We start from the raw sequence: 122,823 nt of genomic DNA, 5'->3' as shown, positions 1-122,823 counted from the left end.
GCTTCAGACAAGATCACTATGTGCAATGCCAAGCTTCAGCTGGAATGGAAACAATTGAAACGTATTCTCTGGTGTGATGAATCACTGAATTCCCTATCTGGAAGTATGATGGTGAATCTGGGTTTGATGGATCCCAGAGGAACACTACCTTCCAGAACGCATAGTATCGGTAATAAAGTCTGGTAAAGGTTGGATAATGGTCTGGAGTTTTTCAGGGTTTGGGCCGCTTAGATCCACTGAAGGTTAATGCTACAGCATATGACAACATTTCAGACAATTGTGTGCTTTCCACTTTGTGGCAACAGTTTGGGAAAAGGTCCTTTCCTGTTCCTGCTTGACTGTGTCCCTGTGCACAAAGCGAGATCCATAAAAACATGGTTTGACGAGTTTGGTGTAGAGGAACTCCAGTGGCCTGAACAGAGCCTTGACTTCAACCCCATTTAACACCTTTAGAATGAATTGGAATGTTGACTGTGAGCCAGGCATCAGTGCCTGAATGTCTCACAAATGATCTTTTGGCACAAATTCTCACAGACACAATTGAAAATCTTATAGAAAGCCTTTCCAAAAGACTGGAGGTTGTTATAGCCACAAGGAGAGGGAGAAAACTGTGGTGTTAAATTATAACCAAGTGACTGCAATATGGCACGTTGTGTTTATTTTACACACTGTTTTGAAATTAGTGTTTTTTTGTTATGTAATTTGTGACCCAAGTATTATACATAAGGTTCTATCTGGATGAAAAAATGAATGGCAGATAGAACCGTATAAGACTATGGTCACATATTAATTACTTTATTTTAATTATGTATTTTCTTCTAATTGTTCATAAACTTTTGCTTTAACTTATTATTATGACATCTAATTAGTTCCATTTAACACGATGCACAGTTTTGTTTAATGTTGCACAACGAGATAGAAAAAAAAAAAAAAAAAAAAAAAAAAAAAAAAAAAGAGTTTTTATACACAATATTATTTGATCTATAATCCACTTGTTACTCAGGCCTTGCTGGGAAAGCTGAAGTTCATGATGTTTTGGGGCGTGGGCTTATTATATGCATATTCATGAAAGAGCGGCGTGGCCTAATTAAATATTCATGAAGAAGTGGTGACTCAGGCGCCTCGGGCTAATTGAATATTCATGAGGGAATGCTGACACAGGCGCTGTGGAAGAAAGTTGAGTTTACAAAGTTTCTGCCGCCCGGGAGAAACTAGCACTGGATATAGGAAGGTCGGCTGAGGGTAGAAAAAGAAAAAGTTACCTCGAAACTTTTTAACAGCTCGGGAACCAAATGAGATGTTTTTTTTTGTAAACTTTCGTTAACTTTGCTGGGCTAAAATAGAAATAATAAGAACTAGTACCGGAGGCCTGAACGAGCAATTTTATACGAAAAAAAAAACCCGGGCCTCGTTTTAGAAGATTTCATCCGTTTGTTTTTTTGTAACGAGCAAACCGTTATTTCGTTATTAATTTGTTAAGTCACCAAACAAACAACAAAAATGAGCACCAACCCAGTTCAACCTTTACCGGGCCAGCAAGTGATCCATGTCGCCAAGGACCCCGACACGGACCTCGAGGCGCTCTTTAACGCCGTCTTGAACCCGCGGCCGAGCTCCTGGAGGAAAAAACACCTGCCCGAGTCGTTCTTCAAGGAGCCCGACTCCGGTTCGCACTCGCGCCAGTCCAGCACGGACTCAGGCAGCCAGCAGCCACCGAGGCTCCCACCGCAGCACGTGCGCTCTCATTCTTCCCCCGCGTCACTGCAGCTCAGACCCGGAGCGCTCGCGGCCGCCTCCGCCGCCGTCACCGCGAGCCCCGTGCAGCACGCGCACAGCCGCCACCAGTCCTTCGATGTCACCGACGAGCTGCCGCTGCCGCCCGGATGGGAGATGGCGTACACGTCCACCGGCCAGAAGTACTTTCTCAAGTGAGTGTCACTGTTGCTCTGATCCGTGATGCGGCATCGCCGGGTTCGGCCTGTTGCGCGCGGCTTCACTGGGATTTATGAGAAATGATAGACCTCCCGCGAGTGAAGCGCACTGATTTACACTCTCTATATGAAAGGAGCTAGAAAAAGAGCTACAATTAATGATTGCATAAACACTGATGGCTCTTTAAACACTTTCTATGTTCGTGCCACAGAAAAGTGCAGGATCTGTTTCCACCATAAATATTTACATTTATAAGGTGGTCAGAAATGAATTAAATAAAATGTTATTAAATGTAGATGAGTAAATTTACTGTGGCACCAACAAAAACACCAACACCAAGTTCTATCACAATGAAAAAAAACGACTTTTTTCTCCTCCGCACTGTATTTATTTACTTGCTGCCATGAAGGAGTGCAGGATCTTTACATTATGAGGAAGGTGGTAGGGAAATGATTAGTAAATTTTCTGTCACAACAACTAAAAAAGTTATTTAAGTGAACAAAGCAAAAAGCCTGATATGGTATCACTTGAAAGAAACTTTTCTGGAACCTTTCTTTTTATTTTTACTTAAAAAAAAAAAAAACGGTTTTAAATGTTGTGATGATTCTAGCACACAGTTAAGTTTATTTTAGGTTTGATTTTATTTCTATATGTATATACACAACACAAATTGACAGGCTCTCAACCTACACTTAAGCTATATCTCTCGTCCTTAACAGAATGTCTATATGATACTATAAATAATCAGGCAAAACATTATATAGGTCATAGGGTACAACAGCTCGGTTGTGTTTCTTAGGAAACTGTGTTTATATCATTTTCACACACCCATTAACTTTATTGTTGGATCGCTGCTGGGGTACTCTTGGTTAAAGTTAGTCGTTAACAAGAATGGGACACCTTATGCAGGACTGGTTTCGTTTTACGTCCTGTTCCTGACCTGAGGTTTCACTGTTCTGCGTTCAGGTACACTGGATCAAGGTGAGTGTGCAGGAAACATTTTTATCAGAGTGTGGGTCAGAAAAATGAAGAAGTGATTTCCTTCTTTTCAGTTGCGTGTGCTACACTTTTCACAGTGAATCCATTATCAAGACTCACCTTGATCATGTGATAAGGATGACTCTCTTGACTATCTTGAGATGTGCCTAAAGTGAAACACAAGTCTGGCTCTGTGTACATAAGTGTTTTGAACAGGCTGTGTTTAGGAATGAAGGGGGGGGGGGTGTCAGCACATCTTTTCTTCCCAGGCCCTGAGGACGTGGTAGTTATCTCAGTCTGTAGAAAGTCGATAAGTCACTCAGGCTGTGTTCAGCTCAGCAGGGTGTTTGCTGTTGGGATGGGATTTGTAAACTGAGAAGCTCCACCTATAACGCACCCACAGCTTGTATCGGGGTGACAAAAGAATAAGATTAGGGCACTCGAATTTAACTAGTGAGCCTAAATCAGTGACTTGTAAAACGTAGTCTGTGGTCTGATTTTACTTTATTTGTTTCTTCAAAGTAGTTTTGTTACAGTGGTGAAAATCACAATTACCACAATTGTATTTATTATATCAGTAGCAACCAGGATTACTACTTTAATATATCATAAAGCCATATATGTACTACATCAGTTGCTAATCTTTAATCTGTTATTTTTATGCTTCCATAAACTCATCTGACTCCAGTTAGACAGTTTAGTGGTATTAAATATTTTTGGTTATGACCTGTATTTTCACACAAACTCAGACATTATATCATAGATGTTAGTCTATAGCATGTGCATTGCATATCTCTCAAAAGGGCATCTGGTAATTAAGTCTATGGGCAAACCCCCAAAAAAGTGTCCCACTCAGCTGCTCATTACTGCTAACAGGGTAGTCCTGAAATGCAAATTTTCTGTATAATAGACTACATTCTGACACCGGATTATCAGGACGTCACTGTTTCCATATTGAATTTGACCCCCGGAGTTATGGTACGTGGGGGGGGCCCAAAGAAACTATTGAGGTCTGGACTTTGGTATATACGTTGTTAGTTGGTATGGCCAAGGTAGCAATACTGGATGGTAATACCATACTTTGGATTTTTTGGTTTGCTCTGGGACACCTCCCAAAGTCTGCTTTGTCCGGAAGTAAGACTTTGACTCAGATGCGGGAATGGCCTCGATGTGGTCATCTTCCTGCTTCTCTCCTCCTCCTCTTTCCAAACTGACTTGTTGCATTTTAAGACGAACATGTTGGTGCCTGCCACGCATTAAGTTGGCACATCCACCATCAACAAAGCTGCAGACCTGGGCTTCTCTCCGCCCTGCAATTAAGCAGTCAAGAAGACAAAAGTCTGCCTGTCAGGGGTAATTAGTCTCTCAAGTAAATACCCACCCCCCACCCCACTGCACTAACCAACCAATCCCCCCGCCGTTTCTTTGGCCGGTGCCTTTTAAAGAAACTGATAATTACTTAAAATAATGGTGCTTGAATTAGTCCATGCTATTAGGTCATACTTCTTACTTCCAGCTATACAGAAAATTTATTAATTTACAATTGTCCATGATCTTATTTCCTTCAGAAGACAATCGACTATAATTAAAGAAGCAGAAAATGCCGTTGTCCCATTTTTATCCTCCGGAAGTACGTACTGTCAGTAATATGACGCGCACTCTGACAGAACGATACGACTTTGAACACCTATTATACCCTGCACACTTCCAGAAGTATCTTTCTCTTTCTCTACTGCTCTGTCATCTCCTCCGTCATTGACTCGAAAAACTGTCATCGTGCAACATCCCACATTCGCACTTCCTCACACCTCCCCAAACCTGTTTAGGTTCTGAATGTTTGTGTCCTTAAGTAATTACTAAAGTAACAGCATTAAGAAGACCAGGACAAAGGAGATCCACTAGGACAGGTTTAACAAAAGGCAATGATGGTTATGAAATCACTGCAGCTGGGTTTTCTGGTTCAGTGAGTCAGTGACAGTCAGAATTATTAGCTGCCCACAAAAACAAATCAACAAACAAAAAAAAAGACTACAGAATATTTTTTCCTCAAACTTTTTTCGTGTCGACGCAGCCTCTAATTAAGGATATTAGGAAATGCTTGGGTTCTGTAGTCGCTATCCTGTACTTTATTGTAATTTAAGTTTGAATGTAAATTGTTCTTTGCTTTATTACAACAAGTTGAGAAATAATTTTGCTTTCCCATGTTTTCAGCTTTCTCATTTGCTTTTGACCTTGTAGTTTGATAATATGCTTGAACACTTATGTTTGATAAAATACATGGCAGTAATTTATGTGGCATGCCAACATGGTTTCTGGGAGCAGAATTGATTTGTTTTTGTTGATTTCATCTGAGCAGCGTAGGGACGGGCCTCTCCGATGTCATAGCAAATGAATGGATAAGCAGGTTTGGGAACATGTGATGCAAGGTTTTCTTTGATAATGCCTATTGTGTCACCCACTTCAACTAATAACCAACATTTTTACTTAATGTGTCTCGTTATAGGCTTTTGCTATGTTTAAAGTAGTCGGAAATAGTGATTGATTTACCACTGTCTCATTTTCATCAGGACTGTTGCACTATGCACATTGGATAGAGACAATAGAATATCAATAAAGCAGGTGGAAAATGATGGAAGTAGGGCTTCTGAGAGTTTCTAATGGGACCTTGGTTTGGCTTCTATCTATGAAGTAGCCATAACAGATGTGTTTGTGGCGGCAGTCTGGATTTTTCTCATCTGTTCTGGGGGGGTTACAGGATGCTGGCCTTACTTAGCATTATATGACGAACTAAATTATAGCACTATTGCATTAAACCATTTTCAGAAAATCAGAAATTACTTTACAGTTAATGTCCTTCTATTATACAGTCAGTTGTATAAATAATGACTCAGAAACTAGCAAGCAAGAATAAAAATGCCTAAAAATTCCATTAAAGATTTCCTTCTTTTCCACTTCTGGCTTAATCCTAACACCTGAAAGCATAACAATTCAGCTGTTCTACAAACAGCATAGAATAGTTTTCTAATTATTGTCAGCTTAAAAAACACTTCAAACAGGACAGATCCTTTAAGTGTTTTTGCATAATTTTGCATCTTTATTTTTTTAAATCGAGCATTATTAAATTAATATTTTCAATTCAAGTCATAACAAGCAAAATAAATGACCATTGTTGCAACAGAACAAAACTACATCATAATGGCAAAAAATGACAAATTAACACTTTTGGTTTTCACGTCAAAGCAACTCAAGACTTTTCAGTTTGGTGTATCATTAAAACAAATACTCCTGTGGAATTTGCTGTTTTTGAAATCTACAGTTTGTTAATCTGCTTTTTAAAGGACAGTCATACCAGGGTTAAATGGAAAAAAACCAACAACAGTCTTTTTTTTTTTTTTATCAAGCTGTTCCTAATAGCTGTCCTTCTCTTTAATTATGTTTTGAATATGTTAAGCTGTAAGCAGATTTTATGACCTGCTGAAATATGTGGTATTGGGATGTATGATTGTCTTAACATGTTCCAAGGCCTAGAGTCTGTGACATGGATGGCCATGAAACTTGGTTTGTTTGGCACTGGATGGCTCAGATTTGCCCACCTTCTCCTCTGGTGATATTGGCCATTGCAAGACAAGAGGGTCTTTTGTAGCACAATTGTTTTTCTAAGTGCTTCAGTACATCACGATGGGGTGAAGTAAATTGTAATTGCATGAAAACAGTTAAACTCAAATGCCATGTGGGCAGTTATGACACCAAAGAAGGAGAACTTTTTCTAGTTCTTGGTGAAGATCTTTCGTTGTATTGAAAATGTTGATCAGTTTATTTTATTTACATGATTGATTTGTTTTGTGATTAATGATGGTTTGTTTGTGTAGAGTGTTGAGTTTCCAAAGCGTTTACTGAGCTTGACAAAGTCGACAATAACACTGTAGCTGCTGCCCACATTCACAACAGCTGATGGACCGATTTCAGAGGAGCCCCGAGCCAGGGCCTCTAGCACGCTGACGTATAATATATAGAAACAGCCTGTTATTTATGTGCTTTATGCTTTAGACGCAAGGCTTGTTTAATTCCTGACCTTTGCTGCTTCTCTAAAGTGAAAAGACTGCTTTGAGCAACAGCTCACTGTATGTCTCTTATTCAGAACCCATTGTTTTATAGTGCAAAGTTTTAATGGCGATTCGTTCTGGCTCGGGATCTCACTTGTGCCTTGTTGCCATCACTACAAACACTTTAAAAACAAAGAGACCCTTCAGAGTGACGTGTGATCCCTACCATGAAGTGTTAAACCCTGGTAGATAAGATGATCTGTTCATAATGCACTGAGGGCCAGCTTTGATTGAATTAATGTGAGCTGGGTAAGAGGGTAAAGAAGGTTTGTGTGTGTGTGTGTTTGCAGTCTGCAAATGTAGTCAGATCAGTCAATAATCGGATATGCATGAGTTTGCTTAAACGGCTGTGTAGGAGTTGGAGGTGTCGGACAGAGAGAGCTTTGTTTATGTGGCTGCTCCTGCGAATCGCACACAGCCGTGGTTTATAACTTTTAAATAAGGAAGCAGCTCTCTGGCCGCATATCAGCTCTCGGACATGGTGCTGCTGACCTTCAGCAGACGTCCCTTTACGGGAAGACAGCTGGAAGTCTTTAGCTGGAGAGAAGATGGGAGATTACTGCACACACGTACACACGTACGCGCTCGACTGCATTTCATGTGCTTTCACCTCTCTGTCAGTTTACAGACCTCAGCACAGAGCATGGAACAGACAAGTCTAAGCTCTTCCAGGAACTTTTGCTTTTGATCATTATAATGCAGTAGATGTAAACTTGGCTGTACACACCGTCTGAGTTCACCAGTAGTTTAAAAGCAGAGCCTGTTTATCTGTAGTTGCTTTTATTTTATTTAAAAAAATATTTTATTGTATTTATTTGTTTGTTTTCTCGGTTATGTCTATGTCATGTTCACTTTAAGTTGAAATGTTTCTATTTTGTTCATGAAAGTCACACTTTAGTGCGCTCAGCTGTTTTTCTCAGTGGCGCTTTCCCTCCTCCCCTTCCCTATATGCAGTTGAAAGAGACGGCTCGGTCCACAGGATATGGAACCACTCATTTCCTTTTGTTTGCCTGGATAATGGCTGGAGGGACATGGCGGCCTCTCTTTTGGGGTTTGGTGAAGTAGAAAAAAAAAAACAACAACAACAAACACGAGTCACTTCAAAGGCTGCAGTAAAAATGGGAAAAACGGACAATATGACTAACATTACCAATTTTTTTTTTTTTTTTTTTAAACATTAGGCCTTGTTTTTTGGCTTTTGTTTGACATGAAAAACAATAGTGGGCCTACACTTAATAGTGCATCACGTGTAAATAGGCCAGCCATCTGTGAAGAAGGTGGTTTGTTTGAACAGAACAGCTTTTTTGGCCATGATTCCTTTTACTGATAAACACTGATTACATTTAAAACATTGATAAATTATGTTCTGCAAAAAGTGTTGAGTTTTAGGTCTAGTAAAAATTGTGCAACATTGAAACAAGCTCAAAGATAACTTCTTGAACTATGAATGAAGCATCAAAAAGATTCCATGTGCCAGTCTTTGCCAGTCTAAATAATGTCGGGCCTTCTGTAACCTTCACAGCTGTTGAAGTAGTCAAAATCATGTAACTATCTGAAAACACTTTGCATTCTTGGGAAGCCTAAGATGTCTGTCTGGAGAATGGAGCTTGAAAAACTTGGTTTAGTATTTTTTTTTAATGTTGTATATCTTCCTCAATGTCAGTTTTCTGCACTTTTAGGGTAAGAACAGGTGTAGAAGAAGAAGAAGAAGTAGTGAGTCATACATTTTGTTTTATCTCCCATTTCATCAAATATTAGGGAGCGCTATAATTTGTAGCCTACAAGCTGCCGAATACCATCAGAAGCTGCCCTTCTATGGGATTTCCTGTAAGTGGGAGGAGAGTTAGATACAGACTCCACCCTCATCTCTCTGTCTCTGTCTCTCTCTCTCTCTCTCTCTCTCTCTCTCTCTCTCTCTCTCTCTCTCTCTCTCTCTCTCTCTCTCTCTCTGTCTCTTGCGCTGCCTATTCATGAGGTCTGGAATGTGAGCAGCAGCTATGTGGGTGTATTGTTCTCGCAGCACAGAAAAGCTCTCGGCGACCCCTCGCCTGCTTTTCTATACCGCAGGCATTTCATTCAGCACGCCGATGCGTGCGGCTGCATTTGTTTCAGAGCTGATCAGAGAGCGCGGCGCAGACAGGAGTCCATCCTGATTCACACAACTGTCACCCTGTCACGTGTGACGTGTCTCCGGCCACCGAGGACGCGCCGCTGAGGGCCAACTTGAGCATGAGCTAATGCTTATTGTCCGATCAAATAAACGCAATCATGAAGTGTGAATGCGTTCTCGAGGAGGGGCCCTGACATGCTCCTGATCTCTCTGAACCCGAACCGAGGCAGCTGCATTCCAGTCGCCACAGTGTGAGTTATGAATGGGGGTTGGCCATAAAGTCGGTGAAAAGCTGAGGATGACGGAATTCCTCGAGTTTACTGACTTTTCCAGAATCTGATTAGGCACATCATTTAACAAGCACACAACAAACTCTGTTTGATGGCATGATTTGACTGGCAGGGAACACTTAAGAATTTGACATCCCCCTCACACAGGCTGCAAGAAGACGACGCTTGACGCTATCCAAGTTACTCTTCCTCTTTATGATGACAGGACACCCCTCCTAACCGCACGTTTTAAAAATAAAACCTGTATGGCTGCATAGCTGCAATCTCTGAGTTTACGGAGCCTATTGGCCTTCTGATGCCACAGCCAGATTACCCCCCCCCACAAGGCACAGAATAGTGCCAGCTTCATCCCTAACTCAAGCCTGCAGCATTTCTTCCATAACCAGAACACTGCTAGCGTATAGGTCACTGTGCTGCTGTTGTCAGTGTAACATTTGGTGTCAGCTGGCATGGCGTCTCTGAGTGGGACGTGTCACAGCTGGTCTCCGTTATGGATAAGGCTATGTTCAGACAGGCTGCTCACATGCATTTTTTTGTCGTATCCAATTTTGAGCAGGTTTTGCAATCTGACTTTCCCCACTTTTGTATGAGGTTTCAGATACGATTTGCGTATACAACTCGGACTGACATGTTAAATTCATGTGGATTTCATGTTGAGTTTTTTTTCTTTTTCATTAGGTGCTCAGACCTCAGACGTTGTCTAACATTTAATTGTGACAACAAGAAAACCAGCATGAAGGCAGGAAATAATATTTGTATACTCAACCCCAGAAAAAAATCCAAAATCATATTGCCACCAAAAAGTGTGATTATTTATTTATTTATTTATTTATTTATTTATTTATTTATTTATTTTTTGGAGTTGAATCTCAAATAAAGTCTTATGAGCCTCATAGTGGTCACTGGGTCTAAAAGAACATATACCAAATGGCTTCCTATTCACTGTAAATCCTCACACTGGGTATACGTTGGTATTCACAATAAATGCTTGGTGCTATAGGAACACATTTGGGGTGCTGTATGATCCAGGGTTAAGATGTATGATGCTGTATGATCTCACCTTAGAAATGTAAAATGTAGATATTTTGAGCAAGAAGATATTACTATGAATCTCTAAAATAGTAATGTAATGATATATAATGATTGTTCTGCCTTCAGGTTGCTTAAGAAGGTGACAATTTTCACCTCTTGTGCCATCATGTGAATTAATATCTGCTCAGTCTGCATCAGTCTAATCTAAATTTTAATTAAGATTAAAATTGTAAATGGAATAAGGAAATTTGACAGGTCTAATCCATGGCAAAATCTCCCTGTTGGTGATGTCTAACTTTCTCACTTCTGGTGTTCTATAACATTGTTACTATAACAACCAAAAGTGATATGCAAATTCAAGTGTGACTACAGCCTAAGCAAACATCAGTTTTGGGATACTTATAAATTGCAGTGCTAATGCTCAGGGTAATAAAAAAAATGGGATTTGAGAAATAAATCAGATTTAGTGTGCTGTTGTAAAGTTTTTAGTCAGCGATCTGTCAAATTAATCAATATGCAATTTCTCTTTGTTCCATAATGTGGAATAGTGCTCTGCTGTGAAGATCAGGCCACATGAGCGGGGAAACTTTCTTTTTTTTCCTTCTGAGAAATAATTTAGAATGTAGACGGGGATACAATAAAAATATGACGCATGCAGCTGTAGAAAATTGATGTGTCCTGGAGAGGAACGTTAAAGGTAGTTTTAGCTAGAAAGTACAAATGCAAATGGGAGAAAATGCAAGTGAGTTGTTAATAATGGCAGGTTGAGTATATTAGGTGATGAATTAGCAGGGGAGAGAGCGAGGATGTGTGGGTATATGAGCAGGAGAGAGCGAGGTGGGGGACTGGCTCAGAGCCAGGGTTCATTCCCATGTCTGCTGTGGGATTATTAACAATGAGTGCTTTGTGCATGGGGGCATTAGGCTAATATCAATCCACTCTTTTTATTTGTACTTTCTCTGGATGAGAGAAAGGGGCTAGTGTGCCATCCAAAGTTAATGGGGGTTTCGTGTGAAATGCTCTTTTGTTTTACAGCCCTCACTGGATGTATTGTAGCACAATCCATAGAGCAGTGGCTTTCGGCTGGTTCTGTTTCCCTGTTGGCTAACATATGTATCTATGTATGTATGTATGTATGTATGTATGTATGTGAAAAGCCAGTGTACTTCAGGCCTAGAAACTGGCTGGTAAAAAGGCCACAAATCAGGTGTTGAATCGTGGAAAAATTTCATGAATTCTTTTTGGAGAATTTCCTAACCAGAACTAGGCTGCAGGGTACAAGGAAGGCAAGTCAAAAGCTTCACTAAAATGCACAACTCAAACGCTCAACTCACACTCTCAGCGCAAACAATGAATAACTAAAACGTTGCACTTAAATATTCAGCTCAATCACTCAGCTCAATAAAACCCTTGCTCAACTCAAATGCATAACTCCAACGCTCAACTCCAATGCATAGATCAAATGCTCAGCTGAAACAATGAATAACTGAAACATTGAGCTTAAATATTCAGATCAAACGCTCAGATCAATAAAACCCGTACTCAACTCAAATGCATAACTCAAACGCTCAGCTAAAACAATGAATAACTGAAATGCTCAGATCAAATGCTCAGATCAAATGCTCAGCTTAATGCACAACTCGCACACTCGGCTTAAACACGTCTTCGGAATTCAACTCCGGAGTCGTGTTTAATTTTTGCAGTGCTGGCTCTGGTGTTTTTTTGGAGCCTGGTGCCCAAGCGTCTTCCAGCTCCGAGGTCACTTCACAGGCAGCAGACGGTTTGCTCTTTATCTTGGAGGGAATATGTCCACATGGCCCGCAAAGCTGCTCACTCACACTGTGTTCCATGGCAGATGGAACATCTTTTTTCCCGGCCCGTCCACTAAAAGCGGCTGTCTTGGCAGCCTGGCTCAGGCCAAAGATCCCCCTGGCAGCCATTCTCTGTGGAGATTGTTGATGGATTCAGCACGCTCCTGGCACACTGGCTGAATTAAAGGTCTCAAATGCTTGCTTTTCCAGGTTTAACAGATCCAACTGCATGATCAAGTTCAGAGCCGCTGTTCCCCAGACTTGTTACTTCCAATTATGCAATATTTTAACCTTACTTTGGGACTCATTCTTTTGCTGATTTGGGCCGAATTAAATTTTGCAGTTCAAAAAGTAGCAGTTAACAATTAACTCAGCAGTGCAGAAGGCTTTTCTGTTCTCGAGGATTTAAGAGCTGTTTTTTATTTTAATGTCTGATCCAAGAATGGGCGGCTGGTAGCGCCTTGTTGTCAGGGTGATGTTGAAAATGCGGCTCAGTCTTGGCCTCTTGCAGCATGCCACAGCACCACAACATTCCTCCTTTACCCATTTAGATCCAGCTTTTCCTCAAGGTCACTCAGCCACCACACACACACGCACACACACACATAGACATACCTGGTTTGTTTTTTTGCTGCTATGCCTAATCATTGCATTGATCTGTAATCAAGCTTTTGAGAACTTTCACCTTTTTAGGTGGAAATTTGTATTTTTCGATTACACAGGCATCAGTTGCACTCTGAAAGATTAAACTGATACTACAGTAATTATTAAACCCTTTAGAATAAAAAAAAGAAGCTTTTGTATACAGTGTGTTCATTAAGAGCAAGACGGTTGTGCAAGGTTGTTGCATCACAGCTCCAAGGTGTCTGGAACTCTGGAACTTTTGAGTTTTGTGTCTTCTCCCTATGCCCACATGGGTGTCCTCCAGGTTCCCCAGTTTCCTCCCATCTCCCAAAAACATGCCAGTAGGTGAATGTGCTATGCTAAATTGCCCATTGGTGTGAATGAGAGTGTACGATGTCTGCGATGGTTCTGTCTAGAGTGTATTCCTGCCTCGTGCTCTGGATCCACAGTGACCCTGACTAAGATGCCATTATCTATGGTTTACGGATTTCTATGAGTAGATGAATTTTGGTGTCTATTAAAACCTTGTTTCTGAAATGAAATGCATGTCAGTCTGACTTCCCATGAAATTCTGACCCTCATATAGGGCATTAGAATGAATAAACAAAAAAGGTACTCATTGCTCTGTTTCTCCCACACAGAATGACGTAAAGAATAGCCTTGGTTGTATCTTTCAAGTGCCCTGTAGATGGACCTTATGGGAGTTCTCCGTGTGTGTGAAAAGAGTGCTTGGTTGAGATCAAAATCGCTGCTCTTTTTATGCCATGACACAATCTGCTTGTTGTTGGACTATAGTCATGGGTCATACTGTCTCAGAAACTGGGAAGAAGTCCAGCCTTGGAACATTATGGGTCCTAATAGGATATTTCTAAAGAAAGCTTTTGTATCAATTGTCATTGCAATGCAAGCAAGACAGGAATTGGAGACAGACTGATGTTTAGATAGTTTTAAAAATCTGATGCACTAATGTCCTAGTTTCAAGGAACAGCCATCATTAAAACTCGCCTTACTGTAATAACATAATGGCCCAAGTGTCTAATCATTTTTCATATTCTGCCGCCATGTACTTTTATTTGGTCATCAGAATTACTCTAAATTGTCTCTGACTTAAAGTTAAGCCTTTGTCAGTTTGGGATAATAAAATAGCTATTTTATTTTGTTTCTCTGAAACTCTGGAGAGCAGATTGCCTTTTGCTAGTTCATAACGTGAGGAGACTTGATACCTGTAGTGTTCAAGGAGGCTAATGAGCAGACAAAGCGCTAATGTGTGTGGGGTTTCATAACCTGAGCTTGTTTTTCTTGTTTCAGTGGGTTGGCAAGGTGAATGACAACATGGCCATTGACGCTGGGTAAAGGAGGTGTTTTTCTTTCTTGGTTTCTTTCTCTCATAAGCAACTCTTGCAAATCTGTGCCAGTTCTATAGTTAGCTTACCCATCGACAGCTGCTGCCTGGGTCTGACTGCTCTCGCCCAGCCAGTTGTCCTAACTAGTAACAAGAGGAGTCACCCACAGACCCTCTAAAACAGCTGAGGAAGATCTGACAGGGAACTGATTCAACTTTCCACTGAACCATAGAAGTATTTAGAGGTTTGGGCACACACGCACAAGAAGGTTGAATAGCTAATGTGTACTCTTCTACTACATACTTTTTCCACCTCTGAGTAGGTTTTTAGTTATTTACACTCCTTAGGGTCACACCTTAAGTCATCACCTTCCACAACAAGGCCTTTTTAAACATGTTATTCATTTAAAGCTTGAATAAACCAGCAGTTTCTTCCACAATATACAGTTGCCTGTTTTTGATGGCTAACGTTAATGATCAGGCTCGACAGCACTAGCCATAACTTGCCCTAGGCCTGGGGAAGGTTCCAAACTCATGCTCCATCTTCAGCACTGGCAGCATGGCAGCAGTAGAGATGACTATAATTAGTAGCGCATTCCACTTCCTGCCCTTTCCCTCCCTCACATTTTCAAATTCAATTAAATATTTCTAATTCCAGAATTTCCAGCTGGTGCCCCTTGCTGTGTTGCAACAATTCAGAGCATCTGAATTCGACCCCTCATGATCAGTCTTTTTAGACAGGTTCACGACGCCCTTTGCCTCAGCGTCCCTGTGCTTTGAGTTGAGTGGCTATTGTGTTAGCAACAGTGGGGGGAAAACCCCCGGTAACCTGAGAATGGCTTAATTGGGAAAGTGGATCCTCTGCTTTTTGTTCTCATTTTCAGTGGCTGTGAGAACCCTCATACCAGTGCTGTGGTGTCATTCTGGTCACTTTAGGAGAGGTGGAGAATGCCACTGGTTTAGCTAAGCCACATTACATTCGACACACTCCCTCTTTTACAATGACCGCTCATGTGAAGCACAACGGGAACCACGAAAGGGGTTTTATGACCGCCAATCTAAAAGTGAGGTGAAGGCAATGAGGGCCAAAGCACCGGAAGTTAGGATTTAAAAAATGAGTAGCCCTAACGTGCATCAATGCGTGGCACTAGATGCATTCTCTTTTTATTATGGCCACCATTCTGTGCTTTGTTCAGTTTCTTGTAATATCTTTTTGACTTGAATTGAATTGAGTTCAGCCTTGTCTAGAAGCTGTAGCCGTTCCCAGAGCTTAGTCTGGACTCTGTCTGGTCCCTGAGTGAGGATGAAAGTAAGACATGCCTTTATGTCTGCTGTGGTTCTGTAGCATATAATTAGAAATCAGAAGGGTTGTCAGATGTGGGAAAGGGCTGGGATTTAGCTTTCTTTTGGTAGTTTTACCCCAGAGAAACGGAACACAGAAAAAAAGTGTCTGCTTTTTGACTGTCTGGTGGAGGTCAGTTAAATCGATGCATAACTGCGTGAAATTTTCACCTGGCCTGAAGTGTGTGGGCACGTTTCTGTAAACTTTGAGTGGTTTATTATGCCTCCAGCTCCTTCTTTTGGGTGTGTATTAGATTTTTAAAAAAAATCTTTCTCCTGAGATATGACTCGGGCCAAGACGCTGGAGCTTCAGTCTAGGAATGCTGTGCAGTTAACTATTTAGTTACCAGTGCACAGTAGTGTTTGGGGTTAAAGGGTAATCATGTTGTATGTATTCCTATATTTGATTGATCAGAAGGTGTTGATTATTTTTCTATAACTGCAGCGCTGGCAGTAGCTCCGGCAATGCTTATATTAAAGCACTTGTTCAAATAAGAAATCATTTCTATAGAAACATTTTGCACTGGGACTTGTATGGCAGACCCTACACATAAACAGATTAAAAATCATGTGTAATGGTTGATTATGGTGATGTTTTCTTTGAGGACACTTTTAGCATTTATGGAAGGAGTCTTCAGGAAAGAGTATGTTGTAGTTTGTGAGTTTTTTGGGTAACATGATAAGCAGTGGTGTTTTTTCTATTATTATTATTATTATTATTATTATTATTATTATTATTACTTATTATTAACTGACAGAAAGAAAGAGCCAGGTGAAGTAACGACTGTTTATAGCTGTAATACCATAAGGAATAGCAGAAACTGATTTGTTTTATGGACATTCAACAACATCAAACATAACTACAAATGGATAAAAATGTACATTGTGTCATTCTCCAATTAATTTTAAAAAATCGAATTGTTGGAAAACTGTGTCGGATAAAAGGAATAAAACACTTCCAGATGTGCAGTTATGGGAAAGTAATCAACTTCAGGGTGGTAGTCACCCCACCCCATTATTTTCCTATAACAGCACACCATGTGTCAAACATCAGTGCAAACAATATGACCGTAGGTTCAATTGGAGCCTCATATCTTGTGTTTGGGCATGAATGATCTATATCTAAGCTTAAGTTTTAAGGACATGTGTGTACATTGAGCAAAGCTCAGCATAGGGCCTGTTGAAATTGTGACAGCTGCTGGATTATTCCCAGGATCTCCAATTTGCTGCTTATTTTTAGCCTTCAACTGCACCACTGCACCTGCAAGCCTGCCACAAGACAACAGGCTGCATCAGTGCTTGACTGGCAATCCAAAAACAGCAAAACTGTTGCTTTGAATATGCATTATTGATTATCAGGCTGTTTGGGGTTTAATACTAATTCAGTTCTAATTTTTTGGGCACAAGATATATAATTTATATTTATATATATATATATATATATTATTTATATATATATATTATTTATATATATAAAAAATTAGATAGCATGTGCTTGAAATTAACTTAATATAAAATAAAGCAATGTTAACAAAAATACAAAGAGGAAATATTGCATAATGTAGAAGTTCTGTACTCTAGCATTTTCTAGCAATTGCATCTGAAGCGTATATGTAGTTTACTATTGACAAGAATTTTGATACTTTTGTTTGTAGCAAGAAAATCCATTGACCTCAAAACATAATGGAAGCCTAATTGTAGTTGTTGAATTCTGTCAAGGGGGGCATGGTGGCTTAGTATTTAGCATGTTTGCCTCACATCTCTGGGGTTCGATACGTGCCTCTGCTTTGTGTGCACGGAGTTTTCATGTTCTCCCAGTGCTTCAGGGGTTTCCTCCAGGTACTCTTGTTTCCTCCCCTAGTCCAAAGTCATGTGATTAGCTTGTTTGGTTGGCATCTCATCCGGGGTGTCCCTTGCCTTGTGCCCAGAATCCCCTGGGATAGGCTCCAGGCTGGCTCCCCTGACCCTCTATATGATAAGCGGTACAGACGATGATTGGATGGATGAATTCGGTCAATAAATTATCAAAATATGCAACTATATACCTGACTACCCATTGATAGTGGTGCCTTCAGGAATTATGCCCTCACAGTCATCTCTACCTAAAGAGAGTGATGCAGCGGGTTTTAGTGTTTTAGTCTATCCAACTTTCTCACCTCCTTATCTTTACACTGCATAAGCACCGATGGTTCAAAAGCTTCAACTTTCATGCTAATACTGCCGTGAACACCATTGTGCTTGTCGTTACGTAGATCACTTACTAGCCAAGCAGAGTATTTGCCATAAATCTGCACAAAACTGTTGTGCGTCTCCATTGCATTCGGGAACCTTGGGTCCAGCTGCTGACTCCACAACTTCTACACTTCTCATTTATATGACATTGAACATTATGAGCAATAATAAGAAGCTCTTGGATGTTTCCTTTTTATTTAAAACTATTTTTGACTCAAGAATTCATTCTACTTCCCATAGACACCCATTGTAAGTCAATTTTGAGCAAATGAGTTTTTTAAAGTTTTTTTTTTTTTTTTTTTTTTAAGTGTAATTTATTGATCATTTAATCAGTTGAGCGAATAGAATGATTATTCATAGTAATCACACACACTTTAAATGTGGTAGGTAGAGATTAGATGTGTTGTAATTCTATCATGTATGACTGTTTTACCTGCAGAACTGCACTCTTCTCATCCCACAGCATAGACTGAACATTCTCTGTCTTTTATCATACAACCTAGTGCACCCATTAGGACTGCATGTCTTTGGTTAAAAGATCTCACGATACCGATACTGATCTTGCTGAACACTGCAGTATGCATATTAGCCCTAATACTACTCAGCTATATGTTAAAAGTTCATCATGATCAATCATAAACTCATTTTGATTAACAGTGATCAGCTTTTTTTTTTCCTTTTCAGTCTGATGAGTAGCTCTTGCTCATTTTGTTTTTAGGCGCTAATGGCAAAACCTAACTGTGATCCATTCTGTTCAATTTTTTTTTCTAATAATAACACCATTGTGGTAGTAATAATAAAAAAAAGTAATAAAAAATATTGCACGTCTTAACTCGGGTCATAAACTTCTTTCTAATGAAGTATGATCATTTAGTCCATTTCATTGATTCTTAGCGTATAAAGGAGTTTATTTATTCAGTTAGTAACACCGTTACCATTTGTGTTAAAATATTTGGCCTTCCATACATTTGGACGAATGAAGCAAACCTTGTGTGAACTGGATATTCAGATCATTTCAATGTCGTCTACAGTTTCCCCCACTGAGATGTCATCACGGTAGATCTGCTAACTTCTCACGTGAATAACAAAAATCCAGCATCAACCAACAAATTAGCACCAGAATCAATAAATGCCACAAATATTTCAATATAAACACTGAATAAGTTTCAGGGTTCCTTTAATGTACAAATACCTTCAACTGAAGGATTCATGAAGTTTTCTGTGGTTGATTTTTGAAATTCTTTTATTTTTTAAAATAAAACTTTGGGCACATTATTGTAAGTCATTATTTTTTACTGATAATGCCTTGGTTGAATTTTTTTTTTTTACTTTTAATACTTTTATCAGTATTATCACAATACATTTTCGCATTGTGCTCATTTCCCCTGTAATTTTCCTTTTCTTTTTCTTTGGGAACTTCCATAACCCTAAATTCCTACATCTTTTATATTTTTATTTATTTATTTATTTATTTATTATCATCTCTGTCAGTTAATTTTGTACTAGATATGTTCTTGCAGCTATAAACCAAACCATGTAATGGCATAAAATATTCTGAGGAAAAAAAATACCATAATTTTCATGAATAGCCAAGACATCCAGGACCCAGTAGGTTGCTCTGTAGCTTCTTGTTGATTAGGTGTGGAGTCTGTTTATCTCAGCCTGTAGAACTGAAGCAGAGAGCGAGATAAAGTAACTTATTCTGGAGTTGAGTGACAAGGTGCGAGTGAAGCACTGCAGTCAGGACCATGAACTGCACCTACTCTCGTGTCTTTAAACACCTCTCGCTGAGGCATGACTTGAATGTTTACGTCTAGGTGTGTGGTGCAAATGATTACTTTTGCTGGTGGGGAATCTCATTTGTCACTATATTCACACACATGCTGTGGGTTTAAGTGCGTGTGTGTAAGTTTAGATCTCTTAGTACTATGTTTTATTTTCCAGTGCTGGCACACTAATAATAAGCCCGGCTCTGAGGTGGTGGGTCCATCTGGCTGTTGTTTTTTTTCAGCCCCGATGTTGCCTCAGATCCAGCACCCAGTCATTGTGTGTGTGTGTGTGTGTGTGTGTGTGTGTGTGTGTGTGTGTGTGTGTGTGTGTGTGTGTGTGAGAAAGAGAATTTCTTCTGTAAACAGAACACCACTCTCAAATAAATTCAGCCAGGCCTTGTCCCGGGTGTCTTCTTATCTCTGTGTTAGCTACTTAATGGAAACATTTTGCCTGCTACATTTCTGCTTTACTGCTCTTGCATCTTCCAAAATCCATGCAGAGAGACATCTTTGTTTTTGTTTTCACCTGAATGGATATGGTATTATTGTATCCAATAAAAAAAATCTTGCACTTATTTAGGTAAAAAAAAAAAGCAGGTTTGGGCAGAGTGGCATACATTACGATCCATTACCAAGACTGTTTGTACCAGTAATAGTAGTAGTAATAATAATAATAATAATAATAATAATAATAATAATTGCATGTCTCTCAGGTCATAAATGTCTAAGGATCTAAGATCATTTAGTTCATTTCAGTCTTGCTTAAGGTATAAATAAGTGTATCTACAAGTAGCTCTTGCTCTAGATTCACTCTAGAACCCTTGATGTTTCCTTGGTTTGTCTCTGTTAGATCACAGCAGGTTGCGTTATAGGAAGCTAAAACAACTTTTGCCTTTGGAAACCCTTTTTTCCCCTAAGTACCAGGACTGTATATTTATCCAATTGTTCAAACTCCTCAAAGTGAGAAAGAAACACTGATTCAGAACTACTTCTGGGTGTTGTGATGAGCCCACTAGCCATTTCCTCATATGTTTTTAGACCTGACCCAAGACAGAGTTGACCTGCACAGTGTGAATCTCTATGCCTGGGGTCATAATTCCACAGCTGCTGGATGGACAGCTGCTCCACCCAGGGCCTTAGGCCTCTCAGCCTGCTTCACCATCCCCCACCTTTTCCCGTTCTTCATAAATCTCCCCCTGGTGGATAAAGACACCCTTCACCCTTCAAACTCCATGCATACAGTCACCTGAGCTCAGGCACGTTGCACTACTGTGCCATCCTTGTTAATTGATAAGGTTGCTTATTTTGTTGAAAAAATGCACACACTTCCAATCCAGCAGTGGATAAAAATCACTATCCCTGCCACCTGTGGACAAGCAGATTAAGTTGACGGGATATTTGTTTTTTTTTTTTTTCATCGTCAATTAGGTTCACTAGCATTAAGTTTAAGCTTAATGTGTATACAGTGTCGAATCTGTAACTATAGCATGCAATACTTGTACCAAATTCCACTAAATAAATTGTCCAAGGTGAATCTGGTGACTGTAGAATGATCTTTCTTTTCAGATGAATTAGCATGCATGGATGACACGACTGCTTTTTCTGAACCAGGAACACGTGAGTTTTTGGATGCTGATGAAACCAAACAAAGTAAAGTTCAAAGCAAAGTGCTATATCCCTCCTGCTTACTACATGGCTTGCGGTTGTACCTGTCCATAGGAAGTAAAGATGCTAAGCCAGACACGAATAATATTTTTATATGAGCAAAGCGAGGACAGAACACAGCTACTCACAGCTAACACTTTGGCCAGCAACTTTCTGACTTTTTGTTGAGGGCACAAAGACTACAAACATTCCACATTACAAACATGGGGCCTTATTGATCAATCTGGATACGAATGGATTTATGCGTATGTTGTTTGTATGAGCATTTACACACAGATTTAATTCGGGATAAATTTCGTATTCCTACTCCTGCCCCTGAGTGTGTGCAGATTTACATGTACGATAGATGATTTACGTATGTAAACCTCAATCGATCCGCTTTGAATCGTATTTGTGATTAGTTACTGCATTTTTATCTAAGGATTACACCACCAAGTTCCAATCACTTATTTATTTCAAAATACATGCACAAATATTTTTTTTATACAACCCATCAAGCCAAACTATTTTAAGACAAATATGGCTAGTTGTTTAATTAAGATGAAATGCCAGCATATAACTGGAGGATGTGCTGGTCTGTGCAGACGGTAGTCTTAAGCCGAGGTGGTACAAATGGCAGAATTGTTATTACTGGGAGAGTTAGCAGATGATTCCTTTAGGAGGCAAAGTATATTTAGGTATGATTTTCTTTTCAGAGGTTGGAAGCTGGCTTATAAGTCGGTTTCCATTTGTCTTACACAAACATTTACACACAACTTTACTCAAAGATTGATGAATGAGGCCAATTGTTAGAAGAAGACAATGATTATATACTTTGTCACACTTAGTCTGCATTAATGCACGTAACTAGTTAAATAGCTCGCCATATGTTATGATGTCAACTATCATTTTTTACCTAGTCAATTAGGCAACCAATACATGGGACTGGCTAACACACTGCTTGGTGGGCTAGCTACAGAATTTATTATTTTCTCAACCCACGTACTCTAAGACAGTTATGCCGTTAATCTTCTTAGCTGAGTAAAGCGTGATTGACCGTTTGATGTACAAGTAATTGAACTGACCACACAGCCTCATTTACTTAAGTGTTTTCACTCCTTAACATAGTTTTTTGACTGATTTTGTTGTTAAATTTGACTTAAAGAAATTTTTAAAAAGCACATCACTTTTAACAGCTAACTGGTCGGCAATATAAATGTAAAAATCTATGAATTCTTCAATTCAGTTCCCATAAAGAACTCAAAAACTGAAATGAATGATGCTTCTAAATCAGTTGTGTGTTCTGAAAAACCAAAATTTATAATGCGACAGGGTGTGTTGGTGTGCATGGGAACTGATCGAGAGGAGATCAATTTAACAGTTTAGCAGTTGCTAACATGTTCTGTGACAGCTTGAACTACATTTCACCAAAACACAGGATTTTCAAATGAATGCTGACAACACGTTTAAAGACGTGACTGGATACTTGGATATAGTTTCCCTGTGGAGGAAAATAAATCAAGTTTTCAGCTGCACTGTTCTGTGATGATAATTAAATGAAATGGCATCCACCCAAATTCATGAGTGCTTAACAATTATTTTTTTTTTTTTCAGATCATGTAATGATTTTCTTCAGCATATGTTCTGATCTTCCTGGAAATTAATTATTTGTTTTGGCACTGAATAATCATGTAATTGCTCCCCCTAGGCAGTTCTTTAGTAATGCTGTGCCCCCCCTAAAAAAAAAAACCAAAAAAAAAACGTGACGTCGTGGCAGATTATTTTCCACATGGTACACAGTTACCATCAGTTAATGGTGTATTTATGTATTGTTTTACATCTATTAGTACATAATACCTATAAAGTTGACTGTTATTGTGATGCTCCAGAGAGCAGATTTCCTGCTCTGCCAAGGTCAGAGTGGCAGGAAACTGGCTAAGCTTACCATTGCTGTGTAAATAGGCCCGAGTGAGTCACGCTGGGCTCGAGGCCCTTTGTGCGTGCGGTGACTCAGTCTGCCTCCACTGACATTGCCTCGCCTCGGATTTATGCACTCAACAGGATTTGTGTACAAACAAGTCTGTGCAGCTGAGGCATCTAAATCCTGTGGATACAAACCTTCAGTTGAAACTTAATCTGCTTTTAATACTCTTTCACACCACATGATTAGTGTGTTCGTGAGGTGCTTGTAGTGTTTAGGCACCTGCAGGTGTAGTTTGGTACAGAAGAACTATTGAGTAATTTGGAAATGCTGCAATCTGTGAATGAAGTATTAGAGCAGTTTGCATTGTGAAAGATGTGTGCATTGTGAACCTGGGAGTTCATACAGCAAGATCAATGGGTCATCGGTAAGGACACCATAAATTCCCCAGCTACAAGCCTGTTGAACACACTGTATTGTATACGGTGTGTAGCAATCACCTTCGAGGAAACACATTCCAGCACATAATCTACAGTGTAACCATGACTACAGAGACAATCATGACTGCAAGTGGCCCTTTGTGTTGTTTCTGGGTAAATAACTTCACTAAAGACGTTCGCCAAATATATCTATATATGGAGTTAATGTATCTAAACTGGAGAAAGGCTGAACTAGTAGCATTCCTACAGTGTAATATTTTCACAGTTCACTGATATGCTGTTGACAAGATTTATGTTCTATAATGGTCTGATTGAGTTAAAGTTTAGATTAGAATATAGCTCAGTGTCAAGGATTTTTTTTTATTTCATTTATTTTTGTCTGGAAAAAATAAAGGGATAAATTGTCTGAAATCCAAATGGAAAATTATCCAGTCATATCTTTTATTTTTCAGTAATAACTGTGGAAATGTAGTCTAGTTAGGCTCCGCAATAGGTTATATGCAATAGGTTAAAGCTATAACAATCACTCCCTAACCAGCCACTTTTTCCCCCCCTCTCTTGAACTAAATAAGACAAGCAGATGTCATTAGGGCTGCAACTAATGATTATTTTCATAATAGATTAGTTGGCTGATTTTTGATTAATCAGATGGGGGTGGGGGGGGAAACTTCCAGTACCATTTAAAAAATTTATTTAAAATAAAATCCACAAACTAAGTGTTACAAATATAAACTTAAGACTAAAACTTTACACAAAAAGCACTGAATTCTACAGTTCTAGCAATCCCCAGTTGATTGGTAGAGCCTGTCATTCCCCAGTGCTGGGTCAAATACCCTTGGTACAAATACCAGGTTCAATTACATTTTATTGTTGGTGTGACATTTAATTTGACTCTCTGAATTATCTTTTATTTATTTTATCCATCAATGTGACACTTGAACTTGTCTATCACGCATAGGTTTTTGCAAATGATCATTTCATTTGTAAATAAATTTTAAATAAATCCATCAATGAACGATCAGCTCCGAATAGCTCCGCTAACGTGATATTTGTGAATGCACGTGAATAACCAAATTGATTATTTTAAAACATCTAATTTTAATATATTTTGATACATTTAACAAAAAAAAATATTATTATTTAAACATTTTTAAAACTTTCCTATGGACTCCCTGCAATTACACCACTGACCACTAGGGATCCATGGAAACACTGCACTAGATGGTAGAGTATATAGTGCATAGTGTAAGTGTATAGTACACCATTTGGGACACAACTTTAGTATTTACCCTTTGAAGCATGTTTTCGAACAACTAATCGATAACGAGGTTTGTTGACAACGATTTTCATAATTGATTATTATCGATTTTATCGATTAGTTGTTGCAGCTCTACTTGTCTTGTTACCTAGAAAATGCAGAAAACTTACTGACTGTTGCAAAGCTCCGACACTAGACATGCCTTCCATAAATAAATGTTAAATAAATGTCTCATTACAGAAGTCTTCTTTACTATATCACAACATCGTTTCATGTGTAGCATCTGCCACACATAACCTTTGAATTAGTGTTTACTACAGAAATGAGTTATTAAAACAAACGCAGTGATGTAAGCCTGTGATGTGTCTTGCAGCTGGCACTATCAGAGCCGTTATAAAAACATAATCAACACCTTCTTATCAATTAGATTCGCGAATTAAACAGGCCTTTTGTATAAAACATTCAGTAGATCAAAATGCTTTATGTATTTGGTTGTGATTTTTGGTTTGTGATTGATTCTTTATATATATATATATATATATATATATATATATATATATATATATATATATATATATATATATATATATATATATATATATATATAAAATACAAATTTTGCATATGTAAAATGAGAGAATGAGTTGGGATTTCCTAATGGTAATTTTGTTAAGCTGTTCATGTGCAAAATATAAAATCTTCACAAATCACTGATTATTGACTTTTTCTGCAGCTAATTATGAGATAATATTCCAGAGATTTGGGTAGAGTGGATTTGCAACCATGTGTGGTAATTATTTTGTGTATGTGTGTGTTTTTTTTCTTTGTAGTCACGTTGAGAAGATCACCACATGGCAAGATCCTCGCAAGACTATGGCAGCCAACATGAATCAGATGAGTCTCCACGCTCAGGCCACCAGCAGTAATGGTGGTGTACAGGGGCGCTCCATGGCCTTGTCACAGCCAAACCTCGGTAAGGATCTTCACACTCGTTCCGACTGCTCCCTTTCAGGAATCTCGCTTTCTCTTCCAAGAATCTTTTAATATAAGATTAAATATTACCTCAAAGTTCTCATACTTCAGTGCAATAATTGAATAGAATCTCCTTTAGCTGTAGGTTTGAACAATTAATTTTTTTCTAGGATCAGTATAGACGTGAAATGGAAATGACTTTCTTTAGTTGAATAATGCTGAGTTTGACAGATTTCATATTATTGTAACAGTTGAGCTCAAGGTATCAAGGATATTGTTGATGCTTGAAGGTGCAGTCATTCTTCATCTTTCACAGGTAATTCAGAGTTTTATAAAAAACCTTCTGAAGAGGATTTAGAGGAATGTAAACATCTGTTTACATTCATCTAAACGATACCCCAAAATAGCACATGCCAGGAAGTCTGAGAAACGCAAAAATGTACTTCCACACACACTAACGCACAATCACAACATGACATTTTATCAGTACAGTCGTTTTTGGACTGAGAGTGCATGTGGAATATGTCTGACACAACAGTGATGAGGGAGAAAATCCCACGGTCTACTAACTAACTGTTTTAAAAAACAAAACAAAAAAAACCCCCAAACTATTTAATGGTGTTTCTTTGACCACAGTGGGATAGTGCTGAGACCGGCTGTTTCAGAGTCTTTCTGTAGCGTGAGATGTCTCGTTTGTTCTGGAGACAGACACAGGGAGCCTCTAGCCAGTGGCATAGGCTGGAGCTCTTTCCCTCCTTATGAAGCCAGAACAGCAAATTACTTCCAAATGCGTTTGCCTTGTTTGACTCTTTTCTCCTCACAAATCCTGATTTGTGATGAAATGGAAAAAAGGTGTGTCTAATACTGTTGCCAGCCTTTTAAGGGATTCCAGAAAAAGTGTGAGAGAGATGGAGAGAGTCACATATCTTCCAGTTCATATGTTTATCAGATGATCTTAAGTTGTTTTTTTTTAATTGTTATTATTATTGTTGTTGTTGTTGTTGTTGTTGTTGTATAGTTTTACAGAGTCTAGAAGGATCAATCTCCAAATCTTTTTAACCTGATTAAAATGATGAGAATGATGGGAATATAGCTGTAATGGCTTTAAACTTGATGGGTATAGGTGTAAATATTCAGACTGGATGGACTTGTGCTCATCCTGCTACATGGATCATTACAGGAACCTACATCATGAGTTCCATCATGAGGACGTAGTTGCTGATCGGCCTTATCATATTTTTGTGAACAGAGCCGTTTAGGCTAAAAGAACAATGAGTACACTACTATGCTGGACTTGTTCAGACAATACATTTATGGAGATGTGCCACATCTCCTTACCTTTTAAAATTCAGAGTTGAAACAGAAAGGTGCTCACTTTGGGTGTATAACCGTATAGCGCAGATTTTTAGGACTTTTTAACGTTTGTGTTGGTAACTTCACTGTTTTCACAGTAACGTACTGCTGAAGTATAGATAACCTAACATACACCTACACCCTTTTAAGATCTAAACCGCTGACCCCTGATTATTTACACACGCAAAAAATGTAAATTGTTACTGGGATGGTACCTTTTTAAGAACTTCTTTTTGTGCATGCTTCTTTCACCTGGGAAAGTAAACATAAACATAGCACACCTTTTAAGATTCTCAGCTAATTCTAGGCACATACTGCCCTGAAACAGTTGGTGTTTCCTTGCTGCCAACATATTTGATCCAGTTTGTGAAGAGCTTGATAATTAGCTGATCAGTTGTGTCCCCAGTTGGGGAAAGTAAGTCTTCAGGGTACTGGGTCCCCAGAATTGGCTTGCGAATCCCTGATTTGAGGTACTTGGAGGTTCTTAAAGTCCAGGTATGTACCATACGAGTTTAAGGTAAGGAACATTACATTCACTTGGCCAAGTCAAGGTCTTTTATACCTTGAGTATAAATCATGTCCTTAAACGTACCACCACAGTGACAAAGAAAGTAACAGTTCAGTTGCAGCTTGGTTACCTTGCTAGATGGATTGTTTATATAGGCAAGATAAACCACCAACAAACCATCTTGATACTCCTGAATGCCATGCGTGGTGTTGAATGAGATGACTTCACACACCGTGATGGACATCTTGGTCCTAGAGAATGATGGACAATGGCTTATCCATGTAAAGCCCAAGGCCCAGTGGTCTATATTACTCATTCCCATCTGTCTCTCTAGCTTTCTTGCTCTCTTTCTCTGTCTTTGTTTCTCTCAGTACAGTCCATCCCCCAACTCCCTCCTCCATTTTTCCAGTAGAACAATGCTAGCTTGCTGGCTCACATCCCACACTTGTCAAGAAGGGATTTCTTGCTCCCTTTGTTGTTTTGATGGATTTTTTTCCATTGCTTTATTCTCCTCTCCTCAGTGCAGGGCCTGACACGTTACGTTTCCCCCCCAGACTCCAAACACTGCTAGGCTGTGGATTTACACAATGGCAAAGCGAATAGCTTGACCTTGCTGGATTTAACAGTGTTTACAGGATTGCACCAAGGTGCATCTCATTTCAGATACAGCGCATGTTTTCTGTTGATGATTTTCACTCCTGTTCTTCATTTGGTTATCTTAAGCCCTGAAATGCATAGGCACCAAATCTCAAGCAAAAGATGCTAAAAGCACACCTGGTTGATCTGGAGCTGTTGTTGTACTGTTGCTGCTTAAACAGGACAGCTGCCGGAAGACTGGGAGCAGGCAGTCACCCCTCAGGGAGAAATTTACTTCATTGACCACAAAACCCAGAGCACATCGTGGCTCGACCCTCGGGTGGACTCTCGCCTCAGTAAGTACCATACTCTCCCCACGTTCCCTCCCTTCTAGAGCTTTTTTGGAAGCAGACCAGCCTGCTCATTGATTTTATTGATTTTTTTGCCCATTCCTACAAGCCTTCACACCCCTCCAATCCCACCTCACTTCTCCATCTCCACCCTACCAGAATCCTTCTTTCCTCACCTTTTACACTACCCACTAAGAAAAGATCATACACAGAGGCTTCTGCTAATGAACTTGCTCAAGCATGTTTCGATCCGGGCATGGAGTAGAAATGGGAGATGGGAGATGATTTGCAGCAGTCAGTAGTATCATGAGATCACTATTCATTTTGATCCACTTCATGGCCAAATCACAGCTGTTACTGGGTGTGTTGTAGAGTGAGTCATGTTAAAGATGAAGTATGATTACGCCAACACTGATTACGAAATTGCTTACTTTTGCCTGCTAATTTTTGCATGCTGTTTGTGTGTACGTGCGTGTGTGTGTGCGCCTATGTGACATTTGTGAATTACAGACGAATGCCTCGTTTCATGTGTCTGTTCATGTGGATGGGTGGGTGTGGGAGAGTGGGAGATTGGTTTAGGGGTGGTAGTCTCTTTTGATAAAAAAAAAATTTGGCTTTCCTGCAGTGAACGGCTGGTGAGAGCCTGGGGCAAGCTCTCTGTTAACCAACTTGCACTTTTGTCTTCCCCACTACTTTCTTCTCTTCAGGAGGAAATGGTGAAAAGTTCATGATAACCATACAATCCTGTATAGTTAAAAAAAATTTTTATTTTATTTATTTTTTTTTTTTACTATAATGGTACTTCCCTTTAAGTTAGCATTTTAAACAACATTATTAATTGGTTCACTATTATCTCCACTGAGTTTAAGGAAGACACCGGTGATCATGGGTGATTCTGGGTTGTTTTTGAAGGTATCATAGTAGTAATGTTGGATAACTAGTTATTTATTTTTCCAGATGGTGAGTGCTTTCAAGAAAGTAGCATATCAAAAGTCCAGGGTCACTTACTTAGCAGTTCCTTCATTATACTATTACAGAATAAAAAAAACTAGGGTTAGATTTAGGAACTATAGTTCACCTAGATTAACTTAATGCAAGTTGATCCTACTTTTCATATTCCCATTTAAATGAATTAGCTCTTTGGCTAGTAAAAACTTTAGCCATTTTATCAAAATGTTAGCTTGTAGTATTTTGCCAAATTGGTGTCTAGTCTAATTGTTTATGCTTGTTTCCATGCACCTATGACTTTTTTTATGAGATCATTTTTCTAGCCTTTTATGTTAAGCACCCTAGTTCAAATAGAAATATTTTTTATATTTGCACCCAATTTACTTATTTCCCATTGCTACCTGCTAATTATATCTTTGTCAGTAAGTCACGCACAACTAATCTGAACTGCTGCAATGGTAACGAGTGAGCAAGGGAGTTTGGCTACTGGTTTTAATATTAGCTAGCTTGCTAGCGCACATGGCTATTGTTTTAATCGCTAAATATAATAGTCTAATATTATCTTGCTTGCTAGTGAGGGTAACTAATGGTTCTTTTTACACAATATAATACTTAGCTATCGTGTTACGGCTTTATTTAATCGCACTAGCATCAAATTAACTGGTTTATTAGCATTGAAAGCTCCTGAAGTAATTTTCAATTGGGTCCCAATACACACGGTTTTGTATTTGTTAATGTTACAGATGTTCTTGTCATTTTGAACTTTAAAAACCATTATGTCATTGCAACACTTGTAACTGCCAAATTAGGTGCTGCCACTTTAATACACATCCCCCACCCCGGACAGAGCAAGGTAAAATGGATGACATATCTCTGGACTTTGAATGTGTTGAGCCTCTATTAATTACAAATGTTGTGTGAACATTTTATTACTCTTTGTGTATGAAGTCTTTAGTAGCTGTGCACCCTAACTTGGTATGGTTGGTGTTTCAATAAACAAATAACATGTAGATACCACCAACAAGGTGTGTTGTGCGACTGCTTGCTAACCTAACTCTCGGCGTAATGCTGGGATGGTAATGCAAGTCATACAGTCTTGTCCAACCTAGAAGACTGACCAACAGCAGTATACACTGCATCATATAAATCAAGACCTCTGGGAGAGTGCCAGAAACTTCCCTTATTTACACTAGCTACAGTGGCCCTATGTGTAAAGGACAGTGTAAAGTGACTCAACCATTATTTTGCTTTGCAGTGTTGTGTGTTAACCAGCATCATGTGAGGTTTTACAATGTACGCTTAATGAAAACGTGTGCTAATTTTACCAGGACAATATTCTCAGTAGAGTTAGTGGTTAAACTGAAAGCGAGACCTTTTGTCAAAATTTTATCTGGGAGGGGAAGACAGAGGGAGTGACTGGAAAAAAGGGAAGGAGGAGAGTTGGGAGGGGGTGCAGGGGTGCTGTGCGTGCGAACAGCATTATTGCTGAAGCCTTGTGTCCCCCCCACCCCCCCAACCCTCCAGTGGATCTGCGCACATACCCTCACACTCGCCCATACTCCTTCTCAACTCTCGGCCACTCGCTTCAGGCTACTAAATGTTGAAGGCCCATTATTTCACAACACTCTGTAGATTTCCAGCACTCTGTGTTTTATTAGATATAAGATTTTGTGATTGAAATTCAATGCAAAACCTATAACTGTGTGACTTCAAGTTAATGAATTGGACAAATACAAAGTCATCTGGTTTAGAACCAGTCATGATTGTACACACTCAGGGCTTCACTGTGAGGTTTTAATGTGTTACAGATTTTTGGGACTGGAAGCATTTTTCCATTCACTTGTTTTTTTTGGTGACCCTATTGGACAGCTGACGCGGTTTCTGGGAAATAAATGAAACAAGAAGGCCTTTGTTGGCAGTGCTAAATGACTACTCAGGCCTCACTGTCTCACCCCCAACATTCCCCCACCCTCCTCCTCCTCTTCCTCCTCCTCTGTGCCTCATACACATATGCTCATTCTGTCAGTCGTTCTTTCCTCCACGCTTTTGCTGTTGCTCTTTCGTTGACCCCAGAGTTCTGCCGTCCCCCTCCTCCTATCCTCCTTCTCTTTCTCCTATTTCTCTCCTGTCTCTCTGCTCTTCTTCGCACACTCCACCCTGCTTTCGTGACTAAGCATGAAGAAGACAAGAGCTGGCAGGCTCTTGGGCTTCTCTCACCGACATATGCTTTCCATCACAGGGGTTAGTGGGATGGTTAGTACTAGCTAGTGTTGAAGCACTTCTTGGTGGAGAAGGAAGTTGTGTGTGGTAGTGTTAGTCTGCAGTGGGCTCTTCACACCTGTTGCCTGGGTTCTTCGACCTGTGTGAGCTAGCATTGGCTGGTGGGGAAATGTGCTAGTCTCACAAGTTAGACTTCTAATTTTCACTAGTGAGTCTGATTAATTTTTTTCACTAAATGCAGCCAAGAACCTCCTATTTTCACTGGAAGAAATGGTTTGATTGACATTTAAAAATTTTATTTTATTAACTTTCAAACTAAATGTTTCTTCAATCTAGTCACTATATTTCGTGGCCTGCTGTTGGAAATAATGTTGTGAACATGCAAGGAAATACAGATAGCCAGTCAGAGTGCAACCAAAACAGATTGAAAAGATTTTGTGTTCAAAAGATATCGTATAATCTAACCTGTAGGCGGAGCCACTGAGCCTGAGACAAACTTATTGTGACTGGTTATGACGGGAGAACATGTTCCCTTGAGAACATATTCTTAATAAGTAAGCAATATTCACTGTATTTTACATTACTTTTTCAAACCTCTTAATGTAACTGATTTATTATCTTGTCTTCTGGGAGCTGACTCTGGGGTGAAACTTTAACCACTGTGCAATGGCTGTCCCATATGTGTGTTTGAGCACCTTTTGCTTCTGTGTGAGATGATGGGCTACATAAGCTGTATCATGTTGCCATAAAAGGTCATCTTAAGTTGTAGTCCAAATTTATCTGTTCACAAAATCTTTACACAAAATTTGTATTGATCTGCATAAATGAATAATATGAATTGTAGCTCAGGGCTTCACTGTGAGGCTTTATTTAATATTATTTAAAGGAGTCTCCATTGTTAGTGCTTTCTAACGATCAGCGGTAATGCTGTAAGTTTTCAGACTTTCACGATAAAGTCTTCAGGACAGCTGACTTTGTGTGTTTTTTTTTTTGTTTTTTTTTAGGTCTTGGTCTTAACTTGGAGGGAGCTAAAAAAAAAGATGCTGGTGTGGGTTTGGCTGCTTATAGGTGTATTAATACATCTGATAACAGGAACTAACTTGAATAGATAAGGACTATAAGAATTGTAGCTGTGGTTAGTTTGCAACGTTTTACAAAGACTTACGGATCCTTAAAACAGACTTTACAAAATGCTGAACTGATCCTGACAGCCTCAGATGGTTTTCTAAGTTAAACAGACAAGTCCAAAACACATCTGTGTTTTGTTGGCATTTTGACCTTTCATTGATGATTGTCCAACCAGTTCCATTTAAAGAGATAATTGATTGTCTGTCTGCCTGCCTGAGGAGCAGGACAGTAATAAAAAAGGTATTGAAACTTTTTCTTAGTCTTTGTGAGGGGTGACAGCATTTAGTCTAACAAGAAGATTGGTTAAGTGCCAGTTCATGTATTTTCAAGGAGCTCTTCAGTGCATTATGTAAGCCTCCCTGAAGAAAACCATTTATAGTATAACTACGGTGCACAACTGAGGGAGAACATGGACATGTTGCCCTTTTCACCCTTTTTTCCAGGTTAAGTTGTAGGTTACTATATGCCTAAATCTTACTGACGCACCAGGGTTTGAGTTCTAAACTCTAGTTAGTCCAAAAGATTGAAAGCTTATGCTCAGTGACCAAGCACAAGGTGTTACCAAGATGGAGTTGGAGCAACAGGCCAACAGCTCTTCTACTCACAGACAGGCTCCTTTTTGTACTCACGATCACCCTTTATCCACATCTGGCGTTTTCAGGAATGCCTTCCCCATGTGAGAGCTGTTTACACAACAGATAAACACACCACACACTGAGACGTACGCATAGGCCGAACTTGGGCAGATTGTTTTTTGTATGAACTGTCATGTACTGAATGTTCCTTTCAGTGGAAAGATCCCTTACTTCAGAATAATAATCTCGCCTTATTAGTTGACAATAAAATAAACCTGATGTGAGGTGAAGTAGATGTGGGAGGTCTGGATGGGATGGTATAAATCTAATGACTTGGCAACTGAGTGGAATTCTCCTGTGGGGGGTCTGTGTGCTGTGGGCCGAGTCTGTCCTGTGCTGGAACTTTGTCTCTACCTTGTCCTTGGAGCATGCTGTCTTTCTAACTGCCTGTGCAGGACATATATCAGAAGACATTCGTCCTGAAACAGAACAAACTAGACTGGTTTTACATTATGTCAATGTAGGGAAAAAATCTTATGGTTTTTTTTTTTTGCTTTTTTTTTTTTTTTTTGTAATCCTGCCATTAACAACAGGATTTTAGAATGCTCTCCTCTCTCTCTCTCTCTCTCTCTCTCTCTCTCTCTCTCTCTCTCTCTCTCTCTCTCTCTCTCTCTCAGGCATCCCAAAAGACTCCATACATAGGAGGAATGAACACTACTTTTTTTTTTTTTTTTTTTTTTTTTTTAAAGCAAAAAGTCTTCCAAATTTTTCGTACTTAGTTTATATTATATTAAGATATCCTTTAAGAATCCCTTTTGGCAAAAGAAGAACGTATTGAAATCATTTTCATGGCTGGATCGGTTGCGATGGACTTTAACAGGAAACCTGGCAAGTACATCACACACGACACTGTTGCCAAACTTGTTAACAAATTAAAAAAAGATTGGAAGTGTTGTGGACCAACCAAGAAGTGGACATCCATGAGCATCCACTGATGAAGGCACAACTGAAGTGGTGCTGGCAAACATATTCCCGTATGTATGGAGACACCCTGTAGATAGAAAGTGGACTAGCTAGCTAAGTTGGACAGTATTAGCATGGAACAAAATTTTGCTTATGGTAAATTTTGACATATTTGACTACTGTTAAATACAAAGACACTGTAAATTACATTATACATTGAGTGACAAACACTAGCTAGCTTATTAGCAGTTCACTAGTTGTCCTGCTAACTAATATTTCATTTTAGTAAGGAACAAAATAGTATTAGTTGTTCTAGCATTTTTACAGGTGTCAAATGCAAACTAATGTACTAGCAGTTCACTTCCTGTCTTGCTAACTAGTTTATTAATTGTTAGTGAGGTACAAAATAGCTTTAACTGTTCTAGCACATTTTTACAGGTGACAAATATAGGCTAGTTTATTAGCAGTTGGTACAGTAGGTGAGCATTTAGCTAGCAACACAGCTAACCTATTTAGCTTTCGATGTAAACTAAGATTGGTGGTATGTCTGAATGTGTCAGCTAGGTTGCCAGCTGTCTTAATAAGTTGGCTATTGATGGTCTTATTTGGGGTACACGGGGATGTTTTCAAGTTCATGTATATTCATAGTTCCTTGTGTTTTTATTTACCATACTGCCTCTCTACATCTGCTGTGCTGTTTAGAGTTGGCCCATTGTTTGTACAGTAGTTCGAAGCTGCTCTGATCTGGTCCAATCCTGTTCTCCTTCCTGGATTCATCGTGTGTACTTGTGTGTGTGCATCTGTAAGAGAGACAGAACTGTCAGCAGTAGAGTTTTGCGTCATCCTTAATGGTAAACACTTTGTATGCTGAGCGCCGTGCTGTCGGTGTCTGTGAGATGTCTTAAAGTGTTTGTGTGTGTCTGTGCTATGGCGCCTTGAGTTGTCTCTGGTTTATCCCCCATTGTACATAACCCTTTTTTCCCCAAGTGCACGGTTGTAGCCAACTATGTCGTAACATCATCCATCTGCTGTGGTGGCCACTGTTCACTTAAAACCCCTATGAAGTCTTAAACAGTACAGAGTAAGGACGTTTAAGTCTCTGTGGAGGCATAATACCATTAGAAAGCTCTTCATTTTGTGTCTCCTAACAGTGATGTCCCAGCATCAGCACCATCAGCAGCATCTCCAGCATGCCCAGCACCAGCAGCAGCAGCAGCAGGTACAGGCTCAGTCTCAGGCCCTGGGCTCAAGTGGTTCCATGCCCCAGCAGCAGAGCTCTCAGTCTGGTATGATGGGAATGGGCAACCCTCTGAGTGCTCAGCAACAGCACCAGCAGAAAATGCGACTGCAACGCATCCAGCTTGAGAGGGAGCGCATTCAGAGGAGGCATGAGGAGCTCAGAAGACAGGTATTTTTGACAAAACAATCACACTATTTTGTCTGCAGAAAGAGGTCGTCAAGAATTCTTGCCATGTGCTTGTAAATGCAAAATAAGCCTAAACTAGATTTATGATTCGAGTTCACCTGTTCAACTGACATGCTTCCTCTGCAATGTTGAATTGTCAGAGACGGTTGAGAGACTGATATTTCTAAAAGAAAATTCTATAACTTAACAGTGAACATAATGGTAACTCTTTGCTAACAAGCACATTTTATGAATGATTTAAATTTAGGACTGTGTTCCTTTTTTGTGTTGGATAAATGTAAATCTAATTAATGTCATTAATCTTATTTTATTTGATTTATATTCTATTATAGTTTATATAAGAGGAAAATAATACATATAAAATATCATTTATTTACTCATCATTTTAAAAAATATTATTAACACCAGAATTCGCCTATTTCAGGGCTCAAAATATTATTCTCACTTTAAACTAAGCATCAGGAAATATATAAAATAATATTATGAATACATATTCATATCAAGTGATTTATATAAACTATACAGTCATGTGAAAAATAAGTACACCCCATGGAAATTGTTGAATGTTTTGGACATATTTGGCAAGCAAACATTTGATCATCTTTGAAACAGTGCATAGTAATAAAAAAAAAATAATAATTTGATAAGTTAAAAATTAATTTGATTAAGTTGATATACTTGAATAAAACCAAAAAACACATTTTTCAATCATTTATTCAACAGAACCAGTCTCTGACATCAGCTTGCTGGAATTGTTGACCATGCTTCCATGCAAAATAGTTGCAAGATGTTTGAGGGTTTTCTTGCATGTACTGCCCATTTCAAATCCCCCCCACAATTTCAATGGGATTCAAATCCGGGCTTTGACTAGGCCATTCCATAACCCTCCATTTCCTCTTTTTGAGCCATTCCTTGGTGGATTTGCTAGTGTGCTTAGGATCATTATGCTATTGAAAGATCCACTTTCAGACAGATGGGCTCACATCATCTTCAAGCACTCTCTGATATGATGCAGAATTCATAGTTGAATCAATTAATCGAAGCTGTCTAGTCCCTGAGGCAGCAAAGCAACCCCGAACCATAACATTTCCACCACCGGGCTTCACAGTTGGTATGAGGTGCTTCTCCAAACATGTCTGCTGTTTCTGTGGCCAAACAACTCTCTCTGATTCATCTGTCCAGAGCACATTATTCCAAAAGTCTTGCTTTAATGTTCTTTTTAGATAGAAAAGGCTTGTTCCTGGCATGCCTCCCATGCAGGTCACATTTGTGCAATCTCTTTTTGAAGGTAGAAGCATGCACTTTGACACCAACAGTTGCAAAACTTACTAGCAGATCCTTACTAGCAGAAATGTTGGGATTCTTGGAGACTTCTTTTTGCACCAGTCTGCTCTTAGGGCTGAATTTGCGGGGATGGCCAGTCCTGGACAAATTGGCAGTCGTTTGAAATCTGCACCACATGTAGATGGTTTTCCTTATAGTGAAATGATGTACTTCAAATAATTTGGAGATCTTTTCAAGTGCTTGTCAGACTTCTAGTCATCCACAACCTTTTTTCTGAAGGCCTTACAGAACTCTTTAGATCTTGGCATGATGACACCACACACCTCAGTAACAAAGGGAACATCAGACACTAGATATGAGAGGGATATAAATAAGACAGGTTCCACCTGCACTCCCTAAGCAGGTTCTAATCACCGGCACCCAATCTTCAACACCTGACTCTAATATTATGGATTTGAAGGTGTGGAAATGACTACAAAATGTCAAATTTAATGGAGTGTATCAACTTCATTAATAAGCACTGTTGATCAAATGTTTGCTTGTCCAAATATAACCAAAAAGCCAACGATTTCTATGGGTTGTACTTATTTTTTCACATAACTGTATATTATGATAAAAACAGTTCTCTCTAGAGATTTGTATGTTTATATGTGGGTTCAATAACTTTTGGCTAGAAATATGTATGTCGTCTTTTACTGCTCTTTTGATCTGATTGTTCCATTTGGACAAATGTGAGTATTGTGGTGTAATAAATGGAAGCCATGATGGAAGATTTAATCACTACAGAGAACAGTGCTATAATATGACACAACACACCTGTTATATCTATTTTATATCTACTTGCATTCTGTGAACAAAATTCCTTGATTATTAGAAGATATTTATGTACTCCAAAGTATATTTAAAAAAAAAATCATGTTTTTATAATGCTTTACAATGTAGGCAATTGTTAGTCACTCTGTCAGTTGCTGAATATTAAATAGCATTCTACTAGGAATATATTGCTCTATTTAAGTACAATGACACTGTTGTATTGTTCCCTGTGTAGTGAACATTCTGCCAAAATGCCATAAATGAATAGGAAGCCATTTGGTGTTCAAATGAAATGTTTTTTAGAGGGGCTTAAAAATATTATTCCTGCTTGAGGATAAAATCTAAAATCAAGCTAAATATCAGCAACAAGGATGATTATGATAACATTGTGATATTGGGTATTTATTTATTTATTTATTGTAGCAAAATTGTGTATAAATGTTTTTGTAGACCAAGCTGAACTAAAAAAAAAATCCCACCAGAGTTTCTGTAACGCTGATTTTCTTTATATTCACATGCATATGTTGATGAATTTCAATCACTTTTAAATTACCAAGCACATTTTAGATTTTATATGCTAAATATGTCAGTAAAGCAGCTCAGCCATTAATCAGCTATCATAAGCACATACTACCGTTTCCTTCTCTTATACAGTTTTGCCATTTATTTTGGCCTAATAGAATGGATAGTTGGGTAATTTGTCATAATTTTTTGGATTGCATTCCTTAATAAGGAACAAAGATTATTATTATTATTATTATTATTATTATTATTATTATTATTATTATTATTATTATTTTATTTTTTTAATTTTGTTTTATTTTTTATTATTTTACAAAATGTTCATTAAGATGTGCACAATTGAAAGAAATAAGTGATTTAAACTTGACTTAAAAACTGACATGGTGAGCCTCTTGTACAGATATTTAAAGAAAACCAGGAGCCCTTGGGACTATTTTCTGAACAAACTAGATGTTCATGAATTGTTTGTATCCAGTGTGATAAATGAGGTTCATAGTCTCCTCATAATTTTCTAGGAATTATTTCCTCCTTTAACATTTTCTCTATTTGCTAAAGTCAACAAGTGCTCCAGTCCCTTCTAGCTGGAGCTGACATTTATCATAATTTGCTTTCCTGCTTACACCAGTTGCTGGATGAATAGAGCTGATGTTGACTGTCTGTCTGTCTGTCTGTCTGTCTGTCTGTCTGTCTGTGTGCGTGTGTGTGTTTTACACACTTTGACTTTATCAGACAGCACAGTGTGTCTGGGAAAGGAATGGCTTGGAGTCTGAGGGGGAAAAACACAGAGACTGGTCCAATAAAAACACGTGAGACACATGGCTTTTGTTTGGAGAGTCAGGAGGCATCCTGTTGAAGTTTGTGCTGTTCAGGACAGCAGAGGCCTAATCGTACTCACTTATCCCCCCGCCATCACTCGCTCATCACATTGGCACAGACAATGTGAATGTTGTGATTTGTGTTCCTCTGAAAAGGGACCTTGTTTGTGTCGACTTTTCTGCCTCAGGTCCCTCCCATCAGCTGTGCTGGGAAGTGGGCTGACCGGAAAGAGGGGGTATATACGATCCATCATAGTGTCCTCTAGTGGTGGTTTGTTCTTACTCCTTCAGTTGCATAACAGTGGTGCACGTCAAAGAAAGAGGATATATCGACAAGAAGAGCGTTTAACAGTCAGACTCGGTAATTCATCAGCAGGACTGTTTACAAAGTGCCTGCCAAAATGGCCGTCTGTGAGGTGAAGGAGTGTTAACCTCCCAGCGGAGATGTTTAGCTTACCCAGAAGTTTTTGGGATGTTTTGCGTACTACACCAAACAAGTTCTGTGTGCTTTAAACAGAGTATTTTGCGTAACTGTGGCTGTCTGTACATGAGGACACGAAAGGGAGGGAGAAGAGGAGATCAGTAGTGTAAACAAGTATGTTTCTTTTCCTAGTCTGTCCATTAAAATTGATAACTCTGAGAAGTCAAGTCAGTTTTTGGCACTGGATGATTTCCACTGTTTTTCTCCTCAGGACTGTGGTAGTGCAGCTGTTCAGTTAGCAGCCTACGCCCTAAAGGCAGTGCTGTGAGAAGAGAACTACTCCGCATTACCATTAAAACGCATCCACAAGCAGCGCCATACAGCTCCTGCACATGTACACAATCACTGCTCCTCACGCAGGCTCATAATATTCGACTTTCTATCTGAGACCTTGCAGGCCCAAATCCCGTTTTGCCACAAAGGGATGGTTTGTCCAGAAAACAAATCAAATGTCCTTTTACAGTGAATGGAATTAAACTTCCAAGACGTGTTTGGGTTCTGACCTTTGATTCTGTAGTTTTGCAATGTAGCTATGAGACAAATGTAGCAAACAAGTCTGTCTCACCCAGAATCTTTTGTCTATAACTGTGGTTAGGAAATACTGTAATCTATTGGTCATGTATTTACAGAATTTCCATCACTATTACTTATTAGCTTGTAGCTTACAGAACTTCTGTTACTTGTTCCATTACATTAGCCCCATGCCAACTGTAAATGATCCGTCTCTGTACTGACTGACTGAAAGCGACTTAAAGCGGTAGGTTCAGCTGAACAATCTGTCTATAGATATTTGAGAAAAGTATCATATATATATATATATATATATATATATATATATATATATATATATATATATATATATATATATAAATTATTTACAGTATTAAAACAACTTTTGGGTCCTTAAAATCTCTATTTAAAAATAAAATTTCACCATAAATATCATTGTGGATTGCTTTCAATAATATATGAACATTTAATAACAAACATTACTTTATTCCTGTTGGTGCTATGTTGTAATAAAAGTCTTCCTATTCACGTTTCCCATAAGATAGGTTTAATGAATAGTTTTGGTCAGTATAGTTTGTGGCTTGTTGATAAATGCCATCAGGTTACAAGATTTCTTTTCCCCCAGGAGGTGGCGCTGTGTAGACAGATCCCCATGGATTCAGACAACATGGCGTCCGTAGCTCCTACCATCAATCCAGCTGCCATGAACCAGGGCACTATTCCGACCAGTGGCTCAGACCCCTTTCTGAACAGGTAAGCACTTCTTTCCAAACCTGATTCTCTGATATTTTATACCATTTTGGTTTTTAGTTCTCTTATTTTCCTTTTGCATTCACATTGAGTATTGAATACTCCTAGATGAGAATAGAATTGCTTATTGTGTGTAAAAATGATACAGCTGAGAGTTTATTTAGAGACATTTGATCTAGTGATACTTGATACTTTGCGTTAAATTTCCTGAAACCATGTCTTTCTTTAAGGAACACTCCAGTATTCTGTATAAACAGCACTGTATAAACAGTGTATGTGGGATTACTACACATTTCCCTGTACTGAGAAAAGAATGAAAAACGTGTTTACCTGAAACTCACATGTAATAGGAAACAAAGAGCATCTGTTTGGGGCTGTTTTTGTGTTTCATGTCAGTCAAGGGTATTTTTAAATAAAGCTTTATATCTGTATTTTCAGAGGGAACAGTTTGTTTTTATGCGTTCCCAACATCGATGTGCTTGGATAACCTGAGGGCAAGCATAAATTGCTATTGCTTCAATGTTGGAAAGTTTTATAAAAGTACATAGGAAAAGCTCTAGAAAGACATTCTCCATAACTTCCATTATGTATGAGTTTTCAGTGAGCAGCTTTTGTGTTCTTTACTTAGTAAGGGAAAATGTGTCAAAATGTTTTGTCTATAAAGACTACAGATGCACTAGAAAAAGTTGTTTTAGGTATTCCTCTAAAAGGAGGAATCATATCCCAGCCATGTGTTCATTTTGCAGAATGTCTTCTTGGTACAGGGAAGTGCTTGTTTATTGATGTTTGGCCTACAGAATTTTGGAGTGGGTTATCAGAGCATGTGTGTATGTGTTTCCATAGTGGGCCATACCATTCACGTGAGCAGAGTACGGATAGCGGCCTGGGCCTGGGCTGCTACAGCATCCCCACCACTCCCGAGGACTTTCTTAGCAACATGGAGGAGATGGACACGGGTATGGTGGAGTCTTCTAACTTACACTGGTCAGCAGTAACAGCAAAACATTGCCTTTTTTTATTATTTGATGGTGAAAAGTGTAGAAAATCCACTTCATTGAGAAGTATTTTGTTTCAAAATCATTCTCAGTTAAAAGTGAAAGTAGGAGGTCAATATTTTATTTAAATGAAGGTTAAAGTGTCCACATCTAAATGTACTTTTTTTTTTTTTTTAAAAGGCAAAAAATTGTAACTTAAATGAGAGAGTCTGAATAAGTCTTAGTAAGACAAAAAGTCAGGGTGATGTGTGTTTGTGTGTGTATATATAATAAATAAATAAATAAATAAATAAATAAATAAATAAATAAAATATATAATTAACCCTCTGTAATTCAATCTTGTAAACACGACCGTCTTTTTCTATATTATAGGAAAATTTATGAAGGTTACAGTTGTGGGATAAGTGTTCATACCTTTTCCTTTATTTGTACACAATAGAACAAAATTCAACTACATTATCTGTATTTGAACCCATGCTAATGATCTAATCCATCAGCTTAGATTTTTTGCCCCCATTAATGTAACATTATTACATAAAGAGCAAATGAAACTAGTAGTTTGTTCCCCATTATCATAACCTTATTATATAAACAGCAAATTAAACTTGTAGACAATCTTTGTGCAGCGATAATTAGTTAATGGTATGCATTGAAATTGGAATGGATTTGACTGGATGTTTTAAATATAGTTAATAAAATGCTTAAATTAGCTCATAAAAGTGCACAGAAATGTCATTGAATTTAATACAGAGAAAAGAAAAGAACCAGAGTCTTATTATTTTTAAATTATACTCTGATACAATCCAATTTCCTAAATGATGTATTTTGTAATGAGGTACAATTATTAAAACGCTTTCTACGTCTGATGTTCACTTCAATTCCATTTTATTTGTATAGCTATTTTAACAATAGTCCTTGTCACAATGCAGGTTTAGAAATTCAGATATAGTTTTAGATCCGTAATGAGTAAGCCAGAGGTGACAGTGGCAAGTACAAACTTCCTGAAACAACATGAGGATAAACCTATGCTATGTCTCAATTCACCTGCTATCCGTCCTAAATAATAGCCGGCATTAGAATTAATCTGTCCCAATCGTGCATTTTCGAAATGTGGATCTGTGGACACTTTTTTAGCTAATATTGCACACAACTCCTTACATGAGGGAGGAGTTTTGTGACGGATTGCTTCACCGAATTCAAGGACACATTTTCGAGAGGTGTAAATGAAATGTGGAAAAATGAATCAAGGGAATGGTCAATTCAATTATTTAATATAAATTATATAAGGAATAATGAATGAAGAAAAGCTGAAATGCATCGGGCAGTTTGTTTACGGTGATGGTGTGCATAACTAGGCAACAGCGTTCTCTTGTTACATGACATGCTGGTCTGTCCCAGTACTTACATACTCTTGCTACACACTCAGAAGTATGTACTTTTTCTACACAAAAAGAATACATACTTTTAGTGCATAATATAAGTAGGCGAATTGAGACGCAGTACTTGACACCAGTGCAATTATAAATCATTATAGTATATAGGTTAGAAGAATATAGTCAAACGGTATATTGAAAGGATGTTCAGGATGAGCATGGAATGAGCAAAGGACAGTGTTTATGCATGAGTGACCAATGTTACATATGGAAGTTTTAGAAGGTTAAAGTCTCATCAGCCTGGCTTTTCTCTCTCTGTAGGTGACAACATGGTGCCAGTCAACATGAATGTGCCACAGCAGAGCCGCTTCCCCGACTTCCTAGACTCCATGCCTGGCACTAACGTGGACCTGGGCACCCTGGACGGCACAGATCTCATGCCCATCCTAAGCGACGTGGAGTCTGTTCTGAACAAGAATGAGCCTTTTCTCACCTGGCTCTAAAGAGGCGCAGAGGCTCCAAGGGGAAAAGGGATAAAGACTTTTAGCAGCAGTGCTACCTTTCTGAATTTTAACTCAATCAGTCCCTCCGCTCTCTTATTTGTGATGTGCCTATATTGCTCCTTTTTAAAAAGAATTATCCTGGTTACTGTAAATTTTCTAAGTGAAGAGCCAAAAAACCAAAGTGTTCAGCTTAAGAACAAAGAACAAGCATAAGTCAATCAAATTTGTTCAGGTGTGGTGGAATATTCTTTTGTATATACTGTAGGATAGAGTTGGTTTTTACTGTCACTGAGTGTAGCTTGATCAAAAATGTCATTCCTCTGACCTTGGGCAAGACTCAACAGCTATTTGTTGCTGTCGGTCTCCATAAATACAGGTGCATCTTGAAAAATTAGAATATCGTGGAAAAGTTCATTTTTCTCTGTAATTTAATTCGATATGTACAACTTACATAGATTCTAGTTTCATTACACATAAAGTGAAATATGTAAAGCCTTTTTTTTTTTTTTTTGCTTTAATATTGATTACGGTTTACGGCTCACGGAAATCAAAAATCCTGTGTTTCAGAATATTAGAATGAGGAATTTATAATCCAGAAATTAAAAGTATGTTAATTTATCTACTCAATATTTGGTCAGGGCTTTAATCCTTTTGCACGAATTACTGGATCATGCGGAACAGCAAGGAGACAATGAGCCTGTGGCACTGCTGAGGTGTTATGGAAGCCCAGGTTGCTTTGATAGCAGCCTTCAGCTCGTCTGTATTGTTGGGTCTGGTGTCTCTCAGAGATTCTCTATGGGGTTCAGGTCAGGAGAGTCGGCTGGCCAATCAAGCACAGTAATACATGGTCAGCAAACCAGTTACTAGTAGTTTTCAAGTCCTGCTGGAAAAGGAAATCAGCATCTCCATAAAGCTCGTCAGCAGATAGAATCATGAAGTGCTCTAAAACCTCACTGCATTGACTCTCGACTTGAGAAAACACAGTGGACCAACATCAGCAGATGACATGGCACCTCAAATCATCACTGACTGTGGAAACTTCACACTGGACTTCAAGCAACTTGGATTCTGTGCGTCTCCACTCTTCCTCTAGACTCTGGGACCTTGATTTCCAAATGAAATGTAAAATTTACTTTCATCTTCCCCATGATGTGGTCGTGTACTGAACCAGACTGAGAGCTTAAAGCCTCAGGAAATGCTTTGCAGGGGTTTTGAGTTAATTAGGTGATTAGAGTTCTTCTCATGTCTAAATTTCTGTATTCTAAATTCTTTATTCTAATATTCTGAGATACTGGATTTTTGATTTCCATGAGCCGTAAGCCGTAATCAAGATTAAAACAAAAAAAAGGCTTGAAATATTTAACTTTGTGTGTAATGAATCTAGAATATATGAAAGTTCCACTGTTTTAATTAAATTAACGGGGGAAAAAACCCTAACCTTTCTACAATATTATAATTTTTTGAGATGCACCTCCCAAGTGTTGATGTAGGGACACTTGGTAGGCACCAGCAGAGGGAGCCACTGCCTCCGCTATGAACTGGAGACCATGTTGGCTTCAATTATGTATGCTTATTACGCATGGTAGCCAGTTCAACATTATCTGCACTAGAGGGGAGCCTTACTGATCAATTAAAATTCAAGGCCTTATGAACAAACTTTCTTTTTCTTCATAAATACCAAGTATGTTTCCTACTGTATTCAGCACAAAAGCTTTGTCGTAACTCGATTTGCAGTTTTGTTTTCTAAAGAAACAATATTTCATTCGCATTTAGAGGTTTATACTCAAGCTGATCCCAGTTTAGCTATTATATCAAGTAAGCTCATGCCTCTGAAATACGGCAGTTTGCCTCTGTAGACCTACATTTTATACCATGTACTTTTTGTGTACTGCTTCAGTATTCCTTTAATTTTTTTTTTTTACTGTTAAATACTCTGGATGTGTCCCTTGACATCTGGTGCATTTTATGAGTTTTGATATAGAGTTTGCCTTTTTAGTATTTATCGAGAGCTATGATTTTTTTTTTTTTTTTTTTAAATAGAGTTTTAGTTGTTTTTTTTTGTTGTTGTTTTTTTTTTAATGAAATTGAAATTTCAAAGCACTACAAATCAGCACGGGGTTGAGTTGGATCTTCTAAGTAAATGTTGAAGTTTCATGTGACGGTTCCTGCTCTGTGTTTCTTCACTGTACTGTGAGGTTCTTTAATCCGTTTAATCCGACGCAGACTGCATGTTGGACTCTTCCGCATAGTAGGACTGCCTTTAACTCAGTGGTGAACAGGTTTCTATAATAATCTGCAGGGAATATGCAAAACGAGTATTTTCTAGCAACCAGAAATGATCGTCTCTGAGTTTTGGGGATCGAATAATGAACACTCGGAACTGGATGAGCGTGGGAGATCACATGATCTTGCTTTATTTCTTTAGCTAAGCTGAAATCCAGTGACCTTTTTCTATGTGTCTAATATTTTTGTATTGGATGTTACGTGATTTGTTAGCTATTCTTAGCATTGGTGGTGTATAAAGCTACCTTATATTGACTACGCAGCATATCGTTATTTTGTATACAGGCAACGGTTCATGGGCAAAGGATTGCTGGATAAACTGATGGGCTTTCTCAGTGAGTGGATGGGGGGGCAGTGGTTTTAGTGCATCATTAATTCTGGGTTAAACTCATGACATCCTTTAGTCAGGATTGATTGGTTAAGTACTGAATCTTTCAAGCAAGTACATGCTGGAACCCAGCTGACCACTTTCTAAATGTGTAAGATGGAAAAGAGACACAAAAAAAAAGGTTTTTTTTTTCTTTTTTTTTTTTTCTTTTCCTGTCGATCCACCAAGAGGAAAAGCCCTGGGGTTAAAGTCAGTCATAACAACGAGTGGTTCCTGAGTGGCTTCCTGTTATTTTGTTCTATACATAAAGTGATTTATTCCAGGGTTAGAGCATGGTGCAGATTATTGTTAATAAGCACAGTGTTTGCATCTGATCATCTATGCATGTTAGAGCAATACATTTACACAAAGCAATATGTTGGACAGAAAGAAGGTGTTTTAATAGTTTATTGAGTGGTGTAAAAAGGAAAAGTGATTCTCTGTAGCATTATCTAAAAGCATGGTTGTGTAGCGCACACACTACCTAGCCACAGTAACACAGGGAGGTTGTGTTTGTTAGATTCCAGGGATGTTGCAGAAAGGCTTGGAAAACACACATATACACACTGAAACAAAATGACCGCTTACTGTATTTGGGGGATGTATGGCGGCGATTGTAAGAACTATAACCTCACAAAGAAATCTCTGAAACTGATGTGTAACTTGTTGAGCAACCAAAAAAATTTAATAAAATTGTGTACCACAGATTGTGTGTGTGAGTTGTCTTGTCAGAGTTCAGTGCTCTTCTGAAACACTTGGAAGGTTCAGGTTTACATAAATTGTTAATGGAGTGGAAGTGGTATAAATTTCGGTTTACACACACCTGTGACTGCACATTATCTTAATAAGTTGTCAGGGATTCTCTGTAGTCCTGGGGATGGGTGGTTATATATAATGTATGGCTGCAGTGGCCACAGTTTCAAGAAAACTGTATGGTTGAAGACTGGAAAAACGTAGCCTGGTCTGATGAATCTCGATTTCTGCGGAGGTACACAGATGATTGGGTCAGAATTAGGCCCAACTGAATGAATCCATGGACTTAACCTGCCTTGTGTCAACAGTCCGGGCTGGTGGAGGTGGTGTAATGGTGTGCGGAATGTTTTCTTGGCACCCTTTAGGCCTGTTAATTCCACTGAATCATAGCTTGAATGCCACAGTCTATTTGAGTATTGTTGTTGACCATGTGCATCCTTTCAATTTACACAATTTCTAATGTCTATTTCCAGCATGATAATGCACCATGTCACCAAGCAAAAGTCGCCTCAAACTGGTTTCATGAACATGACAATGAGTTCGGTGTTCTTCAGTGACCTTCTCAGATACCGGATCTGAATCCAGTAGACCACCTTTGAGATGTGGTAGAGCGGGAGATTCACAGCATGAAAATGCACCTGAAAAATCTGCAGGAACTGAGTGATGTAATCATATCAACATGGACCACTGACTACCATTGATGTCTCAGACATCTTGTGGAATCCATGGCATGAAGAATTGAGGCTTTGAAAGCAAAGGGAGGCCCTACCCAGTATATTAGTACAGTGTTCCTGCAGTAATAATGTGCTGTCTCTGTGTATCACTTCTTAATGTATATTTACCACCGCTGGAAATAAGTGAACCTCATTCCCAAGCTTGCGCACCCACAATATAATTTTTAAGGTGTAGTCCAGACTCTCCTTTTGTTCTTCTGCTATCCACTAGAGGTCATATTTATCCTGAGTGATTATAATCTGGCTGTCAAATCCACAGATTGTATTAAACTTTGAGCACCAGGATGTTTTTACAGCCTATAAAATGAGACGTCAAATTTTGCATTACCATGTATTGTCAAGAAGTTTCTTTTTTTTTTTTTTTTAAATGACTCAAATATAATCAACAGGATTTTACAGCACGTAATTCCAACATACATCAGTCTTTCTCAGTTGAGAGCCCAAACTGTGACTGGGAACTAAACTACTTAGAGTTCATAGAATTATACATTTATGGCATTGTCTATATCACCTACTTTATTGCAGATCATTATACAAACATCTTCACAATAGATAAATTATTGTTCCAAATGCCTACATGAAAAGCAAACACCTTTGTTGCTGTTTTCTCACAGTTTGCCTTGGGTGCTGTAATATCTGCACTCTTTCTGTCATAAAGAGGAACATCATTGCACCAATAAATTGACTGATACAATAGCAGTGCAAAGGCTGTACAGTGAGATGCAATAACCTGTAAAGGTTTGCTTAGTGCCTTCCTAAACCAGGATTACAAGGTCCTTAATGATCTAAATAGCCTAATAAAAATAAAATAACAAAATAAAATGTACAGTTACAGTAGCGGTAGTATAGTATTTTAATAGTATTTTGAAGCATTTGTATACTACATACAAGAATGTAAAGGTATATGATATTACTGTAAACAGCGAGGCGCAGTTTTAACATTATACTACTTATAAGGTTTGGGGGTTTTTTCCCTAGGAAAAATGGCTTAAAAACTACATACACCAGCAAGTCAAATATGTGACTTTTAAAATCTTTTTTGGCCTCCTAAAAAAAATAAAATAATACTTGGTAAAAATATTTCCAAAGTCTGGATATCTTATTAAAATTATAAATTTACACACTCATTGAAGTGTTAAAGTTTTATGTTTTAAAAATATTTAAGGATTTTTTTGGTTGTCTGAAGAAATCATTAAAGGTATTAATAACAGTTTTTATCTATCAGAAAAGGTTCCAACTAGAACCTGGTAGAATCTAGAACTCAACCATCCAAAGAACCTGTGCATAAACATTTAAGTTTAAGCTTAAATTCTTCTTTTTTTTTGTCACAATGACTAATGCATTTTTAAAAACTCTATGCAGACATGGAAAGTACAACACTGCATTGATTATCAGTGGCTTATAAGTATTTTGTGTGTCCTCCTAGCCCTGTTGACTTCACACCTTCTTGACATACTGTATAGTCATGGGAAAAAGAAAATAGACCCTCATTTAATTCTATGTTTTTATTTATCAGGACCTAAATAACAATTGTGTCGTCCTCACTATTTGATCAAATAAGTAACCTCAGGTGAACAAAAAAACTTAAACTCAACAGATTTCAATATGTAGTCATTTTCTACCCTAAAAAGTATACCAATATTTAGAAACCACGTGGGGGACAAATAAGTACACCCTGTAATTCAGCAACACATAGAACTACCTTTAGCAACAATAACTTGTAAGTAAGCATTTTCTGTAGAAGTTTATCACATCATTCAGAGTGGTGGTGGCTCAACAGTTAAGGCTCTTGGTTACTAATCAGAAGGTTGGGGGTTCAAGCCCCAGCACAGCCGAGCTGCCACTGTTGGGCCCTTGAGCTAGGCCCTTAGCTCTCCCTGTTCCATGGCTGACCCTGTGCTGTGTCACCTATTTCCTAACAAGGTGGGATATGTGAAGAAAATCATTTTGCTGTAATGTATATGTGACCAATAATGGCTTCTTCTTCATTTAGAAATTTCAGCCCACTGTTTTTTACAACATTGCTTCAGTTCATTGATGTTTGAACGCATGTGTTTATGCACAGCTCTTAGAATTCTCTTAAGATTCCACCACAGCATCTCAGTGGAGTTTAGGTCTGGACATTAACTTGGCCATCCCATTGCCTTGAATTTTTTTTTCTTTAGCCATTCAGATCCTTTTTCTCTTCCATGACCCAATTTCAGCCCAGCTTAAGCTGCAGGACACGTGGCCTCACGTTTGTGTTAAAAACATTCTGGTATAAAGTGGAGTTCCTTATTGTCTCAATGACTGCAATTTACCCAGGTCCTGTGGCTACATAACAAGCCCAACGCATCACCCCTCAACCACCGTGCTTGACAGTCAGTATGAGGGGGTGTTTGTGGTGAAACACTCTGTTTAATTTTTGCCAAACATAGCACTGTGTGTGATGACCAAACATCTCTATCCTTGTGATTTGTTCAGATGCAATTTTGCAAACCTATGTTGTGCTGCCATATTCTGTTTGGCAAGAAGTGTCTTTTTCCTAGAGCCACCCTTCCATGAAAGTCATACATGTTCAGTCTTTTTCAGAGGTCACTTGATGTAGCTCTTGGGGTGTTCTTTATATCTCTGAGTATTAATCCATACTAAAGGCTGCATGATACTCTTAGCAAATCTAGTTAAGTTTAGAACTAAAACTTAGAAAGTTTAGAAGTTTTTGTTCCACTATTACTGCAGACACAATCATGCCAAAGATTTATATGTTAGAGAATCCTTCTTTGGTTGTCCATCTTAGAACACTACAACATTTATATTTATGCCATTCGGCTGACACCCTTATCCAGAGTGAATTATGTTTATCTCATTTATACAACTTAGCAGTTGAGGGTTAAAGACCTTGTTCGAGGGCCCAGCAGTGGCAGCATGGCAGTGTGGGGATTTGAACTCACAACCTTTCGATCAGTAGTCCAACGTCTTGACCACTGAGTTTAACCACTTAATAGAAAGCTAAAATTAACCATCCAAAGAATCTATGACGAATTTTCTAAGCGTGTGTATGATGTGAAGTTGTAAACAGATATTATGACATACCAAAACGCACAAAATCTTGTTTAATACTGTTACACACTATCAGCTGAAAAGTCTCTCTTGTGAAGTTCTAAACTTGGCCAGATGTTGTTTTCAGTTAAATCTTTAGAGGAATCCTCTAAGGAATTTGGGGTTACATCCTGTAGGATCATTCTGCCCCTCTGTCATGCCTGTTTCCTGTTTTTCTTTGCATTGAAAAGAAGACTAGGACATCTGTGCTTAACATTGATAATTTTATTATTTAATAATATATTTGGTATCAAGCTTTCCAACATATACAGTACCGTACAAAAGTTTTAGGCACCCTATGTTTTTTAGTACAAACTTTGTTATAGATTTTTTATTTTATGACTTCTACATTATCAAGTCAGTACAAAAACATTTTAGATTCCCAAACATTAGTTTTCTAGCACAAAATTACAGAAAGTTACAGAGAAATGTTTGTATGACTTTAAAGAAAGCACACTGTAAAACCGGATAAGTTCAATTAACTCAAAACATTTTAGGAAACTAATTACCTCAAAATATTTAAGACGATGAATCAATTTCACTTAAATATAACAAAAATTTAACTCAAACTTGTTATATTTAAGTGTATTTGGCTTAAAGAAATTGATTCATCAACTTAAAATTTTTTGAGGTAATAAGTTTCCTCAAATTTTTTGAGTTAAATGAACTTATCCGGTTTTACAGTGCAGCATATTACGTAAGAGACCACTTTTCAGACAAAAATCACAATGAAGGCTGCTGTGTTTTGCTGCAAAAATAAGTCTAAATCTCCAGAACAACTGTGTCTGGTTCTGCAAGATGCTCAATAAAACTTACAGCTCATTTCCTTATAAAACTGCACTAATTGAACAGGAGACTACTAATTTATTTATTTTTTGTCACACCAAATATTGACTTTGTTTCATTTACTACTGTTTACTACTCTTTACGGTACAGTTTCTTTTATATAGAAACATTTCATTTCATTATTTGAAGGCATCTTTGCTCTACAGCATTTCTTTGCATGTGCCTAAAACTTTTGCACAGTGCTGTATATACTGTATATATATATATATATATATATATATATATATATATATATATATATATATATATATATATATAATTCTCACATTCTGTAGTACAGTCTTGTGTCACTAATTACAGTAAAAGTTCACAAGGTTGTTGATATAAAGGTTAGCTTGTACAATTCATTTTAAAATCCTCGGTGTACGTACACCTGTGACCACACATTATCCCCAGGGATTCTCTGTGTGTAAAACGTGATTCCTATTATAACTATTTGTTGTCCACATTTTGCAAAAATATAAAGCAACCTTTAAAAAAAAAAAAAAAAAAAACCACACACCTTGTGTTAAAATGTGAGTGATAATGATCTTTAAACATTTCATATAAATATTACATTTCTCTTTTGCCTTCATAAGCAGTGCCATCAAGCAAAAGAGGCATAGTGTACAATGTAAACCTTATACAAAAATGTCTCAATGGCATAAATAATTTAAAAAAAAAAAAAAAACAAGGTCTGGAAAATGTAGGCCAAAACACCTTCAACATTATTTATCTTCATGGTATGTTTCATCACTTCTGGAGTCATTCAGTTCAAGAGCCCTGTTGGAGGAAAGAAAGCAGTGGAAAGGAGTTACATTTTGTGTCCAACTTAAGTGCAGAAAACACAGAAATCACTCCAGTGGCCTTGTTTGAGCTTCTGAGTTAATGTAATACTAGTTGAGTTAATACACCACTTGCTGATTTGATTAAAGGTTAATTATAAACTTACACTAATCTAATAATTCCATATCTTTTGCTCTAGCTCCTGTATCAAACTTCACTTTTGTGTAAATAACCTTTTATGTAATGCTATTCATAAGTTTGAGGGTGGGGGTGGAGTGGAAAATTAGCATAGATAGATTAGTTTATAAACGTTTCATCGTACCCCGCAACATCCGCAGCAGTCTCCGCAGATAGTGCCGATCAGGCCGTTGATGACCTGAAATGCACACAGAGCCATTTGAACCATGCCCATAATCAACAGCATGGAGAAGAGTGTTAGGTGCCAGGGCACGATGCCTGGAGGATCAGTGCACGCCCCCCACATTGTATGGTTGGACAGGTAGTCACTTAGGATAGAAAACACAAAACATGTTAAAAATTAAACAATGTCTGATGTCTCAGAAATTACACAGGTTGTATATATAGATATACGTAAATTACCAGTGTACATTATGTACAGTAAAAGTATATGTAATTGCTGTATTTGAAGAATACTTTTTGTACTATGAATACATGGGATTTTCTGTGAATTAAGCCAACCAATCAGCTTCCTTACTATCTACTGAAAGCTACTTATATTGATTGAATAAGTTGACATTTTTTGGATGTATTTTTGCAGTTTTTATGCCCTTCTAAGTTAAGCACAAGTGCATCTCTGATCACTACATCAATATCCACCTGGATCACTTCCCCTCGGTACCTACCCCTCATTGAATGGGTATGTATATGTGTCAGTGCCATTTGTTGAACATTTAGGCCCCCGATTGATGGCAACCGCTGACACGATGAAAGAATAACCAGCTCCCAAAAGGCCGACTCCAGCAAATATAATGGAGAAAAACATCTAGAGAGAGATTAAAACATCAATTAAAATCCAGTGATTGATAGTATGCAAATACAAATATTCAGTCATTTTTGCTTTTGGAGAACATTTTGAAAAAAGGTTTCACAACAAACACCATCAAATGATAAATTACACTTTTTATATGAGAATTGAGAAATGAAAAAGTATGATTGAGATGAGAGGGCGGTTGAGGTGTGTGTGTGTGTGTGTGTGTGTGTGTGTGTGCGTGTTTCTGAAATCAGCACATTGATTCGAGCAACTCCTCACCGCAAATCTTTTCCCACAGTTCTCATTGCCACAGCAGCCACAGCAGTCGTTGGTTTTCATTCCCATGAATACCAGCGCCGGGAAAATCATCTTTAAAAACACGACCACAGACAATTGTAAAATTCATACGTGTTATTTCTTTTGACACAAACCTTCATTTATATCTACATTCTAGTAGCAAGTAATATCCTTGTCTGAAATTGTCACATTATCACTAATAAGACACTTTGTGTTAGATCACTTTGAGGAACTTCCATCCTATACATGGTGTAGATAATTAATACTTGAAATAGAGTGTAATTTCACATTATTAAATGCACTCAGTAAAATAGAGTCACTCACCAATATTCCAGAGCCTATTATTCCTCCGAAGTACCAGGCCTCATCTGTAATGTTTTCATTGTTTTTAGCAGGTATACCTCCAGGGAAGAGCAGCAAGATGTTGCAGAGGAAGCAAAGAATAGCTAGCGGAATGAGGGTGATACCTAAACACTTTGCAAAATTCCCAGAACACATGATTCAGTCTTTTTTTGTGTGTGTCTTTCAAATAGTAAAAAAGTACCAGTCCAAGGGATCCAGAAACTCTGTCTTAACTCTTGTCTATTCCAGGGTTCCTTTCCAACTTCTGGTCCCTGTTGATCTGAGGGGAGACGTACATTTGTGCATATATATATATCCTTGTCATATGATGTCACCATGTCTATGTCAGATTTACAACATTTGTTGCACTGACAACCTCTCTGTTAATGTTCTACCACAGTATGTCCCTGCCCTCAGATTTTGTCGCTCTGCTTTGCTTGAGTTTATCAGTGATCCTCCCAACGCTGAGATTGTTTTACACTCCTCCGGATCCTCTCAAATTTACTTTAAGGGTGAGAGATTTCGATCCAGCAGAGTATGACATAATTCATAGTCATCTTTTATTCAGCAGAGTTTGTTTAAATCGATGTTTTATAATCAGTATATATCAGATGAAAATGTTATAACCAATATGGCACACATTTTTGTGATAGATATCTGTACTGTGTTAGCATTAACATAGCTTTTTATTACTCAGATATTCACCTTAAAGAATATTATTTTAAAATAATATATATTTATTAAAATAAATAATATATATTTTACAAGACTCAAGAATCTACATAAAACATTAAACAGGTTGCATACACAAGGAGGTAATAATGTTCTGAAAGTGTGAACATTTAATTCATAAAAAAGACAGTAAACATAATTCTAACCTCAATATTTGAGGTACAAATTATTCTGTCTTTTTTTTTTTTTAAATCCCAAAACAAATCATGTAAAAATACCATGAAGTGAAGCTTGGCACTTCACTGTAACAGTGCCATTTAGCTATTATGCATTATAGACTTTGTACTTGACAGAACATAAAGTGAGAACAGGTTGCTGAAAAAAATCTTCCACATACTTCCCAATATTGTCATATTGTACTTCATGTCAAATTAATACGTATTGACAAAATCAAGTGCATCGGGTATCACCAATGTTGACAATTGTTTTCAGGGGAAATTAGCTAATGTATGGCTCAGAAATGGATGATTTTCTGAAGACACAGAATAGAATAGAAAAGTTCTGTCATAATAGAAATTATCGTGGCACTGTATTATAGGAAAATAACCCTGTCCAGGGTATACCCCGCCTTGTGCCCGATGCTCCCTGGGATAGGCTCCAGGTTTCCCAATGACCCTGCATGCATGTGAAAAAAGAAGTACACCCCATCATTTTTACCAATAGATGTGATATTCTTCTGTGGAAAATGCAAGTACACCCTTGGGCTCAGAAGCTAGTATTGCTCCCTTTACCAGAAACAACTTCTTGTGAGCGTTTTGCATAATTGTCCACCAGTCTCTGACATCGGCTTGCTGGAATTTTTGACCACTGTTCCATGCTAAATTCTTTCAGTTGCAAGATGTTTGAGGGTTTTCTTGCATGTACTGCCCATTTCAAATCCTCCCACAACATTTCAGTGGGATTCAATTCCTGAGGCCTGAGGTGGTAATGTGGCCACGAGGGAAGCGGAGGCTTGAGCCATTGATATGCAGTTATTGGAGAGAGAGAGAGAGAGAGAGAGAGAGAGAGAGAGAGAGAGAGAGAGAGAGAGAGAGAGAGAGAGAGAGAGAGAGAGAGAAGAAAGAGAGCATGTGTGATTGCAGTAATGAGAGAGATGTCAGTGGAAAAAGTACCAATATTTATATATTTATTCCTTGCATTTTCTGCAGCAATATAAAGCAAAAAACCCTGTGAACTAGTAGGCCTATCGATATTTATTTATTATCATCATGAACCACAGGGGCATTAGCTGGACTGTTAATCATTTGGGGCTGAGCCAAGACTCTTAACAGACTATTATAGACTATTTCTTTTATTGACTGTTGCGTTGCATTTTTTTTTCTTGCATGTGAGGGCTAATTTCTTAAAAATATGATAATTGGACAAAAAGTTGGATTTATCATAAAACTTGCCTTGGGTATCACTTGTTATCACTGTTTGCAGGACTACCAGACTAGGGGAGGCACAACAAAGCTGTTAGTGTATGGGTTTAGCATAACTGTACTACCTCGGGTGTGCATTATTTTCTAATAATTCAACTGCATATTGTCTATTATTCCTTACATAACTCATGTCATATAGAAAGAACTCGTTTTTGGATATGGAGTCACAAATTAATTTTTGTATAATTAGAAAATAAAGTCAAACCTATTTACATCATACAGTGGTACTTATTAGTTGGGAAATACACCCAAAGGAAATGGTTACAGGTGGAATAAGCTTTATTAACTTTTATTATTTGTAAATATAGTCCAGAAGTACGGAAGACCGAAGCGGCCACGCGTTATTATTTATTTTTTGTTGTATTCTCGTCATCTCGACATAACAAAAGTTGTTTTCTCGTGATCTCGACTTAATTTTCTTTTATACTCGATATGCATCATCCCGAAATCAATGGGTTTTTTTAATGTGTTTTTGGTTAAATGCCTGAAATAAGGACTGTGTTTAACACAAGCTCAAGATATATTCATGTTTTTTACTACGCCATAAAATACACCAGTAATACCCCACTCAGGATTTTTTAAAAAGCTTTTACGTGTCTTGAAATACAAGGTTTCTAACACGTGGCTAAATGGTACTACAGGGGTTGTCGCGGACATTAAACATCATCACGCCGAACAGGAAATCTCATCTACTACAGCCTCGTTATGTTTATACTCGCACTCTTGCAACTCAAATTTTCCAACTTGTACATCTATCAATTTATAATATTTTCCAGCTGTATTGTTTTTAAAAAAAATAAAGACTGAAAGAGTTGTCGGAAGCTTAGTGGTGATGACGTTGAAGTCATGCGACCGTGGTGTAGTTCGTTTACAGCCTAACGTTAGCTTTTTACTTCTGCCGATTGTATTTAGGCTTCAGAATCTTATGAATCTTATCTTAATGAACGAAACCTGTAAAAATCATAAACTTTTGTTGGTCACAGAGATTTGTTTGTTTGTTTTTGTCTGCAATAATCCTGCAATAATCCTGTGGAGGGAATCAGGGTGATGCTAACTTCCGGGGTGGCCTACAAAAATATCTCATCCCTGCATGACTGATGACTTCCACATTAGTGTCCCACACTTGAGAACGGGACACACATCCCTCTCTCTTAATATGGAGATAAAGTCAATCTCTACACTGGGGAATTTATGATGGAGAAGATGCCAACGTGCATGTAACACCAGTCCCTTTCACAAAGCGCCAGATTTTCTCTTGATAAAATTGCATCGCTTTGTTATGTCAAGATCATGAGAAAACAACAGAAAAAACGAATAGTGCATGGCCGCTTAGGGCTTCCGTAAAGAAGAGAGTTTAAAATGAAGATCTGGGGGGTGGGACGGGGGGGGGGGGAGCACTGATTGGTCGTTGTGATCACAGGCTCGCGCAAACTCAGTCAGACTTCTCACGCGGAAGAATTGAACCTGTCCTGTCTTCTTAACTCGCAGCCGGGTCGTGATGTGAGCTGCAGAGCTGTACCGAGTGCAGGATATTTGCTAACGTCTGCTTAAAAGGTTACTAGATTTATCGCTCTTAAAGGGGTCTAAAACTTCGCCAAATGTAGCGACAAAGTCACTGGGTTTTACAGTCTTGCTGTTATTTCCTTTACACAGGTGTCTGAATCTCTCTCCGATAAAATGGAGTCCGCGCCCATCCAGTGTTTTGGTAGTAGCGGAAATGATGGCGCAGCCTGGCGTTCAGACCTTTTCAATGGTTGTTCACACTAAAATATGTAGCAAGTACACAAAGAAAACAATAGAATGCGTCTGCGTGTCTGTTTAACAGGAAACAACAGACAAAATGTGAACAGACCTGTATTTACATATTCGAATAAAAACATACTATAACATTTTAGAATATATTCACATTTTAAGACATATACAGCCATATGAACACCTAACCATTTAAACCACCTGCCTAATATTGTGTAGGTCCCCTTGTGCCGTCACAACAGCTCTGATACATTGAGGCATGGACTCCATGAGACCTCTGAACCTAGCTGACAAAAGAAGGTCCCCAGGACGTCCCCATAAATGGCCTCTACGCACGTCCGCAGAACGTCCATGTTTAGAGTCCCCTTGATGTCCTACGGATGTTCAAGGGGACGTTCACAGGAAGTTCAGTGGCCATTCGGGAGGGGACTTTCGCTGAAATGACCACATTCAGTAGTGTTATGATTTGATATCCTCTGACGTCCTTGGAACATCCGCCAGCAAACCTTATAAACCGTACCAAATGCGGACCTAAGTGGATGTCCCCTGTTTGCAGACTTAAGTGGATGCCCCCTGTTTGTTGGGAAGTCAGAGCTTAGCCTTTGTTGACCAAACCTACTGTTTCTTGGTCAGTATTCAGGCACAGACGGGTAGGAAACTATAGGAAAAACCACAGAGGAGATTTTTCTGTCATGGTTTGTGTCCACTTGTCCCCTTAGAGGAAACCATCATTGCAAATGAGTACAAAGTTCTGACTGATCACCTTTATCCTATGATGAACCATTTCTATCCTGATGGGAGTGGTGAGGACTCACTGAATGGTTCGATGAGTATAAAAATTATTATAGTAGATTATATCTTGTCGCCTGCACAGTACATCTCAACCCAGTTAAACACATGAGAGATTCTGGAGTGATGTGTTAGACCACCACCAAGTGCAAGAATATTTGTCTATCACTTCAGTACAGTTCCAGAGACTTGTAGAATCTGTGCCAAGTAACAGTGAAGCTGTTCTGATGGCTTGTGATGAACAAGTGCCTTACTAAGACACTTTATATTTCCTTTAATTTGCCATTGAGTTTTTTTTAAAGCAAAATAAACATATATGCCATAGTGACACAAAACAGGAAACAAGCTTTTTGGAGATATGATATGATGAATTGTGCAGAGATCAGCCTTCTTCAAATCTGAAGAAACTTTCAGATATGACGAGTGGAATTCAAGCAGAAGTAATCAAATTTCTCTAGAGTTTTGGAATTTGTTGTAGTTACATTTTAAGAAAACTCATGCTATGTATGCTGTATATTTATACAAAAAAAAAAAGATTGATCATCATTTTTACCTGTAGTGTTTCACCTTAAATCAGGAGATTGTTTCCCTCTTGAAGAAAGAAGCATGCAAGATGATTTGGTGTTCTCGTCACGCCGCTCACCGGTCATCTGCTTGAATGGCTGTGTAGCCTCCAGTCAGCCTCTAGCATCCAACATTGGACTAGGTGAGATCTTGAATATTGATAAAAGCTTATGCAGAGTTTCTCTAAGCTGCTTTGTTGGAGGATATATTAACAGTACCCATAGGGACATCCAGCTTTTAGGTATGTGTGGAACTATGTTGAGTGCTTAAATGGTTTTCCCATCACAGAAATCCTGAAAAGTGGGGGAAACGCTGCAGACGCTGCTGTAGCTGTGGCCGCGGCCCTGAATGTAACAGAGCCTACAAGCACAGGAATCGGAGGAGACGCCTTTTGTCTCTTTTATGACGCTGCGAGCAGACAAGTTCGAGGACTTAATGGGAGGTGAGGAGAGACATAAAGTAGACAAAACGAGCATATTATTATATATTAGAATTGTAGTGGTCAGACAGCTGCTGGTTACTAACATTACTCTTTGGTTATGTACGTCTTAGTGGAAGGAGTCCTAAAGCTCAGACTCTGGAACTGATGGAGGCGTGTGGATTCAGTCAGAGTAACCCACCACCTTACTGCCATGCCTTCAATGTCACTGTGCCTGGAGCTGCAGCATGTTGGTGTGACACAGTGAACTTGTTTGGGAGCAAAAAGGTCATTTATCCACACCATACCAGAGCTAGAAGAGATCGGGATAAGTATTATATTTATGTAGTGCTGTATGTCCTCTCTAATACACAGAAATGTTTTAGTGCAGAATTTTTCTAGTGATTCAGTAATCTTAAAAAATGTTTTTAAATACCCAGTATATCTTATCATCCTCGGTGGCTTAGTGGTTAGCATGGTTGCCTCGCATCTCCGGGTTTGGGGGTCCGTAGTGTGTGAATGGGTGTGTGAATATATGTGCGATTGTGCCCTGCGATGGGTTTACACCGCATCTAGGGTGTCCCCCGCCTTGTGCCCCGAGTTGCCTGGGATAAGCTCCAGGCTCCCCTGCAACCCTGTGTAGAATAAGCGTTGTGGAAAATGGATGGATGGTTGGATCTTATCATCCTATTAGGTAGGCTATTACATAATAACTGTTACTCCACTTCATGTCAGGCTTCATCACACACCGTCAGTGATTATTTTCTTCCACTGAGAATGAACCTTGTGTTTGTCTATGCTCACTGTTGGCTCGTCTGCATGTATTTATATGAAAACCTGGATGGTTATTGTACTTTTAGTGAAATGTAAAATGGGTCATTAAGAGCTGATCAAACTTCAGGGGATTAAATGATGATATTCAGGAAGGCCATACAGTGGTGTTTTAGATACATGCCATAGTGACTGTTGCTAATGGCCCCACACCCTTCTTTTTCAATTTGAGCCATATATATTGCAGCATATGCTTGGCTGTAATCCAAGGGTTAGTGTGGCGATGCATTCAGCATGCCCATGTGTTTTTCACTTGACTAGTTCCATTCACCTTTTTATGCACTTCCTCCACTTCTGGTCTTCACTTTGGTTTGCTTTCCTATAATTCCCGATTGCCATTTGTATATAATAATAATAATAATAATAATAATATATAATTACTATACACCATTGACATTTTGTGACAGATATTAAAGAACAGTGAACTACAAAGTCACTTAGTATGAGGATAAAGTATACATTTTTATACACAGTGGGGGAAATAAGTATTGGATGTGTCAACATTTTTTTCAGTAAATATATTTGGAGAACTGCTTTTTCTTAGCGTGTTCAATACTTTTTTCCTGTGTCATTCCACTTTATTACACATAACTTTATTTATGGATTTTAATGTTGTGAATTCTTTATATTTCCGGATTTCTTGAGTTGATACTGATGTCTGCTGAAAATTTCATGTGAATAACCTCATCGGAAATATATTTACTGAAAAAAAATTTGACACGTCCAATACTTATTTCCCCCACTGTATATTTATGCATGCATGGCACTTCTATGCTAATTGTACCTGTGCTTTGTGAATTTGGTAGCTCTCTTTAGCGGACGTGCTACAGCCAGCTATAGATCTGGCCCAGAATGGTTTCCCAGTGGCCGAGATTACAGCGTACCAGTGGGCTGAGGGTGCCAAATCCCTGAGGGCTGCTGGGAGAGAACTTGGAGGAGATTTACTTATTAACAATCAACCACCTAAACATGGACAGGTCATGACAAATCCTAACCTTGCACGCACCTTCCAGGTACGTAGAGCTCATTGGGTGTAGTTTATACATGATATGTCATCAAGGTCTTAACAGGGCGCTCCTAGATTGTAATAATGAATCTCACGGAATGCTGTTCAAAGGGTAATTAATCTGCACGTTAGATAAAGGCTAGATAAAAGTGTTTGGAAACTTTTTGTTGCCTGTAATAGTGGGATAAAAAAAAAAAACACCCCCGCATAAAATGGGCCACAGTTAAACTCTAAACTCTAACTCGGATGGACGATATCTAAATTGTAGAAAGTGGGACAGACATCAGTGATAACTACAAATTATTACCCATTTACAACAGAAATTGGATATGGCTGCATCACCAGGAGTGGCTGTTGTAGGTGTTCATGTACAGTACAATGTCCACTGTGGTGACATAAGGAATACACCTATGAGTCCTACCTTAGATTAATATTTGGTACCACACAGACAAATAAAGAATTAGTAATACATGGTGATGCTTGTCAATAATAGCTTTTCAACAATATTCTAATCTTTAGACCAGAATCAATAAATTCCTGAGTTAACTTTTAAAAAGCCTTTTGTACAGAACATCACCTTACAAAGACATTTAAAATTTTTCTATGTTGAAGTACATTAATTATTAAACATTATTACAAGACATGATCAGTATTCATATGCCTTTTGAATCTGTCTTTTTTTTTTTTTTTTTTTACCCTGATATGACTTCCATTGACTGTGTATAGTAGTGCTTAGGTCTGTGCTCTTTATGTTTATCCATCTGGTACATAATACTGTCTTGTCAGGAGCTTGTACTGCATGGGAGAAAGGGATTCTATCAGGGCAGGATCGCCCAGGCTGTGGTTGACGTCGTGCAAGAAAATGGTGGTGTGATGAGCTTGTACGACATGAAGAACCATGTCACCGCTGAGATCACACCAATTTACATCGATTACAAAGTAAGTTTAGAGTGAGAAAGACAGGTCTGTTGTATCAATATTTTCCCTTTCGCAACAGAGTCCTTTTATTAGCCTTTTATTACCTGTGCATATGTCATTCAGTAACCATGGTAAATATGAATGATGGCGTTTAAATATCATTTCCGCAGACGGTACGAGTTTGGGAGGTCCCACCCAACAGTCAAGGGATGGCAGCTCTTATTGCTCTTAATATCCTTCAGAGTTTTCCTATCAAAGGTGCAAAACATGAAAAATATTTCTGGTGTATATTTTTACAGGTCAATGTTCTGTGGTTTGTAGCCCCTGTACTGTCAAAGCTCTTGATTTCAGACAAATTGACGAACCATTTACGTCACACACAGACATGGTCCACAACAGTGCCGACTACCTGCACACACTGGTCGAGTCACTGAAATTGAGCATGACTGATACCATGCACTTCAGCACAGACCCAGATAAAATGAATGTGCCTGTGGAGGGGCTTCTTTCCAAGGATTATGCTCTCCAGCGAGCACAGTTCATCCAAATGGACAAGTAAGACTAGAGCAAACTGGATCTGCTGTCTGTCTCTCTCACGCTCTCTCTGTCTCTCTCTCTCTCTCTCTCTTTCTCTCTCTCTCTCTTCCTCCCTCCCACTCTCTCTCATTCTGTGGTACCAGCTGGTGCCAGGCACTGTGCTTACTTTAGATAGGATTGTTTACACAATGTGACGGGTTTCCCCCTCCTTTCTGCCCCCTCTTTCATGACGCTCTGATTGGATGAGAGAGATAGAGATAGAGAGACATAATCTGCAGACTTTAGACTTTCAGTTGGTTAAAGGAAATCCAAAAAGGTAACACTGAGTGTGTGTGTGTGTGTGTGTGTGTGTGTGTGTGTGTGTGTGGATAACCCCTGTGAGTGAGACATGTATTTACCACCCATGTAGTAAATGAGTAAGAGTAAGTTACTATAACAAATAAGAGAAATAGCATGTGATATAACACATGACATTCCTCAAAAAACTGAATTTTCTATTTCAAATGTGTTTGTTTTTTTCTCTGTTGAATAACTGATTTTGGTGACATTTCAGCAAAGTTTAATTCGAGGAATTAGCCAGACTGTAAGCACAGGTGCTGATAGTAATCCATATGGGAGACTTGCTTGTTTTCCCACTTAAGATCTTGGTCCTTGTAAACATGACTAACACTGAGCAGCCCTGAGATTTGCTCACTCTCACTACAGAGCCAGGAGTGTGTGTGAGCCTGGGATTCCCACAGGAAGTGACACGGTGTATTTCACTGTGGTGGACAAAGAGGGAAACGCCTGCTCCTTTGTGAACAGCAATTACATGGGCTTTGGCACTGGCCTTGTCCCACGAAACTGTGGATTTTCCCTGCAAGTGGGTCTCTTACTTCTAACGCAGATAATGAATGATAATGATAATGATGATAATGATAAGTAGTAATAATGATAATGATAAGTATTTTAATTAAGACTTTGCTGAAAAAGTGATTTTGTAAAGGAACTATGAAGGGGGAGAGACTTCCCTGGGTTTGAAGGGGCTTCATTCTTTCAGCTTTACATATTGTATTTATTGCTTAATATAAAAAAAATAATATGTTGTATTGATAGACATGGTAGCCATAATTATGCAGATTCTGGGTCAGTTTTTATGTAGAAATTCACAAGTTCACTGAAGAGATCATTTATCTCTTGCTGTAAGATTTACAGTCCATTGTAAAGTAAATTCTGTTTTATGTCTAAAAATTTTTTATTATTTCTTTCTTTGCCTGGTAGAATAGAGGTGCTAATTTCTCTCTGGACTCCAATCATGTGAACTGCATAGGCCCAGAGAAGAGGCCATACCACACAATAATCCCTGCCATGCTCACAGATCCCTTGTCAGGGCGCCTCCTCTGCTCCTTTGGGGTGATGGGGGGCTTCATGCAGCCTCAGGGTCATGTGCAGGTGAGCTTCATTAACATTTAACACCTAACATGCAAGAAAGCAGTAGGTCATGAACTTTCATACAGCATGATCAAATACATGAAGTACAATAATATCCAATCTAAATGTATCTTATTTTTAATGCATAATATAGAGTTCAAAAAGAGATAAAGGTTTATGATTGAAATTCTAAGGCAAGTTAACTTGAAAAAAAAAATATTTGTAGCAATTTTTTTTTTTACCAAGTAGTTCTTGCTCAAAGTTAAATAGTTTCATTTAGAACTTTAATTTAGAAGAAACAATGAGGAACTTAGCCTATTTGGGAATTTTAAGGAAAACCTCCTGGCTAGCATAATTACATATGTGTTATTCTCATGGTGTTAATGTCTACATTATTATTATTATTATTATTATTATTATTATTATTATTATTATTAACTGAACTGGATTAGTTAAATTCCGAGTTTGTAAATAATAAATGGTCAATGTGAGGGCCTGCTATCAACAAATATAAAAAAATGAAGGCTTTTCTTATGTAATACAGTAAGAGTAATAGCTGCATGGTATTTCTCACACTCTGACCTATTTGTACTACTATGAGGCTATGTTTTTGATGGAGACTACAAAGTACTTGTAAGTCGCTCTGAAGCACTCTAGCTAAATGCTTTAAATATAGTAAATACAAATAAATACAAGTAAATAGTAAAGTACGGCACTGCAAGTTAATGAAATACCACGTTCAGTTAAACAAACGTGTTGGTTTTGCTATTTGTAATTATAATTATGCTTTAAAAACCATACAAAGTTTTCAGAAAACATGTTTTGGACAAAAGTCCAATCAAAAATAAAAGAACATTGCTTAAACAGCTGATGAAGAAGTTTTTGTCCAAAATGTCCTGTATACTGTATACAGCATGCATTATGCAACATATACACACACAGTCCTTTTGTTCTTTTTTGTCATTCATTCATCCTTAATATCTGACTGGTCAGGGTCACAGTGGTTTCAGTTAGGATATTAGTTAATATTGTTTATATAATTGTTTATATTTTGGGAAATAGAACCAACTAAATTTATTAAATAATTACTGTGTGAGTGGGATTTGAAAGACAATGCACATCCATCCACATCTCCAGTTGAGACCAATTATTAACTTGAGTGATGTAGCTTCCAATTAAAGACACGCCTATTTATGTACTGTCTATATTCTCCCTTATCCATTAATGTCTAAGCCTGCTTTCGAGGCTTTTTTTGAGTTTGAGTCATGTGGATGTGAAATCCAGTCCCTAGATTTCCAAAACAATCTTGACGTCAGTGTTATGAGAGCAGTGTCAGGCGAATGCCCCTTGATGGTACAATGAAAAAAAGAAATTAAGGATTAGTTGTCAGTCCATCATAGTTGGGCAGCTGGACAACCTGATTGCAGGCTGAAATGGTTCAATGACTTATATGACTGTCAATGATTTAAAGATAAGATAATAAAAATTTTCCTTCTGCAGGTATTGCTCAACATGGTAGAATTTGGCATGAATCCTCAGCGTGCACTCGATGCCCCACGTGTGTTCGTGTCGTATGATCAGGCTGGTAAGTTTCTCACTTAAGGTTGAGAAAACTTCTCAGGCTGATGAGACTTTAGCACATTGTTTCGACAGATGCTGCTAATCCGAATCTTATGTGGAAGATTTGAATAAATTGACACACGTCGAATACTAGCTCACTTCATTTTCACATTTATTCGTTTTTTAGGCCTTTATTCTGCTTATATTTGGTGGGTTGGTAGAAAGGAACATCGTACAGTTTTTCATAATTTTTTATAACTTTTACAAATTATAAGTTAAATAGTGGAAGGTAATTTAAAATTATTTTTAAAAGTATTCCACCATAGAAATAAATCATTGTATTTAAAAACTAGAAAGCTCTCAGCTCCTAACATGAATCTAAACGAGTGCTTTATTAAAGATAAGTCCACTTGGAAGTAAAAGCAGTAAAACTGAATGATTTAAAAACAGTGATAATATCAGTTGTAAAATAAATACAGTATGTGGCTTTGCAAGTGCTACAAGTGATTAATCACAGTGATCAATGTAGAGACCTTTTCCAGTTACACATTTTTTTTTTACAAATATTTCTCAGTTCACTTATACTTAGATTTCATAATTTTAGAAAATATTAGTATGTAAATAAAAAAAGCTTGCACTTATAGTTCAACTTAAAAATTTTAAATATAGGATTAGTTAGTATTTTACTTTTGCTTTATTTTATAGAGCTCCTACAACTAATATGTAGTAGTTTTTACAGTTTAAGGAAAATTGTTTTCAATGGGTGGTTTATCTGACATGTTTTAAAGACATTTTAAAGTACCTTTCTGTACATGAAATTATAAGTTTATTCACTCAACCTCATGAGAAATTTGTCTACAAAATTGACTGATGTGAACCTGATGTGGTTGGATTTAATGGATCCTTCAGTAGATTTGTACTAAATGATTCATGATACTGTTATGAACCCTGCTCTTAACCCTAAGCTTAAACATAATATATTTTTACACAAATTTGTATGAGTTAGTAGGTACTATATAAGACTATGTTGGTTATAAGACACACCTATTTGTGGCAGTAGTAGTACAGTAGTACTAAACATACAAGGGTGCATTTTATTATAGTATACTTTATTAAATAAGCATTTGTGTATAGTTCACCTTTTAGAAGTTGAAACTCTTTGTGCAGCACGGCTATGGCAGCTCAATCTGGAGGCGGGCATGGACCGAGGTGTGGCCGATGAGCTCAGACGGCGAGGCCATGCGGTGAACTGGCCAGTAAAAGGACATGAACGGGACCGGTTTGGACGCGGGCAAATGATCAGCATAGGAAAGTGGTGGTGGGACTTAAGTGATGAAAAACCAGAGGGAGAAGAGAGGGTACTGTGGGCTGGATCTGATCCTAGGGCAGATGGATGTGCTGTGGGATATTAGCTAGAAAACTGAAGTGAAATACATGCACTATTAGGGTTAGTGGACAAAAATGAGAGCCCATATTACCTATAATTGGATGAACAGTGAAATGCCTTTAAGACGATGCACAGGTCCATTTGCCTTCATGTATGTATTATTAGACAATGCTGAAATGCTTCACAGATAAGTATTTTAAATTTTTAAAAAAACGTTTTTAAGTGCTTCACACAGACAACCAGAATCAGTTTGCAGTGAAAAGAAAAATGACCGGGAGGACATAGATGTGTGGCAGTCTGGAAAAACCTGTCAAATGTCTCTGGATCTGAATTCTGGCAAACATACTGGCCTGTAACATACTTCGACACTTCAACTTTAGGAATCCATAAATATTTCACCAAATCAATGTGGAAAGGTTTTTTTTTTCTTCTAGACGTCCTGCAAAGATTAAGGAGCCACTTTTAACAAACACAGCTGTAAAAACACACTAAATGTCAGGCTTTGGACATATTGTATAGCTATGTGCCCATAGCAAAATGGACATAAGCCTAATCAATACAGGTTTTTTTTAGTCAAAGAAGGGCTGTCAAAATGTCAGTGATCTTCCTGTGCCACAGTCGGAGCGAATCTTTAAATGTAATTGTCTCTCTATAGTTTTTCACATTTGATTGAGATACATGCAAAAGATAAACATGTTTCATATGAAGCCTGTTGTTCTCAGAGCTTTATACTGTACAATAGAAATAGATTTCATTTTGTGATGGGTTTTCCAAGACTGCCCCACATTTGAATAATTACAAACCTAATATCATTTTATGTAGTGAGAAAAATGCTAAAGCCACCCCTAACTCTAACCTTAATCTTCCTAGAGTTTGATACAACTTCAGTCACATAACAGTCCATCCAGGATTACATGATTTTGCGATCACAGAAATGAACGCAAAATCAAGCAAACTCTGCAATATTCTGTGGATCTTGTGATTTTTCAAAACTACCACAGATTTTCTGCAGATTTGGGCCGAGACGCGTATTGTGACATCATCACAACACGCATTCAGCCAATGCCATCTTGGATTTACGTGCGTCGAACATGAGTACAGCGAAAAGGTCTCATTTACCAACAAACATGATTGTGAAAGACCGTGCAAAACTATTTCGTGCAATTTCAACTTTGCCAATTCAAGTAGTTTTTCCGCAAAGAAAAAAGCACAAAACTTTGCAAATTGCATAGCAAATTTTGAACAAAAGCCAAAGCATTTTTGGTTGCAAATGTGGACTTTTTTGGCTGCATTTTTGGACTGATATGAATTATGTCTCTGCAAGCATAAATTAGTTCAGGTATGTGACATAGAGTGTAGTGGTTTAAGGATTAATAATAATAATAATAATAATAAACTGTATTTTATAGAGTGCCTTTAAAAGCAGCTTCTCAAAGTGCTGTACACAAAATAAGCAGTACGCAGAAAAAAATAAAATTGTAAAATAATAATAATAATAAAAAATAAAATAATTAACCATTTAATTAAGCTGATTTTCAGAACACTTTTTAAATGTTGCATGCTGAAGTTTAAAGAATCTTCTCATTATTTAGTTATCCAGTAACTACAGTGAAATTAAAATACAGTAAAACAGTATGCAGAACATTATACAGTATGAGTTTATGGGGTTAAATATACAGTTCATTCTGAGATAAGAACAGCTTTAAAGTGCAGCTTTACACAAATTTTTTGCCAATATATTACTTTGTTGTTCTAAAGATCAGTTTTGAGATAATCCAAAGTTCAGCCCCAAGATTACCTCAAGACACAATAAGCTTAGCACACACATGACGAAGACGCACACGCTTAGCACACAAATTTTCTCATGCTTTCCAGTAATAAAAGCAGCTATGTATGCCAAATGCAGGCATAATAATGTGTAAATACAGTACTGATGAATAGTCGTATGAGATTAGGTGAGAAATGAGAGTAGTAGAGATAAAACTCCCACTGATTTGCACATGAATTGTGCCAGATATAGATGCGAATTACGGTAACCCTAGTGGTTAAGGAAGTACAGCCTATTTCTTTCAATTGATATCACTGATTGTAAGTTGCCTCATTATTTTATTTGAAGTATTTCTGGAACGCATTAAACATTTTTCCTCAACAGAAAGTTTCCTTTGTTTTATTTTCAGTGCTATTTAAAGATTGGCATTCAGATGTCCTCCTTTTTGTTGTAAACAATATGTTCAGTGATTCATAAAAACAGAAGATGCCTGTTAAAGCAGATGGATGATTCAGATGGATTCATTTAACTAGAGATACAATAATGGGGGTATTATAATATGGGGCTTTCCTTCTGTTTAGTATTTTGTACCCAGGCATCTATAGTGGACCTACTGCAGATGTGTGAACGGTTATGGAAGAATTACAGTAGTACAACTTGTTTATAATTTTAAAAAAAAGAATCAACATGAGCATCATAGCAAGGCTAACTGATATGAATTGCTGTTTTTTTCTACACAGGAACTATCCAGTTCTTTTAATAAGAAATTTTTTCTTGTGTAGTTAGCATATACAGTAGGTATTGTTAAATTACTGCTTGGTATTAATCCATAATTTTGGGTTATCTTGCTACAACACAACTTACAGTAAAAGTAACTGTAAATTGTCCTACAACAACTGTTAAGATTTACATAAGCCAAGACTAAGGTGTTTTTGTCCTCACTAGTTACATTATAGTTGCATTTTTACCACATACTTACTATTTATGTAAGAAATAGTACACTATAACATGTCGTTATAGGATAATAATCGACATCAGAGTGGTGTAATGTGGCCCAACATGAAGTGAATTTACCATTCAAGCCCAAAGTCAATTATTTGCCAATAACAGCACATCTCAAGGAAATCTGTAAATGATTAAAATTTTTATTTATCAATGAACAATGCATCATACTTTTTTAACTGTTTATAGTTACACATCCACAAGACAAGTTGTTAACTTAAGTTTTAGCAGCTATAAACAGTCATTCTTCACCAGCGTCCCTTTTCATTTCTCTCATGAAGTTAACAACAACAACAAAAAAAAGGGTCATGTTGTCTCCAAAGTGCTGACACTGGAGACTCCTTCCATAAATATGTGATATATGTAGAGAAACATCTCCTTACAGAAATCCTCACCATATCAATGATCATATGTTTTTATTTGTTATATAACAGCATGTTTTAAAATCTGTTTATTATTAGGCTATTGGTTTCTGTGTAAATTACTCTAGAGCGAATAACGTATTAGAACTGGCGCATTCATATAAACCTGTGATCTGAATTACAGCCGACATTCATGTCAAATCTGCTGTTATAGGAAATTAATCAACACCTTTTGACCAATCAGATTTGGGAATTCAACCGTGCTGTGGTATAAGACACGGTATAATCTGGATCATCATAGTTTATTGGTACAACTGATGAAAACGAATAAGCCGAATACAACGAGAGAAGTAATTTAATGCTAACACAAGCGTCCTCCGAGACACGTGAAGCCAACTTTTTTTTATTTTTATAACTGCTGATCATGCTGCACCACAGGGCAGTGCAATATATTCTGAGGAAAGCACTACCTGTTTCAGATACATGAGCTCAAAGTGGCTAGTGTCACTGTGATTGACAGGGGAGACAGAGTACATCATCCCTCCCTTCAAGAGAGCGTGGCCAGTTTTGCTGTCTTGGACTCCTGGCATTGAATGAAAGTGTGTCATTGTCAAGGTCTGGACTCTGATTTGAATGTCTAGAGATTTTATTTTCGGCATTTTCATCATCCCTCCACACAGTGGAGTTCTGTGATATTCTTAAGTGTGTGCTTATAGACACCAAGTGTGTGCTCTGCACACCAGAGATTTTGGGATTTAATTGCCTTTTCTATGTTTAAAATGGTGGTCTTGTTGGAGGGTTTGCCTCAGTTAAATTTCCATAATCTCCTGGCAGGAATTAATGGGACTGGGTTTTGACCGCCATCTGATTATCACTTCAAATTCCCTTTCAATTCCAGTGTCACTTTGATTAAATAAATAAATAAATAAATAAAAATTAGGTATTGTTATATTAGTGATTGCTTCCTCTTGGCACAACCAGATCATGTGGGGTTGGACTTCTTTCAATTTCATACAAGTGAAGTAAGAGAAGGTATTAACACTAATCTCTCTCCTAATCCTTACCCTAACCTTTGCATCTTTTCATGTGAATTAAGTTGTGTGTGAGCATGTTACCTGCCACTTTTTATTTTAACATGCACTCAGTTGAATCTAAAGGCTTAAGTCAACTATGAAGCACTGTTTTTATTTCCTCATGTTACAAAATCCGTTTTTAGCTCTTTCAGAAATCTTTATATTAAATTGAAACAGCAAATATATCAAATGGTTACACATACACATTTCCAAATTCACAGTTTTTATAACTTTTGTCTCAGAATTATAATTGGAACTATAATTTAATATATTTTTCCTAATTAAAGTAGTTTTGTAAAGGCTTTTGAGACCTGTTGGGGCTGAGGCCTTGTAACTGTTGAATTGTGACCCTTCGCATTTTTCTCTCTCTCTCCCTTATCACCTAGCTGTGGTGGATGTGCACATGTATGTCCTGTTGCTGACAGGCTTGCACTTGTTTGAGTAGATAGTGTTTAGTGTTTAATGATTTGCTTAAACAAGATTGTAACAATAACCAGTGTGAAGTACATACACTGTCCAAGTCTAACTTCATCTATAGATTAAATATTCTTTTTCTAATAGTTTTCCCCATGGTAACTGATTACAAAAGAATTTTACACTTGTGCTACTTAACCACGCTATAGATTAAAAAATGTACAAGATATTTACAGTGTGATTCCATAATGATACAGATCTTCTTATCAACACTTCACTACAGACACTAAAAATTTGGTCATTTTTCAGTTTTTGGATGAATTACATCAATAACATGGCTTCATTATCGAACCTTAACAGAAAAATAGTTATTTTACTGTTTTTGTACATGTCCACTGCATTATCTTATACATTTTTTGCTGAAGGTTTTAAGCCCTGCCTACTTTGCACATTAATGTAATGTCATATTCCCATAAAACTTGTTTATCTTTTTTTTTAATCAATTTATATTATTATTTCATATGTAATATTGTATTTTCACTAACCAGAAAAGAGTTTCTAGATGATATACATTCATGTAATTTTGCATGTTCATTCATAGAGTTGGGCAATATGACAATATAATATCAGTATCATTATAAATTATGTTACTATACGCTTTTCTCATATATTGTATGCACTTTTTATTACATTTTAAAAGCTAATTACAAACTGACTGAAAGCAGCTTATGTATGCTAAAATTTTGTACTTAATGTTTAAATTTGTAAACTGTTACATTTTTTAATCTGTTTACTTCTTTACTTCTTTTCAGTGTTAATATATTTTTTTAACAAACTAAATGTTATTTTTTAAAATCGAAAAAAGTAAATAATTAATATTTAAAGAATTTGAAGAATATTTGAATAAAGTATCATTGAACAGGTCAAAAGAAACACACACCAGTACTGTATTGCTGTAAGTCGTCACAAACCTATATATTGTGATATTGTACATATTGTTCATTATACAACACTTAATTCTGGTCCACTAATTTGATTGGTCAAGCGGTGTTTCAAGAGTACTTATAAGTATTATAACCACACTCGGACATTTCACTGTTTCACTACACTTATCTGTGATTGCCATGTAAATTTCCACTTCCGAGTTCAAAACAGTTAATATGGTAATGTTATGAAATCATCAGCAGACATAGCAAACAATCATTTTCAGGGATATTTGGAATTTTCAAGAATATTAGGAATAAACTTTTAACTTAAAATATGAAAGCTCGTCAGATGAAGATGTGAAGAAGGAGCGCCATTTTTACCAGAAGGACCTTCATCATAATGTACAAATTCAGCTAGCCAGCTAGCTGACATGCTAGAAAGTGAGTGTGGCTTCTTAGGGATCTATTTCTGCTAGCAGAGCAAAAATAAACAGAACATTTGGCCATATTTTGTCTGAAATTTCACTTACTCAATATTAATTTCTTGTTTATAGAACTATTGTATAATAGCAATAGTGTCTATGGCTGAATCACAGCTGTGCCGATATTCAGTACAACCGTATTATTGCTCTTGCAATATTGCTTAATTATTAAAAATATGTCCTCAAGGGACCATGTTCTCTGGACACAGCAGGTCACAATAAGTTTGTGGTTCACTAGTTTCAGGCTCAGTTTCTCCACCTACAGCTCAGATTGTCTGATATTCTTTGTACACAAAATAATTGCATTTGGTTTTGGTTGCAATCTGATTTACTATATACTGATTTGCTGATGTTCAGTATAGTCACACTCTTGCTTATGTGATATTGCTTAATTGTAGAAATGCCTTCAAGAATCATATGAAGTACATTACAGAATAATTTCCCAAAATGTTAATAATTGTTGGATTTATGTTAGATTTTATATATATATATATATATATATATATATATATATATATATATATATATATATATATATATATATATATATATATATAAATTATACAAATTATAATTGCAGTGTGGTGTGTTGTTTTTCCACAATAAAGAAACGATTTTCCAACAAAAAATCTTTGGAAAAAGTTCCAATAAAAAAAAGTATCAGCAATCAACTAGTGAGGATTCACGATTCACCTGTAGTGTAGAACTTATGGCAAATTGAGTTTAACTTGTTTTTTTCTGTACCAATCATTTTACCATATACAGTATATATTTGAAGGGGAAAAAAAGAGTATTAACTTCTCTGTTCTTTGTAAATGAGTAGGTCGCTGCTCATATTGTACAGTTGATCTTTGAAATATTGGATCTTAAATATATATTTTAAAAAATGTATATATATTTTTGTGTGTACAGACATTTGACAAATTATTGAAAGTGTAATAAATAAAATGTTAAAAGTGTAGTAATAAAAAGTAAAGAATAATTATATGATCTAAACGACCAGCATTTAACATTGTATTATGAAAATGTCTCCTTTCTCTCTTCTCACTTTTACTGGATGTATGACATTTTCTTCCAATGTGTAATGAATCTATTCGATTGTTATTGCCTGCTACTGTGTGCATCAGCACTTTGGAATTTGCTTCCCATTTTCAAGTATGGAAATCATGGGTGGAGGGCTCACTCTGTGTACGTGTTGGTGTGTGTAAAGGGGTGTGGAGGGATGTGGCCTCCAGTATGACTCAGTTATCCTCTGTTCATATTGTGACTCTGGGAAATGCCATTCCTTGAGTTTATTATAACACTGGAAAATGATTTCATGGCCAGGCTTTCTAGGGGAACCCATGGTGCTGCACACGAGTGCTTCTACATTATCCTAATTGGTGTCTTATCATTGAGACATTTCCCAGCAGGAGTTCACAAAAGCAACAGACTGGGGAACTGAAACATTGAAACTGTGTGTTAAATAGCTTTATTTTTAGCTCTAGGGTCACACCCTGTTCACAGCACGAACTGCAAAGCAGATGCAAATTTTTTATAGCTCAGTTTTTCTTCTGTTTGAATACGTGGCCTTAATATCAGTTTGGTTTTTATGCATTTAAATAACTGTTACATTTCATTCTAGATTATTTGATTTCAGCAACATTTGCTTTCAACAGTTTTAATGATCATGTTTATTGATAATTGAGAAAATAGTCATAGAGGACAGAAAGTTTGTACACCCCCATGTGTTATATTTTGTTTTTATTTTTACATCAGAAACATTTCCAAGCCAGAAGCTTGGTAAAGTTCCATAACCCTGTAAATTCCTGCTTATTATTCAGTCCTTTAAATGAAACCATATTATTCAGTAACTGTAGTGAAACTAACTGAATGTATGTGTAGTAACAAAAGTGAATGATCACCAATGGGTCCTGTGAGTTTGAGTAGTTAAGTGTATTTTAGATCCACTAATTAGCAAATACATGAATAATTAGAGGAATAGTGTTTTCCATGTTTTGCAGGTAACATAAACCAGTCAGTAATTTTGATTGTTCTCTCAAGTCATACCACCAATTTTGTTCTTAAGGCCAATTTACACTAGCAGTCATTCATAGATCATACAAATCTTGAAAAAATAAAAAACGGTACATACAGGTATTCCACTAACGCGAGGAAGAATCTGGTGCCATCTACTGTATAGTCACCATTATGAACTGTCTCAGGAAATCAAGGTGCATCAAGCGTATGTTCAATGTCATGATATCACACTGGAAAATTTGTCATTTTGCATGACTCATTTTGTATGAAAACTTACATTGGTTAAGGCTAGGATTAGGGATGGGGTTAGCATCATTCAAGATTTAGGAAAATTGCCATATTGCCATAGTTTGTTTGAATTTGTACAAAATTCCCATGAGATGTGGTTCTTACGCTCTTAGAAGAAAGGGTTCTTCAAGTGTTCCTTGGATGGTTAATGGTTTTAGCTTTGAAAATAATAAGTTGTAGGTTTCTACATAGAATTATTAAGGGTTCCTGTAGAGGCGCACTATAAAGAGTTTTAGATTGAACCTTTTTTAAAGAGTGCACGATCTTAGAAGGTTAAATGGGTGGATAAGAGTTCTAAACAGATTGTTCTGAAAGGGGAAACCCTCTGTTGAATGGTTCTACATAGAAACAGTTTTGGAACATTAAAAAAAAAAAAAATCACAAGAGAGACTTGTCAAAGAGTGCTAGATTGAACTTTTCATTCCTCTTCATGACATATACAGTTTATCTCATTTAATTGAGATACTGTGTATTGTGTGATGGTGTTGTTTATTTCAAACAGTGTGAAATAAACTTTGTGATGATTCTTCCATTCTTATCTGAGAGAGGATGCAGCTGCTTAAAGGGATAAGAGAAGTTCACCCCCCCCCCCCCCCCCCCCACCCATACCATGGTGACTTGGTAATATGATCTGTCTGAGGGTTTCCTTCCATGTTGAGAATGTTAATATGTCCTGTTCGCTGCAACCCCTTTCAGTGCACTCGCTGCCCAAAATGGAAGACATTACATCATATCCTTTATATCAGTCCTCGGCCATCTCATGAATGTGTGGGTGTAGAAATGGGAAAGGAGGGGGGGGGGCTCTTAAAAAGCTCACACTCCTCTTCTGACTCCCTCAGTTTCGTTCCTGGATTATAGTTGAGTTACCGCGTCTTGCTTGTGCTTGGAACTTACTGGTTACTCTTTCCTCTCAGAACGATGTGCTCTTTGAGTTTTGCCAGATCTTTAGGTTTTGCCCTAATTCCACTGGCCATCTGCTGCATTGTGGCCAATGTGCTGCTATTTTTCCCCAATGGAACGGTGTCTTTTGTGCAGAATGACCAATTGAGTGCCTACGTGTGGTCCTTCATGGGAATAGGAGGTGGTGGCATCGCAGTGAGTATTGTTCTTGTGCCTTTTTAGTTTGTGGATGTGTAGAAGATGACTCTGAAGTGATGATGGGTGTATATATAGAAAACGTTTTCTTTTTTTTTTTGAAAAAAAAATTGCTTGGTACCTCTGGCTAAAAGTACAAAATGGAGGATTTCCACTTAGTAGTAGATTCCAAGTAGTAGTAGAGTGTATGTGTACCTTCTTTTTTTTTGGTGTTTTGGTGGGTTTAAGGTTTGAGTTTGAAAAAACGAAATATCTATTTTTAAAAATGATAGCTCCAGAAACTTTTTTTTGTTTTTGTCAAAATACTTTAAGGGATTAGAAAGAGCTAGTCAAATCTGCTTTACATTCAGATGATGAATGGTTTCAGAAAGCTAAAAATAAATGTTGGTCTTGTCTAATGATTAAGCTCGAGCAAAAGTAAGCATCCTTCTATTCAGCATCCTGTCTGACCCGAATTTGTAACAAACACCACAGACATAAAATATTATTTACTGATTTACTTTGTTTGCAGATATTCATAGCTGCGTTCACTTTTTTGTGCATGGGGAAGTGTGCTGACTCCTGTGGAACAGAGAGCTGTGCTGTGAGTACTACACTTTCCACTACCTACTCTTATGCAACTGAATTGATCAGGCTTCAAAGAAATCCTGGTATGTCTGAATTATTTAAAAAAATGACCTTGGAATTATACAGAAACTTACTGGATGCAGAGTTGCCACATTGGTATTGGAATTAATATTCTGTAGCGGCCTGGGAAAACCCTTCACATGGTAAAATCTTGACATTTTCTCCTATATAAAGTTCTTGAAAGTACAGAACTGAAATATGTTTATCTTTCACATAAAGAAAAGGTCTGCCATTTTAAATATAGTTACATCCAAAAGTGAAAAAGGAGAACAACATGTACATATTCTAGCCCATCTTAGGCTCTGTTTCACTACAGCAGATAGCTATCCAAAAACTTGATCAAATTGTGACACTCACTGTGTGAGAAAATCATATTTAGCTAATAAATATTTGCCACAATGTCTGTTAAAATGGCTCCTTCCACAAATTGAGGTGTCAAGTTATGTTATAAGCAGAAAAATGCAATTTTAGCCAAAACCTCGATTGATTGATTGATTAATTGATTGCTGTTTGCAAGAATTCAGCCACAGCGACATGCAGCAGGTTTTCCCAGACCACCACCCACAGCATTTTTACAGCACTCTCACTGTAATGTATGTTTACTGTTATGAAACATTGCTGTGATTACAGTTTCTGTTCACAAAATCATGTAATTATAAGATAAGATCAAATGACACAATAACAAATGTTAAAATGAACAGTGAGAACTGCAGTGACAGAATCAATGGGTTACACGCCTAAAAAGCACAAGGAAATTAAGCTGAAATTGAAATATGCAAGCTGCCAAACTTGGGAGGATTTAAAATATGAGGTGCCTTTGCTGCTTCAGGAAAATGCTTTTGATGCCTAGTTTTACAGTAAAGTTAAAGATACTGTATGTTTGACTCTGCTGTCACAACAGCAGTGTTACAGTAGCTATACAGTAAAGTGTTTTGATAGTGAGTACCATAAATATTTTCCTAGAATACCAGGTAATGGTATCGAACTATAAATCACATTTAATATTATATTGGTTTGAAGAGAGCATTTAATTATGGAAATTGCAAATATTCCTTACAGAATGGGGATGATACTCCAGAAAGTTCTGATCAAAGAGTGACAGTAATAGTGGTGGCTTTATGTGTCCATTTTGTTTCTCTTGTTTGATTGCGCATTTTGTTTGTCCAGATGTGTGGCTCTGTGCTAGCGTCTCTCATTGGACTGGCCGGCTCTGGTTATTGCTTCATCATCTCAGCTATGGCCATGTTAGAGGGGCCATATTGCCTGAACAGTTTAAAATGGGGAACTCCTTTCCAGGATCATGGGTTACAGTATGATACTATAGATCCTTCTTATCCATCTTACATAAATGTAATGTTGGATTCAGTACAGTTGCTAAACACTTTCCTGTATCTTTGTACCTCTAATTCTCAGATACCTGCTTAACCGTGAATCCTGGTCTACGTGTGTACAGCCTGCTCACATTGTTGAGTGGAATGTGACGCTTCTTTCCATCCTATTAGGCCTCAGCCTGATCGAGTTCCTCATTTGCTTTGTGCAGTTTATCAGCGGATTAGTCAGCGCCATCTGCAGGCCTTGCTGCTATAAGCAGCAATATAGCCTGAGTGCTTGAAGACACAATGGACAACTATCCCATATATCCCTAGTGAACAAACATTGTAACGATAGGCTGCTATTTAAAAAAAAAAAAAAAAAAACATTCTGAAAATACCTGACAGACTAAATCAATATATATCTGGGAATTGGGTCAGTGTAGCATGACGAGCCTTTTCTAGCTTGAACAGGAGCAGCTCTTATCTGTCTTATACTATTCTAACACAATCAACCACAATACAGAACCATTGTAGTATACTCAGACCTGATACCTAGAACTATTTCTAGGTTGATACCTAGCACTATTTTTTTTAAAAACAACAACAAAAAAACAAAAACAAACAAACAAACAAACAAACAAACAAACAAAAAAACAGAGGTTTGTAAGTTACATAACTTTCTGTCCATGGAAAAATATAGAGTAACTGATATATATTTTTTTCACTTCTTAGAATTAATTACTGAGACAATATAATCAAGATCATTTTGCTTTTATGAAAAGACAAATTATTTCAAGCGTGCTTTATAAGTTCTGATTATACACTGTATGGCTTCATTGTCCATTTTGTTAAATGTATTTCTTGTGTTTTCTGTATGTTTCATTTTAAGAAAATGATAACTTATTTCCTAATTATTGATAAACTATTATGTTGATGTTAAAAAATCTTGACGTTATGTATCATATAAGCAAATTTTTATTGTTTTTTATAATGTTTCTTATGTTTCCTTAAAAAAGAATAAATGTTCCATTTTGGATGTATACAGTAGTTTTGCTTTTAATGTGCAGTGTAAACAAGGTGAAGCATAATACTGGGATTGTGTGGCTTTGCTGCAGGAATCTCATTAGTGCTGTTGGAGCCAGAACTTTCATAAGAGCTTTTATTCCTGAACCATGCTCTGCTCCTGTAAAAGCACTAGAAAAGTGATTTATGGTGTGCTAAACCCAGTTCACAAACATTCAGTTTAGAAGGACACAAGGACATTTAGAGTACCCCATGGCTATATGAGCAAATGTATGACTGTTACTAAGGCCAAGGAAATTTGTTTAAGATACAAATATAACACAAACTCTGGACATTGAGCACTTCTATTTGTGAACATGTGAGCTTTGCTTTCTATTGGTTTTACCTGAAGTGGCCTTTAGTTCTGTGGAACCTTATAGTAGATTCCAAAAGTTCCAAAAGAGACCACAACTGAAAATACTCCTGTTTTGCATTATTTTCTAATTTAATACAACATTATATAATATATTATTAGCCATATCCTGACTTCAAATTTTAATATTAGAAATATTTGCATGAATTTCAGAATTTCTTAGCATTAGGGTGCTTTTGCTTGCATGCCTCGAGCTAACAAACAAGTTTGTGCAAAACCTGATGACCCTTGGTAGATCAAATCCATTATGTCCTCTGAACATGTGGAAGGGTTAAGACTCAACAAAAACTGAGCTTTGTACATAGGAGTTAACATGGTCAGTACCACAAATTTGCTTAAATTTAAATAGTGACTGGATAACATTCAAGAATATTCAATATTGTACAGTACATTTCCTTTCTTTGTTCTGTTTATTTCCAGTTTTAAACAGACCCCAATTTATATTTAGATTAGCCATTTGCTCAAATTGCTTAAACACACATAATTCAGTTAGAAAATAAGAGAATGTTCTGTTCTCACTGTGATAATTGACCACATTGTTGGGTTTTCATCACTATCTATGTCTCTCAACTCAATGCAACATTGTGACCAATGTTATCAGTAGCTATATTGATTTTGGTAGAGGTTGGCTACAGTGAGCTGACGTGACAGACGTGAGCTGATTTCTCCACCTTGCGTAATTCACACAGATGGGAAATTTTACATTTGTGCAACACTGGAAGAAAACACAAATATAAACATGTATGATTTGTATGATCAGACAGATGAGAATAAAATGATGTATTTGTACTATTATGAATTTAAACTAGCTAAAGCCAATTGTTTTGACATTTTCTAAAACAAGAAGGAGATTTTTTTTTAATTATCTGATCATACCACTATAATGGCTGTGATCAGTTTCAGTATTGGAGATTTACTGACATTCAGTACAATGACTGAAATTTTTTCCTCCATATACATAGTAGTGTGAGTCTGGTTGCACTAGTTGCATTAAACCCATCTCAAGCTGAATACATATTTTAAATCAGGAAGGAACTTCCCATAAGGGGTTTATCAAAGGTCATCTGTTTCAGGTCATTTGAGATGGGCAAATCTATTACTCAATCATTCTGATACCCCAGGTCTCACTGCAATTGGTTGGCATTTCTCTGTTACCTTTAAAAGGAATGAAGCAATCTCAGAGAGCCTGACATCCAAATCACAGAGGAGCAACATGGGGAGGTTGCACTGGAACCTGATTGGGATTTTGTGCTGTGTTGGAACTGTGTCCTGTGCAATAAGAGAATATTTCATAGGTATTAAGGAGATTGAGTGGGATTACGCACCTACTGGGAAGAACCTGATTCAAAACAAAACACTAGATGAAGATGAGTGAGTTTTACTTTACTATACTATACTTTACATTACTATACTATAATTTTTCTATAAATATACTATAACTATGACAAAAGGTAAAAAAAGGACTGTTGATAACTTTGGAATTTTATAAATTCAGTTTATAAAATTAACATTTACATCCAAAAACCCCTAATTTGTTGTAATTTGGTGTACCTTAAATTGTTGAAAGGGTTGTCTTTCTGAATAAAGTCTTAAAGGGTCTTTATCAATACCTACAACGGTGGGTTTGCTGTTCAAAATTGATTCCAACTAGAACCTCTTTCGAGAGCTAGCTTATAAAGTCATACAGGAATCATTCAGGAATTATTTAAAAGTGTATGTTGTTAGATACAGTGCCTTCCACTAATATTGGCACCCTTGGTAAATATGAGCAAAGAAGGCTGCGAAAATTTGTCTTTATTGTTTAACCTTTTGATCTTTTGTTTAAAAAAAAAATCACAAAAATACTCTGCTCTCATGGATATCAAACAATTGTAAACACAGGTTTATATATATATAGAAAAACAGTCCCAAAACATTAAAGAGCCACCACCATATTTAACCGTGGGCATGAGGTACTTTTCCATATGCCTACCGCTCTGTGTGCACCAAAGCCACCTCTGGTGTTTATTGCCAAAAAGCTCTATTTTGGTTTCAGTTGACCATAGAACCCGATCCCATTTGAAGTTCCAGTAGTGTCTGGCAAACTGAAGACGCTCGAGTTTGTTTTTGGATGAGAGTAGAAGCTTTTTTCTTGAAACCCTTCCAAACAACTTGTGGTGATGTAGGTGACTTCAGATTGTAGTTTTGGAGACTTTCTGACTCCAAGACGCAACTAACTTCTGCAATTCTCCAGCTGTGATCCTTGGAGATTTTTTGGCCACTCGAACCATCCTCTTCACAGCGTTGAGATGATATCGACACATGTCCAATTCCAGATTAATTCATAACATTTCCAGTTGACTGGAACTTCTTAATTATTGTCTTGATGGTGGAAATGGGCATTTTCAATGCTTGTGCTATATTCTTATAGCCACTTCCCATTTTATGAAGCTCAACAACCTTTTTGCCGGACATCACAGCAATATTCCTTGGTCTTACTCATTGTTATGAATGACTAAGGGAATTTGTCCTATGTGTTACATCATATTCATACCCCTGTGAAACAGGAAGTCATGATTGAACAATTTCCTTTTTTTTTTTAAACAAAAGATCAAAAGGTTAAACAATAAAGACAATTTTTCACAGCCTCCTTTGCTCATATTTACCAAGGGTGCCTCCAATGTTAGTGGAGGGCACTGTATCTATATCATAACAGTATGCACTTGTAAAGTTGGCTACAAACTGCTAAAGAGATACATTACAAAAACACCAGTTTTAATTTCCAAACTTTTCTACTATATTTCAGACATGCAAGGACATTTTTGGAAAATGGTGACCTTAGGATTGGGCGTGTGTATAAGAAGGCAGTGTACCTCCAGTACACGGACCTTACCTTCAGGCAGGAGATAGGGAAGCCCAAATGGTTGGGCTTTGTCGGGCCTATCATCAGTGCTGAAGAGGATGACACTGTGGTTGTGCATTTAAAGAACATGGCCTCTCGCAAATACTCCATTCATCCCCATGGAATGAACTACAATAAATCCAGTGAAGGTATGGACACTGGATATGGCATATATCCAATACATATTGCATATTAAGACCAATGCTATACTTTTATTACAGTAGTTGCCTCTTATTATTTATATTGCTCCACATATGTGTTGTTTCCTTTCAGGGGCATGGTACCCTGATATGACAGGTACGGAGGAGACCCTCGATGATGCTGTGGCTCCTGGGGAGATGTATAACTATTTGTGGAAGCTGTCATCCTCTCACGCTCCTGCTGAAGATGACACGAACTGCTTGACCCGAGTGTACCACTCTCACGTCAATGCCCCAAAAGATACTGCCTCAGGACTCATTGGGCCATTTATTATCTGTAAAAAAGGTTTGTTGAGCTGTGTATACACTATAAAAATATTACCTTGTAAATTTACTCTAATTTAATGACAGCAGAGTTGTTAATATTTACAGCATTCGTACTGTAATGGTTGTTTACAGTAATATCACATTATGCTATATTTTTTATATAAAACATATTTCAACACTGTTTGTAATATATATATATATATATATATATATATATATATATATATATATATATATATATATATATATATATATATATATATATATATATTTTACAGAAATTACAGACAATGTTTACAGTGTTGAGTATAACACAGGGCTACTGTGTGCCTATACCTTTTAAAGATCTTAGTCACTGTTTTGGAAAATATTTTATGGAAGAATTCATAGTGGATGCCTAAATCTAATCTCTAAACATTCATTCTAAGATTTAGTGTAATAGATCAGTATGGATTTAGTAAATAAATGGCATGAAAACTGCTTATTTGTGCATTAACTGGTGTGCAATTCTTCAGGTACTCTGGACATACATGGTGACAAATCAAGCGACTACCTATACACCCTCATGTTCACTGTTTCTGATGAAAACCTCAGTTGGTACCTGGATGACAACATCAAGAAATACTGCAAAACACCGACCAAAGTCGACAAGGATGATGAGGACTTTCAGGAGAGCAATAAAATGCACGGTGAGCAGAAGTTTGTAAAAACGACAAAGTTACCACATGTCCCATAAGGAATCATTTTCATGAGGAATGGCAAGGCTTAATGTTTTCCCCACTTACAATTCACCATTGTTTTCCAGCTATTAACGGTTATGTCTTTGGAAACTTGCCAGACCTGAGCATGTGCATGGGCAAAAACATTCAATGGTACCTGTTTGGGATTGGCAACGAAGTGGACATCCACTCTGCGTTCTTCCATGGTCAGATCTTAAAGAACAAGCAGCACCGCACAGACACCATTAGCCTCTTCCCAGCTACGTTTGTCAGTGTAGAAATGGAGGCGGACAAACCTGGACAGTGGCTATTGAGCTGCCAGGTTAATGATCACCTGGAGGGTATGATATGAAAGCATGTCTCCTCTGAGTGTATATTATTCAGAATCATGGAAGTCCTGTTACATATACAAGCACCTAGTGCATTATTGCTGATAAAGACTAAGTATTTTTGACATGCTCATTGACATATTGTGATTAGTATTCTTTCTACATATATATATATATATATATATATATATATATATATATATATATATATATATATATAACCACTTCTTAACAGTATGCTCATAGCACATAGTTTGATGCAATTTTTGCTTGTTTTAGCGGGCATGCAGGCATTTTTTGAGATCAAGAGATGTTTTCCGGCTGTGCATAAGCCCAGACCATTTGGTGAAGTCCGACAGTACTACATTGCTGCTGAGGAGGTTATCTGGGACTATGGACCTACACAGATCAACCAATACACTGGCATTAAGCTACAGGATGACAGGTAAAGCTACCTAATACTAAATCCTCTCCCCTCTCAAACACAAGATCAGTACAATCCTTCAGGCTCAGACAAAATTTTCCACACTTTTCACAGTATGGCTGGCATATTCTTTAATAACCGTAACGATCGCATTGGAGGGAAATACAAGAAGGTTCGGTATGTGGAATACACAGATGGGACCTTTACCAAGCCCAAAGAGAGAACACCTGAAGAGGAACACCTGGGCATTCTGGGTATTCCCTAATCACCATAAACACTACACTATATACGCTACAACAGGAATTGTAAATAGGTTGGGCAAAAAAAAAAAAAAAAAAAAAACGAAATGTGCACAGTCTGGTGTCTGCATATCTAACAAGTCTGCATATTTAACTGATTAATTACCTGTTAGCCTTGTCTTTCCATTACTTTTAGCAGTGTTACATTACTTGTTAGCATTGGCCTGCAGTACTTGTTAGCATAGATTTTTAAATACTAGTCTTTTATTGCTTGTTAGCATAAACTAAACACAGCGTACAGTTGCATGCTACAACAGGAATTTTAAAATAGTTTAGAATCTGTTGTTTACTTCTTTAGTTTTGAACTAGGGCCAATGTATCTAACAAGTAAGGGATATCTCTACTCTGGCAGATTCTATTACATGTTAGCATAGATTTCCCTGACACGTTAGCATCGACCTTTATTACTTCTTAGCATAGATTACCGTTACTTATAGATGTTTATTACTTGTAAGCCAGGGTTTGGAAGGTTACTTTAAAAATGTATTCCGTTACAGTTACAAATTACTTCATAAAAAAATGTAATCAGCAATGTAATCCAAGCATCATAATATGAAAGTAATGTAATCTGATTATTATTGGATTACTTCAAGTTAAGAGAAAAGCAATATGATCTAAAATACTTTTATTTAGAGCTTATTTTAGAGATTAAAAACATATTCAGTGTTTGTATTTGTTTTAATAAAATAAATACATTTTTTGCTCACAACTGGCAAGAGAGAACAAGAACTATAATCATGCAGCTATATTGTGTTATGGTAAAAGATTGTAAAAAATTGTAATCCTGAGAGTATTTCCATTTTTACCAAATGTACCTGTAATCTGATTACTTTTTTGTTATTAACGTAACTGTAACAGATTACAGTTACCAGTTTTTTTTAATCCTGATTACGTAATGCCGTTGCATGTGTTCTGTTACTCCCCAAGCCTGTTGTTAGCATAGATTTTTATAATTATTTACAGGCTTTCATTAGTTGTTAGCATAGATTTCCAACTTTGAGCAACATTAGTGTATAGCAAATCCATTACATCAGAGCACTTCACATCTGAAAAATAATCTGTGATAAAAAAAAAAGAAAATTTATTCTCATTTTTTATGCAATGGCTTAATGCTTAATTTGTGACCAACGTAACAGAGTATTTTTGAATAATTTAAAGCTCCGTGATTTCTCTCTTAGGTCCAATCATCAGGGCAGAGGAGGAGGACACCATTAAGGTCGCTTTTAAGAATACTGCAAGCCGACCTTACAGCATTCAGCCTCATGGAGTACAGTACAATGTTGAAATGGACGGCACACTTTACCACAACGTTCTAGAAGGTTCTGGAAAATGACTAATCAAAACCATCCTTATTGCACAAAGTTAAAACAAACCACTGTTGCTGTAACTTTGCATCGCTTTCTGTTTTACTTTTGCAGAATCATACACTGCGCAAAAGCTTAGGGAACTCAAGAAAGAAGCAAGTAAGTACATGTACTGTAGAAGGGACTGAAAAAACAAAACTTGAATACATGCACCAGAGAGGTTAAATTTCGCAAACATTTTACTTGATAAGCTGAAGTCCATGAAGGAGAAATGTTGAGAAATGTAGAGTGTAAACTCTAGAGACTGTTGTGTGTCAAAATCCCAGGAGATCAGCAGTTTCTGAAATACTCAATCCAGGCCTTATGGAAACAATATCCATGCCATGATCAAAGTTAATGTTTAATGTGAACATTAAATGAAGCTCTTGACTGGTATCTTCATGATACCAGTAGATGGTGAGTGTATATCTACATTGAACACATTTTTATTTGATTTCTTTTTTTTGGTGAATTTTTAGGAATTGTTGAACCTCTTCCTGCTGCCTCCGTCCGCCCAGGCACAACCTATAATTATGAGTGGGTGGTGCCTAAGAATGGAGGTCCAACTAAAAACGATCCTGACTGTATCACCTACTTGTACTACTCTGCTGTGGACCCAATCCAAGATACCAACTCTGGCCTGGTTGGACCTCTCCTAATCTGTAAACCAAAAACCCTCAAAGCAGGCAAACAAGTAAGTACAAAGTACTGGTTGTCTGATCAAAAGAGTTACATATGTGCTTGTTTCCATGTTTCTCACTGGTCACACTGCAGAAAAATGTGAAGAAAGAATTCCACCTGCTTACTACGGCTTTTGATGAGAACCGGAGCTGGTATTTAGACGAGAACATTAACAGATTCACAAAACAACCTAAGTCTGTGAAGAAAGATGATGAAGATTTTCAGTTGTCTAATAAAATGCATTGTAAGTCCTTAAAAATGTTGAAAGACTTACCTGACATGGGTTACGAAAAAGGTCAAAATCTTCTACAGTATATTTTTTGTATCTGCAGCAATCAATGGATACATGTATGGAAATCTCCAAGGCCTGACTATGTGCAAAGGTGACAAGGTTTCCTGGCATCTTTCGGGTTTGGGATCAGAGGGGGACATTCATGGACTTTACTTCCATGGCAACAGGTTCCTCTACAGAGGAACAAGGAGAGACACCATCAGCGTATTCCCTCATGTCTCACATACAGTCATCATGGAGCCAGACAGCATGGGTGATCACTCTCTTTCATTCTGCTTTCCTTAAATAGATCATCAGTTTTTCTGCTGGAGCCATTAAATGTTGTTATACCACAGCGCTGTTCAGTTCTCAAATTTGACTGGTCAGTTTAATTTTCTGTAACAGTATTCTGATTATAGTGCTGGTAGCTATACAAACCACAACTTTAAATGAATGTGCTAATTTGAATACCTTAACAGATCTATAGTAACATGTCATTGACATAATCTAAGCTTAATAATGCATAAAAATGGTTTAAAAAACATGTGGTCATTTAACAAAGAAAAAGTTAGAATCTTTGGTTTGGTGAAGCTATCAGTAAACAGGTGTTTATTTAATATTTATGGAAGGAGTCTCTAATGTCAGCACTTTGTAATGGTCAGTACATTTTTTGCAGTTCATCAGTATCCTGACAAGCTGTGTTTTATTAACTTCCAGACAGACGAAAAAATAGAGATTGGTGAAGTAACAACTGCTTATGGGTACTATAACATGAAAACAAATTTGTCTTGTGGACGTTACACAAGTTTCAATGTAAAAGCATTAAGTGTAAAAGCATGAAATTCATTAATAAGTTAAAATTAGTAATCATTGGGAAACTGCTGTGGTATATGTGAAACAAAAGCCTTTGAAATGGACTATTATTGGAAAATATTCGGGATGGTAATGGACTTCACACTAGCCCGTTGTTGATTATTTTCCTATAACAGCATGCTCCTGTCGTATCTTATTCCTTGTATCCTTATATCTTATTAACTACCAGTGATAATATTTTAATACTACTGTTCAACTGTAGTTTCCCGTTGGCAAAATCTAATAAGTATTTTTTCTGTCTTTTTTCTGTATCTCTGGTCATTACAGGACAATTTGAGTTGACATGTATAAGTGCTGATGATAACCACGCAGGTATGAGAGTGAACTACACAGTGCAGAAGTGCAGTATCTTTAGCAGGCAGTCAGAGATCATGCTCCAACAGAAGAAATATTACATTGCTGCTGTAGAGGTGGACTGGGATTATTCTCCCAGCCGCACCTGGGAGGAGAAAATGTTTCATGGCCTTAAAGATAGGTAATATATTACAGTACAGTTTGAGTATTTAATAGAACACACCGATGGTTAACAGTTCCTGTTTGAGTGCATACTTGGGATCAGGTTAACACTAAAGACAGATACCGATTTAACAACTATAAAAACTTTGCCAAGACTAAATTATGAGTAGCTGAGATAATTCATAAATTGCTTAGGAGCCAGTTCTTACATGACTGCTTTTCTAATGAGAACCTATGATGTGCAAAACCTATGGGCTTGTAGTTGTCTATGCTGAAAAATCCAGCTTAGTTTGAAAAGTTATCAAATCAAAGGCTGAGCTGGTTAAGCTAGTAGATCATTTTTGGCAGCTGGTAAGTATTGGTTGATTGAAATTAATGAATTATCATTACTAATTCAACATAGCAGCTGCAACAATAAGAATGGTAATAAGAGTGGTAATAAGAATAATTAGAAAATCTCAAACATTTCTTGATCAGTTTAGACAAATAATAAGGAATCTGGAAAATAACTTTAGCTGGCAAAGGTCTAGCAGCTTTCCCTGTGTTTTGGCAGATAGCGTATTCTACAGTGATAACTTAGACTAAAGTCAGTGAGTTTATGGTTTGAGAAAAAGTTGAGAAAGTTCTAGCTGAACTTTACCACGAACAGCACACCAAACACATGTACCAATATCACCCACATACCAGAGGTGGCATAGACTAGACAACCAATACATTCACTAGTCACTGCAGTGTATAGTTGACTAGTCAGGGCAGTGGAAAAATAGTTAGGCAGATGGTAAGAAAATTCAGGCAGACTGTAAAGAAAGCATTATAAATGTTCTTTGTTAGTCTGAACAGATTTCCTATTGAGTTAGCCAATTTTACAGTCAACCACACAAACTTTATTTTCTTTTGCTTTAATGAAGTGGAGAGGTGTGTGCAAGGCTGTTTTTTAAATCCCACTCCTGCTCACTCCAGAAGGAATTCCTCCAAAAGAGCACCTTCTGAGCCGCGGGTTGCACATCACTATCCAAACACATTAAGCTATTTCATGCCAGCTCAAAACATTGCATCCTCTATCCATCACTAAGCCATAAGGAGCTTCTGTGCTGCATGCACTCGGCTTCAGCTTGGATTTCACTGAACCCCTAGCTTGTGCAGAGAATTGGTACATCCTTATGTAGTATAATATGATACAAAGATTTATCATTTTGCACGTGTTGATGCAAATGATTTACTTTCCTTATTAAGGATGCATCATAAAAACATTGAAGTTAGAAATGTAATTTGTAGCCTGTGTATGGATGTTAATTGAAATGCAGTCAGTACATCCTTTGCTCCAAATATTAAACAGCCTGAAAATAGCGACGTCCTTAAACAGTTTTTGCTTTAACGATAGAAAAGACAAATGTTTGTTTTTGTTTTAATTACTGGCCAACTAGTAAAATGTGTAGTTATGTAACACCTACTACATACCAGTGATCTCATATTGTTTCCCCACAGCCCAGGTAACACATTTCTTAATAAAGGAGGCAAATTTATTGGTTCCAAATACAAGAAGGTCCTATACAGAGAGTATACTGATGACACCTTCACTAAGCCAAAGGACAGGTCTGCTGATCTGGAACACTTAGGAATTTTGGGTAAACATTTAGTGCTACGGTGAAACAACTTATAATTGTGGTGTTATAGTGAGGTGAGAAAACAGTCATATACTATGTGTATAAATTGAACCTCGCAGGTCCTATAATTCATGGAAATGTGGGAGAGAAAGTAAAGGTGGTTTTCAAGAACTTAGCCAAGAGGCCATACTCGATACATGCACATGGAGTAAAGACAGAAAGTCCTCAAGTCACACCAACCCAACCAGGTACGTAGATGTTCTGCTGGGTTTTGCAAAGTGGTATGATTTAAAATATTATAGGATTACATAATTACATATTTAATAACATTTGTTACTTGTTTGGGAAACTTTGGGTCCTGTAATGTCCGATGCATGTTCTGGACCTGGATATAAAAGCTTAATATATAAATGCATACTATTTTGTCAAGGTCAAACTCAGACATACACCTGGTATATTCCCAAGTCTGCTGGCCCAACATCTGAACAAGAGGAATGTAGTGTTGGAGCTTACTATTCAACTATAGACGTTAACAAGGTAAGTCTTTGATATCAGAATGTGCAGCACCAATTTAAAACCAATCAAGGGCATATATTAATTAATAACTTTGGACAAAAATAAGACACAAAGTGATGTTCTCTTTGCTGACTGTCATGCTGGAATATGTAACTCTACAGGATTTGTACAGTGGACTGATTGGACCACTGATAATCTGTCAGAAGAGTCTTCTGAGGACGTTTGGGCTAAAGAAAGAGATTGAGGAGTTTGCATTGCTGTTCATGGTGTTTGATGAGAATAAGTCCTGGTATCTGGAGGACAACATAAAAACATATGTGAAAAATCCTCCCAAAAATTTAGAGGAGGATGAAGAGTTTATTGAAAGTAACAAAATGCATGGTGAGTATAGAACAATCTTACTTCTGTCATAAACAATTCCAGAGGAGCAGAGAATATAATGTTGCTTATACCACAGTGTTGTTAAATTCTCAAATCTGATTGGTTGGAAGGTGTTGTGGCAAATCCCAGGTTTATATTATATTTGTAACACTGGTCGAGCTGTTCAGAGGGAAATCAGTTGTTTGATTTCCACGATTGCAGAGTACTTTTGTGAATGTTTTTAACAAAAGATCAAAAGGTTAAACAATAAAGACAATTTTTCACAGCTTTCTTTGATCATATTTACCAAGGGTCCCAATATTGGTGGAGGGCAGTGTATATTGATTTTAGTGAATACCGAACAAGACGGTTACAATAGCTAGTTCTAAAAACCTATAGTGGTAAAACAATAGTGGTAAAACAATGACCAGCTACTGTTTATGCATTGTAGGTATAAATGGCCTGGTCTTTGGCAACCTTCATGGGCTGAATATGAATGTGGGAGATAAGGTGTATTGGTACCTGCTGGGAATGGGAAATGAAATAGACCTACACACAGCACATTTCCATGGCCACAGCTTTGAGTACAAGGTAAAGAAGTTCCATGCACAAAACCCATTTGCTGCATATTCAAACCCATTGCGTACTCATAACACTTCTATCTGAAGAATTATTCTAACCAACTTAAGTTTATCTCATGGCCTGTATAATGAATGTCTCGCTCTAACCCAAGATAAGTGGCGTCCATCGCGATGATGTGTTCGACTTATTCCCCGGCACGTTCCAGACAGTGAAAATGCGCCCTCAGTACCCGGGCACCTGGCTCCTGCACTGCCATGTCGCGGACCACGTGCTGTCTGGCATGGAGACCACATACACAGTGAAAGGTATGTACAAGAGAGTGGTGTAAACAAAGAATGACCTAAATGTTTTGTAAAAATACTAAATAAATAATTAAAATACTATTTTTTACCAGTAAAAAGTTTAATTGAATCTACTACAATCAGATAATCATATACATTATCTCTTAATTAATACAACCTTAACATGTTTAATAATATAAAACTAACGTTAAATATTTTTTATTTGCAGAACGCAAATAGGCTAGAGCTGAAGAACTTCAACACAATAATTTTTCTGATCCAATACCTACTGTAACTCCAAAACATTATTCATACATTATGAATAAATCTTTATGGCAATTGTACACAAGTGTTTTAAATATCGGCACACAATACATAAAATACAGATAAGTGTAAAAAGTGCAAATATTTATGTGTCATAAGACAGGAAACAGCATGTAATTAACATCAAGGCATGTACTACTTGTCACTTCTTGCTGAGGAATCAGTAATACTTAAACCTGGATAGATCATAGATTAATAAAGTAAATAAACCAAAACAAACAAACCAACAAAACCCTAAAGCATGGGTTCTCAGTGTGAGCAGTAACAATTACACTGTTGCTCCTGCTTGAGCTCACATGATTGTAATGTTGAATTGATAATCGAGTCATTCATGAGTTGAGGCAGCTGTGTTAAAACTCAAATGTGTTGCATTGGATACAAATTTACAAAAAACCTACATTTTCTATTTTAGTGGACAATTTAGATGCTGGAATGGCCCAAATTATGAATTTTAGATCAATATTTTAAAAGTTAATCTGTTATGACCTATAAATTCAGGTGATCCATCGCAGAAGCAAATTGACTTTTTTTTAAAAAACCTTTTACATGATCTTCAGTTTGCTTGTATTTCCGAATGTATATACGGACGCATACAAATTTTTTTCAACTGGCTAAAAAAAAAGAAACACAACATGACTAGGCTTACATTAAACACCTGAGTGTATTCTGTTAATCAAATCAAACTGAATAAATAATAAATAAAAAAATTAAAAACTGAAATAGTTACTACACCTGGAAGATTCGCTTTATTTTCTCAGTCATGTCATCTTCCTTTAAAATTGAGTCCTTGTAAAGGATATGTGCCTCCATAGTTACTTTCAGAAATATGGAGAAACCCATAAATCTAAAATTCACTCTTTAGGTCATTATTCTAAAACGTCATATTCAGAGTATTTACTGTAGATTGTCTGCTAATATTGAAAGCATACTGTTTTTTTGTTTGTTTGTAAATTCATAGCCAAGGCAGTAATGGGCAAACATCTTATTTCAAAACAGATATGGACTAAATTAAGATATACAGATTTGTAGTTACGGCACCTTATATTTTATATATATATATATATATATATATATATATATATATATATATATATATATATATATATATATATATATATATATTAAAAGCCAGGAAGTAAATGGGAACTAAACTAAACCAGTTATGAGTCATATCATATAACCGCACAGATATTACATATTTACTATACCCTTATAATGTAGTATAGTCCAGAAATTCAATATGGTTCTCTTGTTCATATCCAGTTAAAACCAGCTTATAACATCCACTTAAATTACTTATTGAACTTGATTTCCTAACACCAGCAAGTTTGTGCAAAACCCGTAACACAACCAGGTTGTGTTGGTCCTGAATTCATATTCTACACAGAAGACTTCAATAAACATTATCTTTAGTGTTTCGCTATTAGGGGTATAACATATACATACATGACAGTATATTGTGATAAAGAACTATAAAATAGTTACATGGTTAACATTATGTTATATAATTAAGCACACTTTGCACACAATCTTATTCCCATGTGTTAGCATATATGATGATCTACCGTTCTAGTCCTAGTTTGTACAATGTCCTGTAGTTCATGTAAGGAGATGCCTCTGGCTGCATTTCAGAAGATGAGGTAGGAAGAAGTGTGCAGTACCATCATCTGGTAACAAGTCCAAAAATTCTAATGGGTTCAGCTCCATGGCCACCACCGCCAGAGTCTCTGTTACAAACAGATCATCAACAAAGAAACGTCACATTTCCTGGATATGATTCAATCAAACATGCTAGCCACCTGCATCAGTATATGAATGTGTAACTGAATCAGTAGGGTGAGGTATGTTGGGCCAGATTCTGTCAAAACCTGTAGATCAAAAATAACCAGAGCTGGCCTGGGTAGCAGGTCCTCCCTCTCCTCTCCATAAAAATAAGGGTGCATTTCTATTACTTCTATTTTATCTGCTGTACATGATCTTATTTTCTGTTAACAAATACTGGATTATTTATATCATTTGTGGAACCAAGAACAACAGCACACCAACTGTCATAAGTAAAAAAACACACAATAGTACGAAGCAACTTAAAACAGACAGATTTTACTTTTCCCCCACTCAGAAGCCTTTTACTTTTTGTTCACAAACACAATACCAGACAAGGGGCCCAAGAAGAGATTAAAACACAGATATCAATTTCAGTACACTTAATTTAAATACATCCGTCAGTCCAAAAAGTGACTAGAGTCATGAATATAACTGTCTTAACAGCCATATGAGTGCTTTTTCAACACACAAAGCTGTTTCCATATGTACATTTCACAATTGTACATACATATTAGACCTGATCTGTATTTGTTACCCTTTTTCCCATGATTTAACAGCGGTGAAGTCAGGAACAGTGATTGTTAGCTAGCTTTCTTTCATCAGTGACTGTGATTGAATTATTATCTAATATTATGCCCATCATATGCACTTTTTCTGCTTCTGTAAAAATTGTTTATGAGAGAAGCAGGAAAGCTGACATCCAAGATGATTACTTTTCAACTTGGATGTGGACAAGTATGTGGAAGATTCTCAGGCTTGAGCTCGCTTGCTGCACCACTTGCTGCTCCACTCACATCGCTTTAGCTGTCTGCCGCTTACTGAAAATAAATGGGAGACACGCAATTGTCTCCTCCCCTGTGAAAATCCCTCAATATGCAAATTTTCTAATTAATCATCTGGTAAAAAAAACTAATCAAAGAACCAATAAAAATGTACCCAAATGCAAGATGAATAGTTCTAGTGTTTTAGTATATTCCCTTTCTAGTATATTCATATGAAATACAGCCAATTGCTACCTTTGAGGGCGGTGATTAGAACACTGTTATCTCCTGAAGAAAGCCGTGTCCTCTCACAAAGCTCAGGAAACAGTTTCTGCCACCACAGAGCCTGCACAGGGCAACAGTATAAGATAAAGAAAAAGGCGAATTGCTTTAGATTAAAAGTAAACCCTACAAGCTCCCATAGCAAATAAAATTCTACCATTTATACCTGAAATTAAAGTGCACCTATTATGGTTTTGAAACGTGCCTAATTTTGTTTTAAACGTCTCATACAATAGATTTACATGCATCCAAGATCAAAAAACACTTCAACGTGCTCATAATTGAAACTGCAGCATTACATTTTTACCCCAGTGTCAAAAAAGACTCGTTAAATTACCTGTTGTAAAGGATTCACTCTAAACTCCTCCCTTCAGAGAGCATACTGGTTTGATTGGTCAGATTTTCCAGTCTGTTGTAATTGGTCTACTGCTTTCAGCATGTTTCAAAAAGGAAACGCCCACTACTTTAACAAGTTTCAGCTCCCCTCTGTTTGCAAGCAGCCAATCAAGACCAGAGACAGGGCTTTTTGTTACAAATCTACGTAGGTTTTTGCAGGAAGTAAGTTTGGAATTACTAACGACTCGTTTCAGCTGTTCAGAATTGCTTCCTTCTTTCAGGAGTCAATAACTCCATTTGTCGTGCGGTTTGATTTTTTAAACTTTGCAGACTTTTTACATTCACAAACAGCTCTATAACACAATACATGAAAGGTAATATCTGGAAAAGGCATAATAGGCACACGTTAATTCTGTTTTTTTTACTCTTACAATAATTTCCCAATTATGTAGCTTCAGTGTATGAGCAAGCATCGTAGCTGTGTACCATTTTGTTGCCATGTAACTCGTGGGTGGCGTAGGAGATGATGGCTTGAGGGCAGCGGTCCAGTAGCTTCTTGATGGTGCTCTCATGCTGACCCAGTCTGGTGGCACAGAGCATGTGCACGCTAAGGCCGGCATTATCCGCATCAGGTAGCTGTTCTAGCAGAGGTACAATGGAGGACACGTCCAGTGTTGGGCCACACAGCAGAGACTACAACATGTAATATACAGAACACCCCAATGAGTTCAGTTTATACACTGATTATAGCACCGATTCCTCAATGTGTCTTTAAAATGACTAGTCAGTTAGTAAGTTTTTTGGATGAATGTTGAGAGCCAACTCACATACATCTTTTTTTTTTTTTTACGGAGAATTATGTAGCTTCATTTACAGTATATTATTCTTATAGTATAACTTAATCAGAGTGCTTCCATTGAAACACCTGCTTGAGAGTGAATTCATTCACCTTCCAAACAGCAGATTAGTGTCATCTATAGCCACGTTTATGTTTAGATATAGAGCTCATCTCCAATACGCTGTCGTTCATTAAAAAAAAAACTGTTCTTTAGGGTCAAAATATCGCAAACTTTGCAAACTTGACATTTGAGCCAAATGATCTGACTGACTGACTGAAAAGAGACAGAATTCCCATCACTAGATAGTATACTGCGCTATAACCGACCACAGTTCATGGCCCAGTCCTCTTTTCTTCTGGTGGTTCACAAGACAGAGGCTTGTAAATTCACAGTTAAAGATCAATATAAGGTTAACACGAAGCATTATACCAGGGGGCAATGCTTCTTTTACAGCCTGCACCTTTTCTGCTTGGTTGAACTGGCTTTCCCATTACGCAAATTATAACTGCTTTAGCGGAGAAAAAAAGAAAAGCGTAGTTCTTAGGTGTTTGCAATGCACACCTATAGTTTTTCTGGGTTGCATCCGCTGTGGGAGTGGCCAAGAAGGGTCCTCTGTTAGTAAATTGTAAGAGAGCGGCCTCTAGAGGTGATATAAAAACTATCACTAACAAATTTAGTTGTGTTATTTGAGGTGCTTTTTGATTCGTTTTGGTCGTTTCAATTTTTAATTGTGGAGTGTTACTTTTTAGTTCAGTTTGGATGTATATCTTTTATTTACTATAATATATATTAATATTTATTTAATCTAATAAAAAAAAGTACAGTACATTATCATGGTACAGTCACTACTGTTTATTCTAGTAATAAAGTTCAGATATATTTTACTTTGACTGTTATGTTTTCATTCAGTATCAATTTTAAAAACCGATAATCGGTTGATTAATCGGTTATCGGCAGGTACTGTCCAACTTGGTTATCGGAATCTGTGAAATCGGTCGACCTCTACTTTTGCATATCGTCGTAGCAAGCAGTTAAAAATCAGAATGTCGAGGACAAAACCATAAATGACACGTGAGCTTACAAAACTTTCATTCAAATGAATGCACTCTGTAACAAACAAATGCAGGACACACTGCTCATCAAATGTTACCCATACACAAGCATGGCGAATTACAGACCTGGAGTTTATGAAGGTCTTCTTGGTGGTCATGTGTGATGTTAAATTGAGCAGGAGTCAGGATGCTCAACCATGGAAACAGTGGTCCATAGTGAGAGCAGGAGTTAATCTGGAAGGGAAGAAAAAGTCACTCTTGGTGGATAAACCAAACAAGGCTACAGCTATAACAAAATATATTTTTAGATTTTTTATAATTACAAATTGTTCCAGGCCTGCCAACCCTGAAGAGAAATAACATGTAGTCCCTCTGAGGGGTGTGTGGGGTGGTGAAATGCAGTACATTTTCGATATAGTCTTTTCACAAATCACTTATGTATCACACGTACATATATACAGGTTTTACAGTAAGGCACTTGGGTAAAAAGATGTCTTTCATCTGTTTTACTTAATATATATATATATATATATATATATATATATAATAAAAAATTACATGTACACTTTCTTTCTTCGTATTCTAGGAAAAACATCTTATGAGCAGTGATTAATGTGATTAATGAGAAAGTTCTTCCGTGAGACATTTGAATCACTTTCTACAGTAATTGTCATTACCATTAGCATTATTTGTAGTGTTAGCTTTGACACATCACAGTAGGCCCATTAAGTTTTTTTTCCTCTTTCATCCAAAACATATGTTAATTTCTTTTGATGTTTACTGTAACGTTAGCTAAGTCAAGCATGTGCTGATAGATTTTATTTTACATTAATGAACTTACAAACATTCTCCATTTGCCTTGACAGAAAGTGAGAGCACCGGTAGAAAGATTGCTGATGTCAAATACAGTGAAGGGGATGGTGCTTCCAGGGGGTGTCAGTCAATTTCGAAAAGTTCAGAACATCTATGCAACTGTCAATCATTCCAGATTCATATACAGATTGCTGCCTCATCTGTTTCTTTTATTTTTGCTGTATTGTTGAGTGATAACTTGTCGCAGCATATTCCTATGTTAAAACACAGAGCTCCTATGCAAAATGCATAAAGCTTAGCGGGTCTTTGCTTCTGCTGGGTATATGCAGTGCATGTTGCAGGAGTTGCTCCTAGTCAGTGTGAATTTATGGTCTGAACTCACCAAGTCTTCAGCTGTTTTGAGTGCTTTAATGCCTGAGTGCTCTCTGCACGTGATGCGCTCGATGTATACAGAGGTGAGGTGGAACAAAAGCTCCTGGATGATCGATTCCTGAGACGAAGCCACCAGCAAAGCCTCCCAGAAGTCCACCAGTAGCTGAGGAATGCTCTGAGGCTCTGTGCCATCCTTACACAACTCCTGGTACACAGAATGATAGATTAAAAAAAACAAGCAAAAAAAAAACAAACGAGAAAGCATTATCCATGCGCTCTGTGCTTTTGAAGAAGACACTGCTTCATTTTCAATTTGCTGTACCTGAAAGAACAGTTCAGCCTCCTCCAGTTTGACCTTGCTGTTCTCATGAAGCGCCACAATGGCAGCCACCAGCAGGCCGTCCTGGGTGTCTCGGAGGTGCTGTGCTAGCTGAGTGGGCACCACGGACTTCCCTCTGTGGTGCACAAGAAGCTTGGGCTCCTCTATGAAGCCGTACACCTGCAGCATCTGGCCAAGACAACAAGTGCAGAGACTAAACTTGGTGTAGAAGAAATATGCATAGGTTAATCTCCAATTTCCAACGCCCTAAACATTATCGCAGAAGTGCCTCAATTTCTAATTGGTAAATCTTAGCAGGAGGAGAAAAAAAACCTCATAAATGACAAAGCATGTATTGATGGAACTGATTTTTATCTGCAATCGGCAGAAATGTTCTATAAGCAACCTGCTGAGTGCAGAAGTTTACTTTATATTTTATACAAAAGATTATGAAGTACACATTTGCCCTACAGTCCAGTCATGTCCATATTATAATGGTATACAGTGTAATATAACAATATATAATATAATGTGCAAAAATACATTGGTTTTATGCTTTATGCTTAAGGAAATCATCAAACACATTAAAATCACTTGTCTGTCCAAATAGGAAAACAAACCACTTGATACATAAAAAAAGATAATTATAAAGTTTTAAAATATAATAAAATAAAATATTAAATGACAATGCATGGCAGGTTTTACCTTGTGCTTTGATTATTGATTATTTGACCCGTTAAGCAATGCAGAAATGCAAATTCCTTGCCCTTATGTTTTCTATTGGTAAACACGGTTGGCAAATTCAAAGAGGAAATTTGATTAGCGTGATCTGACTGCTGCTTTGTACAAAAAACAACAACAGAAAAGCGAAAATTTCAAGAGTTTCACATTTAACAAAAGTGAAAAAAAAATTTTTTTTGTTAATGTTGGCACTTCTTTAACTGGATACGGTCGTGTAAAATTGGCTCAGACAGATGCAAAAGCAGTAAGGGAGTGTTTACTGAAGAAAAGGGCAGTACAATCCAAAAAACAAAGATCAGTACTCAGAGTCGGGAACAGGCAGAGGTCAGGCAAACAGCAAACAGAAACAAGCAAAACAAAGAACTGGCACAAAATCAAAACTTGGGGTAAGCAGGAGGAGAATAAAGGCTTTTATCATTACAAACACTAAGAAATGGAGCGTATACTTCGTGAATGTTTTGAAAGTCCTTAAATACTGTAAGTGAGTTCATGAGATAATTGAGTCCAATTGTACGTGATCAGGAGGACGGTGTCTGTGAACGTAGAAATGTGTATGTGTACTGGGACATGGAGTCCGTGACGGCCATGTTTGTAGGCCACGATGCAGGATAGAAAGTGGAGTCCACTGACTGGGTTAACCTGACAGAGCCCCTTTCTGGGTCTTACTCATGGCCGTGAACCTGTTCGTCATGGGTGATTCTCATGGAATTCCTTGATCTAGCACTGTTCCACGGGTCCGTACCCCCCACCCCCCTCAATTATCTCATGAACTCACTCACATTACTGAAGAACTTCAAAACACACACTCACCACATTACCAAGCCTTATTTTCATGTTCTTTTCTCTGATTTTTGACTCACGTTTGCCCGTTTCTTGATTCATGTGTTTTTGCCTTGCCTTGTTTATTGCATTAGCCACTCGCCTGAGCAATGTCTGTTTATTGACTTTAAACTTGCCTCTCATTTTTGGATTTGCCTGCCTGTCTCTTAATAAAAGTTTTAAACTATGACTGCATCCGTCTTCACCTCCTTGACGTGACGATCGAATCTCACCTCAGCATGCCGATCCATTTGCTGTTGGTAGTAGTGCAGGTCTCCCAAGCGCAGTGCCTGAGCAGCCTTACACAGTGTGACTGTGACAGATGGGGCACCACCGAGCTCCAGCTGCTCCAGGTGTGCACGTGCACAAGCAGGATTGGCATTCTTCATGAATGAGCTGCTCACTACATATGGGAGCTGGCCTGGCTCGGCCTGACTGAAAATCTCCAACACGGTGTTAGCAGTTTCCTGGAGATATAAACTTTTCATTTCATAATCTGCTTTTCATAATCCTAATCCTAGTTTGTATTACAAACGAATGTGTCGATAGAATAGTACAAGTACATGTTTTTTGGTACTCATCAATACTGATAAGCGAATGTGCATGTTCAGGATCATTCTTTAGAGCATGATTGAAAATGAAGTGCCTTAGCTAGGTAATGTTGTAATGCAGAACCGCATTTCATTTCGGAAAAGCGCCATCCTTCATATCAGGGACCTAGGGTCGTCTGTAGACAACGTTCGCCTAGCCGATGTTTGATGCAGCATTGAAGATGTTTTATCATGTTACTTCCATTGTACGACTAAGCTGTAGCACCTCCTCTTGATATTTTCACAGAGCACAGTTTGCAGTCTGCTTTGATTTGAATGTCATCATCAACTGTGAAATATGTTCAAATCGCTGTCATTTCATGTCGTCTGTTCATTGGCGCAGCAGCATAATATGTCATGCAAGCCTGGTGTATCATGTGGTAACAGATGTTGGTACTGGAGCATGAGTACAAACATGTAAAGTACAAACATGAGTAAATAAGCAGTGTCAGACTAATACTCAATACCAGTATCGATGCATCCTTAATGACAACATTATGAAAAACTAATGACAAGATTACTAAAAAGATTACATATAATAAACATCATTACTTCTCATTAAAATGTCTTAATAATGGATATGCCAATCACAGTTACCATTGTGTTATCATTTGAATGAAACATACAGTGTAGAAAATGAAGCAAATAGTATATACTCAGTTATCTTTTAATGTCATACAAATATTTCTCAAACACTGAAGGATATCAGATATTATTTCACAGGTTGTACAATCTAGTGGACTAAGATTTTTCGATTCTGCTGTATATGTACCCAGTGTATAATAAGTATATTTATTTTTTAAAATTAGATAATAAAATAGAATATATTGTATATAATAACAATACAGAACAGTTACTACAGGATGTTTAAGTAGTTTTCTTACTTCGGTGAGCTCTTCCATGGTTTCTTCATAGAGAGAGTGCTTAAGGAAGAAGAGGAAGCCTTTCCCATAATTTGGAACAGGACCTCTGCACATTGCCATGTTTCTCTGGATTACATCCGTCACCGACAAGCCAGACATCTTGTAGTATGGAAGAGCCAAGTGACAATCCCGTTTATCCTGCCTAGAAAGCAAACAGAAACACAATCATACAGAGGTACTATTTAAAAAAAAAAAAAAAAAAAAAACCAGTACTACTATGTGCTGAAATTGAAAAATGCTTTCCTGCTTATTTTAAATTTGAAAAGTGAAATGTATTTGTATTTAAAACTTTAGGAAAAACTTAAAACTGTGTTCAAAAAGGGCACTGATACAAGTGGAGTGAATAGATGGATAAACTAAACTGCAAGTGTATTACTGGTTAGACAGAATACATGAACAGCATGCCATATGCATGTCACAACTAAATCTAGATCAGGGATCAAATGAGAAACCACAGTCTGGATGTGGACCAAGCAAAGTATTTCAGAGGATGGAACCAAGCACGGGGGGGGGGGGGGGGGGGGGGGGGGGGGGCGCAGAACTGATTAACATGCACAAAAAAATAAATAAATTGATGTAGTTTTGGCAGCTCAGTTGTTTTTTGTTGTTTTTTTAAATATGAAACATTGTGGCTTTTGTAGCAGATCCTCTGCTACAGCTGAAAACATGCATTTATGTAAATTATTAACAGGAAGACAGCTCAATGAGAAAGGAAAGAGTTTCAGAAAGATTCCTTTCCATTATCTTTTCCATGTATCCTTTCCATTATCCACTGGACAGAGACACATGCTTATTCTCTGAATCAGGACAAGTTCATGACAGATGTGATGTTTTCAGAGTGTGTGGTGCTAGTCCAAAGTGGGAACATAAAATGCCACTGTCACCACCGGCTTGCTCATTAGGGCTAAATTCACACACTTAAAATCTGTATGCTGTGTTTATATGTTTCTGTAAAGCTGCTTTGAGACAATGTCCATTGTAAAAAGCGTTATACAAATAAAATTGAATTGAAAAAATGTAATTGAATTGAACCATTCAGTCATGTTAGTTACTTATCCGGACCCTTTGCATGTAAGGAATTTAAAGAAGCTAGAACATTCCAAATTTTAGTTGAACACCCTGCTCTACATGATAGTGTTAAGTTAAAGAGCAGTTTTTTCTCTGATCTACCTGCTGAAGCAGTCTCCCAGCTGGGCACAGCTCTCCTGGAAGGCTTCCTGGATCTCGGCTCTGTCTGTGGTCGGACAGAGAAGACTGGCTCTGAGCAGCAGGTGAGCTTCACTCAGCAGATGAATGCAGTTCTGGGACGCCGGGCTAGTCTGCTCATATCGCTTACTGTACTCCACCTGCCGGAGGAAAACAATCAATGTGTAGAAAGGTACAAATCCATTATTAAGTATCATTATCAGAGCCAACACTGGCCCGAAAAAATATCCTGGCAGATTTGACCTTTTTTTTCTAATCCTGATCCATATGTGCATTGTGTTGACTGACATGACAAATTGCTCATGAAGTCAGGACTTGACCACTTTAATGCCACTGTAGTTTTGCATAATGCTGCAATAAAAGATCACGGAATCCGTTGTATCTGTATGCTGTATTTACCAATCATTATGATCGGTAAATCAATGAATTCTCAGAAATGTGAGAGAATGACATTAATGTAGAGAGAATGTAAATTAAACTGCTTTCACAAATCCTTTTGGGCATCCATCAGAAAACATCATTATAGAATGTTGTAAGCACGATATTTTGTGTGTGTGTGCTTGAAAATGATTCAAACATGGATGCTCAAAAGCAAAAACTGCTGTTCTTTTCCCATATAGCTTTCCATGTACAGTCTTGTTCATAAATTTATATACTCCTTGCAGAATCTGCAAAATGTAAAAAAAAAAAAAAAAAAAAAAAAAAAAAAAAGGGTGGGGGTCGGGGGTCATAAAAATTGCATTTTTAAAATTTTTTATTTAATTTATCACTGCCCTGAATATGCTATTTCACATAAAAGGTGCAAACATTCACTGATGCTCAAGAAGGCAACATGATACATTATGCGTTGGTGCCTGATGTCTATCAATGCATTAAATAAACATGTGGTTGCTATTAAGTAGAATCGGCACAATCAGATCAGGGTTACACCGTACCATCTCTCTGTAGAGCTGCAGCGTGGAAATGGTGCTTATCACGTACAGGTTCCAGCCATGGCCAGTCTCACTGGGCTCCTTTAGCTTCGACACTGAGGTCTTCCTGGACCTGATACCAAAATAATAAATACAACAGCAATAAGATATCAGAACCCCTCTATGAAAGGAACTAATGCTGGATTCAGTATAATCTGGCACTATTATATACTAGTCCCTAGTATCCTACACTGCAAGGTTTTAAAGCCACACTGCACACTTCTATTGGTGAACCGGTTTGGAAGAAATGTGATTCATTTAATCCTTGTTTTATTTCCCCCACATGTTTTGATTATAAACTACACAAATGTTGCTTTAGCTGTATTCTCTCATTTTAGTCCAGATGAGGGCCAGATATGAGGAAATCAGATGATCTGAACTAACAAACCCTCCTTACTACATGATCACATTCCTTAGAATGGAAAAAAGCTCAATTTTGGACCCAGATTAGCACACTGAATAAGCTTTCCCAACTGTATACGACATATCACTTGCTTCTATTTACGTTATTGAGTTGCAGGGATAATGTGGTACAACAGTCCATTCATCAAGAGTAATAATCTGCTATGCATGACTGAAAAGACTCCATCAGTTATTACAGGGGTGCAGACAGGACTACTGAGGAATTCAGTGTTCTTTAATGTTTGTTTTTTTTAAGCAAACAACACTTTGACTGAGCCACCCATCAACCCCTGGATTAAATCAACATGCTGCATCAGGGTAAATGCAAAACTGCTGATACGTGTCCTATTTTATGAGTAATAATATTAACCCGACTCAGGCGGTTTGCCTTTCATCTCCTGCTTTGATTCTCTTTCTGAACAAAGTGCTTTCTGGAATCTATGTCATCCAACTGCACTACAGAGCCAATATAATTAATCTCTGTGCCAGAATAGTTTACATTTCCTCTGGATGAAAAAAACAACAACAAAAAAACAAAACAAAAAAACACAAATGGATGTTAGATTAGGTGGGTTCACACAGGATTACAACACGAACAGGGGTAAGTTAGCGTTCTTTCAGGGGAATTTTTTATCTGCGGTATTTGATTAGAGCGAACACACAGGGCTGACTTACAGGAAGGACCTGGACAGGAAGCTCTCCAGAGCTGGGCTGGTGGTCGGATCTATACCTACCGCTAGGAAAATCCCTGCCAGTGATTTCTGCTCTTTTGATTTGCTACAATACAGAGCATTCGCTGAGTGTCAATGCACGTGAAACATTATTGACATAAATCACACAACGTATGATCTGCATGAATTGTGGAGAAAACTGGCATTATGTCAGGAAAGCACTACAAGGCATTACTTGTATACAAATTAAAGTCAGATTCAATCTGGCATAGAATGCTAATTTCTGGCATAGAATAAAAATATCAATCAAACTTCTTACATGTGTTTGTTGCTCATATGTTCGATTTGTTTAATATTCATCATTATTTGATTGAAAAATCACTTTAAAAAAAATGCAGCCAAGCCAAGCAAAATTAAATAAAGCTAAAAGCCACCAATAATCAAAGAGGCAAAACCAAGCTAAGTGTTTTTTTTTTTTTTTAATTTTAAATAAACTGCACTAACTATAAGAAAGCTTTGTTCTGGAGAAAGACAACATTTACATGTCAGTGACCTACATAGATCTTCTAGTCGCTCGCTCGATCTCCTCTTTGGTCTCAACGTCAGCAGCTGTGAGCAGCACAATGCGATTCCCGTCATGACACAGAGACTTCAGACCGATGAACAGCTGAATACGGAGGGCGCTAACTTCCATAGTGAAAGGAGGACAGGCCTGGACAGGCAGACAGAAAACACAGGAGGATGTGGGGTGGAATCAAATCTGATATTCACAGAAACAATGGCTGGGCTGGTGTTTGTGAGAGCTGCCTAAGTATAAGGTAGGGGTTAGCAGGAGAAACAGAGATTCACTATTCAAATTGGTGCACCAATCTCAATGTTCACAAAAAACCTGTACAGATTTAATAAAAATAAAAATGTTTTGGTCAAGCAATCGATACGGGAATCACTAAAGTATTTTACCACATCACATCCTTTTTAGTAGTATGTTGGTATTTAGAAACATTATTTAAAAAATCTTCATTTGTACTGTGCTTTTATTCCTCCCTTGGCCTCCATGCTTCTGCCATGTGACTGTCACATTTAAGGTGTGTGCACTATGCAGTAATGTATTACTGGATGCCAATTCAGGGTGAACACCATGTTTTATAGATGTATATCCTTTACACCTAGTGACTGGTGAAAATCTTTAAAAGCAGTCCATCAAACGTTCACGTAAAAGCGATGCAAGACCGTCTCATTCGGCAAATACGTTTGCAGTCGATTCCTCGTGTACTTAATTCCTTTCTTCGCATCCTTGGGGGAGGGGCTAAGAAGTGTTAAACGGCAGCGTGGGCAGAAAACAAGGAAGCCTAACAAAAAGAGAAGTATCCACGGTCTCATACTCTCAGTATGTATACCACTGGTTGACGAATGTTTGTTTTTGCAAATTCTTTCTCCTGTCCAATTCAAAGCAGCCTGTTACAGTTGGAAGTTGTTGTTTTTTTACTCTCTGTTATATCTTCCTGTTTCCATATGTTATTAAAGTCTATAATGTAGATTGCTATGAATACTTGGGTAAAGCACTTGGCTCCATGCATTCATGCTGACTTGTTTGGTATAGATACACACCCTTACTGGATAGTAATTGGTTAACACTTACGTTTTGTTTGTGACAAAATGATTTGACCAAAATGGAACAAAATAAAAATACTGTATGTGTGCTTGGCTTGATTTTTCTAATGACCATGAAAAGCTGCATTTATATTCCAGATATTATGTTAAAGTTGAAATAAACATGTTAGAAAAGACGGTTTGGTGTAAGTATGCAATTCATATCACACTATATCAAGCTCTTATTTGAGCCCATGAATATACGTAGAGAGGTCGAAGGGACAGCCATTGCTAATTTCCATTCAGAGAGTTAGCAGGACATGGCTACATTCTAATCCTGTTTACCTTCATGGTGGTGTCAATGTAGGGGTCCTCGACTCGAGCAGCCACAGCACTGCATCTCACAGAGAAACACTGCAGAGAATTTCTACCAACAAAAAAAAAACAGTAGAGAAAGACAGAGACTTCAGAGCTTTGCTTTGGAGCACCTAAAATAAAACAACTGACTTGCATAAATGAGGGAAATTTACACAATAAAAATACATATACAGTACCCAAGACAGGAGTGATGTAGGATAAGTACATCAGCTAACATACAAATCTGATTAAAGGTGGAACCATAATCCATTTCATACCACAACGCTGTTTCAATTCTCCATTCAAAAGCTCAAAAGGGTGTTGATTCATTTGCTAGATATGGAAATCACAGGTTTATATTAATGTGCGAGTTCTAATACGTTACTGTTTCATTCAGCAGGGAATGCATGGGGGACGAGCCACGTAATCTAAACCTAATTAAAAGTTGCTCATATTTGACAAATAAAAACAAATAATCATTGATATGGTGAGATTTTCTGTAAGGGCATGTTTATTGAGCATTTCTAATAGTAAATCTCCAGTGTCAGCGATTGTAACTGTCAGAGGTAAAGCTTTAAGAAAAGTTGAGATTTTCTGCCATAGGAAAGTGTTCAGGACAGATGACTTTCTGTGCTTTCTGGTTGCTCTGTAACATGACAAGCTCCATTTTATTGTCTTATAAACTTCCAGAGAGAGAGAGAGAGAGAGAGAGAAAGAGAGCGGTTTGTCAGGGAATGACTTATCCTAGCTGCTACTGTATAATGTTCTAGAAGTGATAACACAAACTAACTTGGTTTGCTATAAATGCATGATTAGATCATTAGTAAAATTAGAAGAAATAAAATACTTCAGAATGTTCTCCCTATTGAGCTGCATAACACCATCCTGTCGTTGATGATTTCTCTATAACAGCATACCCTGTCATGTTTTAGTTCTCACATACAAAACTCAGCCAGCCTTCTGCATCAAGATAAAAATCATCTGTTTCCTTTTCCATACACAATATTGTCTTACTGTGTGATGACATGTAGAAACTGGTTGCATAGCAAAGCCTGACGGGCCTTTTCCGGGTACTGGTAGGTGGAGATGAGCTCTACTGTGTTGATCAGACTGTACATGTAACCAGCATTTGGCAGAGAAAAGAAACAGAACATACAGGCGGGATCACTCTTTTCTAGATCACTGCTTACATCTGGATTCCCTGCACAAAGCGGGAGGGAGAAAGAGTACAGAGAACGTTATGGTGCATGAAATGAACATGCTGTATACTCAGCATAACCTGAAAAATGATTACCAGTGTACATGGGGTGGAGCTGCAGGGAGTGTAAGCGTGTCTCCTCCACACTGCAGCCCTGGAAGAAATCTGGGGCAAACCTCCTAAAAACAAGACAAAAGACAAAAATGCTTTCTACTTTGTAACATCCACAAAGTACACAAACTGATCAAGAGACCCTTGCCCATTGGTGTTTTTGGCACCTGTACAAGATGTAGGTAACTCCCATGGTGTCGCTTGCCTCTGTCTCCATCCCAGTCCACTCTAAAGACAGAGACACCCCACAATCCTTCGCCTTCTCTCCCAGCATCTCCAGATGCTTCGGGAACACAAAGAAGTCATCAGACTCAAGGGGACTCTGTGGTTCCTTTTTAACATCTAGATAAAAATGAAATGAAACCTGTAAGTACTCAAGATATGTATTTCTGGCAGAAAGCATCAAGAAAGTACAACTGTAGTTAACAATTGGATACAGCGATACAATCTGTAATTTTTAAAAGCATTACATTACTCTTCAAACTTTAACACATTTCATCATTTGAATTATTTAACGCACAGCTTCAATTGTCCCAGAGTGGTACTGCAAGATATATAGCAGGGCAGCAAAACACTCACCAACTTTCTTGAGTAAAGTGCACTATTATTATTATCGTTATTATTATTATTATTATTTTATGAAACGCTTAAGACTACTATTAGCTAATATTACCATTTTCAGTAACACCAGCTGCAGCCATATCATCATGAGGCAGCTGTGTATGCACTTCATTGGATGCACATGTCTTTTCCAGGTTCTCCAGCTTCACCACCAGCACCTCCAGCTCTGTCTGCAGGGCCACGTAGCCACCACAGAGTGCCACCTGCAACGGGCTCAAACCAGAAATGTACAGGATGAGGAGCCTCTCGAAGTCAAGGGCGTCGAGTTGATCGCTAAGCGATTGCCGCTTCAGACCGAACAGCACCAAGCTCTTTGCACAGGCCACTAGCAGGGCACCTGTTATGGAGCAGCAGGCAGTACAGAGCGGTGTCTCTGATAATGGCATCTCTACAATCTCCATCTGTTCCTTGGGGGTGCCATGGTGGACTGGGCCGCGCATGAGGTGCCCGAGCAAGCGAACACCTACACGCTTCTTCTCAGCTGCTTGGTAACGCCAGTTGGTGTAAGCCCTCAGGTAGGTGGCACCATTCTTCTCTTCAATGGTGACCAGGTAATCCCCTATAAAGATAACAGAATGATAATAGATGTGCCAAAAAGTCAGAGATATGTATAGCCATGGACGCCATGGAACAAACATGAAGCCTCTGCTTGATACTACATAATGCCACAATATTAATGTCTGGGAAATAAAATGAGCACATTACTAACATAACATACAGGTGTTGAACATAACATGTATATTCTTGCTGTATGGGTTTTCTCTGGGTTCTCTGGTTTCCCCTGACCTCCCAAAAACATGTCATTAGGTGGATTGACTGCTCCTAATTCCACCCTAGGTGTGAATATGCGTGTGTATATCACACCATCCAGCGTGTACTATTGCCTCATGCCCAGTTTTCCTGGTATAGGGTCAGGATTCATCACTGACAAGCTGACAAGAATATAGCAGTTACTAATGCATGCATGAATGAATAAAATGAATCTAGTTCTACATTTCTGGGTGAGGTAAGAGAGGGGCACTGTGGGATAGTGGTTAGCACATTTATCACACACCTCTGAGATTGAAGATTCAAATCCCACCCCCACCAAGTGCGTGTATGTTCGTGCATGTTTGCATGTTCTCCCAGTGCTTGGGCGGCGGGTTTCTCCAGGCACTCCTTCCTTCCCCAGTCCAATGACATGCGTGTAGGTTGATTAGTGTGTGAACGTGTGTGTGATTGTGGTCTGTGTCGGGTTGGCACCCTGTCCCGGGTGTCCCCCACGTTGTGCCCTGAGTTCCCTGCAATAGTCTCCAGGCTCCCCATGACCCTGTGTAGGATAAGTGGTATAGATAGATGGATGGATGGATGGATGGATGGATGGATGAGGAAAGAAAACCAAATCATGTTCATTCTGTTAAAAAGCAGCATTCTGAGACCATGGTTAAGTCTAGAGTTTTAATGAAGTCAGAATACTTCAAACACAAGGGGGACGGATCGACTCACCGATCTGACTGTACACAATCCTGTGCACTATGCCCATGGTGGAGAAGCGGCAGATTAGAGGACATTCCTCCTGCTGCATGTGATACGCCTCGATTTTACATCCTCCAGCGGACACGACGAACAGCGCACCCCCGCCGCAGCACACCAGCCCGGGCTCCTGCGCCGCGGGGACGATCCGCTGAGACGCGAACGGGTGGCAGTTGTACACATGGACCATCTTATATCAGCGTTAAATGTTTACGCTTTTAATAGGCTTTAAAACACGTTTCGCCCCCGGTTTTAATCTAATCATCCCTTCAATCCAGTACAACAGTCTGCATGCCCAATATCACATGCTTTGCCGTCTTGTGATGATCCAGCAATTAGATTATTCCCATTGTCAGTTCCGCTTCCTGCTTGTCTGTTCTTGCAGAAGAAAAGAAGTGAGCGAATAAAAGAAGCTGTACCTTCTTTTATATGTGTGGAAGTTACGAATATGACAATAAATGAGCTAAATCTCGTTTCTGCTTCACTGAACCGCTTACTTCCGTAAAGGACAAGGCGGGGCTTTACATGTACAGTCTACTCATTTATTGGTTACGTACAATGACAACAAAGCACATTGCACTCTGATTGGCTAATACTTCTCTTCGCATAGTCAGGAAGAAATTGTTTACTAGATTGCTGCTATTGATGCAGTACATGCTAGAACAGAGGTTCTCAACCTTTTGTATCTAACTCCCCGAAGCCTTAACTATCATGTGGCACACACCTCCCCCCACTCCATATTGGAGGAGACCAGGTAACCAGGTATAATGATTCTATATAAAATCTAGCTATATATAATCTAATCTATAATCTGTTTTTGATAGATAAATAGATAGATAGATAGATGGATATTTTTTGCTTTTGTGTTTTTGTACTTTTTAAATTACTTTTCATAACTTTTATGATTTAAAAAACTTTTATAAAACTATATAACACAGGTATGGAACATTAATGATCAAAAATGTTTCTGAACACTAGATCTACTTTGAACAAGAGAACTAGGCTGTAATAACGTGGATTGTTTTACATGTAAAACATGTTGCATTACATTTGTCTTGCGTTCTAAAAACATTCGTATATGAATGATGTAAATTAGGACGAAGGGTGCGTCCCGTGATCCATGACAGTGTTAAATCTCCGGCTCTCAGCCCCTCACTGAACAGAACAGACGCAGAGAGAGGTGTGAGTGCAGCTGGAAAGCAAGACCTCGCGCTTTGTGGTGATATTTGGAAAGTTGCTAAGGTTTATTTATAAGGTATTTATTTATGACAGTGTAACACAAAACAAGAATTTATTCCTTATAATGAACTTTCTAGTTTTCTGTTTGGAAATACCGGAGCACTAAATTCAATTGAATTCAATGTTATTACAACACTTTGTATAGATTTAGATTCCAAATGAGCAAGAGATGCAATAATGGCATTCTCTGTCCCTTGGAAATCGCAGTGACACTGGCAATTTTGGGGGTTTCTGTGAGCTGAAGTATGCACTTTTCTGAGTGTGTGCAGATAGAAAAGATGTGATCAGTTGGCTGGCTTCATGTGTCTTGGAAAAAGCAAATGTTAGTGTTAACTCCTGCCTGGTTTGTTAACTGTTGTATGATAGGCGAGAACTCACTGGTGGGTGGCCAATACCAAAGTAAGGAAAAAATGGGAGGGAAAAAGAATCACCCTTGATTTACATGATTTTCAGCACCATCAAACCATGCAGCGAGCCTTCATGTGCTGTGGATGGATTTGGCTCATCTTGATATAAACCACTCCCATCAGAATGAAAATATTTCATAAAAGGATAAACCTTGTATTGATTTTCAGTCACCCTCCCCTCAAAGAGGACAAGTGGAGACAAATATCCCTGCTCAATGCCACCTTAAGCATAACAGAGCCAATGCTTTTAACTTTAATTTGCCACCTGTCAATCATTTTTATACTTATAATTTTTAAACAAACAAACCATTCTTTAAAAAAAGGGGTTACAACTTTTTTTTTGGTGATACAAAGATGAATTGTTTCTCCTGTTGTTTTATTTGACATTTTAAGTAATTGTGTGTTTCAAAGCTGGACAGCTTGCATTAATTGATTCAACTATGAATTCTGTATCATATCAAATAGTGCTTGAAGATAATGTGAGGTCATCTGTCCGAAAGTTGAAGTTGTAAGTGGACCTTTCAACAGGATAACGATCTTAAACACACTAGCACCAAGAATGGCTCAAAAGCAAGAAAGGGCGGAAGGGCGGGTGTATGGAATGGTCTAGTCAAAGTATGATTTCAATCCCATTGAAATGTTGTGGGGGGATTTGAAATGGGAAGTACATGCAAGAAACCCCTAAAATGTATTGCAACTGAAAGAGTATTGTCTGGAAACAGCCAAAAATTCCAGCAAGCCTGGAGGGCAATTATGCAAAACGCCTACAAGAAGTTAGTTCTGCTAAAGGAGGCAATACTAGCTTCTGAGACCAAGGGTGTACTTACTATTTCCACAGAAGAATATCACAACTATTGATATTTCTGTTGGATAAATGATTGAAAAAAAAACAACAGTATAACTATATTCAAATGTTTGTAATATATAAATATATTCAAATATATTAACTTCATCAATTGGCACTTTTTCAAAGATGATCAAATGTTTGTTTGTCCAAATATGGCAAAAAATGTGGAAGCAGGAAAAACAGGTGCACAAAAGATCCCACAAAAGAGCTACTGTAGCACGAATTGCTGAAAAGTATGTAGCACCACTGTTATATAACTACTTTCACCTGCATCTACAACTTTAATAAAGATACACATGGCAACCCACTTTTCAAACATGCCTTATTGTAGGCTACATACTACATTCCTTCTTATGATATAATCAGCTGTGTATGCTGTTAAACACCTGTAACAGAACTATCCAAATTATTTTTTGTCAAGAGTTTTTTTATACTCTGCTGACAGGGTGAAGAAGGCTTCAGGTTGAAATGGCATTTTGATCAGATATCCATTGTCTCTAGGTGAAGATTGTGATTCCTTACACCAGGACAATTGGTAGCAGTTGGTAAGGCCCTTGAAGGCATAGGGAGAGCTGGAGGGGGAAGAACATGCACCAGTCCAGAAGGGGTTTCAATGTTTGGAGATGAAATCTGGTTGTCTGAAGCATGGTCCTATATGATAACACGGTATTCATAATTATTAGTCATAATAGTCTTGTTGTTATTTCAATAGCAGAAAAATGCTAGCATGCAAATGTTACCCACCGATTCATAGATTGAACATTTGACATGTATAGAAGTCTGATGGTTTCTTCCATCAATATGTGACCCAGTGCAGCTGCCCTTTGGCTAAAGAAAAGATATTTGGTGAAAAAAAGTATTCATAATAAGTAACAGTAGTTGGATTATTTATTGAATAATTTGCTCAGTTACTCACAGATGTCTCACTGCTTGGTTTGCACTTAGACAGCTCAGTATCACACAAGGTTTTGGCACAGTCTGTCTCCTGTATGATGAACTCCACAAAGTAGGCTGGACCAACAATCCACTGATGACAAAGATCATAATGAAATACAACCGAGGGGCATCAAGTTACATTTTATAAATGGTGGCTAAAACGTACCTGCATGCTCGCCCTTGTTATGTTCAAGAGAGCAAAGTAATTAGCAGAGTGTTTTTGAGTGTTGAATTTTTTAAGTGTAAGATGTACTGCCTTTGCTACATTAGAATCATCTAGGCTCAGTGATATTGGGCAGTCTGGACAAACACGATTTATGGCGTGTCCTGGAACTAGAAAAACATACACATGTCATTTTTCTTAGACAAAAGTAGGTATGGGAAGTATATATACAATCTTCTTTGTTCCATCAAATATTTCAGAATTACAGGATCAAACCACACCTTGTTGGATGGTGCAGGTAAAGTTCTGAACAATGATGTTGGTCTGAATGGAGACGGTTACATCACATGTTCCAAACACCTAAAAGATTTAAGAGAACAATTTTATGTTTTTAAAAAAATATTTTCAGGCTTTTATTCTTCCCTGCTAAAGATGTCTCCAAATGCAAATGATTTAGTTTGTGATTTCTTAATTTCTTTTATGCCTGGAAGGACTTACAGGACCATCTCCAATATCTCTTATTTCACATGATTTCCAGTTCCTTCTGCTGATCACATGACACTTTGTCTCCAGTACATCTATTGTCAGGTGTAAGAGAGTTTGGCTTTCCTCCTTTGAACAAAAGTTTTACACAGTACTGTATAAATGCATAATCTTATCATGTATAGTGCATTTATTTAGTCAAAATTGCAACAATTAAAACTTTGTAAGAACCATTTCCATCTTTGTCACATCGGTTTTGAAGAACTAATAACTGTGACGTCATGTTATAAACAAGCAGAATCTTCCGTAGTCTAAATAGTTAAAGGTATAATATCATGATTTATGTTGATATATGAGTATCAGCATTTCAGTTTTCTATTTATTGACCATATAAATAGTTTAGCTTTCAATCAGAGAGGCTTTGTGTGCATTTCCAAATAGAGTCTCTGAGATGACTTCTCAAAATTATTGGATGCCATTAATACATTATAAGTGCATTAAATTATATTTTGCCTTGTTAAAAGGTACCATGATTTTCTCTAAAATTTAGCACAGCTCAAATAGATGTTCCATGCATTGTAGGACATTTATCAGATTTCACCCACCTTTGCCTCTTGTTGGACATCGTACACTCTGTTGAGAAAGAAGATGTACCCTTCCTTTCTGGCTGTATTGATCTGGTCCAGTGCCACTTCAGCTGTGTTCACTACAGTCGAGTCCAGGCATCCCCTTAACATGGAAGACGCTATAGCACTCTGAACGCATAAACATATGATCAATAGAAAGCTAAACTGCAACATTTTGCTTAGTAAATCACTCTAGATGAACCTAAGCAGAGATCTTGAGGCAGTTGAACTGTTACATAGGAAATACCCACCCATCAAACAGCAGTTGTGTAATTCTTACATAATCCTTAAGCAATGTTGGCAAACAGTGATGAAACATGGGTAGAAAGCGGAACCATACTGTATACGGAATGCTTGAGTAAGAGCTGTTTTTGCTTCTGTTTGGTAAAGATATCTTCGACATTGACAAATGTCACCCAGTACATCAGTATTCCAGTCTACAGGTGTATGTCACTCTTAAAAAAAATTTTGATGTGGAAAAAAGGTATACGTCCACTCACTGCTTGACTGATTACTACATCAGGTCAGAATAATTTGAACTGAATGTGGGGAGCCAGTGCATTTATCGCTTCTCACATATTCTGTTGCATTTCTCAAAAGGTTTACTCTTCAATGCTTTATAAATGCATGTATAATATAAAGCACATATATTAACTGTGAAAATTGTCTTTATTGTTTAACCTTTTGATCTTTTGTTTAAAAAAATTCACAAAACTACTCTGCTCATGGATATCAAACAATTTCAAACAAAACACAGGTTTATCAAAAAAAAACTTGTTAAATATAGGTGTGCAACAGTTATTGATACCCTTTTAGTCACTACTTTGTGCTACCTCCCTTTGCCAAGATAACAGCTCTCAGTCTTCTCCCATAATGCCTGATGAGGTTGGAGAATACATGGCAAGGGATCGGAGACTATTCTTCCATACATAATCTCTCCAGATCCTTCAAATTTCAAGGTCCATGCTGATGGACTCTCCTCTTCAGTTCACCCAACAGGTTTCCTATGGGTTTCAAGTCAGGGGACTGGGATGGCCATGGCAGGACTTTTATTTTGTGGTCAATAAACCATTTTTGTGTTTATTTTGATGTATGTTTTGGATCAAAGATCCAACTACGGCCCATTTGAAGCTTTCTGGCAGAGGCAGTCAGGTTTTCATTTAATATCTGCTGATATTTGATAGAGTCCATGATACCATGTATCCTAACAAAATGTCCAGGACCTTTAAAGAGCCACCACCATATTTAACCGTGGGCATGAGGTACTATTCCATATGGCTATCTCTCTGTGTGCGCCAAAACCACCTCTGGTGTTTATTGCCAAAAAGCTCTATTTTGGTTTCATCTGACCATAGAACCCGATCCCATTTGAAGTTCCAGTAGTGTCTGGCAAACTGAAGATGCTTGATTTTGTTATTGGATGACAGTAGAGGCTTTTTTCTTGAAACCCTTCCAAAAAACTTGTGGTGATGTAGGTGACATCGGATTATAGTTTTTCGAGACTTTCTGACCCCAAGATGCAACTAACTTCTGCAATTCTCCAGCTGTGAATCTTTTTGGCCACTCAAACAATCCTCTTCACAGTGCATTGAGACAATGTAGACACTAGGGATGTCACGAGAACCGATACTTCGGTACCAAGTCGGTACCAACATTCTTAAAACGTGACAGTACTTGTATCGGAAGTACAGAGGTTGCAACTCTTCCGGACCTGATGGGGGCAGCAAATACGCGCAAGTGTTTTAGTCGGTCCATGTGTGGTGAAGAAGAAGAAGAAGAAGAAGAAGAAGAACGCATACAAGCACACGGGGGAAACTACAGAAGATTAGTTTACCTCGTTGAGAGGAAAAGAGAGGAAAGCTAGTATCGGTTTCTGGTGTGAAACCGATGCTTTCGTTCATTTCAAACAAAGCAAGGAAACACCTGGAATTTGGCGAAGCACCTGAAAGACCCCCCCCCCCCCCCCCCGCTCTCTCTCTCTCTCTCTCTCTCTCTCTCTCTCTCTGCCAGTATCAGCCAGAGGAGGATGTCCTCCAGGAGTTTATTTTATTTAATTTTTTTAATTTTATACCACCGACTACTAGATTTTTGGTATCGTGACATCCCTAGTAGACCCACGTCCAATTCTAAGTTGATTCATAACATTTCCAGTTGACTGGAACGTCTTAATTATTCCCCTGATGGTGGAAATGGGCATTTTCGATACTTGTGCTATTTTCTTATAACCACTTCCCATTTTATGAAGCCCCTTTTGCCGCACATCACAGCTATATTTCTTCGTCTTACCCATTGTTGTGAATGACTAAGCTAATTTGGTCTATGTGTTACCTCATATTTATACCCCTGTGCAACAGGAAGTCATGGTTGAACAACTATTCCTAGTCACCCAGGTGTACTAAAAAAAAAAAATTTAAATATCAATGGGAATAAACTTATACTGTAAACTATATTTTTCTCATATGAATTTGTAGGGGGTGCCAATAATTTTTGAACACATATTTAACAAATACTTTTTTGATAAACCTGTGTTGTGTTTGAAATTTTTTTATATCAATGAGAGCAGAGTATTTCTGTGATTTTTTTGAACAAAAGATCAACATTTTTCACAGCCTTCTTTGCTCATATTTACCAAGGGTGCCAATATTAGTGGATGGCACTGTAATCCTGTATAAAAATATATTTACATGCATATTACTACATAAAAAATGCCTGATGCCCATTTGTCATGTATGCACCAACCTGTGGCACAACAAGCTCAAATTTCACTGGAGAATGTGGAGCAGAGCGGTAATTTCCTGGTCTAATTCATGAATGTGTTGAAAACTACATAGCCAGTCTGTTTTCTTTTTTTTTTAAACAAAGGTGAAATGGTTAAAATAAAAAAAAAAGACGACGAGTATCCCTCTTTCTAGTCCGAACAGACAAATTTACATATTTAGAAGTCGCATTAATGGTAAGTAGTGTACAATTTACTCTTACTTACCTGCTGCATCTTGTTTTGATTTACCATTTGATGAAACTATCATAGTTGGTTAAATCAATGGTTCCCAAACTTTTCCAGGACAAGGCCCCCCAAATGGCATTAAAATTTGTCCGAGGCCCCCCTTTTGCAAGATGTCTTTAAAACACATTAAAAATACAGACTTTTGAATATATCCCCCTTTTTATTAATAATTACATCTTACATCTTTACATTACATTAGGAATTGATTGTGTGTGTGTGTGTGTGTGTGTGTGTGTGTGTGTGTGTATGTGTGTGTGTGTGTGTGTGTGTGTGTGTCTGAGAGTGAGAAAGAGAAAACATACATTTATTTATTTTTCACACCAAATTGTTGAGGCCCCCCGGGCACCCCCTGCCGGCCCACATTTTGAAAACCACTGGGTTAAATGACACCCACGTGCCACCTACAGGCCTATTAGGTGAAGTGCAGGCTGCTAGGTCAAGAACACGCAAACGGCCAAATGATTACCATTCCATTCCATTCCATTCCATTTTCTACACCGCTTAATCCTTTTCAGGGTCACGGGGAAACCTGGAACCTATCCCAGGGAGCATCGGGCACAAGGCGGGGTATACCCTGGACATGGTGCCAATCCATCGCAGGGCACAATCACATACACATTCACACACCCACTCATACACTACGGACACTTTGGACATCAAATGGTCACCACTTTTTATAATTATGCAATAAGAATAAGAAGAAGACATATATAAAAACATCAAAAATATGTTGACTTTTCTCTGGCTCTTTAAAGAAAAAAAAAAAAGTTTTTTGGCTTTAATGGCTCTGCCAGCTGAAAAGGTTCCCGACCTCTGTTGTACATTCACCCATTGGTGCTCCCGTTCAGGGTCACCACAGAGAATCAACCGTCCTCATATTTTGGTTCTGCCACAAGTTTTATGCCAGGTGCCCTTCTGATGTAACCCTCCCCATGTCCAGGTTTGGGAGCGGCACTGAGAATGCACTGGCTCATGCAGACCTCTAGTGGCTGGGGTTGGTGCCCTGATCAGGAATCAAACCCAGGCCAAGGTGGTGTGAGTGCCATGTGCTAGCCACTAGTCCAACATAATTATCAATAATCTGCTGGAAAGCTGCTCTCTTGTCTGACTGCCACCAACCTTACTGCTTGACCTGTCTACAATTAACAACAAGAAAGGAGAAAGTCAAATATGTTTACAAAGTAAGCAAAGTTTGATTTCTTTATGTGGCACTGAGAAACTTCATTTAATTTAGGATTATATGCAATTCTTTATATTTTATCTAAACATTGCAAAAAAAAAAAAAAAAAAGTCGCTAAGACCAGGGTTCCTGTTCCTAAGCATTTTGACCCAATGGTATGAGAGCACATTTAATCTAGCTCAATGTGCACAATGAATCTGTTCTGTTCCAACGTGTTTGATCTGAAACCATAGAGTTTCAAATCTGATCAATTTAATAAACACATTCTCTGTCCTGGGAACTAAATATGATCAATTGAAACATAATGAGTGGGGCTGGTGTCATTTGAAATATGTGAACTGTAGGCTGATTGGCATTTCCAAATTGCCTGTAGTATGTGAATATGTGTGCATTTGTGCCCTGCGATGGGTTGGTACCATGTCCAAGGTGTCCCCTGCCTTGTGCCCCGATTGCCCTGATATAGACTCCAGGCTCCCTTTGACCCTGGGTAAGATAAGCGGTATAGAAAATGGATGGATACATCTATAATACAATATAATATAGCAGGAAACGACAGAACCGTTATTGTGAAGAAACACAAGGCAACATACTTTTACAATTTGTTTTATTGCAGGCTGCATTTCTTTTCTACACCTGTATTTGAAAGGAACTGTACTGCTGTATCCTGATGCTGTTACCTTGGTGTTTTATATACAATAATGCTCTCCTAGATTTCAATTCATTTTTTACCTTCAGGAGTAGGAATAAAGATTAATATCAAAAGGAATTATTGCATCATAACTCCTTGTGACCAAAGGCGTTCAAGTCATCAAAATCACGAGATAGTGTTTTTGTTTTGTTTTGCTGGGCACAAGAGCTCCATTCAGTTCTAAGGGATATGACTTTATTTAGTCATCTATTAATTAGCCTATTGCTATGGTGATGCTCAAATCACTTTTGGCTTCATCCATCTACCTCGGATTCATGGATGTAGATATGCAGAATTGCTGTGCCTGCTATTATTTTCTTTTCTGAAAAATATAGCGTTGTATGGCAGAAGTGGAACGTTTTATAGTGTGGAGTGACCTTTGGTACAAGATCTTTTATTTATAGTTTCACTGACTCTAGTCCAAGGTTATGCCTCCTTTCTCCAGGGCAGTTAGGAGCAGCTGCTGGTATTCTGGGGGACACTGGGATGGGTGTAGGAGGCAGAATCAGCACAGACCCAGATGGAGTTTGGATGGTTGAAGGGTTTTTGATTGTCCTGTTGCTGTTCTCTGGTTCATTATCGAGCTGCATGACACCAAAAAAACACAGTTACTTCATCACTCTCTCTTTAAAGCTAGAATTTAATCTTATTACACCAGAGTGTTTTGGAATTCCCAAATCTGAATGGTCAGAAGGCATTGATTAAATTTCTCTAACAGCACAGCTCTGAAAATACCTCTGCCTGTAATTCAAATGAGAGGTTTATACTAATGTGTTCATTCTAATCCATTATTGTTTCTCATTCAGAGACTTGTATGGTAGACTTGCCACAAAATGATGTTCTTACCTAAAGAAAAATGTCTGCTTGATGAAGCTATCTTGAAGCAAAGCTTTCGGTTTTTTAGATGTTTATTGAACATTTTATGAAAGCAGTTTGTAACAGTCAGTAAGTTTTCCATCACTGTAATGTCTCAGGAGAGAAGACTTGGTTTCTTGGTAAGGTAAAAGAATCACTGTGTTATAACTACTATAACAGGAACTAACTTGACTCACGGAAGATCCACAAAGTTAAACATAACTATATATAAATCAATAAAAAGCATGATGAAGTGGAATGAAACCCTTTGGGATGTGCTGTTATAGGAAAATACTCAACTTCACATAAAGCTGCATTACACCACCTTGTCATGGATTATTATCCTATAACAGCACACCATGTCATGTTTCACTCCTCACATTAATCACTGATACCAGATGAACACCTACCATTTCTTGATAAAGTGAACAGCTGACACTGGTAGAAAGTTTTTTCTTAGCTTCTTCAATAGTAGTGTGTGTTCCACTGATCCAGCTGGCCTCTTTGGAGAGCATCACTTCAGGGTCATCATCAAAAGTAATATGTGATCCAGTACAGAAGCCCTTCATCTTTATTTTTTTTTAAAAAAAGATAGCAAGATAAGTATTATATGTATTATTTATGTATTATATTATATGTGTAATATGTATTATTTATAGGCACTCATAGCAATTTTTAATTGTGTTCCTTACATGTGTCCCATTCTTTGGCTGGCACTGAGTCCAGTCTACATCAGTGACTCTTTTGGCACAGTCTGTTTCCTGTATGATGAACTCAACAAAATAGGATGGGCCAACAACCCACTAGTGAAGAAAAGTCATCATGAGAATCAAGTTTTTTATGCTGAAATTTGACAGAAGGTGAATAAAACATACCTGCATGCTTGCCCCAGTTATATTTAGAAGAACAAAGTAATTAGACATGTTTGTCTCTTGGTTAAATTTTTCAAGAGAAAGATTGGCTGTCTCAACTACGATTGGATCGTCCAGGCTCTCCGTTGTTGGACAATCTGGACACGTGTCAATGATGGCAGCAGCAGGAACTGGAAATGAGGGCATTTTTTTGTTTGTTTAATGAAAATAATAACTTTTGAGGTTAAAATATAGACACAGTAACTGAAACCTAGCTTACCTTGCTGGATGGTGCAACTAAAGTTATGTAAAGTAATGTTGGTCTGAATGAAGACAGATACATCACA

The 122,823-nt window shown here is 37.7% G+C and overlaps 8 protein-coding genes across 19 annotated transcripts in view; 4 read left to right on the top strand and 4 right to left on the bottom strand.

The window, feature by feature from the left end:
• The first annotated feature begins 1,156 nt into the window (after nt 1–1,156).
• wwtr1 (WW domain containing transcription regulator 1) lies at nt 1,157–47,247 on the top strand. Of its 3 annotated transcripts, none has more exons than XM_047158124.2 (7): nt 1,157–1,928; nt 25,658–25,800; nt 28,479–28,592; nt 35,572–35,828; nt 40,897–41,024; nt 41,865–42,005; nt 43,711–43,847. In XM_047158124.2, exons 1-7 carry the CDS (start codon nt 1,501–1,503, stop codon nt 43,712–43,714), a joined length of 1,215 nt encoding a protein of 404 aa, XP_047014080.1. In that variant the 5' UTR covers nt 1,157–1,500; the 3' UTR covers nt 43,715–43,847. The 3 variants fall into 3 exon arrangements, with proteins under 3 accessions (XP_047014080.1, XP_017333996.1, XP_017333997.1); XM_017478507.3 differs by having other exon boundaries at nt 1,160–1,928; nt 41,865–41,977; nt 43,711–47,247; XM_017478508.3 differs by lacking the exon at nt 28,479–28,592 and having other exon boundaries at nt 1,162–1,928; nt 41,865–41,977; nt 43,711–47,247.
• A 4,070-nt stretch (nt 47,248–51,317) lies between these two features.
• tm4sf4 (transmembrane 4 L six family member 4) lies at nt 51,318–54,643 on the bottom strand. The gene is made up of 5 exons (XM_017478533.3): nt 54,331–54,643; nt 53,989–54,078; nt 53,582–53,721; nt 53,041–53,224; nt 51,318–52,715 (listed from the first exon to the last, which is right to left on the bottom strand). The coding sequence occupies exons 1-5, from the start codon at nt 54,502–54,504 to the stop codon at nt 52,707–52,709; spliced, it is 597 nt and encodes a 198-aa protein (XP_017334022.1). The 5' UTR covers nt 54,505–54,643; the 3' UTR covers nt 51,318–52,706.
• Nucleotides 54,644–54,785: 142 nt separating this feature from the next.
• On the top strand, nt 54,786–69,828 carry LOC108271171 (glutathione hydrolase-like YwrD proenzyme). Of its 8 annotated transcripts, XM_047158128.2 has the most exons (13): nt 57,929–58,055; nt 58,155–58,254; nt 59,620–59,748; nt 59,895–60,048; nt 60,159–60,312; nt 61,662–61,868; nt 62,648–62,800; nt 62,950–63,037; nt 63,163–63,334; nt 64,022–64,178; nt 64,577–64,747; nt 66,227–66,311; nt 67,454–69,828. In XM_047158128.2, the coding sequence occupies exons 2-13, from the start codon at nt 58,179–58,181 to the stop codon at nt 67,696–67,698; spliced, it is 1,791 nt and encodes a 596-aa protein (XP_047014084.1). In that variant the 5' UTR covers nt 57,929–58,055; nt 58,155–58,178; the 3' UTR covers nt 67,699–69,828. The 8 variants fall into 8 exon arrangements, with proteins under 8 accessions (XP_047014082.2, XP_047014083.2, XP_047014081.2 ...); XM_047158126.2 differs by lacking the exons at nt 57,929–58,055; nt 58,155–58,254 and adding an exon at nt 54,786–54,860; XM_047158127.2 differs by lacking the exons at nt 57,929–58,055; nt 58,155–58,254 and adding an exon at nt 54,813–54,860 and having other exon boundaries at nt 59,641–59,748.
• A 7,000-nt stretch (nt 69,829–76,828) lies between these two features.
• tm4sf18 (transmembrane 4 L six family member 18) lies at nt 76,829–80,082 on the top strand. Its single transcript, XM_017478355.3, has 4 exons — nt 76,829–77,102; nt 77,614–77,685; nt 78,897–79,039; nt 79,143–80,082. Exons 1-4 carry the CDS (start codon nt 76,926–76,928, stop codon nt 79,339–79,341), a joined length of 591 nt encoding a protein of 196 aa, XP_017333844.1. The 5' UTR covers nt 76,829–76,925; the 3' UTR covers nt 79,342–80,082.
• Nucleotides 80,083–81,665: 1,583 nt separating this feature from the next.
• cp (ceruloplasmin) lies at nt 81,666–93,618 on the top strand. The gene is given in 20 exon segments (NM_001278815.1): nt 81,666–81,848; nt 83,263–83,507; nt 83,632–83,844; nt 84,341–84,514; nt 84,631–84,885; nt 85,153–85,318; nt 85,412–85,551; nt 86,775–86,915; nt 87,015–87,059; nt 87,419–87,633; nt 87,714–87,864; nt 87,953–88,165; nt 89,032–89,239; nt 90,706–90,845; nt 90,944–91,072; nt 91,255–91,361; nt 91,502–91,721; nt 92,152–92,291; nt 92,434–92,587; nt 92,793–93,618. Coding segments are annotated over 20 exon segments (3,225 nt in total). The 5' UTR covers nt 81,666–81,690; the 3' UTR covers nt 92,804–93,618.
• A 661-nt stretch (nt 93,619–94,279) lies between these two features.
• On the bottom strand, nt 94,280–111,726 carry hps3 (HPS3 biogenesis of lysosomal organelles complex 2 subunit 1). 3 transcript variants are annotated; one of them, XM_047158133.2, is made up of 19 exons: nt 111,171–111,305; nt 110,740–110,994; nt 109,738–110,244; nt 109,232–109,406; nt 109,050–109,132; nt 108,770–108,956; nt 107,744–107,825; nt 106,366–106,520; nt 105,813–105,914; nt 104,700–104,808; nt 103,729–103,904; nt 102,520–102,700; nt 101,279–101,512; nt 99,489–99,674; nt 99,177–99,371; nt 98,108–98,215; nt 96,577–96,783; nt 95,728–95,818; nt 94,280–94,614 (listed from the first exon to the last, which is right to left on the bottom strand). In XM_047158133.2, exons 3-19 carry the CDS (start codon nt 110,123–110,125, stop codon nt 94,487–94,489), a joined length of 2,787 nt encoding a protein of 928 aa, XP_047014089.1. In that variant the 5' UTR covers nt 110,126–110,244; nt 110,740–110,994; nt 111,171–111,305; the 3' UTR covers nt 94,280–94,486. The 3 variants fall into 3 exon arrangements, with proteins under 3 accessions (XP_047014089.1, XP_017333886.1, XP_017333887.1); XM_017478397.3 differs by lacking the exon at nt 110,740–110,994 and having other exon boundaries at nt 111,171–111,726; XM_017478398.3 differs by lacking the exons at nt 105,813–105,914; nt 110,740–110,994 and having other exon boundaries at nt 111,171–111,726.
• Nucleotides 111,727–113,745: 2,019 nt separating this feature from the next.
• LOC108271113 (fetuin-B) lies at nt 113,746–116,146 on the bottom strand. Its single transcript, XM_017478401.3, has 7 exons — nt 115,878–116,146; nt 115,288–115,401; nt 115,071–115,149; nt 114,793–114,959; nt 114,607–114,717; nt 114,435–114,518; nt 113,746–114,341 (listed from the first exon to the last, which is right to left on the bottom strand). Exons 1-7 carry the CDS (start codon nt 116,070–116,072, stop codon nt 114,171–114,173), a joined length of 921 nt encoding a protein of 306 aa, XP_017333890.1. The 5' UTR covers nt 116,073–116,146; the 3' UTR covers nt 113,746–114,170.
• Nucleotides 116,147–120,669: 4,523 nt separating this feature from the next.
• Nucleotides 120,670–122,823, bottom strand: part of LOC108270536 (fetuin-B) — a 3,710-nt gene continuing 1,556 nt past the window's right edge. The window contains exons 3-7 of the mRNA XM_017477343.2: nt 122,757–122,823; nt 122,501–122,667; nt 122,318–122,428; nt 122,036–122,194; nt 120,670–121,354 (exon numbers count right to left, since the gene is read on the bottom strand). The exon at nt 122,757–122,823 is cut by the window's right edge and continues 12 nt beyond it. Of these exons, the coding sequence (XP_017332832.1) occupies nt 121,169–121,354; nt 122,036–122,194; nt 122,318–122,428; nt 122,501–122,667; nt 122,757–122,823 (690 nt within the window). The 3' untranslated portion in view covers nt 120,670–121,168. The remainder of the gene's footprint in view (nt 121,355–122,035; nt 122,195–122,317; nt 122,429–122,500; nt 122,668–122,756) is intronic.

Source organism: Ictalurus punctatus, chromosome 10 (genome assembly GCF_001660625.3).
Source record: "Ictalurus punctatus breed USDA103 chromosome 10, Coco_2.0, whole genome shotgun sequence".
NCBI lineage: Eukaryota > Metazoa > Chordata > Actinopteri > Siluriformes > Ictaluridae > Ictalurus > Ictalurus punctatus.
The sequence above is the reverse complement of the archived record's forward strand: the minus strand, read 5'-3'. Positions and strand labels throughout refer to the sequence as shown.

What these genes read in the sequence shown, in the direction of transcription:
- wwtr1 (XM_017478507.3), top strand. Translation starts at nt 1,501, where the DNA reads ATGAGCACCAACCCAGTTCAACCTTTACCGGGCCAGCAAGTGATCCAT. An exon ending in ATGAGGAGCTCAGAAGACAG is followed by an intron (nt 35,829 to 40,896) that starts GTATTTTTGACA and finishes CTTTTCCCCCAG; the next exon opens with GAGGTGGCGCTGTGTAGACA. An exon ending in TCAGACCCCTTTCTGAACAG is followed by an intron (nt 41,025 to 41,864) that starts GTAAGCACTTCT and finishes GTGTTTCCATAG; the next exon opens with TGGGCCATACCATTCACGTG.
- tm4sf4 (XM_017478533.3), bottom strand. Translation starts at nt 54,504, where the DNA reads ATGTGTTCTGGGAATTTTGCAAAGTGTTTAGGTATCACCCTCATTCCG. An exon ending in TAATAGGCTCTGGAATATTG is followed by an intron (nt 54,079 to 54,330) that starts GTGAGTGACTCT and finishes GTGTTTTTAAAG; the next exon opens with ATGATTTTCCCGGCGCTGGT. An exon ending in ACATACCCATTCAATGAGGG is followed by an intron (nt 53,225 to 53,581) that starts GTAGGTACCGAG and finishes TTCTATCCTAAG; the next exon opens with TGACTACCTGTCCAACCATA.
- LOC108271171 (XM_047158128.2), top strand. Translation starts at nt 58,179, where the DNA reads ATGGAGTCCGCGCCCATCCAGTGTTTTGGTAGTAGCGGAAATGATGGC. An exon ending in CAATTTACATCGATTACAAA is followed by an intron (nt 62,801 to 62,949) that starts GTAAGTTTAGAG and finishes TCATTTCCGCAG; the next exon opens with ACGGTACGAGTTTGGGAGGT. An exon ending in TCAGAGTTTTCCTATCAAAG is followed by an intron (nt 63,038 to 63,162) that starts GTGCAAAACATG and finishes CGTCACACACAG; the next exon opens with ACATGGTCCACAACAGTGCC.
- tm4sf18 (XM_017478355.3), top strand. Translation starts at nt 76,926, where the DNA reads ATGTGCTCTTTGAGTTTTGCCAGATCTTTAGGTTTTGCCCTAATTCCA. An exon ending in GTGGAACAGAGAGCTGTGCT is followed by an intron (nt 77,686 to 78,896) that starts GTGAGTACTACA and finishes TTGTTTGTCCAG; the next exon opens with ATGTGTGGCTCTGTGCTAGC. An exon ending in TTCCAGGATCATGGGTTACA is followed by an intron (nt 79,040 to 79,142) that starts GTATGATACTAT and finishes TCTAATTCTCAG; the next exon opens with ATACCTGCTTAACCGTGAAT.
- hps3 (XM_017478397.3), bottom strand. Translation starts at nt 111,387, where the DNA reads ATGGTCCATGTGTACAACTGCCACCCGTTCGCGTCTCAGCGGATCGTC. An exon ending in GATTGTGTACAGTCAGATCG is followed by an intron (nt 110,245 to 111,170) that starts GTGAGTCGATCC and finishes TTATCTTTATAG; the next exon opens with GGGATTACCTGGTCACCATT. An exon ending in ACATTGACACCACCATGAAG is followed by an intron (nt 106,521 to 107,743) that starts GTAAACAGGATT and finishes CTGCCTGTCCAG; the next exon opens with GCCTGTCCTCCTTTCACTAT.
- LOC108271113 (XM_017478401.3), bottom strand. Translation starts at nt 116,072, where the DNA reads ATGTTGCAGTTTAGCTTTCTATTGATCATATGTTTATGCGTTCAGAGT. An exon ending in ATGTCCAACAAGAGGCAAAG is followed by an intron (nt 115,402 to 115,877) that starts GTGGGTGAAATC and finishes TTTTGTTCAAAG; the next exon opens with GAGGAAAGCCAAACTCTCTT. An exon ending in GAGATATTGGAGATGGTCCT is followed by an intron (nt 115,150 to 115,287) that starts GTAAGTCCTTCC and finishes TAAATCTTTTAG; the next exon opens with GTGTTTGGAACATGTGATGT.